At 55.1% G+C, this 123,064-nt stretch overlaps 5 protein-coding genes across 8 annotated transcripts; 4 read left to right on the forward strand and 1 right to left on the reverse strand.

Annotated features, from left to right (window-relative positions):
• The first annotated feature begins 4,187 nt into the window (after positions 1 to 4,187).
• On the forward strand, positions 4,188 to 23,822 carry LOC128827341 (IgGFc-binding protein-like). The gene is made up of 14 exons (XM_054011198.1): positions 4,188 to 4,724; positions 5,057 to 5,621; positions 6,392 to 6,918; positions 8,859 to 9,423; positions 9,874 to 10,073; positions 13,647 to 14,039; positions 14,542 to 14,828; positions 16,767 to 17,032; positions 17,247 to 17,845; positions 18,655 to 18,856; positions 20,223 to 20,821; positions 21,144 to 21,705; positions 22,506 to 22,705; positions 23,421 to 23,822. Exons 1-14 carry the CDS (start codon positions 4,188 to 4,190, stop codon positions 23,820 to 23,822), a joined length of 5,904 nt encoding a protein of 1,967 aa, XP_053867173.1.
• A 24,778-nt stretch (positions 23,823 to 48,600) lies between these two features.
• On the forward strand, positions 48,601 to 81,603 carry LOC128827342 (IgGFc-binding protein-like). Its single transcript, XM_054011199.1, has 19 exons — positions 48,601 to 48,768; positions 49,345 to 49,737; positions 51,056 to 51,342; positions 54,754 to 55,019; positions 56,481 to 57,079; positions 57,854 to 58,418; positions 58,626 to 59,224; positions 61,071 to 61,773; positions 62,807 to 63,006; positions 69,270 to 69,662; positions 71,135 to 71,421; positions 72,367 to 72,632; positions 73,330 to 73,449; positions 74,189 to 74,373; positions 74,901 to 75,064; positions 76,860 to 77,108; positions 77,516 to 77,678; positions 78,293 to 78,392; positions 79,548 to 81,603. Exons 1-19 carry the CDS (start codon positions 48,601 to 48,603, stop codon positions 79,646 to 79,648), a joined length of 5,808 nt encoding a protein of 1,935 aa, XP_053867174.1. The 3' UTR covers positions 79,649 to 81,603.
• Positions 81,604 to 86,317: 4,714 nt separating this feature from the next.
• Positions 86,318 to 92,501, forward strand: FXYD3 (FXYD domain containing ion transport regulator 3). 3 transcript variants are annotated; one of them, XM_054010508.1, is made up of 8 exons: positions 86,318 to 86,420; positions 90,043 to 90,110; positions 90,252 to 90,284; positions 90,613 to 90,636; positions 91,204 to 91,278; positions 91,692 to 91,728; positions 91,998 to 92,035; positions 92,328 to 92,501. In XM_054010508.1, the coding sequence occupies exons 2-8, from the start codon at positions 90,071 to 90,073 to the stop codon at positions 92,345 to 92,347; spliced, it is 267 nt and encodes an 88-aa protein (XP_053866483.1). In that variant the 5' UTR covers positions 86,318 to 86,420; positions 90,043 to 90,070; the 3' UTR covers positions 92,348 to 92,501. The 3 variants fall into 3 exon arrangements, with proteins under 3 accessions (XP_053866483.1, XP_053866481.1, XP_053866482.1); XM_054010506.1 differs by having other exon boundaries at positions 86,322 to 86,420; positions 90,249 to 90,284; XM_054010507.1 differs by lacking the exon at positions 86,318 to 86,420 and adding an exon at positions 89,087 to 89,245 and having other exon boundaries at positions 90,249 to 90,284.
• A 2,784-nt stretch (positions 92,502 to 95,285) lies between these two features.
• LOC128826917 (leucine-rich glioma-inactivated protein 1-like) lies at positions 95,286 to 105,503 on the reverse strand. Of its 2 annotated transcripts, none has more exons than XM_054010473.1 (9): positions 104,783 to 105,503; positions 101,768 to 101,839; positions 101,052 to 101,123; positions 100,858 to 100,929; positions 100,200 to 100,271; positions 99,803 to 99,972; positions 99,045 to 99,209; positions 97,530 to 98,041; positions 95,286 to 96,952 (listed from the first exon to the last, which is right to left on the reverse strand). In XM_054010473.1, exons 1-9 carry the CDS (start codon positions 104,968 to 104,970, stop codon positions 96,647 to 96,649), a joined length of 1,629 nt encoding a protein of 542 aa, XP_053866448.1. In that variant the 5' UTR covers positions 104,971 to 105,503; the 3' UTR covers positions 95,286 to 96,646. The 2 variants fall into 2 exon arrangements, with proteins under 2 accessions (XP_053866448.1, XP_053866447.1); XM_054010472.1 differs by having other exon boundaries at positions 99,689 to 99,972.
• A 3,902-nt stretch (positions 105,504 to 109,405) lies between these two features.
• On the forward strand, positions 109,406 to 120,275 carry FXYD1 (FXYD domain containing ion transport regulator 1). The gene is made up of 9 exons (XM_054010505.1): positions 109,406 to 109,501; positions 111,671 to 111,789; positions 114,127 to 114,191; positions 115,905 to 115,937; positions 116,244 to 116,318; positions 116,712 to 116,748; positions 116,926 to 116,975; positions 118,854 to 118,892; positions 119,430 to 120,275. The coding sequence occupies exons 3-8, from the start codon at positions 114,134 to 114,136 to the stop codon at positions 118,874 to 118,876; spliced, it is 276 nt and encodes a 91-aa protein (XP_053866480.1). The 5' UTR covers positions 109,406 to 109,501; positions 111,671 to 111,789; positions 114,127 to 114,133; the 3' UTR covers positions 118,877 to 118,892; positions 119,430 to 120,275.
• The last annotated feature ends 2,789 nt before the right edge of the window (positions 120,276 to 123,064 follow it).

Below are 123,064 nucleotides of genomic sequence, written 5' to 3' on the forward strand. Positions count from 1 at the left end.
TCACACAGCCAGCCTCTGAGTGCGACCTCCCCTTATAAATTAAAAACACCTTTTTCTATATTTAACACCATTATAAATGCTGAAGGCAAAGCGGGCTTTGGGGTGGAGACTGACAGCTCATGACCCCCCATATAATAACCTTGTGACCCCCTGAGGGGTCCCGACCCCCAGTTTGAGAACCCCTGGTCTACACGGCACCGCAGTATGGACTCCGGGGGTGTGAATTGTAGAATACACCAAATTGTTGCACTCTAGTTGCCCCATGTGGACACTGCTGGGGTGGACTAAAAGTTACCTAGTTCATGTTAATCTAGTCGTCTTTCATACAGGCAGTGCTAGCGTGAACTAGTTACCCTTTAGTTCATGCCAGCAGCATCCACATGGGTAGTGAGAGCACAGCACACTAGGGTGCGCTGCAATTCTCACTCCTATAGGCCAAAGTCCGCCCAAGGTCACACAGGAAATACCCTTTGGGCCTAATTCTGATCTCATTTCCACACTGGCTCCAGGGGAGTTACTTCTGACCTATGCAGCTATGAGATTAGACTCAGACCCTTTGTTTACTTCTCAGATTCCACTGACTTGGGGTGGGAAAGCCGGTAAGAAATAAAATTATTGGTGTCATTATTGCTAACAATTTCATCTGCATTGGAGAGGAAGGATGGACCACTTGGGCAAGGTATTGAACTGGGGTCTGAGTTCAATTCCTGCTCTGCCACAGACTTCCTGCGTGACCTTTGGCAAGTCTGTGTGCCTCAGTTCTCCATCTGTAAACTGGTGGTAGTAATTCTTTTCTCCATCGGTTGTCTAGTTAGGTTGTAAACTCTGATGCAGGGACTGTTTCTTACTATTCTTAGTATCTGTACAGTGTCTAGCATAGCAAGACCCTGATCTCGGTTCAGGTGTCTAGATGCTACTTTAATACAAATAGTAAATAATAATAGCAGGATTTTCTCAGAATATATGTTATTCCCAGTAGAGTACAATGTGCCCGCCCAGTACTTAAAGTGTAATTTTTGCTGTCTAATGATCTGGGTAATTTCCTGAAACTATATAATTAATTTTCATTGTTTGTACTTCCCCTGTTATCACCTATAATCATTTAAATCTCATATTAAACGTATATAGGTTTCAATCAAACTTTAGGATAAAGTCACATTTGTAAATGGCTTATAAAAAGTTAATACATGATTGGGCATTATAAGCATGTTACAGACATGAGCGTACGAGTTGTTTTATCCAGGAGGTTAGACTAAATGATCTAATGGTTCCTTCTGGTCTTAAAGCCATGAAACAGATAGATGGTTATATGTAGTCTGTTAACCAATGGAACTCTTTGACAGTCATTTGATCATTTATTAAAACATGTATTAATCATTTATTAACTATTTATAAATAGAACCTTAATATAAAGTGTGACCAATTATTATCTGATTCTAAACAGAAAAGTACATATGTGGCTATGTACTTTAATTATGATCTGCAAGATTCTGCCAGTTAAGAATATGATGCTATAATATAGCTTATTTCCACAACCAGATCTTCAGCTAGTGTACATTGGCATTGGTCCAGCTCCCCAGATTTCATACAAAACTTACCTTGGAGGTTTCTTGTCCAGTTCCACCCCATGCTGAGAATTACCTGGACCTGCTGGAGGTTATAATACCTTGTCCAGAGAAGTTTCAGAGTAGCAGCCGTGTTAGTCTGTATCCGCAAAAAGAACAGGAGTACTTGTGGCACCTTAGAGACTAACGAATTTATTTGAGCATAAGTTTTTGTGGGCTACAGCCCACTTCATCGGATGCATAGAATGGAACATATATTGAGGAGATATATATACACACATACAGAGAGCATGAACAGGTGGGAGTTGTCTTACCAATGCTGAGAGGCCAATTAAGAAGAGAAAAAAACTTTTGAAGTGATAATCAAGATAGCCCAGTACAGACAGGTTGATAAGAAGTGTGAGAATACTTACAAGGGGAGATAGAGTCAATGTTTGTAATGGCTCAGCCATTCCCAGTCTCTATTCAAGCCTAAATTGATTGTATCTAATTTGCATATCAATTCAAGCTCAGCAGTTTCTCATTGGAGTCTGTTTTTGAAGTTTTTTTGTTGCAAAATTGCCACCTTCAAGTCTGTCACTGAGTGGTTAGAGAGGTTGAAGTGTTCTCCCACTGGGTTTTGAATGTTCTGATTTCTGATGTAAGATTTGTGTCCATTAATTCTTTTGCGTAGAGACTGTCTGGTTTGGCCAATGTACATGGCAGAGGGGCATTGCTGGCACATGATGGCATATATCACATTGGTAGATGTGCATGTGAATGAGCTTGAATTGATATGCAAACTAGATAGATTCAAGCCTAAATTGATTGTGTCTCCCCTTGTAAGTATTCTCACACTTCTTATCAAACTTTCTGTACTGGGCTATCTTGATTATCACTTCAAAAGTTTTTTTCCTCTTACTTAATTAGCCTCTCAGAGTTGGTAAGACAACTCCCACCTGTTCTTGCTCTCTGTATGTGTGTATATATATCTCCTCAATATATGTTCCATTCTATGCATCCGAAGAAGTGGGATGTAGCCCACGAAAGCTTATGCTCAAATAAATTTGTTAGTCTCTAAGGTGCTTCAAATACTCCTGTTCTTTTTGTCCAGAGAAGGGTTGGAGATGCTTTAGAACAGGGGATGAGACTGCAGAATACTTTGTGGGGAGAATGGCTGACGTCAGAGGGGAATGCTGCAGTCTTGGAGAGCAGGACGTGATTTATTTTGTCAGAAAGGGAGGCTGAAGCAGGGGGTGAAGATAGGAATGGAAGAGAGTCAGGGATCTGCAGAGGAGGCACATAGCCCTGGTACAGCAGAGATGGCATTGTGCTATGTAGCCATCTGTCACTGGATCAGGCATGGACAGAAGTGACCAAAGAACATGGGGTCAAACCCCAAATGTGTGTAACCCTATGCTGGGTGGACAATACCTGCCTCTCACAGATACCTGAGGGGTCTGTCTTTTTCCTACACTTGGGCAACGCTTGTATAGCTGGTCATGCCAATAATGCCTCATTGAATCGAATGCTATGGAACTGTGATGTTTCAGGTGGGGGACAGGGACAGCATGGGAGATAGCACTAGCCTTCCCTAGGGTGAGGAGGAGATAGAAAAAGGTCTGATACAAAGAAAGGTGTTGAATGGTTTGGAGAACAGGACATGATGGTGAAGGGTAAATTCCTGAGGTAACTTGAGGACAAAGATGGATGTTATGTCCTGGATTCAGAAATGGGAATCCAGGGAATATGGCTGAGGAGGGCAGTTGTGACGAACTGGGACTGTTCTTACTGTGGTCTTTGAATGCTGACAGGGGAGTGTGGCTAGGATAGTCTGCATTGGGGGAGGCGAGACTGACCCACGGAGAATACCTGAGCATGTAACATGAGAACCCAGGAAGGCGTTAGAGGTCAGGTGACACCTTTGCCCGGGAAACTGAACAAAGACTGTGGGAGGGGTTGCTGAGGACAGAGTTTCAGGAGCTGGCTGGGGAGATGGCTGGGAGACAGATGGGGCTCTGACCTCCCAAGGGGGCTGGGGCGCCCTGAGACCCCAAGATGGACCTAACCGAGGGGGGTCCTGTTGTCTGTGCCTGCAAGACCTGTCTTGGACTGTATTCCTGTCATCCAAATAAACCTTCTGCTTTACTGGCTGGCTGAGAGTCATGGTGAATCGCAGGAAGCCGGGGGTGCAGGGCCTTGTGTCCCCCACACTCTGTGACAGCAGTGATGTGTGAAATCCAGATGATGTATTGCTCCTGCAAGGTACAGAAGAGATACTATCGTCTTTGGCATTGGCAGAGGCAACTTTATGTAGGCAGTTGAATAAACTGAAACCCAGTAGTTCTCCCTACCTGCCTAACTCCCAGACTAACTAATGCAAACTGTGGCACTTCCTATCAATAAATAGGGTCTCCCTCTGTTCTGCCCCGGTCTAGACACCCACAGACTAGACTGCTCTCTGTGCTAAAGCTAATAGGCCCAACCCTTCAACTGACTTCAGTGGGAGTTGCAGGTGCTCAAACATTGGTTCATTTATATGATTCAGCATTTCCTCCTTCCCACCTTCCTTTGATTGTAGGGATCACTTGTCCAGAGAACAGCCATTATGAACCCTGTGCCACTGCCTGTCCTGCCAGCTGCATGGATTCCACTGCCCCCCTGTACTGCACCCAGCCTTGCAGAGAGGGTTGTGTTTGCAACAAAGGCTACATTCTCAGCGGAGCAGTGTGTGTGTCCCTGAGACAGTGCGGCTGCACGTTGAACGGTCAGTATCACCAGCTGGGAGAGGAGGTGATCCTGACAGACACCTGCAGCAGGAAATGCAGCTGCCGGCAGCCTGCCCAGCCCATGCAGTGCCAGGATCATGCCTGTGGGGCTCTGGAGACATGCAGCGTTGCGGATGGCATCCGAGGCTGTTACCCTGTGAAATATGGCACCTGCTGGGTGTTTGGTCATCCTCACTACACCACATTTGATGGAGTCATGTTTGATTATCAAGGAGCCTGCAAGTACACCCTGAGCAAGTACTGTGGCCCCCCTGGGAAACTCCCCGACTTCACCATCAAAGTAGAGAATGTGCACAGGGGCTCCATCGTAGTGTCCTGGACGCACCTGGTAGAGCTCGAGGTCTACGGTGAGCATATTGCCATAGCAGAAGGACAGTATGGCCAGGTGCAGGTGAGACAATTTCCATGACTTCTCGTACATTTTGCTTTTTTTCCCAATAAGTACCTGGGCAAGAGCCACAAGGCTGCTCTAAATCAGAGCGGACGCAGCTATCTTGAAGGGATGCTACACCAGTCAAGTACAAGCTGGAATGTGGTATTCTCTGTCTTCTCCCACTTCTCCAACCATGGTCATGGCCCTCCCTGCCCCTGAGGTGGGGGAAGATAGTGTAAAGACTTCTACATGCCTGTGATGGAATCCTCATCACCGGGGAATCCTGATTTTCCCATGCCAGACAAGCATCCTGTTCTTAAAGATTTCTTCATGTCTCGCTTTCCCCCTAGGTGAATGGATCCCTGGTCAATCTTCCCCTGGTCCTTGCATCAGGTAAACTCTATGCCTATTTCAGCGGCTCATCGGCTGTGGTTCAGACGGATTTTGGCCTTTCTGTGTCCTACGACTGGTCCTACTATGTGCTGGTTTCTGTTTCTGAGGCCTATTCTGGGTTCCTCTGTGGACTCGGTGGGGACTTCAATGGGAACCGGAGTGATGATTTTCGAACCCCAAATGGTTCTGTGGTCCATGATGCCGTCACCTTTGGCAATAGCTGGAAGGATGCCAACTCCCCTTTTCACTGCACGGCCGTTGGGCTCCCAGCCCAATGTAACAAAGTGGAACTAGCCCAGTACAAATCTGAGCGCTACTGCGGGGTTATCACGGATACTACTGGGCCTTTTAAAGAGTGTTACCAGCCGGGTGCTGCGCAGGTTCACTTAGAGAGCTGCGTGAGGGATGTGTGCGCGACTCAGGGCAGCCACAAGACCCTGTGTGAAGTGCTTCGCAGTTATGCCCAGCAGTGTCAAAGTCGCAGCATTGCCATTGAGCCATGGAGACAGCGGGCTGGGTGCGGTAAGCACATGATTCCAAACACATGTTCTTTAGTAATAAATCCTCTCTTATTGAACAGCTCAGACATTCGCCTGAGCCACATTGGTCGGGGCAGGCTCTTCCTGTTCCGACATTCTGATGTCTTCCCTTTTAAAGATCAATATAAACATCTTTAGATGATGAAGACAAACAGATAATTTATTTCTCCTCTCCCAGTTTTCTGTATTCAGAACAAATTAGCTTTTTTGATACAGTGTGGACCTGTACTCTTCCTGCTTTCAAATGTCAGGTCTCCCGAAGTGCCTTACCAAGATATGAGCCAGCACTACAATGCTGATAAAGAAAACACAGGAGTCATTATTTTCTCAACAGAGCTCTTGCGTCAGATCCAGTTTGAAATGAATAAAATAATAATAAGCAGGAGAACAATGTTTATCTTAGATGCAAAACGGGTACTAATGGGTAGAATTTTGACAAGTGCCTATATGATTTTGGAGCAGAAATCCCACTTGGGATTCCTGCTCTAAGTTGCTCAGGTATATTTCAAAATTCCAACCAATATGAAATTATTTTTTTCACACGACTGTTTATCCTAGTCTCTGTTTTTCATGCTCTGTCTTATTATCCCCATTTTCATTCCTTCCCTTGGGTTTACTGCCTGGAAGGATTCCCTGGAGCGTTCCTTCTGTATTTAACACTGCTCTTCATGTCCCTTTCAGAGCTAACCTGCCCCGCCAACAGTCACTATGAGCTCTGTGGCCCTTCCTGCCCGGCCTCTTGTGCCCACCCAGCTGTGCCCTCCCGCTGCCGGACTGCGTGTGAAGAAGGGTGCCAGTGTGACCCTGGCTTTGTGCTGAGTGGCACCGACTGTGTGCCTCGGGAGCAGTGCGGCTGCACCCACAATGGCAGATACCACCTGGCAGGGGAAAGCTTCTGGGAAGGAGAAAATTGCCAGAGATTGTGCAGATGTGACGACTCCTCCCACGCTGTCCAGTGCTCCCGCTCTGCCTGTGCCCCGGGGGAATTCTGTGGCACTCGAAAGGGGGTTTATGGATGCCATGAACGAACCAATGGCATCTGCTGGGCTTCTGGGCTGCCCCATTACACTACGTTTGATGGGAAGCGATACAATTCCCAGGGCACCTGCAGATATGTCTTTGCTGAATTGTGTGGGGCATCCAAATCCTTGCCCTTCTTCAGAGTGGAAGTGAAGAACGGAAACCTGCCCCGTGTTCCTGTGGCTGTGACCTCGGAGGTGTTTGTCCTTGTGAACAGGACTGAGATCCATCTGCAGAGAGGGCAGCACGGGACAGTCAAGGTAATTCACTGGGAAAGTATTAACTCAAAGAACTTAAATTGGAAAAAAAAAAAATCATTTCCCAGATTTTTTTTCAACCTTCCCCAATAAACCAGTCACTGAAGCACTGCAATTTTTGCTTGACACTAGCCCAGTTTAAAGGCAGTTTATAACTAAAATCCCCAATTAGGAGGACAGTATGGGTTTAATGTCTAGCTGCAAACCAGATGATAGTCAAGTTTCTCCCTAAATTCCTCACCCATGTTCACATTTGCACACCACAGACTTCATGTGCACACCACTCATAGAATCACAGGACTGGAAGGGATCTTGAGAGGTCATCTAGTCCAGTCCCCTGTACTCATGGCACGATTAAGTATTATTTAGACCAGGGGTGGGCAAAGTTTTTGACCCGAGGACCACATCTGGAAATAGAAATTGTATGGCCGGCTATGAATGCTAACAAAATTGGGGTTGAGGTTTGGGAGGGGGTGAGGGTTCTGGTTGGGGGTGCAGGCTCTGGAGTGGAGCTAGAAATGAGGAGTTCAGGGTGCAGGAGGGGGCTCTAGGCTGGGGCAGGGGAGTGGGGTGTGTGTGGGGGGTGAGGGCTCCAGCTGGGGGTGTGGGATCTGGGGTGGGCCTGGGGATAAGGAGTTTGGGGTGTAAGAGGGTGGTACTGAGGGGTTCAGAAGGTGGGAGGGGGAATCAGGGCTGGGGCAGGGGGTTGGGATGCAGGAAGGGCTGTAAGCTCCAGCTGGGGGAGCGAGCTCTGGGGTGGGGATGAGGGGTTTGGGGTACAGGAGGGTGCTCTGGGCTGGGATCGAGGGGTTCAGAGGTCAGGAGGGGGATCAGAGCTGTGGCAGGGGGTTGGGGCACAGGGAGAGGTTCAGGGGTGCAGGCTCCGGGTGGCACTTAACTCAAGCGGCTCCCGGAAGCAGCGGCATGTCCCCCCTCCAGCTCCTACATGGAGGGGTGGCCAGGTGGCTCTGTGCACTGCCTCATCCACAGGCACCGCCCCTGCAGCTCCCATTGGGTGCAGTTCCTGGCCAATGGGACCTGCAGGGGTAGTGCTTGGGGTGGGGGCAGTGTGCAGAGCAGAGTCCCCTGGCTACCCTTACGCGTAGGAGCTTGAGGGTGGGGGGTGGGCAATGCCGCTGCTTCTGGCAGCTGCGTGGAGTGGCCCCCGACCCTGCTCCCCGGCTGGAGCACTGGAGTGGGGCAAGCCCCAGACCCTGCTTGCCAGCAGGAGCTCGAGGGCCAGATTAAAACAGCTGGTGGACCGGATTCAGCCTGCGGACTGTAGTTTGCCCACCCCTGATTTAGATCATCTCTGACAGATGTTTGTCAAACCTGCTCTTAAAAATCTCCAAGGATGGTGATTCCACAACCTCACTAGGTAACTTATTCCAGTGCTTAACCACCCTGATAGTTAGGAACCCTACCCCGTTGCTGCAATTTAAACCTATTGCTTCTTGTCCTCTCCTCAGCAGTTAAGGAGAACAATTTTTCTCCTTGTAACAACCTTCTATGTACTTTAAAACTGTTATCATGTTCCAGCAGACAGAAGAATGACAGGATTCAGGGGCTGAAAGTTGAAGTTAGTATAATTCAAATTGCAGATGAGAGGAAACATTTTGGAAAGGAAGCATTGTCACAGTGAGAGTAATTATCTATGGGAACAGCTTCCCAAGAGAAGTGGTTGATTTATTCTCACTTGGAGTGTTCCTATGGAGAGTCGTATCTTTCTAAAGGACATGCTGTAATTCAACCACAAGATATTGGGCTCGCAGGTCTCATTCATGTAGTAGAGAAGAATTTTTCCCTCCAGTGCAGGAATTCCTGAGTGAAGTTTTCTGGCCGGGGTCATGCAAGGGCCTCAGAGTAAATGACCAGAGTGGTCCCTATCTATGACTGCATAAGTTCCTGCATTGATCTCTTTGGTGCTATTTTCCCTCACTCAGATTGATGGGGTGTCTCTGACTCTCCCGGTGCGTCTCCAGAGAAGAGGAATCGTCGTTTATCGGGATGGGTTTCATACCGTTGTGCAAGCCGACTCTGGGCTGAGTGTGAGCTACGACCTGGCCCACAGCCTCTTTGTCAACCTCCCCCCTGAGTACCGAGGCCACACCTGTGGGCTGTGCGTGAACCTCAATGGAGCGGCTGAGGATGATTTTGTGATGCAGAACGTCTCCCAGGGGAAGGACGCCTTCCACTTGGCTTTGGCTGGGAAGTCGGAGGATGTCCCTGGCTGTGATGATGGCTGCCCTGATTCCTGCCCTTTGTGTGAAGAGGAGGAAAGTCTGGTGCAGTCCAAGTCCCGGTGCTGGGTGATCCAGGACCCTGATGGGCCGTTCTCCGCTTGCCACTCCCAGATTGACCCAGGCCACTATCTGTCTGATTGCATCTTTGACCTGTGTGTGTCAGGAGGGGAGAGCAGTGCCCTGTGCGAGTCCATTCAGACATATGCAGCCGCCTGCCAGCGAGCGAATGTCTCCATCTCACCTTGGAGGAATGAGTCTTTCTGTGGTAAGGCAGCACTGTGTAACTGTGCTATTGGACTGTGTGCACCACGGTGCTGGTCTGGCTTTCCTTACGTGATGCTCTATATCAAATTACATGAATATTTGCAGCAGGAATTCAAATTCCATTGTTAACTAGGGACTGGATAACAATCTGCCAAAGGGACTGTAGACCTGTCAAAGACAAGGTCTGAGTTATATTCTACAGGAGGAGAAGATCAGCCAGTTCTAGGGTGTCACTCTCTTTCCAGGGTGAATTCAGAGCCATCAAAGTAAAGGACCCATAGCCTTCTATGTTAGGTTTTCTTGTCCTTCGTTATTATTTTGAAGAAGAATTTGAGAGTCATTGAGCCCAAAGCCCTCACTAGTAACAGTGGGAGTGTAAGATACAGTCATGCCAAGGTTTCATACCCGTCCAAATCTCTGAACAATTTTCCTCTTCCAATGCTCTTCACAGACCCTCGCTGCCCAGCAAATAGTCACTACAAGCTTTGTGAGCATCCCTGTCGGGACCTGTGTGCAGGCTCCTTTCTTGAAAATCACTGCAGCTCCCTGTGCTCTGAAGGGTGTTTCTGTAATGACGGGTACCTGCGGAGTGGGGATCAGTGCGTCCTGCCAGGGCATTGTGGCTGTGAGCATGACGGACGCTACTATGGGGTGAGTTTCCACTTCTCTCTCAGACCTGACAACTCAGGACAGTGAAAAGACTGTATGAGAGAGAATCTGATTTGCTTTAGTCAAGGACTATCTAATCTAATCTAATCTTCTCTTCCTTTCAAGGAGATCAGAATATTTATCATAGATATGTAGTGCTGGAATGGTCCGTTAGACGTCATCAGGGCCACCCCCCTGCGCTGAGGAAGGACCAAGTAGACCTTGGACAATCCCTGACAGGTGTTTGTCCAACCTGTTCTTAAAAACCTCCAGTGATGGGGATTCCAGAACCTCCATTGGAAGCCTGTTTCAGAGCTCAACTACCATGTTCTTTACTCTCCACCTGAATCTCTGGTATTGGGCACTGTCAGAGACTGGATACTGGGCTAGATGGACCGTTGGTCTGAGACTGTGTGGCAGTTCTTATGATCTGATGTTCTTAACTTGCAGGAGAAATTGTGCTACTTGATGAATCCCTGCAATAAAACCATGCTGACAATGGGGTGGTTTTTCCCCCCACCTTTACAATAGGCAGCCCCAAAACTGTCACTCCAAGAGGTGTGAACTGTGCCATTTGTTGCAGCCAGGGCCCCAGGAGGCCAGGTATGGTGGGGCAGCCTCCCACCCTTAAAAGCAATCCTGGATGGATTGTAGGTCAAGGAGTGTGTGCAGGGAGGAGGCAGGGTTGCAGGTGTTTCTAGAGGAGATTGGGGATGGAGGAGTTTAATGGCTGGAGAATAAGTTAATTTGTCTCCAGTATTCAGGACTGGTCGCTGGGGAATTCAGGGTGAGTGAGGGAGCTGTGAGCAGGGAGAAGACCAGATTGGAGCTGGCACCTGCTAGAGGTTGTGACAGATCATAGAAATATACAGCTGCAAGGGAACTCGAGAGATCATCAAGTCCAGCCCTTGGCTGAGGCAGGACCAAGTAAGCCTAGACCAGCTCTGACAGGTGTTTATCCAACTTATTCTTAAACACTTCCAATGACGGGGCTTCCACAGCCTCCCTTGGAAGCCTATTCCTGTGCTTAACTACCTTTATAGATAGTGTTTTGTAATATCTTCATCTCCCTTGCTTCCGTTTTGAGCCCATTACCTACCTTCAGGGCATATGGAGAACAATTATCACTGTCCTCTCTATAACAACCTTTAACATATTTGAAGGCTTATCAGGTCCCCACTCAGATTTCTCTTCTCAAGATTAAACATAGCCAGTTTTTTCACCTTTCCTCATAGGTCAGGTTTTCTAAACCTTTTGTAATTTTTGTTGCTTTCCTTTCAACTCTCTCCAATTTGTCCACATCTTTCCTAAAGTGTGGTGCCCATAACTGCACATAGTACTCTACCCGGTGCAGAATAGAGTGGGACAGTTACCTCCTGTGACTTTCATACGATCCTCCTGTTAATAAACCCCACAATTATATTAGCTTTTTCGTAATTGCATCACATTGTTGATTCATATTCAATTTGTAATCCACGATAACCCTAAAATCCTTTTCAGCAGTACTACCTCCTAACCAGTTATTCCCCATTTTGTAATTGTGAATCTGATTTTTCCTTCCTAAGCAAAGAACTTTGCACTTGTCTTTATAGAATTTCATCCTGTTGAATTCAGACCAATTCTCCAATTTGTCATGGTCATTTTCTATTCTAATCCTGTTGTCCAAAGTGTTTGCAACCCCTCCCAGCTTGGTGTCATCTGCATATTTTATAAGCATGCTTTGCTTCCCCCCCGGGACCCCACTAGGTACTCCCTCCCAGTTCGACAGTGAACCATTGATAACTGCTCTTTGAGTACGGTGTACCAACGAGGTGTGCACCCACCTAATAGTAATTTCATCTAGATCACATTTCCCTAGTTTGCTTATGAGAATGTCATGTGGGACTGTGTCAAAAGCCTGACTGAAATCAAGATCTATTCCATCTACTGCTTCCCCCCCATCCAGGTTTACTAGGCCAGTAACCCTGTCAAAGAAGGAAATTAGGTTGGTTTGGCATGATTTGTTCTTTTCAAATCCATGCTAGCTATTCCTTATAACCCCATTATACTCTAGGTACTTAAAAATTGGTTGTTTAATATTTTTTCCAGAATCTTTCCAGATATTGAAATTAGGCTGACTGGTCTATACTTCCCTAGGTTCTTTTTGTTCCCTTTTTTAAAGATAGGTTCTATGTTTGCCCTTCTCCAGTCCTCTGGGATCTCACTCGTCCTCTAGGAGTTCTTGAAGATAATTGCTAAAGGTTCCAAGATTGCTTCCACTGGTTCCTTAAGTACCCTAGGATGAATTTAATCAGGCCTTACCAATTTGAATACATCTAACTTAGTTAACTATGCTTTAAACTTTTCTTTCCCTATTTTGGCTTGTGTTCCTTCCCTCTTGTTAATATTAGTTGTGTTGAGTCACTATTAACTTTTTAGTGAAGACTGAAGCAAAATAGGCATTAAACACCTCAGCCTTCTTGATGTCATGAGTTTTTAGCTCTCCTTCCCTACTAAGTAGAGGACCTAAGCTTTCCTTCATCTTTCTCTTACTTCTAATGTATTTCGGGAACCTCTTTTTATTGCCTTTTATGTCCCTTGCTAGGTGTAACTCATTTTGTGCCATATGGAATGTCTATACTACAAAATTATGTCAACCTAACGTACGTCAGCATACAGCCGCCGCAGTAATTGCATCACTTGTGCATGTCTACACTATGCTCCTTCTGTCAGCAGTGTGTGCCCGCACCAGGAGCACTTGCACTGATTGGCCTGCCAGTGTGGGGCACTGTGGGATGGCGTCTGATGGTTGGGATGATTTAGTTGAGGTTGTTCCTGCTTTGAGCAGGGGGTTGGACTAGATGACCTCCTGAGGTCCCTTCCAACCCTGATCTTCTATGATTCTGTGATTCTATGAAAGCCAGCAACAGTCAATGTAAGCAGTGCAGTGTCTACACTGACACTATGTCAACCAACTACATCGACATTGGCTCTATGCCTCTCATGGAATTGGAGTTATGAAGTCGGAGCAGCAGACAAGTTACATCGGCGGGAGTGAAATTTTAGCGTAGACACGTAGAGTTAGGTTGATGTAAGCTGCCTTGTGTTGACCTAACTCTGTAGTGTAGTCCAGGGCTTAGCCTTTCTGATTTTGTCCCTATGCTTGTGCTATTCATTTGTACTCCTCCTTAGCAATTAGTCCATTTTACCAAAGAGCTCCCAATGAAGCCATATTAGCCTCTTAGTATTCTTCCTATTTTTCCTTCGAATCAGGATCATTTGCAATTATGTGTTTAATATTGTCCCCTTGACAACCTGCCAGCTCTCTCTCTCTTTTTTAAGTTCATTGTCCTTATTCTGCTGTACTCATCTTCCTTTCCTCAGAATCATCACTTTTGCCAAAATTGCCCCACCTTCAGATTCGCTACCAATTCCTTCCTGTTGGTCAGAATCACGTATAAAATGACTCTTGATGAGAATTGGGGCTTGTTTCCTGTTTGTGTCTCATTTCTCAGATTTCCTTAATGTGTTTGTTACAATATTTTGATGATGTTTTGATTTTTTTCTCCCCTTTCTCTCTCTTTCTCTTTATCGCAGCTTGGGGACTTTCTCTGGCTCGCTGATTGCACCCAAAGGTGCAGCTGTGACTCCTCTGGTACTTTCAGGTGTGTCCCCGCCAGCTGTAACCCTGGCCAGCAGTGTGCTGTGAAGGACGGGAAGTTGGGCTGCCAGAGCCAGCTGAGCACGTGCACGGTGACAGGGGACCCTCACTACTTCACCTTCGATGGGGCTGTGGCCCATTTCCAGGGCACGTGCGCCTACGAGATCTCACACACCTGCAACTCCTCCCTCGACTTCTCCTTCCGGGTGGTGGCCGCAAACAGGAATTTCCGGAATCCCCGGGTCTCCTTCATTTACCGAGTGGAACTTTGGCTCAGAACTGGCCATTTTAATTCCCATGTCGTTCTGGAGCGAGGCAAAGACGTTCTGGTGAGTTGAGCACTTTGATCCATTATCAAAAAAGGGCAGCGAAGAAACAGACACAACTGGAAGGAGAATCTAATACTGGCAAGGTGACTAGGTGAATTCCATAGCTAACCAGAGGGGGGATTGCTATTCTTTTATGTTACAGAGAACCTCAATAGTGACTTTCCTGTGAGCTCCTACTGCTTCTGAGCTCTGAGCTAGAGTTGTGCTTTTGTGATCCCTGCTCCTTGTAAATTTGCTGAGACTCCTCTCCTGTGAGCCCTGCTCCGCTGGGCATGATAGCTGCACTCGGCTCCTGCTCTGTTGAGTGTAGTGAGGTATCGTGTAACTGAGCTGCAGAGCCGCTCCCTGTATAACATCTCTGTGAATCACAGGATGCGCTTACATGGCTGGTATCTTGGTGCCATGCTGCTGTGGAAGGAGATTCCCTTTGTAATCCCTTGTGAACAGAGGTATTACCCAGTCAGGATAGTACTCCATAGTCACAGGCAACTGTTTGTTACAGGTTGATAGTGTGAAGATTCCTTTACCAGCTCAGCTGGGACCTGTGGCCAACATCACCAGGGTGAAGAACATGGTGACTCTAAAAGCAAAGGCCAACGTGGAGATCCAGTTTAATGGCCGCCATGCTTTGTTTGTCCGTGTGGGCCCGGAGTATCGGGAGCAGCTGTGCGGGATGTGTGGGAACTTCAATGGGGATCGCAGCGATGATAAAGTCATGCCCAGTGGGGAGAAAGCCCAGGATGACGCAGAGTTTGGGAATACCTGGACCTCTGACATCAGCCCCTCAAGGTGTGTTTGTTATCTATTGATCTTCCCTTCTTTGTCTGTGAATGCCTGTTTCCATGACCACATCTGTCCTTCTCCCTACACTCTGTTGCTCTAGGAGTTTGTCTACACTGCAAAAGAAACCCCATGGCAGTGAGCCTCAGAATCCAGAGGGGAGGGTTTCAGAGCCCAGACTCCAGCCCAAGCAGGAAAAATGTCTACACTGCTCTTCTTAGCCCCACAGTGCAAGCCCCATGGGCTTGAGCTAGTTGACCTGGGTTCTGACTGTGTGTTTTTTTTGGTTTTTTGTTTGTTTTTTTGCCATGTTAGACATCCCCTAAAATATCTTCTCTTTCTCTGGAAGAAAGCTAGTGTTGTGCCTATATTTAAAAAGAATAAACAGAATAGCCCAGGTAATTGTAGGCCTGTCACCTTGACATTGATTCTGGACATAATAAGGGAATGGCTAGAACATGACTAAAATAAAGGTTTAAAGGACGGTAATATAAGTAATGGGAATCAACACTGTTTTATGGGAAATAGATCTGTCAAACCAGATTTGGGGGGAGGGTTAGCTCAGTGGTTTGAGCATTGGCTTGCTAAACCTAGGGTTGTGAGTTTAATCCTTGAGGGGACCACTTAGGGATCTGGGGCAAAATCAGTACTTGGTCCTGCTAGTGAAGGCAGGGGGCTGGACTCAGTGACCTTTCAAGGTCCCTTCTAGTTTTAGGAGATAGGATATCTCCATTAATTTATTTTTTATGTTTTAATTTAAACCAACGTGATATATTATTTCGATGAGAGTACAACTTTGGTTGATAAAGATAATAGCGTTGATTTAATTTACTTTGCCTTCTGTAAGGCATTTGACTTAGTACCACACAAGATTTAGAATAAAAACCGAGAATGATACAAAATGACTCCGGCACACATTAATGGGTTAAAAAGGGGCTAAGTGACTGGTCTCAAAATGTAACTGTAAACGTGGAATTGTCTCTGTTTCCAGTGGGGGGGAGTGGTAAATAATGAAGAGAGCAGGTCAATGATACGGAATCAGGGCTTAATTTGTTCCAGGGCTGAGCCGCAGCACCTCTTTCATTACAAATTAAGCACTGTACAGAATGATCTGGATAGATTGACCAGACAGCAAATGTGAAAAATCAGGACAGGGGGTGGGGGGTAATAGGAACCTATATAAGAAAAAGACCCAAAAATCAGGACTGTCCCTATAAAATCAGGACATCTGGTCACCCTAGATCTGGATCACTTGGTAAGTTGGATGCAAGCCAAGAGGATGCCGTTTAATGTGGCCAAATGTAAAATTATGCATCTAGGAACAATGAATGTCAGCCATACTTACAGAGGGAGGGACTCTGACCTGGGAAGCAGTGACTCTAAGGGGATGTCTTCACTAGCCGTAGCTCTGTAGTCGCAGCTCCAGCGCTGGGAGAGACCTCTCCCAGTAAAGCACGAATTTGATAGCAGCCTTCAACTACCTGAAAGGGGGTTGCAAAGAGGATGGATCTAGACTGTTCTCAGTGGTACCAGATGACAGAACAAGGAGTAATGGTCTCAAGTTGCAGTGGGGGAGGTCTAGGTTGGATATTAGGAAAAGCAATTTCACTAGGAGGATGGTGAAGCACTGGAATGGGTTACTTAGGGAGGTGGTGGAATCTCCTTCCTTAGATGTTTTTAAGGCCCAGCTTGACAAAGGCCTGGCTGGGATGATTTAGTTGGGGTTGGTCCTGCTTTGAGCAGGGGGTTGGACTAGATGACCTCTTGAGATCTCTTCCAACCCTGATAGTCTATGATTCTATGAGAGTGGGGAAGGAAGAATTTCTGTAATAAGCCTTGAGCCATGTCAGAAATTGGTCTGTACATAGACAGATGTTCTGACTCTATAAAAAGATGCCTCTGGTAAAAGAAATAACCCTATAACTGGTATTTGCATTACACTTTCAGGTGTAAAAATGACACTGGCAACACAGAGGCATGTACAAAATTGACTGAGTTCCAGCAGCTGTGTGGGATCCTAACGAACCGCTCCGGGCCTTTTTCTGAGTGTCACTGGTATGAGAGCCCAGTCCCTTACTATGAATCCTGTGTCTACGATCTCTGCCAGTATGGCCTGGGCAATCACATGCTGTGTGCAGCTGTCGAATCCTACGACGAGATATGTGCCTTTCACGGTGTGAAAGTAGCAAAGTGGAGGCAAGGGCTGCGCTGTGGTAAGCAACAGGGAGTCTTTTGTTTTCCTCTCAATTCATAGAGCCCTCAAGGTGGATTGAGAAGTTACGCCATTGAAGAAATCATCAAAGAAGCTCCTCTTGGATACTCAATAGTGAAAAGAATCTTAGCGTTTGTGGGAAATTTGTAACTTGTTTGTAAAACACTCTCAGCACCTGTATGTACAGGTGACTCTTCATCCCTTTTCTTCCCTAGGTGTCAACTGCCCAGCCAACGCCTATTTTGACTTCTGTGGCCCTCCCTGCCCTGCCTCTTGCATCAGCCTTAATTCATCCATCCAATGCACCAAGCCCTGTGTGGCGGGATGCTTCTGTAGGGAAGGGTATGTGCTGGACGCTGGACGCTGTGTGTCTGTGAGCCGGTGCGGCTGCACGTTGAATGGTCAGTATCACCAGCTGGGAGAGGAGGTGATCCTGACAGACACCTGCAGCAGGAAATGCAGCTGCCGGCAGCCTGCCCAACCCATGCAGTGCCAGGATCATGCCTGTGGGGCTCTGGAGACATGTAAAGTTGTGGATGGCGTCCGAGGCTGTTACCCTGTGAAGTTTGGCACCTTATGGGTGTTTGGCCACCCCCACTATCACATTTTCGATGGACTTGCTTTTGACTCTAAAGGTACCTGCAAATACACCCTGAGCAAGTACTGTGGCCCCCCTGGGAATCTCCCTGACTTCACTGTCAAAGTGGAAAATGAGCACAGGGGCTCCATCACGGCGTCCTGGACATGCCTGGTGGAGCTGGATGTCTACAGGGAACATATTGCTGTTGCAGTGGGACAGCACGGCCAAGTGCAGGTGAGAGCTTTAATTCAATTTTTTTCCAACTTCTCTTGCTGTTGTCCCCTTACTCACATTCAGTGGGGGTGTTTTGGTTGGCTAGCTCCCAGCACTAAAAGAATAGGGAGAGGCCAATGCTCCAGGTCAGTCTGATTAACAGGGCGGGCAAGCTAGTCAGGGAGTAAGGAGGCCAGGATGGGGACAGGGATTTGAAGGCAGGTCCTCTGCCTAAGTTTCACCTCATCAGCTGGACACTCTTCCCCAAGTCAGTGTATCCCCCCAGTACTTTCCCCTGCCCCTCTACCAGCACTGAGGCAATCCGCTGACATTAGGAACCAGCGGGTGGATTTTCAGAGGGACGGAGCACTTGCAGCGGCTGTCAGCTTTCATGACAGCTGGAATCCCTGAAAATCAAGCCACAGAGCAGAGAAGCCCTGAACGCTCTCCCCTGTACAAAGAAAGTGAATTGCAAAGGGGTTGCTCATGTCTCTCCAGCAGCCTAAAATCAAACCACTGCAATGAGTGGTGCACCCTGGCATGTGGTACCAATGTGCAGGGACTGGTATTCAGGGTGGGCAGAGACCCTGTTTTGAAAAGGTGAGAGGGGATGGGAGGAGACTGCAGAAGCAAAGAAGTGAGGGGTTGGTAGAACACCATATGAATAGGCAGAGAGTTGTGCGTACATCACACTGGCATACACCAACACATTTTGAAGCAAAGGATGATCTAGCATCAGCTTTAATGGGCTAAGGAAGGAGATTATTATTTGCAAACATGAGGCCGATTCTTCAGGACCTTTCCTGGTCATGCTGAATTCTTCCCCTTAGGTGAATGGATCCCTGGTCAATCTGCCCCTTGTCCTAGCATCAGGTAAACTCTATGCCTATTACAGCGGCTCATCTGTCATCATCCAGACAGAATTTGGCCTCTCTGTATCTTATGACTGGTTCCACTATGTGACGATTACTATACCTGAGATTTACTCTGGGCTGGTCTGCGGGCTCGGAGGAGACTTCAATGGGAACCAAAGTGATGATTTCAGGATGCCCAATGGATCTGTAGCTCCGGACCTTGTCTCTTTTGTGAATAGCTGGAAGGATGTCGATTCCCCTTTCCATTGCACAGCTGTTGGTCCACAAACTGAATGCAACAAAGGAGCTAAAAACAAGTACAGAATTCAGAGCTACTGTGGGATCATAACAGACATGGAAGGACCTTTCAAACGTTGTAGCAACCTTACTAATGCTCAGATGTTCATGGAGAGCTGTGTGCATGATCTCTGTGTCACCAAAGGCAGCCACAAAACACTCTGCGATACGCTTCGGAGTTATGCTGTGCATTGTCAAAGTCACGGCATCACTATACAACCATGGAGACAACTGGCTGGGTGTGGTAAGCTACTGATTTCAGGAGAGCTTTCATGAATGGTAACCCACAAATTCCCACATTTTTTTTTTAAATCACTCAATCACTGGGCATGGGAACATTGAGTAGATTCTCCATTGATTTGCACCTTGTGCAGCCTTTGTGCACGTTGGGTAGTCAACACTCTTTTTGTGATGGGATAACATTTTAAAGCCATTTAACTCTCAAATCATATGGGTTTAAATGACCATACAAGATGAACAGCACCAGAGAATAAGAACTTCTCTGTCTTTTTTTTTTTTTTTGTTACCTTCTGTGAATAATGATAGCACTTAGACCATAATGGACCATTAAAATCTTCTTTTCTGGTTAGCTGCAATAGAGTATATTGACATTCCAGATGTAGAGCAGAGTTTGGTTTCCTCAGTTCTAATTATGGTGTCCCAAGCACCCAGAAAGCAATGAGATAGATATTCACTGTGCCTTGACTATATAGAGAAATGCAGCAGATATTGTTCTCCCAGGAATGGTATGTACACAGCCTCAGACATTAGAAATAATTTTTATTGAATGAGACAGTTTTAGCAAGGGCACTGCTTTAATCCCCTACTCTTTTTGAGAAATGCCAAGGGATTTTTAAGTGTCTCCTGGACAGCTACCAGATTAGGCGGAAGGGGCTTTATTTTCAACAACTTAAATAGAATAGCATTCTCTATAAATTCTCAGGGGTTTTCTGCCAATGTGATGGTGTTGGCCTTTCTGTGAAAGTTATGGTCCAGCCAACAGTGCTAGCCACAGAGGTATAATAACACACTTGTATCATTTAGTAAGTATATTAATTATAAAAACATGATTTTGTAACAGAATACAAAACCTGAATATCTATCAAGAAATACACATTAGAAAGGAATATTCATTTATGGCTCTTTCCTACTTCATTTTTATTTCTTTTATTATATTTCCTGCCTGGGAGGATTCCCTGGAGCGTTCCTTCTGTATTTCTAACCGCAGTTCTTCATGTCCCTTTCAGAGCTAACCTGCCCCGCCAACAGCCACTATGAGCTCTGTGGACCTTCCTGCCCGGCCTCTTGTGCCCACCCAGCTGTGCCCTCCCGCTGCCGGACTGCGTGTGAAGAAGGGTGCCAGTGTGACCCTGGCTTTGTGCTGAGTGGCACTGACTGTGTGCCTCGGGAGCAGTGCGGCTGCACCCACAATGGCAGATACCACCTGGCAGGGGAAAGCTTCTGGGAAGGAGAAAATTGCCAGAGATTGTGCAGATGTGACGGCTCCTCCCACGCTGTCCAGTGCTCCCGCTCCGCCTGTGCCCCGGGGGAATTCTGTGGCACTCGAAAGGGGGTTTATGGATGCCACGAACAAACCAACGGCATCTGCTGGGCTTCTGGGCTGCCCCATTACACTACGTTTGATGGGAAGCGATACGATTTTCAGGGCACCTGCAGATATGTCTTTGCTGAACTGTGTGGGGCATCCCAGTCCTTACCCTTCTTCAGAGTGGAAGTGAAGAATGAAAACCTGCCCCATGTTCCTGTGGCTGTGACCTCAGAGGTGTTTGTCCTTGTGAACAGGACTGAGATCCATCTGCAGAGAGGGCAGCATGGGACAGTCAAGGTAATTCCATGGGGCTATTGCTCTCTGGGAAAGCAGATAAATTAGTGATAGACATTGCTAGCTCATCTATTCAATTACTTCCCCCCCCCCCCCCCATCCCAGTCAGTGCAGAAGTATTTATTGTCATCTACCCTCCACTGCCTTGTTCTGGAACAATAAATATAGAGGATTAGTATCAAGCCATTCAAACAGACGAAACACTATATTGTTTCCCCTCATTTCCTCAACCACCTGTAGGCCTTCCTCTTCTGATTGTGGCATTGAACTGTCTGCAGGATTCATTCCCAGGAATAATCTCTTTGCTGCTATTTCTTTCAATCAGATTGATGGGGTCACTGCGACCCTCCCAGTGAGTGTCAATGGAGGAGAAATCATCATTTACCAGGCTGGACTGTACACGGTAGTGAAAACAGAGTTTGGGCTGAGCGTGAGCTACGACCTGGCCCACAGTCTCTTTGTCGGCCTCCCCCCTGAGTACCGAGGCCACACCTGTGGGCTGTGCGGGAACTTCAATGGGGCCGCTGAAGATGATTTTGTGACGCGTAACGGCTCCCTAGGGAAGGACGCCTTCCACTTCGCTGCAGACTGGAAGTCGGATGTCCCTGGCTGTGACGACGGCTGCTCTGATTCCTGCCCTGGGTGTGAAGAGGAGGAAAGTCTGGTACAGTCCAAGTCCCGGTGCTGGGTGATCCAGGACCCTGATGGGCCATTCTCCGCTTGCCACTCCCAGATTGACCCAGGCCACTATCTGTCTGATTGCATCTTTGACCTGTGTGTGTCAGGAGGGGAGAGCAATGCCCTGTGCCAGTCCATTCAGACATACGCAGCCGCCTGCCAGAGAGCGAATGTCTCCATCTCACCTTGGAGGAGCGAGTCCTTCTGTGGTAAGTGACCACAGTTTCCATGTAACTAAACACATGTATTTTTGCAAGTTCAGACAGACAAATCAAACTCAAACACAACATCCTAATATAAACCACACACAAAGAATGACATTCAAACAACATTCAGGTTGCAAAGCCAAGCGGTGCAGGGTTGGGAAATGCCAGTACTAAGGTTGCCCATGCAACCGGCATTCAGCCTCTTGTGCATAATGCTGCAGACTGTATCTGAAGAGGAAGTTCTTGATCCCACCCTTATACAATAAATACTGTAGGTACGTTTCATTGTATTCAGGCTTGTTTGCCAATCATCCCCCCTCAGACACAGTAGTAGGGAGGGCTCATCTCTTATATTTCTTCTTCCTCTGGACTTGCGCCAGGAGCTTCTAGTAAAGTCATGTACACGGAACGACAGGATCAATTTCCTGTGACTACAGAGCACGGACTCACCTTCCTGGGCAATTTCGGTTCTTCCCATCTTGCAGTTCTGGGTTTCTTTGTCGATTGGGTGGGGGCCGCTCTCCCCTTTAGACTGCACAGAGAAGCCTTCTAACTTCTGACACCCTCTTTTAAAGTGGGAATTTCAAAGGAACTAAGAGAGTTGGGGTTCAAATGCCACTGAAATTGAACTCTTTGAAGCCCACTTGAAAATCACTGTTTTAAAAGTAAGGAGCCTGTAGCCAAGTGAAAAGCAATGGGTTTGCTACTGTGAAAGCTCTGCATTTTCAATCCTGAGTTTTGTTTGGATAATTCCAGCGATGTGCCGATAGTGACCCAGGAACTTCCAATTTCCTCTTTTATAGCCCTTTCGTGCCCCCCGCACAGTCACTATGAGCTCTGTGAGACTCACTACCAGGACATGTGTGCTGGATCCTGGCTTCAGAAGTACTGCGGGCACACATGCTCTGAAGGGTGTTTCTGTAATGATGGGTACCTGTGGAGCGGGGATGAGTGTGTCTTGCCAGAGCACTGTGGCTGTGAGCACGACGGACGCTACTACGGGGTGAGTTGATAGTTCACACTCTGACTAGACCACACGGGGGAATTTGAGTGCATTTGAACATATGGCAGAAAATCTATTTTCTTTTTTTTTCCGAGAGTAGAGAACCTGCTTTTCCACTAGCCCACATATTCCATGGGGAGTATCTGAGATACAGCTCATCGGGAAATGTTCTGTTTTCCAATGAAAAGTTTCAGTGAAACATTAACGTTTTGAGCATCAACATTTTTCTTCAACAGTTTTGATGTTTTCAGCTTAAAGTCAAATTCTGGCTAAATATTGAAAAGTTTTGATGTAAAACCAAATAGGTTCAATTGTTGGCCCAAATCATTTGTTTTTCAGTTGCTGGAAACCAGATTATGTTCACTGTTGTTTTTTTCTCATCAAAACCTGAAATTTTTTGTCAAAATTGGACATTCCTCCAGAAATTTTTGTTATGAAAAAGTCCTTTTACGTTAAAAAAAAATGTTTCAAATGGAAACTTCCATCCAATTCTAATCTTAGTCCATGTCACTTTGAACACTTTCTTTTCTCTCTGTGTTTGGTCAGCTCCTCTTGCTTTCTAGCAAAGCAGAGAGATAATTAACAAAGAGCTTTAGTACATTTTGGTCTATCTTGGTTCTGAGATTTCCTCTGGGGTTTGGTTAAGAGGTTGTGTTGGTGATGATGCTGATGATGAGGATAATTTATTTCTTCTCTCTCTCTCTCTCTATCCCAGATTGGAGACCACGTCTGGTTCTCTGGTTGTACCCAGAGATGTAGCTGTGACTCCCGAGACCATTTCCGTTGCTTCCAAGCTAAATGCTACCCAGGCCAGCAGTGTGCTGTGAAGAACAGCAAGATGGGATGCCAGAGTCTCTTGACGACATGTGTTGTAACAGGGGATCCTCACTACTTTACATTTGATGGGGCTGTGGCACATTTCCAAGGCATATGTGACTATGAGATCTCCCACACCTGCAACTCCTCCTTGGACTTGTCTTTCCGTGTGGTGACAGCAAACAGGCATTTCCGGAATCCCCGGGTGTCTTTCGTTTACCGAGTGGAAATTTGGCTCAGCACTGGCAATTTTAATGCTCATATTGTCCTAGAGAGAGGCAAAGCTGTCCATGTGAGTTGACCTGTATAATAATAATAATTAATAATAACAAATATTGTGTCTAGTGGTTTCACCATAGGTGTTTTAGAGGCAGAAGTATTCTTCTGTGTCTCAAATACAGAGAGAGACTTTTCTCCTAGATTTCTGTTTCCAGTTGTTTCAGGAGTCAGGCAATAACTGTTTCTTGTTGTGTGGGATTTTACTTCTGGTCCCATCAATATTTTCAAGAGTGTAGTGACTGGCGGTGGAGCAATGTTTGGGTATTTCACCTGAGTCATCAGAAGGAGCCTCATTATCCAAGGGGAGGTGCTCAGCATTTTCTTAAGGTCAGGCCTTGTCACATTCAGTATCCCAAAATGGAGGAAGTCTAAATGATTGGTGACTTCAAAATCTTGATCATCCTTGTGACGGGTTATTGCCCTCCCCCCCCCCCCACTCCGGGGTGCCACCTGATATACTGGGGTACCACTGAGCTCGCCTGTTTTGCCAGACTGGGTTTCCTTACACTGTCCTGCCGAGCCAGGCCCTCAAGCCTCCTCCAGCCCACACACAGGTAGGGACACACCCAGCTGCAGAAAGGCCCAGACACTGAAACCAGCTCTGCCTGGGAAGTGTCAGCTCAGAAGCGGCCTAGCACTCAAGTGCACACCTCCTCTGGAGTGTGAACCCAAAGTTATATCGCCTTGCGCTGCAGAGAGAACTGTGCGGCGTAAGCTCATGACATTTGTTCCCTCCCGCAATGTGGAGGAAGATCTGCACAGCTTTCCCCCCACACACACCCCGGTCATGAATTCCACAAACTGGTTTTAGAGAAAACAAAAACAAGTTTATGAACTACAAAATATAGATTTTAAGTGATTCTAAGGGATAGCAAACAGATCAAAGCAGATCACCAAGCAAATAAAACACACACAATATAAGCTTAAGATACTAAAAAAAATGGTTACAAGTTGTAGTTTCTCACCCTAGATGTTGTTGTTTTAGACAGATTGCAGAGGTTCTTGCAAGCAAGCTGCTGCTCTTGCTTGCAGCTTAAAACTCTGGGTATTTCTTTCACAGGCCAGACACCGCTCAATCCTTCCCCCCATCTTTGTTTCTTTGATGTTCACAGCAGTCACCCTGGGCAGGATTCAGTGAAGAACGAAAGCTGATGATCTCACTCCCCTGCCTTAAATGGGATGTACATAGGGTGGGAATCCTTTGTCTTTCAGTGTGATTCCCACCCCCCTCAGTGGAAATATCCTGGTATTCTATCATGGAGTCCAGTACCTGGTGACATGATCACATGACCCTGCAATGTCAAAGCAGTCATGAGTCAAAGGCTGTTTGTAACATCTCAGGAAAGTGAGAGATTAGCATCTTCAAAGACTTGTTGTTCTCCCTAGTGGTCTATTGACTTGTTTCCAGCTAGCCAGATTACATTTGGTCTGGTGGGCATTCCCCAAGTGCAAACATTTTTGTAGAACAGATAGGTATATCGCCATATATCTCCTAGAACTAGAAGGGACCCCAAAAGGTCATTGATTCCAGCTCCCTGCCTTCACTAGTAGGACCAAGTAGTGATTTTGCCCCAGATCCCTAAGTGGCCCCCTCAAGGACTGAACTCACAATCCTGGGTTTAACAGACCAATGCTGAAACCACTGAGCTATCCCTCCCCAATATAGTCCAGCTTCCTAACTTTAGATACAAAAATGATACATGCATACAAGTAGGCCAATCATATTCAGTAACTCAGAACCTTTCCAATGATATCTCACAAGACCCATCTTGCATAAAATACATCTTAGATCTGCTATAATCATATTATAACAATATTTCTATGAAGAATATGGGCCGTAGTGTCACAATCATCTCTGATTATAAAAAGGAACAAAGGGCCTGATCCTGTCCTCAGTAACCCTGTTACAGTCAATGCAATGACACTGATGTAAAATCAGTCCACCTGAGGTCAGAGCGAGGCCCAGGGAAGGTGGGGTAGGGGCTGGTGTAATGATCCTTCACCACTGTAAAATCCCCCTGCATTGGGGTGATTCTCTTGAGACCGTCTGCACTGACTGATGGGCCATTTTGAGGCACAAATACAATGCCACCCAGGATCCAGTTACTCTGTATTTCCTAGCGGTGTCATTGTTACGGGGCTCTGAATGGGTTTGGAGTTCAGGGCCAGCACAGAGATCTGTCAAACACAATTTCATACACTATCTCCACGTGTTGGACGAAGACTCACAAACCCCTCAGTGCTTAGCTGATGCAGCAGCGGGTACCGGCTTAGAGAAGCAACTGGGAAGGAAACGAATTTTGCCTTTATGTCTCAGGTTAATGGGCTACGGACTCGCTTACCAGCACATCTGGGCACTGTTGCCAAAGTCCTGAGACTGAAGAACCAGCTAACAGTGAGAGCAAAGGGCAGCCTGGAGATCCAGTTTAATGGTGCCAGTAGCTTGTTTGTCCGTGTGGGCCCGGAGTATCGGAAGCAGCTATGTGGGATGTGTGGGAATTTCAATGGCAATCCCATGGATGATAAGGTCCTGCCCAGTGGAGAGAGAGCCGGGAACAACACACAGTTCGGGAACGCCTGGATTTCTGACACCAGCCCTCCCGGGTATGTTTGTTTATCCCCTAGCCACTTTTTCTACAGAAAGGGAAAATACCAGCATCCTGGCAGAGACCTGAAGGGTTCCTGGAGGGGTTGGAAAATCTAAGACTAGCTCAGCACGCTGAGATTTGGTATTCGGGGCTAGGAGCTGGGGACGGGGCTGGACCAGAGCTGGGGGCAGAGCGGGGCTGGGTGGTGCTCCCTCCCTTCCCCCCATGAGGGCTGGACTGGGTCCCGCTGCACCCCCCTGAACATTCCTCCGCGCCCCCCTAGTAGGTGTGACCCACAGTTTGGGGACCACTGGTCTAACTAGACAAGATAGACACAGGGCAGAGGAAAGGGGTCAAACACAGAAGCAGAGGGGAAAATGTGATGTTAGCAAACAGCCTGTTAGTTTCATGATATTCTTGGGGGTATGGAGGTGGGTTTAGTTAAGAGGGGATTAGCTAAATATGAAAGGAAGAGAGTGAGAGGGACAAGGCAGGGGAGGAGAAGTAGGAGGGGCAGGTGTGGAGTGAAGCTGAGGTGAAGAGACCTTGAGGGCACGGGAGGGTTGGACCAAACAGCCCATCAGCATAGAGCACAAAATGTGGAGGCAAAGCTCTAGACAGTTCTGAGTATCCACATGACCAGATGTCCCTGCTTTGGATGCTTCTGGTGCTATTTCTCCTACTGGCTGGAGTCTCCAGCCTACAAGTGGCCTGTTCCCTTGGGCTTCTGGGAACACAGTTTCCATATTTCCCTCCTGTTGTTTGTAGAGCACAAGGAGAGTGTGGGCCCCATTGCACTGGATCATGACCCAAAACCCAGGCACCAGAATATTTGAAAGGCTTGTGTGGTGGCTCTGGCCCATTGGAGCTGCCTGAGCTCAGCTCCATGCTCTGTGCACTACAGCCTAGGGGTCACACCTCTGGTAAGGTTTGCCAGGCTGCACTGATGAGGGGCTGGCTGGGTCACATTTGTCGGAGTCGTGCCCCGACCTGGTGTGTGGGGGCACTGCACCACTGTTTGAGACATGACATGACATGACAGAGTGGCGGCTGGGCCAAACCTGAGTGGTGGCGAAACCCCAGAAGTCACAAAGCCCGGAGCAGAGTGTCCAGCTCAGACAGCCCCAGTGGACTGGAGGAGTCGGTGCTGCAGGGTCAGTGTGGGGGGAGGGGCTATGCAACCCCCACAGGGCCGCCCCCCACATCCCTGCAGGGGCAGAACCCAGCTTCCCCTCCACAGCCTGTTTACTGGGTTGTGATAGGCCATCAACATTTACACATGAGTGCCAAAAAGGTTGAGAACCACAGCTGTGGAGTTCATGAGCCGGTTGCTTGTAAGAACAGCCACACTGGGTCAGACTAATGGTCCATGTAGCCCAGCGTCCTATTTTCCAACAGTTCAATGCCAGATGCTTCTGAGGGAATGAGCAGAAGAGGCAACCATTGAGTGATCCATCCCCTGTCGTCCACTCCCAGCATCTGGCACTCAGAGGCTTAGCCATCTTGGCTAATGGCCATTGATGGACCTATCCTCCAATGAAAGTGGAAGAAGGTTCCTTTGGTTCCATGTCAATGGGCAGAACACACAGGAATTCAGTGGTGCAGGGTCAGGCCCTTGGTTATGTTAGGTTCCCTTTGCTTCAAGAGGCAGAGGATTAGAGTTCAGACTTCCCAGGGTCCCCTGCAGCATCTGGCAAAATCTGAGGCGCTCCCCCTACAGGTGAATTTCACACTGGACTCTACTATTCACAATGTCAGTTTCTGATGAACGGCAAAAATCAAATGAATGAAGCACTCACTAAAAATGTGAATGCGGAATGCATCAACCTTCTATATCAAGGACTGGCCTGTGCACCTGGGTGCATCCTGACTCTTTAGCAAGATGAGAGGAAAAACCTAGTAACCATTATTCACATGTCTCTTCCAGGTGTACGAATGACACCGGCAACCTTGTGCCTTGTCCAAAATTACACATGTTCCAGCAGCTGTGTGGGATCCTAACGAACCGCTCGGGACCTTTCTCTGAATGTCACTGGCACGAGAACCCAGCCCCTTACTACGAGTCCTGTGTCTACGACCTTTGTCAGTATGGCCTGGGCAATCGCATGCTGTGCACAGCTATCGAATCTTACGATGAGATATGCACCATTGTCGGTGTGAAAATGGCAAACTGGAGACCACGGATGGGATGCAGTAAGCGATAAGGGTCTTGGCTTTTATTTAAAATGGCTATTCCCGGTCTATGATATCCCAGCTCTACAATGACCTATTTACTGTGTGAAATTGATAGTGTTCTCTAAAGTCAGGGCCCTGACACACCAGCAGTGCAAAACACAAGCAGCATTTCCACAATGTGCACGTGCAACACAATTGTCACAGCTTCCCCCATTCCAACGTAAAGAGGAGGGAAGGAACAATGCCAGTCATTCCCACAGGCGGATACACTTTCTTGTCTGATACCAAATCCAAAGGTTTACTTCTCATGGGACTAGGAAGTTGGTGCAGAAGCTGGGATCAGAACTGTCCCTTTTCCACTCTAGGTATTCCATCCATGCCACTTCTCTCTGTTTTCTTGCCTGATAGTCATACAAATATATATGAAGAGTAATACTCCCCCGAGGGCAGATTCTGTTTGTAGTGAATTCACAAGTGCGGACGGTTTCTCTTGCTCTGGTTTTAGCCCTGGCTGGGAATCAAGTGAAGATGAACAACACTTTCAGATGAAAAATGGGGAAAAGATAGTTAGGGCTTGTGCATCAGCCCGGGGCTCTTTCTGAAGTGCTGGCAAGGAATTCATGCACAGGTCTCTCTTGATTCTTCTAGGTTTCACTTGCCGAGCCAAGAATTATTTTGATTTCTGTGGCCCTGCCTGCCCTGCCACTTGTGCCAACCTTAGTGCACCCCTGCTCTGCAAAAAGCCCTGCGTGGCGGGATGCTTCTGTAGGGAAGGGTATGTGCTGGACGCTGGACGCTGTGTGCCTGTGAGCCGGTGCGGCTGCACGTTGAACGGTCAGTATCACCAGCTGGGAGAGGAGGTGATCCTGACAGACACCTGCAGCAGGAAATGCAGCTGCCGGCAGCCTGCCCAGCCCATGCAGTGCCAGGATCATGCCTGTGGGGCTCTGGAGACATGCAGCGTTGTGGATGGCGTCCGAGGCTGTTACCCTGTGACGTTCGGCACTTGCTGGGTGTTCGGCTACTCCCACTACACCACGTTTGATGGAGTCGTGTTTGATTATCAAGGAGCCTGCAAATACACCCTAAGCAAGTACTGTGGCCCCCCGGGGAACCTCCCAGACTTCGCTGTCAACGTGAAGAATGAGCACAAAGGATCCATCGCGGTGTCCTGGACGCGCCTGGTGGAGCTAGATGTCTATGGAGAGCATATCACTATAGTGGCGGGACAGTATGGTCAAGTGCAGGTAAGAGCATTTCACAGATTTGAAGAAATTGATCTCATCTGTGCTGAACGGAGTTAGGGGAGGAAATGTAGGTCCAGGAAAATCATGACTGGGAGAAGCCTTAAATATGCTCCTCTTCCATGTAAGTAGGTGTCAAGAACCTGCTACCAAGGTAAGCCAGTGGTTCAGTCTTGCTCTAAATTTTGTCAGGTTGTCTTCGGAACCTCATTTACTAATGACCTGGAGGAACAAACTGCCAAGCTGGCCATAGTTCTGGTTTGCAAAGGGGATGGAATATAGAGCAGGGCAGAAAAACAAATACCCCAAACGTACATAACGATTCTAGGATACAGACAATAAAAGTGATGTGAAATCGCTAGAAATGCGGGCTGCCTGTAGGCATGACAATGAATGCACCAGGCTTGGGGCGAGGGGATTAATGCACATACTTGTCTCGCTTTCTCCCTAGGTGAACGGATCCCTGGTCAATCTGCCCATGGTCCTTGCATCAGGCAAACTCTACGCCTATTTCAGCGGCTCGTCTGCTGTGCTCCAGACGGATTTTGGCCTCTCTGTGTCCTACGACTGGTCCCACTCTGTGTCGGTTTCTGTTTCTGAGATCTATTTTGGGTCACTGTGTGGACTTGGTGGGGATTTCAATGGGAACCAGAGCGATGATTTCCGGACCCCAAACGGTTCTGTGGTTCCTGATGCCGTCCCCTTTGGCAACAGCTGGAAGGATGCTGACTCCCCTTTTCACTGCACGGCTGTTGGGCTCCCAGCCCAATGTAATGAAGTGGAACTAGCCCAGTACAGATCTCAGCGCTACTGCGGGGTCATTGCAGACACTGCTGGGCCTTTTAAAGAGTGTAACCAGGCGGCTGCTGCTCAGATCCATTTGGAGAGCTGCGTGAGGGATGTATGTGTGACTCGGGGCAGCCGCGAGACCCTGTGTCAAGTGCTTCGCAGTTATGCCCAGCTGTGCCAAAGTCGTGGCATTGCCATTGAGCCATGGAGACAGCGGGCTGCGTGCGGTAAGCAGACAAGTCCTAATATATGGAGAGTGTTACCTCAGACTCCCCAGATCTTCTTTGTTTCCTTGGTCTGATCCACAGTCCACTGAAATCAAGGGAATTTTTCCACTGATTTCAAACAGATTTGGCTCCGGCCCCATTGAATCACAGGAACATGGGCCCATGCCCATGAGCAGCGAGTATAAGAGGATTGGGAGGCTAACCTCCAAAGGGAGGTGCACCACATCTGGCATTTCTTGCCCCGTTTGGGGACGCTTAGACCCACCGCATTTGGAGTGCCGCTGCCAGAGGCTGCCAAGAAGTTGGGGTCTACTGGCACCTGGACTATGGCCCGACCCATGCTCCATCGCAAAACCCAGCCCCTGCTTGGCCTCTTCTCCCCGCCCCCGCTCTACTTCTTCCCGCCCTCGCTGCACCTCTTCCCCTGAACCCCTCCCATCTGCCGTTCATTCCTCTCCTCCCCCACCCCATCTCTCACCCTTACGGCAGGAGGGGGCAGAAAGGAATGAGCAGCAGGTGGATGGGGAGGGTCTCGGGGGCGCAGAGGAGCAAGCAGCAGACAGGGGAGCCTCGGGGGAGGGGGCAAAGTGGAGCAGGTGAGGGGGGCCTTGGCGGAAGGGGCGAAGCAGAGCGGGTGGGGCGGCCTTGGGGAAGGGCGCAAAGTGGAGTGAGTGGGGGGGCCTTGGGGGAGGGAGCGAAGCGGAGCGGGTGGGGGAAGCCTTGGGGCACAGGCGGGGCGGGGACATGGTCCGGGCGGTGGTTGCCCCTCCCACTTCTATGGTTCTTCCAACACTCGTAGCCAGCCTCCCCAAACGCAAGAGTCATGTGCCGCCTATGGCGACGCCGCTTTCTGTTTCTGCAACCGATCTCTTTGTAAGAGTGAAAGGGGGTTAGTGTTATGAAGCTGCTTTGGTGCCAGTGAGAATTTAAAGCTGAAATGAAACAAACTAGATTTGCCAATTGGATAAGTGTTGTAATCAGAATTGGAATTGGAAATTAATTAGGGTAACCCCTTTTTATTGAGTCCAGAGAGCATTAGTCTACTAGCGTTTACACTCGGTTCCTTTCTTACCAGCTTGTACCTTGAACAGTATTTCTCAGGTCACGATGCTCAGGTTATTCTTAACCAATCAACAAGTGACTGATTCACCCAGAACCACCTCAGTATGCAGTCAGCAGTTCACCGATCAAGGGTAGACACAACCAATGTTCTGAATCCACCACTTCAGCCTTACAAGCAATTGTCATAGACCAAGGATTCTCAAACTGGGGGTCAGGACCCCTCAGGGGGTAACGAAGTTATTACTGGGGGTCATGAGCTGTCAGCCTCCACCCCAAACCCCGCTTTGCCTCCAGCATTTAGAATGGTGTTCAATATATAAAAAAGTGTTTTTAATTTATAAGGGGGGGTCGCATTCAGAGGCTTGCTATGTGAAAGGTGTCACCAGTGTAGTAAGTGAAGTCCCTAATGAAGGCCCAGTATGAGGCCTGAGGCCTGAACCAAACTAAAGTAATGGTCAAGACTTTGCTAACATAGAGCAAAGTTAAGCTGTGAGCAAGAGGCAGTACAAAAGTTTGAGAACCACTGTCAGAGACTATGGTTGAGGCCAAATCACCAAGGTTTCTTATTAAATGTACTTATGATCATCAATTGTTTAGTACTTTTAATACATTTATTACACTTCTAGTGCCTCTCCAAGGAGCAAGGATACACATGTCTTAAAGGCACTTTCAGGAGTCTGGTCCCTGCTATTTGAATGGTTTGGTGTGAAAAGGACAACTTTAAAGTATCAAAAGTAATTTCTTAGTTATTGTTTTAAATATCTTTAAGCCAGTTTGCTTGGACTTATCAAGGAGAGCTGGCATATAGCATTAGTCAGTTAAAATCCAAAAGAGGGTTCCTTGATGTCTCACTGAAGTCTCAACTCATTCTAGACTTCACTCATTTCTATTAAAGAATGGATTTCTCCTTCTAATCTTTGAAATGAAATCTCACGGCTTCTTCTTGTCCTCTTAACCCTGGAATAAGAGAGACTCCTTTCCACATGGCTGCATAGCTGCACTTCTGGATTCAGCTGCTCTTCTTGGCCTTCCGAACCAACCTGGACAAGAGGAGATGTTGTCCACAGGGGTTCAGCAAGCTCTGGGGTCAAAGGTGCCGACTTCATGGGTGTTCTGGGGCTGAAGCACTCATGGGAAAAAAATAATAGGTGCTCAGCACCCACCAGCCACAGCGGTTTGTCAGCGCTGCCGCCGATCAGCTGTTTGGCGGCGCCCCTGATGAGCTAATCAGGGGTGGAAAGGATGAGCTAATCAGGGGCCCCACCAAATATCTATTCTGCGACACCGCCAAACAGCTGATTTGCGGCTGGGTGGGAGGGTGGAGAGCGGCAGGCAGGCGGGGGCCTACAGGAGAGGGTGGAGTGGGGGTGGGAAGAGGCAGAACAAGGGTAAGGCCTCGGGGGAGGGATCGGAGCGGCAGGCAGGCGGGGGCCTACAGGAGAGGGTGGAGTGGGGGTGGGAAGAGGCAGAACAAGGGTAAGGCCTCGGGGCAGGAAGATGCGGAGCGAAGGTGATGTTAGGGGGCTTATTCCTTCACCCTCTGACTTCCCTGGTCCTTCTCGCATGAACAGAGAGCAACAATAACTGAAGTCCAAAGCCGCAAACAATTTGATGTTTATTGGGGTGAACTTCCAGCAAGCATGATTCCAGTTTCCTTCCTCAGTGTCCCCCTTCCCAGCTCTGACACCACAGACCCTTGCCTGTCTCCCTGTTTCCATTCCCTGTTCCCATTTCCCCCCCCCTTAGGAAAACATGATTCCAGTTCCCCCACACCCAGTTCCTGTTCCCATTCCCCCCCCACTTCCTGATTTACTACCCTGTTTCCCCGAAAATAAGACATCCTCCGAAAATAAGGCCTACTTACAGTTTTGCCTCTCGTTGTAATATAAGGCATCCCCCCGATAATAAGACCTCCCCGATAATAAGGCATCCACCGATAATAAGGCATTTTTCATTTCTGAAAAATAAGACATCCCCTGAAAATAAGACCTAGCGCATCTTTGGGAGCAAAAATTAATATAAGACACTGTCTTATTTTCGGGGAAACAGGGTATATAGTCTGCAGTCAAACTTGAGTTCTGCTTAGCTATACCTTAACCAATCATTTTACTGAAATTTAACTAACCAATTCCGACACATTGTAACACGGTTATTTAACCAATTATATCCCACCACCTTAATTGGTTTACACCCAACAAAATTAATTATACAGCAGACAGAAACAACCACAGAACCAGACAGAGACCATGCAAATAAACATACAAAACAATACAGAAGCGAGGATTTCACAAATACACCTATACAGACTTAAGGGTGTTCCAGCTGTGTCTATTGATAAGTGAGTTCTTGCCTGACAGGATGCTATCACACTAAGTTTCCTTTTACATCTTCTAGGCTGTTCCCTTTCTCTGGAGGTGACAGGAATACCAGGACAGGATTGTATTCCTAACAGCCCAATAGCACCTTGTTTCCATGAGACTAGTTTGGAATGTGAGGATGTGACCGTTCACTTCTCAGCTTATGGCTGCCTCTGCTGCTTAGCCGAAGGCCTTACTTAGCCTAAGAACAGAGCCTCAGACTGTCCCTTACACAGACAGACAGTGATTTTGATTCTTTCTTTTATACCTCTATAACTAGCTAAGTGATAAGAACACACCTAAATTCTTAAAGTATAGGCCTTTACAGACAGGCCTGAATATCTATATCCTAACAGGTGGGACTTTGGGGGAAGGGGTGGTGTGGGGTTGGGGCCTCAGGGTGGAGCAGGGGGTGGAGCGGGGGGTGGAGCAGTGGCCTCAGGGTTGAATGCTCTGTTAATTGAAGTTAGCGGGAGGGTTGCCACCCTGCGGATTCTTCTATTGGCCATAATTGCTCTCAGCTTTCAGCTCCCAGTTTCTCTGCTACTTCCATCGGAATCCAGTAGAGGGCGGTGGTGTATAACATATTTCTTCAATGCTTCCTTTAGTTAGAGCATTTGAGTCATTTCATGGACTGTATTTTAGTAGGTTTCAGAGTAACAGCCGTGTTAGTCTGTATCCGCAAAAAGAAGAACAGGAGTACTTGTGGCACCTTAGAGACTAACAAATTTATTAGAGCATAAGCTTTCGTGGACTACAGCCCACTTCTTCGGATGCATATAGAATGGAACATATCTCCTCAATATATGTTCCATTCTATATGCATCCGAAGAAGTGGGCTGTAGTCCACGAAAGCTTATGCTCTAATAAATTTGTTAGTCTCTAAGGTGCCACAAGTACTCCTGTTCTTCTTTTTGTATTTTAGTATTTGCCCCAACTATGAATTGGGATCACCCCTTTTAAAGACATTTCTCTTAATATTCCAGAGTTATACCCTGGTTAGATGCTAATATCATTCAACATTCTTTTTTTCCTTCTACTGCTATACAATTCCTATCACTTCTACAGTGTAATAATTTACCAAAAAACCCAAACAAAATCCCTTAATGTCTTCTAAATCTAGTGGACATGCTTTTCACATCACATCTTTCAAGCTTATTGTAGGATAGGAGACATTACATTGGAAGAATAAAACAGATTATTCATGAGGAGAGTTGTAACGCTGATTCCCGAGGTAGACAAATAGCATTAGTCAGTGCTGTCTCACTGAAGAACATACACTCAATAAGCTAACCCTCATTTATTCATAGAATTATGGGACCACAAGGGTCATCTAGTCTAACGCTCTGTCAAAATGCAGGATTAGTTATGTCTCAGCCATCCAAGACAGATGGCTCCAACCTCCTTTTGAAAACCTCCAGCGAATGAGGTTCCCCAACCTCCCAAGGCCATTCCATTGTCCTACTGTTCTTCCAAGTAGGAAGGTTTTCCTGAGATTTAATGTAAATCTCTATGCTGTAGTTTGAATCCATTGCCTGTTGCCCTGCCCTCTGTGGCAAAAAAACACAACTTTTCTCCATCCTTTTTATAGCAGCCTTTTGAGTATTTAAAGACCGCTATCATGTCCCCTCTAATCGCCTCGTTTCCAAACTAAACATACCGAGTTCCTTCAGCCTTTGCTCCTGAGACTTGCATCCCTTTGATCATCTTTGTCACTCACCTCTGGACCCTTTCCAGTTTCTCTGTCCTTTCCAGGGGTGAAAGTAAGATAAAAGACTTACTGGTATGGGGGCCCCGGAGCCCACTTTCACCTCTGATCCTTTCTATACATCAGTGTCCAAAATTGGACACAGTACTCCAGCTGAGGCCTAGCTAGCACTGAGCAGAGAGGTACTATCACCTCCTGTGACTTGCATGCTCGGCCTCTGGTAATGCAACCTAACATTGCATATGCTTCTTTTGCAACAGCATCGCATTGCTGACTCATGTTGAGGTTGTGATCCACCACAACTCCCAGATCCTTCTCAGCAGTGCATCCGAAGAAGTGGGCTGTAGCCCACGAAAGCTTATGCTCTAATAAATTTGTTAGTCTCTAAGGTGCCACAAGTACTCCTGTTCTTTTGGCTGCCAAGCCAGTTATCCCCCAGTCCGTATTTGTGTATTTTAGCACCTGACATTTGTCTTTGTAGAATTTCATTTTGTTGTCTAGAGCCCAGTTCCCCAATTTATCGAGATCCCTCTGAATTTTAGCTCTATCCCTCCATAGTGTTGGCAACCCCTCTAGATTTCTGTCATCTGCAAATTGGATTAATCTGCTCTCTATTACAACATCTAAGTTATTAATAAAGATGGGAGAGGGATAGCTCAGTGGTTTGAGCATTAGCCTGCTAAACTCAGTGTTGTGAGTTCAATCCTTAAGGGGGCCACTTAGGGATCTGGGGCAAAAATCAGTACTTGGTCCTGCTAGTGAAGGCAGGGGGCTGGACTCGATGACTTTTTAAGGTCCCTTCCAGTTCTAGGAGATAGAATATCTTCATTAATTAATTTAAATTTTTATGTTAAACAACACCGGATCCAGAACAGATCCCTGTGGGACCCCACTTGAGACCTCCCTCCAATCCGACATCATTCCATTAATAGTTACTTTTTGTTTGTGGTTGTTTAACCAATTATGTATCCACGTAATGGTAGTTCCGCCAAGCCCTCATTTCTCCAGCTTACCTATCAGAATGCCATGTGGGACTGTGTCAAAAGCCTCACTGAAGTCCAGGGTATATTATGTCCGCCGCATTCCCCCTAGCCATCAAACCAGTTACCCTGTCAAAAAAGGAAATCAAGCTGGTTTGGCATGATTCGTTCTTGATAAAGCCATGCTGTCTGCTAGTGATCAGCTCTTTATCCCCCAGGTATTCGCAAATAGAATGTTTCCTACATTGCTCTAGTATCTTCCTGGGTATTGAGGTCAGGGTGACTGGTCTATAGTTCCCTGATGTCACGGTGTCACCGGGAAATGCTCTGGAACTACTCTATACGAAGCCAGTCAGGACTCTGGGGGAGCCTCCTCTCTCGGAGCATTCTGTCTCCAGGGCAAGAAGCTTACACAGCTTCCACCTTCCTGGGTCTGACCTCGGAGCATTCAGCATCCCCTGCCTCCCAGTGTGATTCCCGCAGCAAGTCTGCCCAGGCGGAGCTCCTGGGGAAGCCAGAGGTCCCTGCACCCCAACTCCTGCAGTCATCAGTGACTCTCAGCCAGGCGGTAAAACAAGGTTTATTAATTGACAGGAACACAGCGTAGAACAGAGCTTGCTATCACAGAAATAAGTGACTTTCAGCCAAGTCCATTTTGGGAAGTCCTGGGCCAGACGGCTTGGACTCCCCCTCTTCCAGTCCCCCAAACAGACTGCCAGCTTCCAGCAACCCGACCTCAGACACCCCTGTTGCTCCTCCTCCTCCTCTTCTCTGTCCTGCTTCCACCGCAAAAGGTGTCACCTGATCGCACCCCCCTTCTGGGTCTCAGGTTACGAAGGGCACGGCCATAGCATACGTGCAGATCCAGACCACTGGGCAACCTCAGCAAAAATCACACACCCAATTCCCACCACCGAAATATTGGTGCAGTACACAGAGAAACAGAGGTACACATAGTATTAGTATAGACAGTAAGGACTGGTCCACACTAACCCCCCACTTCGAACTAAGATACGCAACTTCAGCTACGTTATTCACATAGCTGAAGTCGAACTATCTTAGTTCGAACTTACCGTGGGTCCACACGCGGCAGGCAGGCTCCCCCGTCGACTCCGCGTACTCCTCTCGCCGAGCAGGAGTACCGGTGTCGACGGCGAGCACTTCCGGGATCGATTTATCGCGTCTAAAGATAAATCGATCCCAGAAGATCGATTGCTTACCACCAGACCTGGAGGTAAGTATAGATGTACCCTAAGACTCACATGCAACATAGCCAGATGAATAAAACCCCACTTTGTTACACCTGGCTTCTCCTTTTTCCCTTTTTTAAAGATGGGCACTGCATTAGCCCTTCTCCAGTGTTCTGGGACCTCTCCTGTCATCCATGAGTCTGCAAATATTATTGCCAGTGGCTAGGAGATTTCTTCAGCTAATTCCTTCACCACCCTCATGCGAATAGCATCTGTCCCCACTAATTTGAATTCATTCAAATTGGTCAGAAGATCTGACACGTTCTTTACTTATTCTGATCTGCATCCCTTCCCCTTACTGACTGTAGTAACTTTGCTAGATGTTATATTTTGTGCAAAGACTGAAGCAACATAAGCATTGAGCAGCACTGCCTTCCTCTCCTCTGCTGTTACCAGCTCACCTTCTCCATTAAGCACACCATCCTTGATCCTTCTTTTTTGTCTGACATTTTAAAGAACCCCTTCTTGTTGTCTCTTTTCTATATTAGAGAATAGAAGGCGCAATCTAATCTTTGACATGAAATCTCACTGCTTCTTTTTATCCCCTTAACCATGCAATAAGGGAGACTCCTGGCCACACGGCTGGTCCTTGCATCAGTTGCACTTCTGGATTCAGCAGTTTATTTGGAGGGTTCCATCAGCTTTTCTGGGCCTTGTGACCTGACCTGGACAAGGGGAGAGGTTGTCCACGCGGGTTCAGCAATCTCTGGGGTCACAGACGGTGTGCAGTGGCCTGAGGTGTATATACTCTGGTTTGAGGTTAGCTGGAGGGTGGCTACTCTGTTTCTAATTGGCCATTAGCAGCTCCTGGTTTCTCTGCTATTTCCATCAGTGTCCAGTAGATGGGGGTGGTATATAGCAAATTTCTTCGATTCGTCCTTAGTTGGAGCATTTCAGTCATTTCCTGGATTATATTTTACCGTACGTCTACACTTGAAAAGCTGCATCAGCACAGCTGCACCAAAGTAATTCTGTAGTGTGGACCTGCCCTTAGCATCTGCCCCAACGGTAAATTGGCATCCCCCGTTTTTAAGGCAATGTGTATTCTACGGCTTCTATCGGCATGCCTTCTGTCCCTCAGGGGTGTGAATAAACCAACACTGACATAAGTGCTGGTGTGGACAGCACGAGGTTGGCAGGAGAGTTTCTCCCACTGACACAGCTATTGCCTCTTGCAGAGATGATTTTATTATGCTGACGGGAGAGCTCTCTCCCATTGGCATAGAGCGTCTCAGCCAGATGTGGGGCAGCTGCTCTGTTGTAGCGCTTCTAGTGTAGACAAGCCCTCACACATTTCTCTTAATATTCCAGCGTTATACCCTGGCTTGGTGCTTGTATCATTCAACATTCTCGTTTTCCTTCTAGTGCCATACAATTCCTATCGCTTCTACGGGGCAACAATAATTTATATAGAAAGCAACCAAAATTCCTTGTCTTCTAAATCTAGCGGACATGCTCCATACATTCTTGCACTATATCTAATACTTTTCACATCCCATCTTCCAGGCTTATCATAGGATAGGAGACATTACACTGGAAGAACAAGGCCGATTATTCATGAGGAGAGTTGCAAATCTGATTCAAATGTACGATTTGGGGTGGAGGCCAGATGGTTTGGATTTCTTGGGGTAACAGTTTGCTCCATTTGACCTTCAGTTTCCTGAGTCTCACAGCAAGCTATTTCTAACTTACATTTTCTACACTTATCTCTGGTTCTTAAATAGAACAGGAGTACTTGTGGCACCTTAGAGACTAACAAATTTATTAGAGCATAAGCTTTCGTGGACTACAGCCCACTTCTTCGGATGTTAACATATTTGAGCCAACAGGGTCCTCTGCACAGGAAAAAGGAAAGTTATTCTTATCTCTGGCCTGGCAGGGGTTCTCTTGGGGCTTTGTCTACACTGGATTTTCGTCCATTCAGGGGTGTGGCAAAAAAAACACCACACGCAAACGACAAAATTTTTACTGACGAAAAGCACTGGCATGAACAGCGCTTTATTGGCGGGAGAGCTCTCCTGCTGACAAAGCTACAGCCTCTCATTGGGGGTGGAATTTTTTGTCAGCGGGAGAGCTTTCTCCCACCAACAAAGAGCAGCTACACTGCGCACCTTTTAGTGGCACGGCTGTAGTGGTACAGCTGTGTCACTAAAAGCTGCGTAGTGTAGACATAGCCTTAGACTAAGGGCTTGTCTACACTTACAGTGCTGCAGCAGCATTGTAGCGCCTAATGAAGATGCTACCTACACCAGCTGGAGAGCGTCTCCCGTTGGCTTAGGTACTCCACCTCTCTGAGAGGCGGTAGCAGTGTCTTCCATTGACTTAGCACTGTCTACAGCAGGAGTTCAGTCACTATAACGGTGTCTCTCGGGTATGGATTTTCCACACCCCCGAGCGACATAGGTATACCCGAATAAATTTGTACTGTAGACCAGAGCTAAGAGAGGTGGAGGTTGACAGTATGGTCTGATCTACACTATAGATTCAGGTCAGTATAACGACACCGCTCAGGGCGAATCCACCCCCCTGAGCGGCGCAGTTATACCAACCTAACCCCAGGTGTAGACAGTGCTATGTCTGTTGATGTAGCTACCGCCTCTCGGGGAGGTGGATTCGCTATGCCAGCGGGAGAGATCTCTACCGTCAGCATAGGATTCTCTTCATTAAAGCGCTACAGACAGCGGCTTTTTAAGTGTAGACCTCCCCTATGTAAACTATGGGAGACTTTGTTATGAGATGTTAACAACAGTTGGAAGATTCCTTATCAGGCATCTCCTTTCTTATCAGGCTTTCCTTTCCTGGGAACTGTGTATTTTAACTTTAGCTTAGTTAATATCCCCAGACAAAATGTCCCACCAGTTGTGATGGGCAATAGATTCTCATTGTCTTTAGCTCTGAGAAGAAGCTAAACGTTTCAAATAAGCATAAGGGTGATTGTGACTGGCTAGTTAAAAGGACAGGGGGAGAAGGATTACATTAACTGTACGGTGTGTACACGTTAAAATATACTTTGAAAATACATAAACTACAGTTACCAGCTCTCTGAAGCAGGATCTCGGGGTCTATCTTTCTTTTCGACCTTCCATTCCTGGTCTCACAAAGTGTCACACAAATACCAGCCCGACAGGATTCCACATGCAAATAGAGAGCACTAAAAATAGATAACGAACCAGATCCAGATTTCACTGAGCAACCTAATCACAGCTAGGATGTTTGTTTCTCTCTCACTCTTAGGACCTTCTAGTGCTCTCTGAATAATCACCAGACAGGTACTAAGGCCAGTCTGTCACCTTAATGTGTGCGCATCCCTCCCTAGGACTGTCTGCAGGGTCATCGTTATGTATGAATCCAGGGGAGGGGAGGGACTTAGATGGGTATCTTTCTGGCCCAGAGTAGAAGCCACTGCTGGTGTTGTAGTGACATACTGATATTTATTGGCTAGGCTGTTAGCTGTGCCTGGAACTCAGTCCTAAGAGAAGAGTGTTGCTTGTAAGGAGAAACCCTAGATTTTTAGTATGAAAATTATTTCTTAGGAAATGAAGGATTTGTCCTGCTCTCTGTATATTAAGTTTTTCCTGTGATCTCCATTTTCATTCTTTGTCCTGGATTTTCTGTCTGGGAGGATTCCCTGGAGCGTTCCTTCTGTATTTAACACTGTTCTTCATGTCCCTTTCAGAGCTAACCTGCCCCGCCAACAGCCACTATGAGCTCTGTGGACCTTCCTGCCCGGCCTCTTGTGCCCACCCAGCTGTGCCCTCCCGCTGCCGGACTGAGTGTGAAGAAGGGTGCCAGTGTGACCCTGGCTTTGTGCTGAGTGGCACCGACTGTGTGCCTCGGGAGCAGTGCGGCTGCACCCACAATGGCAGATACCACCTGGCAGGGGAAAGCTTCTGGGAAGGAGAAAATTGCCAGAGATTGTGCAGATGTGACGACTCCTCCCACGCTGTCCAGTGCTCCCGCTCTGCCTGTGCCCTGGGGGAATTCTGTGGCACTCGAAAGGGGGTTTATGGATGCCACCAACAAACCAACGGCATCTGCTGGGCTTCTGGGCTGCCCCATTACACTACGTTTGATGGGAAGCGATACAATTCCCAGGGCACCTGCAGATATGTCTTTGCTGAACTGTGTGGGGCATCCCATTCCTTACCCTTCTTCAGAGTGGAAGTGAAGAACGGAAACCTGCCCCGTGTTCCTGTGGCTGTGACCTCGGAGGTGTTTGTCCTTGTGAACAGGACTGAGATCCATCTGCAGAGAGGGCAGCATGGGACAGTCAAGGTAATTCCATGGGGCTAGCGCTCTCGGGGAAAGCACTTAATCAAAGAAATGAAATACGGGGGAAAGTCATTTCCCAGTAGTGGTTGGTTTTTGCCCACTTTCCTGAATACTGGGCTGCCGGCTCCACACTCCACAGGGCTCGGGCTGCTGGCCCCTGCTGACTGCTGGGGGTCGGGCTGCCGGCCCCAACTGCCCAGCCCTGCGCTGACCAGGGCTCAGGCTGCCAGTGCCGCCGCTGACCGGGGCTCGGGCTGCGCGCCCTGCGGGGCTCGGGCTGCTGGCCCTGCGGGGCTTGGGCTGCTGGCCCCGTGCTGATTGGGGCTCGGCTGCCCACTCAGTGCTCCACAGGGCTCAGGCTGTCTGCTCTGCAACTGGGTCACACCTGCTGCCTCCTGTGCCCGGGGTCCTCTGGCCGCCATTAAGGAAATTTTTCTGGCGAACCCCAGTTTGGGAACCACTGCTCTAAGCTGCGAAGGCTGTCAAGGACTGCGCAAGCGGGGAGAGGTGCCCCTACCCCAGCCCAGCCCAGCTGGAGCTGCCATAACCAGGGAAAGCCACCCTTCACCCAGCCCGGCCCAGCCAGACCTTCCGTGGCTGGAGAGAGGCGTCCCTCCCTTGCTCCAGCCCAGACGGAGCTGCCCGGCAGGGGATAGGAGCCCCTCCCCTGGCCTGGCCTCAAGCTGCTGCAGCGAGGGAGGGCTTGGAGGAGTCCTCTCTCCTCACCACAGCCCCAGGACAGCCTGCACCCCAAACTCCTCAGCCCTGGCCCCAGCCCAGAGCCCGCACCCCCAGCCAGAGCCCTCTACTGCCCTGCATCCCAACCCTCTGCCCCATCCCTGAGCCCCCTCCTGCATCCCAAACCCCTTATCCCTGGCCCCACCCCAGAGCCCGCACCCCCAGCCAGAGCCCTCTACTGCCCTGCATCCCAACCCTCTGCCCCATCCCTGAGCCCCCTCCTGCATCCCAAACCCCTTATCCCTGGCCCCACCCCAGAGCTTGCACCCCCAGCGAGAGCCCTTACCGCCCTGCACCCCAACCCTCTGTCCCACCTGAGCCCCCTCCCACACTCCAAACCCCTCGGCCCCACATCACCTCCATATTGGTGCACATAAAATTAATTCCGCACATGCACGTAAAAAATTATAGGGAACAGTGCCATTATTTCCCCTACAGCAGTCTGTTCAGCACTTTGTGACTAAGCCATAATACCCAGGACAGGTTTAGGTTTAGCTCAGATCTCATGTGCACACTAGTTATTGTTTGTGTGCATGTTGGTGCTGGATGCAAGGTAATCTCAACCTATTCAGCTTATCAAAAGAAAGGTTAAGCACAGTCTTGATCAGGCCTGTAAGTAGGTAGAAGAGAACTGATTTTAGAGGCTCTTCAGCTAGCAGAGAAAGGAATAACAATGGCTGAAAGTTGGGAGTTCTAATAATTCAAATTGCAGACAAGAGGAAACGTTTTCACAGCGAGTAATGAACCAAGTCGTTTTCCCAGAGAAGTGGTTCACTCATCCTCACGTGGAATATTCAAATTGAGATTGACGTCTTCTTACAAGACGTGCTGTAGTTCAACCACAAGGTGTCATGGATTCTCAGGGTCTGTGTGATCGCCCCGGCCTGTATAGCCTCTTTGGAAAGCACCCTTAGCTTTCCCAGGGCTGTGGGTTTAGCTTTTTCACAAGAAACAGCTGCGTGGCTTCCTGAGACCAGACTCCTCCTCAGAGAGCAATGCAACCAGAAAAATATCTGCATTGCTGCAGGGAAGCCTTTTCAAAGCCAGGCAACATTTACTAGTCATCAGAGAGACATTAGGTCAGCATGGAGAAGCAAACCTTCAGTCAGAGTCCATCTGTCCTGCTCCCAGAGACTCCTACAGTCTGTCTCCATCTCTGTTTCCTTGTCCCATTAGAGCCTCCTTTGGGTGTGCTGTTCTCCTGCTGGGACTTTTAGTCCTCTCCCCTGCTGAGAGTTGGGGAATTAACTTGCTCTGGGCTCTCAGTTGTTAGGTGTTAATGTCCTGGTCCTTGGCTCTTCCATTGTCAATGCAGGGCCCTCTATTCATACCTGCTGACCCCATTCAGTTCTTGATAGCACATCTGGATCCAACTCAGGCAGCCTGACCCAAATAGCCCATCCCGCCCCCTCTTCCATGGAAAGCAATTTAACTCTTATACACGAATACAGGCAGTGTGTAAACTGAGATACAGATATGGATCATAAACATATTACCCAAAATTCCCACATTAATCACATTGGATATTGGGCTCGCTGGTCTCATTCATGTAGTAGAGAAGAATTATTCCCTCCAGTGCAGGAATTCCTGAGTGAAGTTTTCTGGCCGGGGTCATGCAAGGGCCTCAGAGTAAATGACCAGAATGGTCCCTAGCTATGACTGCATAAATTCCTGCATTGATCTCTTTGGTGCTATTTTCCCTCACTCAGATTGATGGGGTGACTCTGACTCTCCCGGTGCGTCTCCAGAGAAGAGGAATCGTCGTTTATCGGGATGGGTTTCATACCGTTGTGCAAGCCGACTCTGGGCTGAGCGTGAGCTACGACCTGGCCCACAGCCTCTTTGTCAACCTCCCCCCTGAGTACCGAGGCCACACCTGTGGGCTGTGCGTGAACCTCAATGGAGCGGCTGAGGATGATTTTGTGATGCAGAACGTCTCCCAGGGGAAGGACGCCTTCCACTTGGCTTTGACTGGGAAGCCGGAGGATGTCCCTGGCTGTGACGACGGCTGCCCTGATTCCTGCCCTTTGTGTGAAGAGGAGGAAAGTCTGGTGCAGTCCAAGTCCCGGTGCTGGGTGATCCAGGACCCTGATGGGCCGTTCTCCGCTTGCCACTCCCAGATTGACCCAGGCCACTATCTGTCTGATTGCATCTTTGACCTGTGTGTGTCAGGAGGGGAGAGCAGTGCCCTGTGCGAGTCCATTCAGACATATGCAGCCGCCTGCCAGCGAGCGAATGTCTCCATCTCACCTTGGAGGAATGAGTCTTTCTGTGGTAAGGCAGCAGTGTGTAACTGTGCTATTGCACTGTGTGCACCGCGGTGCTGGTCTGGCTTTCCTTACCTGATACTCTGAGGTAAAATGATAGTCCGCCAACACTGGCAAAAGCTGCTCATCTTTGGCTGAAACCTAGGCCCTCAAAATCATCTGCCAAAGGGATCCCAGAACCCTCGGAGAAACCATCCTCTCTGTCTTCTGTGGTAGGTTTTCCAGATCTACCCAGCACAAGGACATCCTGAGCACTGTAGAAGGGCTGCAGACCCGTCAGTGCCCAGTTCTCCTCATTATTCACAGTGGGCGTGCTGATCCTCTGGCATCAGGTCAAGAGAACCAGAATCTTAATTTATAAACCAATTGTTCACATAAGCTAAGAATCGGGGCTGATGGAAAATGTTCCATCAAAACTGGTTAGAGATGGAAAATGGGGTTGTCACCAAAATGAAATTTTTCATGAAAAGTGTTTGGTTTGCACAGAAGAATTTTTCATTTTAATTAAACAGAATATGTCAATTTAGAAACGCTGCTGGACCCCCTCTCTCCTGGACCCCCTCTCTCCTGGACCCCCTCTCTCCTCATGTACCATTTCCAGGCAATCCATAATGCACTATTCCTCCCCTGCCCCAGAAAGGGAAGAAATTGCATCATGGGTGATGTAGTCTGACCAGTGAGCCCGACCAATAGAGGAGAATGGGAGCAGGAGGTACCTGAAGTACAATTCCCATGAGGCACTGAAATAGTTTTGAATTCCTGCCAAAAAGAATTGGATTTTTCCACAGAATGAAACCCCATTTTTCTTCCAGTTCTCTGGATAAATAACACTCCTCAGAGAGACAGCCTGAAAAGCCCAGTCTGTGGAACAAATGGAGACAGATGGAGCTCAGATTTCCATCGTGTTGTTGGGGCTAGTGACCCTCCTGTCGCTCACTGCTTTAAAAGCTTGTTTGTCAACTTGATCGCCATAGTTGGGATCTTTCCCAGTGCTTCAATTGGCAAGAGATTGGGTGTTTGTTATGCTTCCTCTAGTACAGGGGTAGGCAACCTATGGCATACGTGATTTTCAGTGGCACTCACACTGCCCGGGTCCTGGCCATCGGTCCGGGGGGCTCTGCATTTTAATTTAATTTTAAAGGAAGCTTTTTAAACATTTAAAAAACCTTTATTTACTTTACATACAACAATAGTTTAGTTATATATTATAGACTTATAGAAAGAGACCTTCCAAAAACGTTAAAATGTACGACTGGCACACGAAACCTTAAATCAGAGTGACTAGATGAAGACTCGGCACACCACTTCTGAAAGGTTGCCAACCCCTGCTCTAGTGGATAGAGTAGGGATCTGCCGCCTGCTGTTGGTGCAGTCTCTCTAGGGGTCCCAGCTTTCTCCTAAGTGGTCTGCTTCAATTCATCTGCAATTAGACCACTCTAGGTGGTTTCTGTGGTATAGTGGTTATTATGTTTATCTAACATGCGGAAGGTATTTGGTTCAAATCCAGCCAGGTGCATTGGTGCTTCTTGACACTAAACTGGGAGGAGTGGTAGATACGCTGGAGGGTAGGGATAGGATACAGAGGGACCTAGACAAATTAGAGGACTGGGCCAAAAGAAACCTGATGAGGTTCAACAAGGACAAGTGCAGAGTCCTGCACTTAGGATGGAAGAATCCCAGGCACTGTTACAGACTAGGGACCGAATGGCTAGGAAGCAGTTCTGCAAAAAAGGACCTAGAGGTTACAGTGGACGAGAAGCTGGATATGAGTCAACAGTGTGCTCTTGTTGCCAAGAAGGCTAATGGCATTTTGGGCTATATAAGTAGGGGCATTGCCAGCAGATCGAGGGACGTGATCATTCCCCTCTATTCGACATTGGTGAGGCCTCATCTGGAGTACTGTGTCCAGTTTGGGGCCCCACACTACAAGAAGGATGTGGAAAAATTGGAAAGAGTCCAGCAGAGGGCAACAAAAATGATTAGGGGTCTGGAGTACATGACTTATGAGGAGAGGCTGAGGGAACTGGGATTGTTTAGTCTGCAGAAGAGAAGAATGAGGGGGGATTTGATAGTTGCTTTCAACTACCTGAAAGGGGGTTCCAAAGAGGATGGATCTAGACTGTTCTCAGTGGTACCAGATGACAGAATAAGGAGTAATGGTCTCAAGTTGCAGTGGGGGAGGTTTAGGTTGGATATTAGGAAAAACTTTTTCACTAGGAGGGTGGTGAAGCACTGGAATGGGTTCCCTAGGGAGGTGGTGGAATCTCCTTCCTTAGAGGTTTTTAAGGTCAGGCTTGACAAAGCCCTGGCTGGGATGATTTAGTTGGGGATTGGTCCTGCTTTGAGCAGGGAGTTGGACTAGATGACCTCCTGAGGTCCCTTCCAACCCTGAGATTCTATGATAAACCCTCACACTCAATGTAACTTATCAGCCCAGGGCTTGGAGTCTCCTTTTGTCTCCCTGCTGGTTTCTCAGAGGCAGCCTGGCTTGGGGCCATTGCCCTCTGCTATCCCAGGCCGTTCTGCCTCCTCTTCTCTCTCTGTTCCCCTGCTTTAGAGCTGGGCTTGGTTTCTCGCTTGGTCCCAGCTCTGGGTGCCCGTGTCCATGACTGGCAGTACTGGCAGCTGCAGAGGGTGTGATCAGCCTGCTTCCCTGTAAGCAGGGAAGATTCTCCTCTCCGTTGTGCCCATGCTCTATAGGGGGTTTGTCAACCCCGTTACCGGATCATGCAAGTGTATCTAATGTGGCCGATTAACTGGGTCTGTAGGACACGGGTACGAGAGGGTCTCAGTCTTTTCCCTCTGGTGTCTCGGGCCTGCTGATCTCTGCAGAATGCCCTGTCCAATCCTCCAACCTTCTAACTAAGAGCTAAGCATTTTAAACCGAGGCTGAGTGAAACATCCAAGACGGGTTTCAGAGTAGCAGCCGTGTCAGTCTATATCCGCAAAAAGAACAGGAGTCCTTGTGGCACCTTAGAGACTAACACATTTATTTGAGCATAAGCTTTCAAGATGGAGGCCATGGGCCTGCTGCTCAGGGGGTCAAGGGCAATTTCAATCCCCATGTGTGTTTCCATTTTATTGATACTAGAACTCCCTCCTCTTTCACAGACCCTGGGTGCCCAGTGAATAGCCACTACAAGATGTGTGAGCGTCCCTGCCAGGACCTGTGTGCCAGCTCCTGGCCTCCGCATCTGTGCAGCTCCCTGTGCTCTGAAGGGTGTTTCTGTAATGACGGGTACCTGTGGAGCGGGGATCAGTGCGTCCTGCCAGAGCACTGCGGCTGTGAGCACGACGGACGCTACCACGGGGTGAGTTGCAACTTCATTCTCTGGACAATGCTGAGGAAACATGGCTGGATGGGCAAGTATAGACTCATTTTTCCCACTCAAGGAGCAGAGTCTCCTTCGTATCTAACTCTCGTGCCCTGCAGTGTGTGTTTCCACCTGAGGAGTCAAGCTTCTGCTTTCTTTCCCTCCCTCTCGCTTTCTTTTTATTATTGTTGTTATTCTTTGTATTCTGATAGCACCCGGAGCCTAGTCACACAATAGGGCACCTTTGAAATAGGCACAGAACAAAGAGATGGTCCCTGGCCAAAACAGCTTACACCTTATATATAACGCAAGAGTCAACAAGTAGTGACAGACCAGGGAACACAAAGAAATAAGCAGACAATTCCGTTTGCATAAGTGCTCTCCTGCCTAAGCATGTTTTCTGGACTCAGGGCATGTCCCAGAGCTAATGAGCCCTGATAAATCTCGCATTTCCTTCGGTGTGTCTCTATCCCATTTGCTCCAGTGGTTTGTTTTTGTGACATTTTGCTGATGATGACCATTCTCTCTCTCTCTCTCTCTCTCTCTCTCTCTCTCTCTCTCTCTCCATCCCAGGTTGGAGACTTTCTCTGGCTCACTGATTGCACCCAAAGGTGCAGCTGTGACTCCTCTGGTACTTTCAGGTGTGTCCCCGCCAGCTGTAACCCCGGCCAGCAGTGTGCTGTGAAGGATGGGAAGTTGGGCTGCCAGAGCCAGCTGACCACCTGCACGGTGACAGGGGACCCTCACTACTTCACCTTCGATGGGGCTGTGGCCCATTTCCAGGGCACGTGCGCCTACGAGATCTCACACACCTGCAACTCCTCCCTCGACTTCTCCTTCCGGGTGGTGGCCGCAAACAGGAATTTCCGGAATCCCCGGGTCTCCTTCATTTACCGAGTGGAACTTTGGCTCAGAACTGGCCATTTTAATTCCCATGTCATTCTGGAGCGAGGCAAAGACGTTCTGGTGAGTTGAGCTCTTTAACCCATTAGCAGAAAGGACAAAGGAGAAACAGCCATAACTATCCATCTCTCATAGGTGTTTATCTGGCTCCCATCGCCATAGGATCCAAGCGCCTCCTGTTCTTGAAATCATTTAACCTCACAACCCTCCTTTGAGGCATGGAAGTGCTATTATCCCCATTTCACAGATGGGGAAACTGAGGTGCAGATTTCAAGATCTTCTATGATTTCTGTAGGAGTTAGGTACCTACGTACCTTTGAGTATCAGCACTAGAGAGACTAAGGTATTGAGGTGGTTAAAGCTGCTAATAGCTGTCCAGTGGGTTTTTCAGAGCACCAAGGCACTTTTGAAAACCCCATTAGTGTCTATCTGCTTCTTTAGGGGCTGACATACCTTTTGAAAATCTGGTCTTAAGGGACTTGCCCAAGGTCACACACTGTCTGTGGCAGACCCAGGACTTGAACCCTGGCCTCCTAGCAGCCAGCCCATTCAATCCCTACCCTACCACAAGGCAAATAATGGGAGACATCCAAGAGGAAGCAGGGCTTCGGTTGGGATTGTCCTGAGAGCGCCTCTCCCTCTAGCTGTGCGCTGGGACTCACCTTGGATAACCACCTGCCCCCTCTGGAGTTATTGGCCTTCAGCTTCTGCTCTTTGTCAGCTTTGTGCCTGGACTCAGCGCCTCCTCTCTGGGGAGAGGTCATTTAACCTTGGTGATTTACAAAGGCATGAGGCAGCCCTGTGCTTCCCGGTGCAGACTGTCTGCATCGGAGGTGGGGAGGTCACAGCATGGTTGGGGAGAGCAGGCTCTGGAGATGCTACCCCATCCCAGCGCGTACAGGCAGACAGGGGTGAGGAATGGGTGTAGCCTTGACATCGCTCCCAGGTCACTGGCCAGAAGAGCTAAACTGTACAGAGAGATGACGGGTAAGACTGACAGCGGATTGCTTCCCCCTTTGCTCCCGGCAGTAGATCAGTTGTGCCTCTGAGAGTCACCAGCCACTGCTTGGTCAGGCCCAATACTGGCATAGCCCCTTACTCTGGCCAGACTGTGAGATTCCAGTCCTTGTAACAAGTTACAGCACACGGACTTTGTCTGCTGCTTGCCTCTTCTTGTGTCATTTTGAGATTGCTATTTTATAGATCTAGCGCCTCAGATACCATGGCTGCCACTGTACAGCAACTTCCATGTGGTTTTATGGCTGGAAATATTCTTTATCGTGCTGCATGGAAAATCCCCTCTGTAATTCCTTGGGAATAGTTCTATTACCTAGTCAGGAGGACACTCCTCAGTCCCAGCCCATCTCCCGTCCTGTTTCAGGTTGATGGGACAAAGACCCCTTTACCGGCCCAGCTGGGACCCATGGCCAACATCACCAGGGTGAAAAACATGGTGACTCTGAAAGCAGGCGCCAACGTGGAGATCCAGTTTAATGGCCGCCATGCTTTGTTTGTCCGTGTGGGCCCGGAGTATCGGGAGCAGCTGTGCGGGATGTGTGGGAACTTCAATGGGGATCGCAGGGATGATATAATCCTGCCCAATGGGGAGAGAGCTTCGAACGACGCAGAGTTTGGGAATGCCTGGACCTCTGACATCAGCCCACCAAGGTGTGTTTGTTATCTGTTGATCTTCCCTCTTTGTTGGTGACTGCCTGTTTCCATGGCCACATCTGCTCTTCTCCCTACACTTTGTTGCTCTAGATTATCGCCTCTTTCTCTGTTCAGTATATTGTCATGGCAGCATCTCCCCTTCCATTCCCATCTGGCAACCATTTTTTTTATAATGGAGATATCCCATCTCCTAGAACTGGAAGGGACCTTGAAAGGTCATCGAGTCCAGCCCCCTGCCTTCACTAGCAGGACCAAGTACTGATTTTGCCCCAGATTCCCAAGTGGCCCCCTCAAGGATTGAACTCACAACCCTGGGTTTAGCAGGCCAATGCTCAAACCACTGAGCTATCCCTCCCCCCCATAGAACACATGCCTTTGTCAATAAATTATTGATCTCTGTTTGTTTATACTCTACTCATTGTTCTTTACTCAGGGAGAAAATATCTTTACCTGACAAAGGTTTAAAGGGTCCCTAATGAAGCTGAGATGGTTAAGTGTTACCCTGGAAAAGGTCCAGAGAAGGGCAATGAAAAAGATTAGGGCTGTTTCCATATGAGGGGAGATTAAAACCAGGGATTGTTCCACTTAGAAAAGAGACGGCTAAAGGGGAATATGAAAATCATGAATGCTATGGAGAACATGAATAGGGACCTGTTATTTATCCCTTCACATAACACAAGAACTAGGGCTCACCTGATTAAATTAATGTGTCAGGTTTAAAAAAAAAAAAAAAAAAAGGAGGTACTTTTTCACACAACACGCAGGGTTTGTTGTGAAGGCCAGAAGTACAACTGGATTGAAAAATTAATTAGATAAGTTCCTGGAGGATAAGTCAGCAAATTGAAGAAGTATGAATTGGATGAATGGTCAATAAGGTGGATAGAAAGCTGGCTAGATCGTTGGGCTCAACAGGTAGTGATCAACGGCTCAATGTCTAGTTGGCAGCCGGTATCAAGCAGAGTGCCCCAAGGGTTGGTCCTGGGGCCGGTTTTGTTCAACATCTTCATTAATGATCTGGATGTTGGGATGGATTGCACCCTCAGCAAGTTTGTGGATGACACTAAAATGGGGAAGAGGTAGATACGCTGGAGGGTAGGGATAGGGTCCAGATTAATCTAAACAAATTGGAGGATTGGACCAAAATAAACCTGATGAGGTTCAACAAGGACAAGTGCAGAGTCCTGCACTTAGGAAGGAAGAATCCCAGGCACTGCTACAGGCTCGGGACCGACTGGCGAAGCGGCAGTTCTGCAGAAAAGGACTTGGGGATTACAGTGGATGAGAAGCTGTCTATGAGTCAGCAGTGTGCCCTTGTTTCCAAGAAGGCCAACGGCATATTGGGCTGCATTAGTAGGAACATTGCCAGCAGATCAAGGGAAGTGAGTATTCCCCTCTATTTGGCACAGGCAAGGCTACATCTGGAGTATTACATCCAGTTTTGGGCCCTCCACTACAGAAAGGATGTGGACAAATTGGAGAAAGTCCATCACAGGGCAACAAAAATGCTTAGGGGGTTGGAGCACATTATTTATGAGGAGAGTCTGAGGAAACTGGGCTTATTTAGTCTGCAGAAGAGAAGAATGAGGGGGGATTTGATAGCAGCCTTCAACTACCTGAAGGGGGATTCCAAAGAGGATGGAGCTCGGCTGTTCTCAGTGGTGGCAGATGAGACCATTGCTCCTTGTTCTGTCAAGTTGCAGTGAGGGAGGTTTAGATTGGATATCAGGAAAAACTATTTCACTAGGAGGATGGTGAAGCACTGGAATGGGTTACCTGGGGAGGTGGTGGAATCTCCATCCCTAGATGTTTTTAAGGCCCAGCTTGACAAAGCCCTGGCTGGGATGATTTAGTTGAGGTCGGTCCTGCTTTGAGCAGGGGGTTGGACTAGATGACCTCCTGAGGTCTCTTCCAACCCTGAGATTCTATGATTCTATAATAAATCCATCCATGGCTAATAACCAAGATAGTTAGGGATGCAACCCCATGCTCTGGGTGTCCCTCAACCTCCAACTGTCAGATGCTGGTACTAGACGACCGGGGATCACTCGATAATTGCCCTGTTCTGTTCACGCCCTCTGAAGCATCTGGCACCGGCCCTTGTCAGAAAGGATCCTTGGCTAGATGGACCATTGGTCTGACCCATTATGGCCATTCTACAGGACAATATTTGGTGCCCCGGATTATAAGGGTATATCTCACCTACCCTCCGCCATCCGTCTGCTCCCCTCTTGTGTCAGGCACAGCATTACTCTACAGACGAATGCTGCTCTCACAAAACTTCAGAGAACAGCATTTGTTCCTATTCTCATGTCTTGGCTGTTTATGATGGTGAAGCAAAGGAAAGGTCTCTTGTTCTGCAAGATTTCCCCTCACTGCAAGAGGACTTCCAATGTCCCCTGCAAGATATCACAGGCTCCCACCAATTCCCCCTGCAGGGGAATTGCGCTTTGTGGCAGGAACCCCAGTTTCCCTTTAAGAGCCCAATTCAGAAATGAGCCCTGACAGCTGGTTGAAAAGAGCAGGTCCGTGGATCAGGAACAGCTTGTATTAGGGAAACTCCTATAGATTCATAGATTCTAGGACTGGAAGGGAGCTCGAGAGGTCATCGAGTCCAGTCCCCTGCCCTCATGGCAGGACCAAATATTGCCTAGACCATCCCTGATAGACAGTTATCTAACCTACTCTTAAATACCTCCAGAGATGGACATTCCACAACTTCCCTAGGCAGTTTATTCCAGTGTTTAACCACCCTGACTGTTAGGAACTTTTTCCTAATGTCCAACCTAAACCTCCCTTGCTGCAATTTAAGCCCATTGCTTCTTGTTCTATCCTTAGAGGCTAAGGTGAATACGTTTTCTCCCTCCTCCTTATGACACCCTTTTAGATACCTGAAAACTGCTATCATGTCCCCTCTCAGTCTTCTCTTCTCCAGACTAAACAAACCCAATTCTTTCAGCCTTCCTTCATAGGTCATGTTCTCTAGACGTTTAATCATTCTTGTTGCTCTTCTCTGGACCCTCTCCAATTTCTCCACATCTTTCTTGAAATGCGGTGCCCAGAACTGGACACAATACTCCAGTTGAGGCCTAACCAGCACAGAGTAGAGCGGAAGAATGACTTCTCGTGTCTTGCTCACAACACACCTGTTAATGCATCCCAGAATGATTGCTTTTTTTGCAACAACATCACACTGTTGACTCATATTTAGCTTGTGGCACAGTTCTCCTTTTCCTTCCCCCCCGAACCGAATCTGCTCCCCCACATCACAGGTGGGAGTCACAGAGAGAGGAACTGATGCAGTAAGACAAAGACAATGGTCAGGAATTTGCCTCTGTGCATGTCCTGACTCTTTTGCAAAATGCCTCTTGATAAACTGCCGTGTAACTATTATTGATGTGACACTTCCAGGTGTAAGAATGACACTGGCTTCACTGAGCCCTGTCCAGAATTGTACGAGGTTGAGCAAGCGTGTGGGATCCTAACGAACCGCACCGGCCCGTTTGCTGAGTGTCACTGGCACGAGAGCCCAGCCCCTTACTACGAGGCCTGTGTCTACGACCTCTGCCAGTATGGATGGGGCAATCGCATGCTGTGCGCAGCCGTCGACTCCTATGAAGAGATGTGTGCTATTCACGGCGTGAAGACCGGTCACTGGGGAGAAGTGACTGGATGTGGTAAGCAATAAGGGGCTTTGCTTGTATTCAGCATTAGTTACACTCTTCCGAACAGCCTGGAACAGACAAGATCTAGAATGAGCTACTTATTCTATCCATGCAATGCAGGGTGCAGTATAATTGGTCCCCCAGTGCCTCTGCCTGAGGTTACGGGGCTGCTAATTTCAATGCCAGGATGGAGTCTGTCTTCACACCCCAACATTATGGGGCTGCAGGAGCCCAAACCGCACAGCATGGAGCAGCACAAAGAGAAGCTCCACGCAGCCCGTGTGCAACGCAAATGTACTAATCCCACAATTCTGCAGATAAGAGTGTGGGGAAAAGACCTTCCCAGTCCCAAATCAGAGTATTTATATGGGGTGAGCTAAAGAATGGCCCTGTGAGCCAGTGGCCTGGGGTAGCAGCCATTAATCTGGGGTTGTAGAGGTAGCTGTTATGCCTGGGTAAGGCAGAGGCCGGCATAACACAGCAGGGCAGTGGGGGACTTGCTGCAAGTGAACAGGAGACGTGGTGTGCACGGCCCCAGTATTTGGTCCTGCCATGCGGGCAGGGGACTGGACTCGATGACCTCTCGAGGTCCCTCCCAGTCCTAGAGTCTATGAATCTATGAATCTCAGTGGTATAGAAGGGAGAGGCTCCAGCCCAGCAGAAGGGTCCTCTACTGGGCACAGGGCACAGGCAGCGGAGTTGGCTCGCTCCTTCCCTGCACTCTCTGGGAGACATTCACCCCCATGTGATGGACCAGCCCAAGGCCTAGACCCGACTTGTGTCCCACTGACACCTTCAAAATAGGATTTAAGTCAGTGGTGCCCAAACTTTTCCTCTTGCGGCCCCCGTTACCAGTACCGGAATGTGTCTGTGCTCCCACAGCTCGTAAGCGGAGTCGCGGCCAGGCCGGAGGCTGCGGCCGGAGGGGCAGGGGCCAGGAGCTTGTGACCAAGCCATAGCCAAGAACAGAGCCATGGCTGCTGCTGCGGTTGGCAGCTCGGGCCGAGGCCCCAGCCGAGCTGGTGGCAGAGCGTGCTGGTGGCACTCTCTCCCCGCTCCTCCGTGGGGGCTGGCCAGTGCCCCCCCGATGTTGCTCCGCACGCCCCTAGCAGGGTGCACCCTGCAGTTTGGGCACGACTGATTTAAGTGCTTGGGTGACCCTCGCACAGGGGCCAGTTTCACCCGGAGAGGACGGGGGCAAGGTGGTGGCTGCCTCCCCCTTAAAGCAACAGCATTCTGTGTCTCCTACGCCAATTACTCCGTCTTCGTAGTCGGAAGGTGGAGATGCAAACCCTGCAGCCGCCTGAGCGCCCATCTCGTGTTCCTGTGTCACAGCGGTTTTTACATCTAGAAGGCGGTTGCCAATATAGGGGTGGAAGTTACCAAACCCTGTGCACTAGGGTTTAACCCTAGCAAATGGGACTTCTGTGTCTTCTGCATTGTCCTCTGGTGACTCTTTTTCCTCTATCCTAGACACCACCTGCCAAGCCAGTAATTATTATGACTTCTGTGGCCCTGCCTGCCCTGCCTCTTGTGCCAACCTTAGTGCACCCCTGCTCTGCACCAAGCCCTGCGTGGTGGGATGCTTCTGTAGGGAAGGGTATGTGCTGGACGCTGGACACTGTGTGCCTGTGAGCCGGTGCGGCTGCACGTTGAACGGTCAGTATCACCAGCTGGGAGAGGAGGTGATCCTGACAGACACTTGCAGCAGGAAATGCAGCTGCCGGCAGCCTGCCCAGCCCATGCAGTGCCAGGATCATGCCTGTGGGGCTCTGGAGATATGTAAAGTTGTGGATGGCGTCCGAGGCTGTTACCCTGTGAAGTTTGGCACCTTATGGGTGTTCGGCCACCCCCACTACACCACGTTTGACGGAGTCATGTTTGATTATCAAGGAGCCTGCAAGTACACCCTGAGCAAGTACTGTGGCCCCCCGGGGAGCCTCCCAGACTTCACCATCAAAGTGGCGAACGAGCCGAAAAGCTCCATTGCCGTGTCCTGGACGCGCCTGGTGGAGCTCGACGTCTACCGGGAGCGTATTGCTATAGCAGGGGGACAGTACGGCCAGGTGCAGGTAAGAGCATTTCACAGCTCAGCCCGGAAATGATCAGGTGAGAAAGCAAAAGCCCTGGACTGTCTTGTGGGGGGAGAAGACCCGCGCACTGTCCCCTTAGATGTGTTTGGGGGGAAAGCAGGATGTTGAGGTGTCTTACCTCCCACTGGGACTTTGAGATGCTGTCCAAGTGAAGCGGGGTCAGTGTCCCAAAGCCGTTAGTAGGGCAGCAACTTTGATCAAAGCCATAAGGGGCCGCGCAGGTGAACTCTGCATCCACGCTGCACCCCGCCACATCTCGCACGCTGCCATGGACGTCGGGCCTCATTGCCACGGGAGAGACCGGCAGGCAGTTCATGGACAGCTTGAAAGGTAAAGGCCCAGTGAGGCATCAATTCTCACTGATCCCCAGGTGTGCAGGGACACGGACCCAGATGTGATGTGACACAGTGTGTGCAGTGACTAAGGATGCCTAGAGATGTACAACAAAATAGGAAACCTTGCACTGCCATCACCAGGGACTCTAAACCGACCCCTCGGGGACCTGGGGCGGCTGCCTAGAGAGAACCAGAGCTTCCCTGTCAGTTGCAGGCAGTTTTGTGCTTTTTCAGGTAATTCCCCAGCCTACAGTCAGAGAAATTCTGAAGGTCTGAATGCCAAGCAAACAGTGCAGCCAAACCCCATGTCCCAATCCAAGGGCTCAGACCACAGCCCAGCTGGGAAATAGCTGTGAGCCAGAAATGCACAGTGGGGTTTGGCATGACAGCGAATGGCCCATGTCTCGCTTTCCCCTAGGTGAACGGATCCCTGGTCAATCTGCCCATGGTCCTTGCATCAGGCAAACTCTACGCCTATTTCAGCGGCTCGTCTGCTGTGCTCCAGACTGACTTTGGCCTCTCTGTGTCCTACGACTGGTCCCACTCTGTGTCGGTTTCTGTTTCTGAGATCTACTTTGGGTCACTGTGTGGACTCGGTGGGGATTTCAATGGGAACCAGAGTGATGATTTCCGGACCCCAAACGGTTCTGTGGTTCCTGATGCCGTCCCCTTTGGCAACAGCTGGAAGGATGCTGACTCCCCTTTTCACTGCACGGCTGTTGGGCTCCCAGCCCAATGTAATGAAGTGGAACTAGCCCAGTACAGATCTCAGCGCTACTGCGGGGTCATTGCAGACACTGCTGGGCCTTTTAAAGAGTGTAACCAGCCGGTTGCTGCTCAGATCCACTTGGAGAGCTGCGTGAGGGATGTGTGTGTGACTCGGGGCAGCCGTGAGACCCTGTGTCAAGTGCTTCGCAGTTATGCCCAGCGGTGCCAAAGTCGTGGCATTGCCATTGAGCCATGGAGACAGTGGGCTGGGTGCGGTAAGTAGATGATTCCAAATACTAGGAGAATCTTTGTTAGTTTTACCCCCCATATCTTTCTCCTTTATGTACCCACTCAAGCACTGGGCTGGGCCTTAGTGGTCCGGCCACTCTCTGTTCTTATCTTTCCTCCATTTTTATTCCTGCCTAGGAAGATTCCCTGCAGTGTTTCTCCCGTATTTCTAAACACTCCTTTCTTTCTTTCAGAGTTAACCTGCCCCGCCAACAGCCACTATGAGCTCTGTGGACCTTCCTGCCCGGCCTCTTGTGCCCACCCAGCTGTGCCCTCCCGCTGCCGGACTGCGTGTGAAGAAGGGTGCCAGTGTGACCCTGGCTTTGTGCTGAGTGGCACCGACTGTGTGCCTCGGGAGCAGTGCGGCTGCACCCACAATGGCAGATACCACCTGGCAGGGGAAAGCTTCTGGGAAGGAGAAAATTGCCAGAGATTGTGCAGATGTGACGGCTCCTCCCACGCTGTCCAGTGCTCCCGCTCTGCCTGTGCCCCGGGGGAATTCTGTGGCACTCGAAAGGGGGTTTATGGATGCCACAAACGAACCAACGGCATCTGCTGGGCTTCTGGGCTTCCCCATTACACTACGTTTGATGGGAAGCGATACGATTTCCAGGGCACCTGCAGATATGTCTTTGCTGAAGTGTGTGGGGCATCCCAGGCCTTACCCTTCTTCAGAGTGGAAGTGAAGAACGGAAACCTGCCCCGTGTTCCTGTGGCTGTGACCTCGGAGGTGTTTGTCCTTGTGAACAGGACTGAGATCCATCTGCAGAGAGGGCAGCACGGGACAGTCAAGGTAATTCCATGGGGCTAGCACTCTCAGGGAAGGCACTGTATCACCATCTGTGGAGATTTAACCAGCACCATCACTCAGAACTTCCTGAAACCGTCACAATTCATGCCATGACTACACCTGCGAGCTTACCACGACACAGCGGTACCGATGCAGCTGCTCTGTGCTGACAGGAAAGCTCTCTCCCATCGAAATAATTAAACTACCCCCAACCAGCGGCAGTAGCTGTGTCGGCATGAGAAGCTCTCCCACCGACATAGCTCTGTCCTCACCAGCGCTTATGTCAGTGTAACTTATGTCAGTCTGGGAGGAGGTTTTTTCACACCCCTGAGTGAGACAAGTTTTTCCGACATAAGTGGTTGTATAGACATAGCCTGAGGCTGAGATATTCCATGCCTGTCTCTGCCGGAGGAAACTGCTGGTGTAACATTTGATCTGAAAAAGTTTAGCTATTTATTCAAACAAGAAAAATGAACCCCCCACCCCCCACCCCAAGAATTTTCCTATTACAAACAGTTATTTCAGAGCTGATTTGAGCATGTCTAGTGTCAAAGCAGCTGGGGAGAGAACAGTGACATTGACCGGGGCACTAGTCACCATTAAGGAGAATTGTCTTTGAGAGTACGGGTGAAATTAGCTCTTTAGCTGTCTGACAATCGCACCTCACCCACATGCAGTACCTGCGGGATGATTTTTGCTCCTTTATCAATGCCCCAAATGAAGGAAAGTTGTGCTGTGCCTGGATCTTAGCTGTATAGCATTCAGAGGAGTGCAGTCTAAACCACTGCACACTTGCCAAGGTACAAACGACAGTGCCACCTGCTAGGGTGCACATGGACTGGATTGTGCTAGGTCTTCTTCAAGCAACCTCGGAAAGCAGGGCTGAGGGGGGAAAGGAAAGAGGCCAGTGCTCAGTTTGACTCACTGCACACAGGGCCGGCTCCAGGCACCAGCCCACCAAGCATGTGCTTGGGGCGGCGCCTGGAGGGGGGCGGCGTGGCGGGGCGCTCCGGCCCGAGAGCGGGACCGTGACTGGGCTCGCCGCCCTCCCCCCGGCGCTCCGGCCGGTCGGGGAGAGCGGGCCCTGGCCGGGCTCGCCACCCTCCCCCGAGCGCTCCGGCCGGTTGGGGAGAGCGGAAAGCCACGGCGGGATTGCCACCCTCCCCCCAGCGTTCTGGCCGCCAGGGGCTCTCTGCCCTCCCCCCGGCACTCTGGCCGCTGGGGGCTCTCCGCCCTGCTCCCAGCGCTCTGGCCGCCGGGGAGAGCGGAGAGCAGAGAGCTCTCCGCCCTCCCCTGCCGCGTTGGGGGGGCGGGGGCGGTGGGTGGCTTTTCTGCCTAGGGCGGCAAAAAAGCCAGAACCGGCCCTTACTGCACACCTGGTGTAGGAATGACTGTCATGGACCCCGTCTGGCATACAAAGGTCAGTACACTGCGGGAGAGGATGGCCACATGTGGAGGTTCGGAAATGGAATGATGAGAAGTAGTGATTAAAGGCTGTATGAACAGGCACATGCCCGGGGGAGTGTAGTTTGGATTGCGCATACACTCTGAAGATTAGCACTTCCTGACATGTCAGTGCCTTGCTGTGCATCCTTCCCCACCCTCATTGGTTTTATGCAATAGAAATTAAAGAGGGAGGGGGAAAGATGTCTTCATTATTCATCTTGCTTTGGGCCTAGGAGCCCTCGTCATGTTGTGCTCGGTGCTACACAAACACAAAACAAAAAGACGTCCAAGCTTAATTCTCCTACCTACGCCCTCCCTGCCCACACACCCCTTCAAATGCTCCGGGGTTGTTTCTTACAGCAAATTGTCCTATGCAGCTACAGGGAGAAGATGGGTTTAATAGCTCTCTGCTGATCAGATTACAGTGGGATTTCCCCTAAACTCCTCACCCATCACCAACTCTGCCTGCCACTGCCCTGTTGTTTTACAGTGTGATCCACCCCCTGGATTAATCTCTTTGGTGCTGTTTTCCCCCAATCAGATCGCTGGAGTGACTGTGACCCTCCCGGTGAATGTTAAAACACTAGGAGTTGCCATTTATCAGCATGGGCTGTACACGGTGCTGCAGACTCCCTTTGGGCTGAGTGTGAGCTACGACCTGGCCCACAGCCTCTTCATCAGCCTCCCCCCTGAGTACCGAGGCCAGACCTGTGGGCTGTGCGGGAACTTCAATGGGGCCGCTGAGGATGATTTTGTGATGCGTAACGGCTCCCTAGGGAAGGACGCCTTCCACTTCGCTGCAGACTGGAAGTCGGAGGATGTCCCTGGCTGTGACGACGGCTGCTCTGATTCCTGCCCTGGGTGTGAAGAGGAGGAAAGTCTGGTGCAGTCCAAGTCCCGGTGCTGGGTGATCCAGGACCCCGATGGGCCATTCTCCGCTTGCCACTCCCAGATTGACCCAGGCCACTATCTGTCTGATTGCATCTTTGACCTGTGTGTGTCAGGAGGGGAGAGCAATGCCCTGTGCCAGTCCATTCAGACATACGCAGCCGCCTGCCAGAGAGCGAATGTCTCCATCTCACCTTGGAGGAACGAGTCCTTCTGTGGTAAGCAGAGACCATGTTTGTGTTTTGCTTTTTAAATGGAAAGTGTCTCGTTTGTGACTTGAGATGTTGCCACAAACAATGGCCGGTGATGTCACGTGTCAGGAGCCATTGGCTCCTAAGAACATACAGGTTGAGTGCTTGTTCCTCAAACATCTGAGCACGGCAGTGAATGCCCAGTGGTCACCAGCTTCACATCCTGGCTTAGCTTGAACATCCGTTAACAGAACGACCCAACTTGGGTCAGTTTCACTCACCTGCTGCCTGAGAAAAATGGCACCAAAGCTATTTGCCAGGGGAGGAGGAGAGGCAGGAGCGCCCCTTGTGAAGGAGACCTGAGTTGAGGAAGCTGTGAAAGAAAAGGGTGGGGATAGCTCAGTGGTTGGAGCATTGGCTTACTAAACCCAGGGTTGTGAGTTCAATCCCTAAGGGGGCCACCTAGGGATCTGGGGCAAAAAATCAGTACTTAATCCTGCTAGTGAAGGCAGGGGGCTGCAGTCAATGACCTTTCAGGGTCCCTTCCAACTCTATGAGATAGGTATAGCTCCATATTATTTTTTATTATTAAAGAGAGGGAGCGAGAGCGCGCTCCCCTTCTCCTTTCCAGCAGTCTGCAAGGGAGGCTTCACATTTATCAGATGCCAATGGCAGCAGTTGCTACAAAAAGATGGAGCCCACAGACAGCCCCCTGGTAGGAATCCCAGCTCCCTTTCCCAGCAGGTGGGGGACAGTTTCCTACTAGGATGTTGCCCTGGCGCTTTGCAGTGGTGTGTGGGGGGAGAATGGGATGCTTCCTTTGTACCTACAAGCTGGTAGGTGTCTGGCAAAGTTCTCCCGCCCTGTCCTAGTGGCTTTGCTCACTTCAGCTCCCGGAAACATCCTGAACTGGGCAGGACTGCCAAGGCCCTCTATCCCCTGCTGTGAATTCTGGGCTCCCCAGCTGGTGCCTTTTCATACCTTGTTCTGGAAACTCCAAGCGCCTCTCCCCGGGATTAACACCGGATCTTTTCTCTTCCTGCTCCTTCCTCTTTGCCAGCCCCAGGATGCCCAGCAAACAGTCACTACAAGCTCTGCGAGCCCCCCTGCCGGGATTCCTGTGCACGCCACTTGATCCAGGCTCACTGCAGCCATCTGTGTGCCGAAGGCTGTTTCTGCAACGACGGGTACCTGCGCAGCGGGGCCAGCTGCGTTCCAGAGAAGCAGTGCGGCTGCGTGCACAACGGGCTGCACTACCCGGTAAGTTTCCTGGCGGGCGCTTTCCTGGCTCCAGTGTACTGAGGAGACCTTTTGGCAAAACAGTTTTTTCCATCAGAAAATGCAATTTTCACCTTTTTTTGTCAAAATCAAAATGTTTTGTCGGAACTTGTCGATTTCAACAAAACTGCGTTGGTTACGTCATCGTTTGGTTCATTTCATTTTGACATATATTAAACTATTTCCTTGCATGTCTTCACGTTTCTAATATTGAATGTGCTATAAATATTGGGGTAAATATATTATGATGTTTTACATGATCTAAACAAAATGTTTTTAGCTTAGTGAAACAAAACAGTTTGACATGACCTAAACAAAACATTTTGATGGCTCCAAATCCATTGTTCTGGAATCTTCATTTTGCAGGAAACTTCAGCATTTAGTTCAGTTTGGAATGAAAACTAAGTTCCAAATGTTGGCCGTTCGCATAGAACGGAAATCCTGTTTTCCGACCAGCTCTGCTACTGAGCCCCGTGAGAGGTGTCCAATTGACAGGGAAAGCCACAGAGAAACCTGGGATTCCCAGGATCCCATTTCCCCACTTACCTCAGGGCTTTGGTCTCCTTCCCCCGGTGAACCTAGTTTAAAGCCCTCCTCACTAGGTTAGCCAGCTTGCTGGCGAAGATGCTCTTCCCTCTCTTCGTTAGGTGGAGCCCGTCTCTGCCTAGCACTCCTTCTTCTTGGAACACCATCCCATGGTCGAAGAATCCAAAGCCTTCTCTCCGACACCACCTGCGTAGCCATTCGTTGACTTCCACGATTCGACGGTCTCTACCCCGGCCTTTTCCTTGCACAGGGAGGATGGACGAGAACACCACTTGCGCCTCAAACTCCTTTATCCTTCTTCCCAGAGCCACGTAGTCTGCAGTGATCCGCTCAAGGTCATTCTTGGCAGTATCATTGGTGCCCACGTGGAGAAGCAGGAAGGGGTAGCGATCCGAGGGCTTGATGAGTCTCGGCAGTCTCTCCGTCACATCGTGTATCCTAGCTCCTGGCAAGCAGCAGACCTCTCGGTTTTCCCGGTCAGGACGGCAGATAGATGACTCAGTCCCCCTGAGGAGGGAGTCCCCGACCACCACCACCCTCCTCCTCCTCTTGGGAGTGGTGGTCGTGGAACCCCCATCCCTAGGACAGTGCATCTTTTGCCTTCCAATCGGTGGAGTCTCCTTCTGCTCCCTTCCCTCAGATGGGCCATCTAGTCCACTCTCCGCATTAGCACCTGTAGAGAGAACATGGAAACGATTCCTCACCTGTATCTCCATTGCTGGTGCATGGACGCTCCTCTTTCTTCTTCTGGAGGTCACATGCTGCCAAACCTCCTCACAATCCTTCTGTCCCTGCTGCGCCTGCTCTGAATCTTCAGAACATTGTGGCCGTAGAAGCATCTCCTGACGTCTGTCCAGGAAATCTTCATTTTCCCTTATGCAACGCAGAGTTGATACTTGTTTCTCCAGCCCTCGAACCTTCTCCTCCAATATGGAGACCAGCTTGCACTTTGTGCAGACAAAGTCGCTTCTGTCCTGCGGAAGAAAGACAAACATGGCACAACCTGTGCAGGTTACAACAGCTGATCGCTCACCTTCCATATCACCGTCCTCTTAGGAGCTTCCTCAACTGTTGCAGGAACTACTCGGAGAAACCTGCAGATGAAAGCCTCAGTGCGCTCTCCCCAGGCAAACTCCCGCTGTTAGCCTCTGCTGTTCGCCGCTCAGCTGGTTCGCTGCTGACTGCCCTTATATACCAGTCAGGCCCACTCAAGGCCCAGCTGGAACAAAGCACTCCCAATTCACACTTTTCAAACAAACAAGCAAGCAATCAAGCACACGGTCAAACTGACCAACTGTCCCAGCAGCAGACACTCAGATACTCACCAACACAGCCCCCCTAATGCAGCACTTAGCGTACCTCCTCTCGGACAGCTCCCAGGCAAACTCCCGCTGTTAGCCTCTGCTGTTCGCCGCTCAGCTGGTTCGCTGCTGACTGCCCTTATATACCAGTCAGGCCCACTCAAGGCCCAGCTGGAACAAAGCACTCCCAATTCACACTTTTCAAACAAACAAGCAAGCAATCAAGCACACGGTCAAACTGACCAACTGTCCCAGCAGCAGACACTCAGATACTCACCAACACAGCCCCCCTAATGCAGCACTTAGCGTACCTCCTCTCGGACAGCTCCCAGGCAAACTCCCGCTGTTAGCCTCTGCTGTTCGCCGCTCAGCTGGTTCGCTGCTGACTGCCCTTATATACCAGTCAGGCCCACTCAAGGCCCAGCTGGAACAAAGCACTCCCAATTCACACTTTTCAAACAAACAAGCAAGCAATCAAGCACACGGTCAAACTGACCAACTGTCCCAGCAGCAGACACTCAGATACTCACCAACACAGCCCCCCTAATGCAGCACTTAGCGTACCTCCTCTCGGACAGCTCCCAGGCAAACTCCCGCTGTTAGCCTCTGCTGTTCGCCGCTCAGCTGGTTCGCTGCTGACTGCCCTTATATACCAGTCAGGCCCACTCAAGGCCCAGCTGGAACAAAGCACTCCCAATTCACACTTTTCAAACAAACAAGCAAGCAATCAAGCACACGGTCAAACTGACCAACTGTCCCAGCAGCAGACACTCAGATACTCACCAACACAGCCCCCCTAATGCAGCACTTAGCGTACCTCATCTCGGACAGCTCCCAGGCAAACTCCCGCTGTTAGCCTCTGCTGTTCGCCGCTCCAACAGAGACTAATCCCAGGAATAACAGAGACTTGGTGGGATAACTCACATGACTGGAGTACTGTCATGGATGGATATAAACTGTTCAGGAAGGACAGGCAGGGCAGAAAAGGTGGGGGAGTTGCGTTGTATGTAAGAGAGGAGTATGACTGCTCAGAGCTCCGGTATGATACTGCAGAAAAACCTGAGAGTCTCTGGATAAAGTTGAGAAGTGTGAGCAACAAGGGTGATGTCGTGCTTGGAGTCTGCTATAGACCACCAGACCAGGGGGACAAGGTGGACGAGGCTTTCTTCTGGCAACTAGCAGAAGTTGCTAGATCACAGGCCCTGGTTCTCATGGGAGACTTTAATCACCCTGATATCTGCTGGGAGAGCAATACAGCGGTGCACAGGCAATCCAGGAAATTTTTGGAAAGTGTAGGGGACAATTTCCTGGTGCAAGTGCTGGAGGAACCAACTAGGGGCAAAGCTTTTCTTGACCTGCTGCTCACAAACAGGGAAGAACTAGTAGGGGAAGCAAAAGTGGATGGGAACCTGGGAGGCAGTGACCATGAGATGGTCGAGTTCAGGATCCTGACACAAGGAAGAAAGGAGAGCAGCAGAATACAGACCCTGGACTTCAGAAAAGCAGACTTTGACTCCCTCAGGGAACAGATGGGCAGGATCCCCTGGGAGAATAACATGAAGGGCAAAGGGGTCCAGGAGAGCTGGCTGTATTTTAAAGAATCCTTATTGAGGTTGCAGGAACAAACCATCCCGATGTGTAGAAAGAATAGTAAATATGGCAGGCGACCAGCTTGGCTAAACAGTGAAATCCTTGCTGATCTTAAACGCAAAAAAGAGGCTTATAAGGAGTGGAAGATTGGACAAATGACCAGGGAGGAGTATAAAAATATTGCTCAGGCGTGCAGGAGTGAAATCAGGAAGGCCAAATCACACTTGGAGTTGCAGTTAGCAAGAGATGTTAAGAGTAACAAGAAGGGTTTCTTCAGGTATGTTAGCAACAAGAAGAAAATCAAGGAAAGTGTGGGCCCCTTACTGAATGAGGGAGGCAACCTAGTGACCGAGGATGTGGAAAAAGCTAATGTACTCAATGATTTTTTTGCCTCTGTCTTCACGCACAAGGTCAGCTCCCAGATTGCTGCACTGGGCAGTACAGCATGGGGAGAAGGTGGCCAACCCTCTGTGGAGAAAGAAGTGGTTCGGGACTATTTAGAAAAACTGGACGTGCACAAGTCCATGGGGCCAGATGCGCTGCATCCGAGGGTGCTAAAGGAGTTGGCGGGTGAGATTGCAGAGCCATTAGCCATTATTTTTGAAAACTCATGGCGATCGGGGGAGGTCCCAGATGACTGGAAAAAGGCTAATGTAGTGCCCATCTTTAAAAAAGGGAAGAAGGAGGATCCGGGGAACTACAGGCCAGTCAGCCTCACCTCAGTCCCTGGAAAAATCATGGAGCAGGTCCTCAAGGAATCAATTATGAAACATTTAGAGGAGAGGAAAGTGATCAGGAACAGTCAGCATGGATTCACGAAGGGGAAGTCGTGCCTGACTAACCTAATTGCCTTCTATGATGAGATAACTGGCTCTGTGGATGAGGGGAAAGCAGTGGATGTGTTATTTCTTGACTTTAGCAAAGCTTTTGATACTGTCTCCCACAGTATTCTTGCCACCAAGTTAAAGAAGTATGGGCTGGATGAATGGACTGTAAGGTGGATAGAAAGCTGGCTAGATCGTCGGGCTCAACGGGTAGTGATCAATGGCTCCATGTCTAGTTGGCAGCCGGTTTCAAGTGGAGTGCCCCAAGGGTCGGTCCTGGGGCCGGTTTTGTTTAATATCTTTATTAATGATCTGGAGGATGGTGTGGACTGCACTCTCAGCAAGTTTGCAGATGACACTAAACTAGGAGGCGTGGTAGATACACTAGAGGGTAGGGATCGGATACAGAGGGACCTAGACAAATTAGAGGATTGGGCAGAAAAAAACCTGATGAGGTTCAACAAGGACAAGTGCAGAGTCCTGCACTTAGGACGGAAGAATCCCATGCACTGCTACAGACTAGGGACCGAATGGCTAGGTAGCAGTTCTGCTGAAAAGGACCTAGGGGTCACAGTGGACGAGAAGCTGGATATGAGTCAACAGTGTGCTCTTGTTGCCAAGAAGGCTAACGGCATTTTGGGCTGTATAAGTAGGGGCATTGCCAGCAGATCGAGGAACGTGATCGTTCCCCTTTATTCGACATTGGTGAGGCCTCATCTGGAATACTGTGTCCAGTTTTGGTCCCCACACTACAAGAAGGATGTGGAAAAATTGGAAAGAGTCCAGCGGAGGGCAACAAAAATGATTAGGGGTCTGGAGCACATGACTTATGAGGAGAGGCTGAGAGAACTGGGATTGTTTAGTCTCCAGAAGAGAAGAATGAGGGGGGATTTGATAGCAGCCTTCAACTACCTGAAGGGGGGTTCCAAAGAGGATGGAGCTCGGCTGTTCTCAGTGGTGGCAGATGACAGAACAAGGAGCAATGGTCTCAAGTTGCAGTGGGGGAGGTCCAGGTTGGATATCAGGAAAAACTATTTCACTAGGAGGGTGGTGAAACACTGGAATGCGTTACCTAGGGAGGTGGTGGAGTCTCCTTCCTTGGAGGTTTTTAAGGCCCGGCTTGACAAAGCCCTGGCTGGGATGATTTAGCTGGGAATTGGTCCTGCTTTGAGCAGGGGGTTGGACTAGATGACCTCTTGAGGTCCCTTCCAACTCTGATATTCTATGATTCTATGATTCTATACCCTGATAATCTATGATAAACTCTGTTACTTCACTCACCTCTGTGGCTGCTTCGGTCACATCACCGGAGCTTTTAACCAGGGGATAGATCCTACATCTGCATGGCCTAAGTGCACCCTTGTAGAGCAATGGGATTCCATGTGGATGTGCTAATCTACCCATGTCCCTGGGCCAGCCAACTCTCATGCACCCCCTCATGGTCTAGGGTTATGCTACAGGCAGCCTGCCTCAGTTTCCCCTCTTGTTCCAATAAAACTTCCCTTCAGGTTTTTGCTTGGTCAAAAATTCCCCTCCTTGGGGACTAGGTTTATTAATGTAAAAGAACCACAAATAAAACTCAAAATCCCAAACAGAATCCATAATGCAAGGTTTCTCCTCCTCCCCCAAGGACTTCCTGCATGGGGCCTTTGCAGCCTCTCCCCTGCTTGGTCAGGGTCTCTCCCAGACTCCCCTGGTCTCAGGGTCTTCCTGGTAGGTGCTTTTCCTCACTCTCTGCAGACTCTCTCACAGCCACGGCTGACCTTTCTAGGGAATAACCTGATTCACCCCGGGTGGGGCTCGTTCTGTCGCTAGGGCTGGCTAGCCCCAGCCCTTAAGGGGCGAGTCACCTGTCACCTGCAGCACCTTCTTGGACTGGGACTTAATCTCTCACTTACGATTTGGGCTATTTCCCTTCTTTCCACCCCATGCTTGCTTCTACAGCTACGCTCTCCTGACTGGTTTCTGTCTGTTACCCCTGCAGGTTGGGGACCGGGTCTGGCTCTCTGGTTGCCAGGAAAGGTGCAGCTGTGACGGCCATTTCAATTTTCATTGCGTCCCCGCCAGCTGTAACCCCGGCCAGCAGTGTGCTGTGAAGGACGGGAAGTTGGGCTGCCAGAGCCAGCTGAGCACGTGCACGGTGACAGGGGACCCTCACTACTTCACCTTCGATGGGGCTGTGGCCCATTTCCAGGGCACGTGCGCCTACGAGATCTCACACACCTGCAACTCCTCCCTCAACTTCTCCTTCCGGGTGGTGGCCGAAAACAGGCACCGCAGGAATCGCCGAGTCTCTTTCGTGTCCCGGGTGGACGTCTGGCTCGAGAGAGGGGATCAGAATGTGCACATTGTCCTAGGGGACAGCAAGGCTGCTGAGGTTAGCGTGGAAACATTTGAAAGGAGCTCCAGCCCCAGGAAGCCCTCCCTGTCCGACCCCAGCACAGCCCCTGCTAGTGAACGCTGCTCCCCAGGGGATCCCAGCCCCTCACCCCTCCGATCCCAGCACAGCCCCTGCTAGTGAACGCTGCTCCCCAGGGGATCCCAGCCCCTCACCCCTCCGATCCCAGCACAGCCCCTGCTAGTGAACGCTGCTCCCCAGGGGATCCCAGCCCCCACCCCTCCGACCCCAGCACAGCCCCTGCTAGTGAACGCTGCTCCCCGGGGGATCCCAGCCCCCCACCCCTCCGACCCCAGCACAGCCCCTGCTAGTGAACGCTGCTCCCCGGGGGATACCAACCTCCCACCCCTCCGATCCCAGCACAGCCCCTGCTAGTGAACGCTGCTCCCCGGGGGATCCCAGCCCCCCACCCCTCCGATCCCAGCACAGCCCCTGCTAGTGAACGCTGCTCCCCAGGGGATCCCAGCCCCCACCCCTCCGATCCCAGCACAGCCCCTGCTAGTGAACGCTGCTCCCCGGGGGATCCCAGCCCCCCACCCCTCCGACCCCAGCACAGCCCCTGCTAGTGAACGCTGCTCCCCGGGGGATCCCAGCCCCCACCCCTCCGATCCCAGCACAGCCCCTGCTAGTGAACGCTGCTCCCCGGGGGATCCCAGCCCCCCACCCCTCCGACCCCAGCACAGCCCCTGCTAGTGAACGCTGCTCCCCGGGGGATCCCAGCCCCTCACCCCTCCGATCCCAGCACAGCCCCTGCTAGTGAACACTGCCCCCTGAACCACCACCCCCATTCCAGCGCCCCTGGTCTGTGGCGCTAAGACTTCTGGGCATGTGTCATGGCCCTTAGTGCTGCAATAAACTGAGCCGCTCCATTAATTCGTTCCCAGTGCACGGCGAGAGAGCGTCTGTCCTTCCTGGGCAGGGCTGGGGGGGTGTTGGGAAGGCACTGAAGTGACACTAGTCGGCATCCAGATTTCAGGGGAGCTGTGATGAATTGTGCTCGCTCAGCGTTTGGCCTCTGCCCCCTCTCAGGCCAGCCAACATGAGGTCAAAGCCCCACCAGCCTCGTGTGCAGGGTGTGTGAGACCGGGACTCCAGGCGGGTGCTAGGCCATGCCTTAGCTTGCTGGGAAGAGATGGCTCTTGAGCAGGGACTGTTCGGTTGTGCTGCTCTGAGCGCAGTGGGGTCCTGGCCTGTGACTGGGCTCACACGCGCCCCTACAATATAAATGAGGAGGGAAATCAGTTTTTGGGGCCTCAACCTAGAACCTGCTGAACATCTCTGCTTCCCAGCCCCCGCCCCCCTTCAGCTCAGCCCTGGTGGTCTGGTGCCCCCAGGGCTGTTCCAGGCCAGGGGCTCCATGATTGCAAGGCTTTGGCCTCCCCCCGGGGGAATCGCGCCTGGCGGGTGGTGTCTGAGCGGCGCTCACTGCCCTGCGTCCTCTGCTCTTTCAGGTTAACGGGGCGAGGGTGAGCCTGCCGCACGCCCTGGGCCCTCTGGGCAGCGTGTCCAGGATCAGAAACCTGCTGACCATCCAGACCCCAGCCAACGTGGAGATCCAGTTTAACGGGCGCCACACGTTGTTCATCCGCGTGGGCCCGGAGTATCGGGGGCGGCTGTGCGGGATGTGCGGGAACTTCAATGGCATCCGCAGGGACGATAAAGTCCTGCCCAGCGGGGAGAGAGCCCGGAGTGACGCAGAGTTTGGGAACGCCTGGAAGGCTGAGCCCAGCCCGGCCAGGTTTGTGGGATCCTGGTGGACCAACGGGATCCCTGGGGATGTTTGGTAGCTGTTTACCGGAGAAATTAACTGAGGCTTTCGCATTGGGATAGGTCATTGTAGGAGTGGAAGCTGCTGGACTGGGCTGGGAGGCAGAGCTCACAAATGAGGCTCTGGGAATTGGCAGTGATGAGACAGCTGCTTGGTGACTTGTTTGGGTCTCAGGCCTGTTCCTCGTGGTACGGGCAGATGAATGGAGTGGAGGGAGTGGGGAGAGCTGGGTGATCAGATGAATGGAGCAGGTGGGGGTAGAGAGAGAAAGTGACAAACTCTTATTCCATTACTTTTTAAGAACTAATTATTTCCTGTTCACTTCACTGTAGGTTGAGGACAGGACCTGTGCACGCGTGTCTGTGTGTGTGCGTGTCTCTGTATGCGCGTGTGTGTGTGTGCATTCGCCTGTCTGTGTGCGTGTCTGCACATGCGTCTGTGTGTGCGCGTCTGTGTGTGCGCATTCGCCTGTGTCTGTGTGCGTCTGCACACGCGTCTGTGTGAATGCGTCTGTGTGTGCGCGTCTGTGTGCGTGTGCATTCGCCTGTGTCTGTGTGCATCTGCACACGCGTCTGTGTGTGTGTGCATTCGCCTGCATCTTTGTGTGTGCACGCATGTTGTGACAGGCTCCTCTTTCCCCTCCCCTACCTCTCACCCAAGTCCCATCCCCTCCCCTTCCCCCGAAGCACGCTGGGCTTCATTTATTTGTGTGCATGAGAAATCACAAGCTGAAGCGGCCCTGGGAGATGTGCTGTAGGCTGGCACAGTGCATGTTGCTGGGAGGCAAAGCTTAATACAGAGCTCAGAAGGGTCCCTGGTGGGAGTGGGGGGAGGGTCAGACACTCCCTAGGTGATACTAGAGAGAGCCACTCCCTTTGCCCTGCCCCGGGTACTGCTAACTTCCCTTTGTTCCAGGTGTTTGGATGACATCGACTCCCCCGAGCCCTGCAGCGACCCCCTGGAGTTTGAAGAGCTCTGCGGGACCCTGACTAGCCAATCGGGACCATTTGCCGAGTGCCACTGGCATGTGGACCCTGCCCCATTTTACTCCTCCTGCCTGTACGACATGTGCCACTACGGGACGGCCAATGGGATGCTGTGCATGGCCATTGCCTCCTATGAAGAGCTGTGCAGCCTTGAGGGGATACGCGTTGGCGCCTGGAGATCATCTGCGCAGTGCCGTGAGCACCAGTTCCACCTGCAGGCCTGGGGACAGAGCACTGGGTTGGGGAATTTGGGAGTGTTGAGATTGAGCCTGAAATCTTGGAGGAGCCATAAAGCCAATGACCTGATCCCCCATAGTCATTAAAACCCTTTGGGGAGCATCCGGTGTCCTAGTCACATCCCCATTTGGGTATTTACATTCTTCCTCCTCCGTTCTCAAACGAGGTTTCTCCTCCACTTCCTGCCACAACACACTGTGCAGTGTTCCTGTAGGCTGCACCTCACCCCAGGGGTGGCTGCATTTCAGCACTGTGTGAACAATCCCTATATGGTATTTGTGTGGCTGCTAAAACAGCCGCTTTGTCCCACTCCTGAACTGGTTGCATTGCGGCACCGGCAGAGCAGCGTTGCTCTGTGACTGCTAGCCCGCTGTTGGGGCCCACCCCAGAAGCAGCCACCTTTCAGCCCCACTGAGCTATTAATCTGCTGCCTGTGCCCAGCCCAGAGGCGGCTGTATTCCGGTGTGAGGTGAGGGAACGCTGTGATTTGCCAAGTGCTTTGTGATGCATTGAACTGGAAAGGCTCGAGAAATGTACAAGTTGCCCTTAGAAATACAGGGGATTGGGTAGATCAGAGAACAGCCGCAGGTACAATCAACAGGTGGGCTGGAGCAGGTCCCTCCTTGCTGCTACTAAACTCTGATTCACTCTGCAGCCGTGCGTGACCCATGTGTCGGTCTGGCCTGCGGGGAGGACGAGTGGTGCGGCGAGCAGGCAGGGAGATGGGGCTGTTACTGCTACAGGGCTTCTGAGCCCATCCAAGTGGCTGACTATGGTAAAGAGCCATTTCTGGTCCCTTCCTCTCACTCCTGGTTTCCTCCGGCACTCAAGGCATGGAAATCTATCCGTACTTTCCACGGCAAACGGCCTCTGCCGGGCTATGTCTGCCGCGAATGCCTTGGCTCCGGGAACGGGGGGCAGCAGATTTCCCAAGCTTATGTCTCTCGTCATCACACAGTGCGAGGGGCAGTGATTAGAGGCAAGGAGCTTGGCACAGGGTTATGCTGGGGAAAGAGTTGGCAACAAAGACAACTCTGGGCTCTAATTCTGGCTCAGGCACCAGCACCTCATGTGTCTCCTAAATGTCCTGAGTCTTTATCGTGCCAGACGGAAACGTGGGTAAAAGGCTAGGCTGCTCGGGGGAGGGGAGGAGACGGGACCTCCAGATTCAGATGGGGTGCCAGCTGTCTCCCTCTCCAAGCCCCTGTCATCTGCCTGCTCCCTCTCTGCCGCCAAGGCAGCTGACTCCCAACCCCGGCCATCAGGGGTCTGGCTGCAGTGCCTAGCACGTGCGTGGACTCTCGGCCGACAGTGGGCGAGTTCTCAGAGCTCTCGTTGAAGGAAGGGTTACCAGGCCCATGGAGTGGGCAAAGGAGCCCAGTGTCCCATGGGCTTGCAGCTCCACAGCGCCAATAGGCTCTGCTTGGCACACCAGGAACCAGGGCACAGCCCTGCGCCTGGAGAGGCCCCACGCGACGGACTCTGCCCTCTACCAGGTCTCACTTCCCTTCCAGACTATCAGCTGACCTGCAGTGGTGGTAACAGCTCAGTGTCCCTGTCCCGCTGCCTGCTCTTCACTGACGGCTTCCCCGCAGAGGCCTTGCACCTGGCCGACCCCAGCTGCACCGGCAGCCTCCTCAGGGGGAGACTCGTCTTCTACTTCGACAGCACACGACAGAGCTGCGGGACCACGGTGAAGGTGAGGAGGAGGCTGCACCTGGCGATTGGTCGCAGCCAACGTGGCCATATCCATGCCCAACATACCTCTACCAGCGCACGGCCACGTGCGCACCCACACACCCCTACCAGCGCACGGCCACATGCACACCCGCGCACCCCTACCAGCGCACAGCCACGTGCGCACCCGCGCACCCCTACCAGCGCACGGCCACATGCACACCCGCGCACCCCTACCAGCGCACGGCCACATGCACACCCGCGCACCCCTACCAGCACACGGCCACGTGCGCACCCGTGCACCTCTTCAAACACGAGTCAACACGCTGCCCCCCCTGCTCCGGCACGCACCCCCCTGCAGGCCAATGGTCTCTCACCAGGCGGGTCTGAGCGAGAAGGGCGGTGACAAGAGACGTGTGTTCTGTGCGAAAGAGGAGTGGGCCAGGGCCATGGCGGGAAGGAGAGCTCTGCCCCGATGGCAGTGATGTGGATCCTAGGCAGGGAGAGACTCGGCTCTCACCACCGCTGCTGCTTCTGTGCCCCCCACAGGTCAACGCCACCCACGCCACTTACTCCAACCAGGTGCAGGGCCGGGTGGGCAACACCTATGGAGGGGTCATCAGCCGGGACAGGCTCCTCTTCTTGCACTTCTCCTGTGCCCAGCCACTGAGCATCAACCTGTCCGTCCCAATGGTCATCCAGCCCATACAGGAGTGAGTAGGGCCCCTCCTCAGTGCCACCTGCTGCTGCTGATTTCTGGAGCCCCCTGCAGCCCTCTGTCTTTGGGACCCCAAAGCTCCCAGAGCACCTGGCCCTCAGTGCCCCATCTCCCTGCCCGCAGGGCTGCTTCCACTTTGCAGGATTCCTTGCACAGCACCACTTCCTGCGACCTCTGGGTCCCGCCCCCTTGCGCTGTGCCGGTACCCACGACCCCTGGGTCCCGCCCCCTTGTGCCACTTCCCACGACCCCTGGGTCCCACTCCCTTGCGCTGTGCCGGTACCCACGACCCCTGGGTCCCACTCCCTTGCGCTGTGCCGGTACCCACGACCCCTGGGTCCCGCCCCCTTGTGCCACTTCCCACGACCCCTGGGTCCCACTCCCTTGCGCTGTGCCAGTACCCACGACCCCTGGGTCCCGCCCCCTTGTGCTGCGCCGGTTCTCACGACCCCTGGGTCCCGCCCCTTTGTGCCAGTTCCCATGACCCCTGGGTCCCGCCCCCTTGTGCTGCGCCGGTTCTCACGACCCCTGGGTCCCACCCCTTGTGCCACTTCCCACGACCCCTGGGTCCCACTCCCTTGCGCTGTGCCGGTACCCACGACCCCTGGGTCCCACCCCCTTGCGCTGTGCCGGTACCCACGACCCCTGGGTCCCGCCCCCTTGTGCTGCGCCGGTTCTCACGACCCCTGGGTCCCGCCCCCTTGTGCCACTTCCCACGACCCCTGGGTCCCACTCCCTTGCGCTGTGCCGGTACCCACGACCCCTGGGTCCCGCCCCCTTGTGCTGCGCCGGTTCTCACGACCCCTGGGTCCCGCCCCCTTGTGCCAGTTCCCACGACCCCTGGGTCCCACTCCCTTGCGCTGTGCCGGTACCCACGACCCCTGGGTCCCGCCCCCTTGCACTGCGACGGATCTCATGACCCCTGGGTCCCGCCCCCCTTGTGCCACTTCCCACGACCCCTGGGACCCCACGCCCCCTTGCGCTGCACCGGTTCCCACGACCCCTGGGTCCCGCCCCCTTGTGCCTGTTCCTGCAACCCCCTAGGTCTCATCCCCCTTGCACTGCGCCGGTTCCCACGACTCCTGCATCCCACCCCCTTGTGCCAATTCCCGTGACCCCTGGGTCCCGCCCCCCTTGCATCACACTGGTTCCCCTGACCCCTGGGTCCCGCCCCCCCTTGTGCTGTGCTGGTTCCCATGACCTCTGGGTCCTGCCCCCCTTGTGCTGCACTGGTTCCCATGACCCCTGGGTCCCACCCCCATGTGCCACTTCCTGCAACCCCCTGGGTCCCACCCGCCTTGCGTCACACTGGTTCCATGACCCCCTTGTGCTGCGCCAGTTCCCATGACTCCTGAATCCACCTGTCTTGCAGCGCACCATTCCTGTGACCTCTGGGTGCACCTGCCTTGCACTGTGCCATTCCTATGACTCTTGGTCCCACGTCCCCTTGAACCACTCTGGTTCACATGCCCCCTTGTTCCCACATCCCCTTGCTCCGCACTGGTCCCTGTGACCTCTGGTTCCCACCTCCCCTAGCACCCGGCTGATTCCCATGTACCCTTGAACCATGCTGGTTCCAGTGACTCCTTGTTCCCCTGCCCCTTCGCACCATGCTGGGTCCTGCCCCCCGTTCCTTGCGGCTCCTGTAACTTCATCAGTTCCCACAACCCCTTAAAGTCGCCTTTGCCCACTGGTGTCCCTAATGCCCCACCCCCTGCTGCAGACACGTGACTTTTCTGCTCTAGCCTCCGAGTGTTGTGTCTCTCTTCTGTTCTCATCTTCTTCCACAGTGTTGTTAACACAACCCTCCCCTCCGGCCAAGGCAGCTACCTGACAACCATGGTCCTGTACCAAGACCCTCGATACAGCAAACCCTTCACCCGGAGCCCCATCCCACTCACTGTCAACCACAGGGTCTACGTGGGCATCAGGGTTTCAGGGTTGGACCCCAGCCACTTCGTGCTGACCTTGTCATCATGCTGGGCGACTCCGGACCGAGACCCCTCCTCCAGCATCCGATGGGATCTCATCACCAACCAGTGAGCAGCTGGTCCTTCCGCTTCACATCATAGGGTGGGGGAGCTGGGAGACCGGATGCCTGGGTTCTATCCCTGGCTCTGGGTGGGGAGTGGGGCATGGTGGCTTAGGGTGGGGGAGCTGGGAGACCGGACGCCTGGGTTCTATCCCTGGCTCTGGGTGGGGAGTGGGGCATGGTGGCTTAGGGTGGGGGAGCTGGGAGACCGGACGCCTGGGTTCTATCCCTGGCTCTGGGTGGGGAGTGGGGCATGGTGGGTTAGGGTGAGGGGGCTGGAAGTCCAGACTCCTGGGTCCTAACACGATGCTGGACAGGGAGGCAGCTGCAGTAGCCAGGTAGAGCTGGCTAAGTGGCTAACCTGCTGCTTAGTGCCATGTCTGGCTGACCCCCTGTGCCCTGTCCCTCACCCAGGTGCCCCAGCGTGCGAGATGGCACAGTGATGATCGACGAGGACGGCGTCTCCTCCATCAGCCGCTTCTCCTTCAATGTCTTCCTGTTCATCCCAGACTTGGAGCTGGTGTATCTGCATTGCCGCGTCCGGCTCTGCAGCCCCCAGGCGGCCACGTGCACCATGGTGAGTGAGCACGTGGGAGCTGGGACCCTCCCCCTCCACACCAGGGAGGGGATCTGCTCTGAGACTCCTTGGGAAACCTCCCCAGTGGCGCTCAGGGGCTGACTGGTAGCAGCCTCCCTTCCTGGGTGGGCAAGAGGCCGTGCTCTCAGCCAGGCCCACATACAGCACCAAGGGACAGACCCAGGCCAGGGCCCTGTCCAGCTGTGGGGCTGAGTGTGACAGTGGAAACCCCCTCAGTGTAGGGGGGAGCAGCTCCTGCCAGGTCCTCCTTGTCTGGTAGCATGGGGCCTGCAGTGCATCCCCGTACCTTGGGAGCCATCCCTGTGCAGCACTAGCATGCGCTGTGCTTCAGCTGTGCCACCCCAGGGCTGGCTGCATTTCAGTGCCGGGCAAACTGTCCCCAGCAGCGTTGCCATGTGGCTGTGACCTAGCTGCCCCTCCCCAGAGGTGGCTGCATTCCCACATAAACAGGCTGCAATGTGCTTTGCAGTGCTGTCTGAGCCACTGGGCGGATCATACCCTGTGCCAAGCAGCCTCTTGCTACCTCCGTGCTGGATGACTCCAGAGTGCCCCCTAGTGCTGAGCGCTGACAAGGCTCTGTCCTCCCCCTGCAGCACTGCGCCAGGCCGGGCCCTGCTGTGCCGGGCAGGAAACCTCCGTCGGGGGTCGTGTCCGCTGGCCCTTTCCTGAAGTACGACGAAGCTGCCGACCAAGGTGATTTGCAGCTGGTGCTGCTGGATACCATCTGGGTGGGATGCTCAGGGTCTCCCTGGGGCTGGTAGCATCCAGCTAAGTGGGCAAAGGCCAGCTGCTCAGTGAGTTTACCTGCAGTCCCAGGAAGCACCAGTAGAGGGCAGGGGACACACGCTTTGGGCATCGCTGTGCCAGCTTTTCGGCCTCGATCAGAGCAGGAGCCTTGGGGTCTGCCCCAGGGCCAGGAGCCCTCATTTGTCCATGTGTCGGACCGGCCAATTGGCTGGTCTCTGGTCCGGAGAGACCCAAGTGCTGGCACCACAGAGCCTTGCTGAATGGCACTGGCCGCGCTGGGGGGACCCCAGACACGGAATGATGGGAGTGATCAGTCTGGGGGTTGAGGGGCACCAGTGGAGCTGTGAGGGGGAGGGGGGCAGTCTGGGGCTGGGATAGCAGGGGGCTGTAGGTCAGAAGGGAGGGGCACGAGCCAAGTTGTTATGGGGAACCCCAGGGCTGGGATAGCAGGCTGCGGGTCTGGAGTGAGGGGCACCGGCCAAGCTGTTGTGGGGAACCCAGGGCTGGGCTAGCAGGGGGCTGTGGGTCGGGAGTGAGGGGCACCGGCTGAGCTGCTAAGGGAAACCTCGGGACTGCGGGTTGGGAGAGAGGGGCACAAGCCGAGCGGTTGTGGGGAACCCAGGGCTGGGCTAGCAGGGGGCTGTGGGTCGGGAGTGAGGGGCACCGGCTGAGCTGCTAAGGGAAACCTCGGGACTGCGGGTCGGGAGAGAGGGGCACAAGCCGAGCGGTTGTGGGGAACCCAGAGCTGGGCTAGCAGGGGGCTGTGGGTTGGGAGTGAGGGGCACCGGCTGAGCTGCTAAGGGAAACCTCGGGACTGCGGGTCGGGAGAGAGGGGCACAAGCCGAGCGGTTGTGGGGAACCCAGGGCTAGGTAGCAGGGGCTGCGGGTCGGGAGTGAGGTGTACCAGCCACGCTGGGTCTCGTTACCTCCCTACCCTCGGGCCGAGCGCCTTATGGGCCTGGTTTTTTCCCCTCTCTCTGATCCATGCCTCCGCCCCAGTGGGCAAGGCCCTTGCTGGGACCCCAGCCCTGGGGGAACTCTGCCCCTCACAGCGCCCCCACCTGCTGAGGTGAAATGACATCTCTGCCTCTCTCTCTGCAGGTCTGCAGCTGGCCAGCGGGAGCCCTCGCTCACCCACCTGCTCCCCACTGCTGCTGCTGCTGCTTAGCACCTCCTGCCTGCTCCTTGCCGGAGCCCCCTGAGCCAGGCCTGGGCAGGGGCTTCCTTGGGGATCCCGCACCCACCAGCTGCAGAACAGGCTGCTGGGTGCAAGGCCTCAGCGAGTACTGGGGAGGGGGGTGGCCAGGGAGGCAATCAGCCAGTCGGCGCTCTGGGAAGAGGGGCTGAGCTGGGTGGCCGGAGCCTGCGATTGTGGATTCCCCCTCCTCTGCTGCTCCCCTGCCCCCCAGCACCCTCCCGGGGACACAGCGAGGCCACACCCCTAGTGGGCGGGGCATAAACTCCTAGCAGGTGAAGGGGGAGCCTGGGAGAACTAAGGGAATCCCACTGCCCCCAACCTTCCCGCTCCCGCTACGGCACCAGGCAAATAAAGTGAGTGCGGAGAATCCCTGGGCTGTGACTGAAGCCTGCCGTCGCCACAACAGGGAAGGGGTCTGGCCTGGGGGGCTGGGAGCCAGGACTCCTGGGTTAGATTTCCAGCTCTGGGAGGAGAGCGGGTCTGACAGTCAGACCAGGGGGGCGCTAGGACCCAGGATTCCTGGGTTCTGATCCCAGCTCTGGCTGTGACCTTGGTCATGTCCTTTCCCCTCGGTGCCACACTGCTCCTCTGTAAAATGAGAACGATGGAACTGACCCATTTTTATTGGGGGGGGGGGGCGCTCTGCTGCTGCTGAATTAATCCCGGCCTGGGACTGGCCGTGGGCCCCCTCGCCTGCCCTGGGAGCAGGGCTCGGCCTGTCAGTCACGCACCAGCACCCTTGTGAGCAGGGGTGGTCGGGGGCTCCACGACTGAACGTCCCTGCACTGTGTGCCCTGGCCTCAGTGCTTAGCCACCAGGCGCTCCACAACAAACCCACCTGCCAGCACCCTACAATAACAAACCCCTCCCCCAGCAACAACAAACCTGCCTCCCAGCAGCCCTGCAACAACAAACTCACCTGCCTCAGCAGTCCCCCACTAACAAATCGACCCACTTTGGCAACCCTATAATAGCAGACCACCTGCCAGCAATCCTACAACAACAAACCCGCATGCACAGCCCTACAATGACCAAGTGCAGCCTCACCATGTGTGACTGGCCCTACAATAACAAGCCAGTGCCCATACCCCCATGCACCCAAATGACCCTACAACACACTGGTGTGTGCAGGATCTGTGTCAAGCCGCCTGCATCAACAACCCATGTGTTCAGGAGCCCCCAGCCCCAGGAACACGGCAGCAGGCCTGGCCCCCTGCTCGAGCTGGGAAATACACCAGGGTGGGGGATGGGGGGGTCATTCGGCCCAAGGCCTGTGTGTGTGAGCTGGGCCCGGAGCCCAGCCCAGAGTTCAGGCCGGGGACAGGCAAAGAGGGACACAGCTTGTGCTGGGGTCTTGAGCAAGAGCGGGGGGGCGGGGGCTGCGTCAGGACCAGGGAACCCCCCGCCCCGCAGCAGCTGTGGGAGCTGAGCAGGGTGGGGGTAGCCAGGTTGTTTGTTCCCTGGGATGGGGGGGAGTCGACTTTCTGGTGCAGACCCCAGGTCCAGGCTCTGGTGGCACCTGCACCTCCGCTGTCCCAGTGTCCCCCGGAAAGGGCTTGATGCCCAGACCCCAAGACAGCCCGTGGGCCCCCGCCCACCAGGGGAGCGGAGCCCTGGCCAAGCTCCCAGCTCCTCCCCACGGATCTGGCTCCACCTTCCCCGCCCCCACACAGCAACCTGGCCAGCTGGAAACCATGGGAGAGTGCTGGGAAAGCACAGCTGTGCTGGTGCTCCACACTCCCAACCCGCAGCCCACCCCCACCCACCAGCTCTATCAATGCCCCACAAATCCTGCTATCCCAGCCATGGGCTTCCCCCATACCCACACCCACACCCACACCCAGTGCCCGGCCCATGCCCCAGGACAGGGTAGGAGCTGAATACATTTGATAGATGCTAATTCAAGTCAGCTAGGAGGGGGAATCACTCACCCCACAGCTATGCATCCGAAGAAGTGGGCTGTAGTCCATGAAAGCTTATGCTCTAATAAATTTGTTAGTCTCTAAGGTGCCACAAGTACTCCTGTTCTTTTCACCCCACAGAGGGAAACTGAGGCACAAAGGGGCTAAGATTTGGCCAATATGGCATTGGGTCAATGTCTGTGGTGGGAAGAATCATAGAAGATCAGGGTTGGAAGAGACCTGAGGAGGTCATCTAGTCCATCCCCCTGCTCAAAGCAGGACCAATCCGCAGACAGATTTTCGCCCCAGATCCCTAAGTGGCCCCCTCAAGGATTGAGCTCACAACCCTGGGTTTAGCAGGCCAATGCTCAAACCACTAAGCTATCCCTCCCCCTCTCTAAGCCACTAGACTAGACCCGCCCCCCCCCCCCCCGACTCTCCTCTCTCAGCCGGGGCTAGAACCCAGGAATCCTGGCTCCCAGGAGCAGCGCCAGGGTTTTTGGCGCCCTAGGCGGGGGTCCTTCCGCGCTCCCAGTGTTCGGGGCACTTCGGCGGCGGGTCCCAGAGCGAGTGAAGGACCCGCCACAGAATTGCCGCCGAAGACCCAAAGCGCGGAAGGACCCCCCGCTGCCGAATTGCTGCCCCCCCAAATCCTGGTGCCCTAAGCAACCCCCTAGGTCGCCTAAATGGAAGCGCCGGCCCTGCTGGCTCCCAACCCCCACCAGCTCCCCCCACTTTCCTGTGCAGTACCCACATGGCAGGAATGCCATGAGCTGCCCCCAGAGCGGGCAAGGGGGGGCAAAGGGCAGGGGCAGTGCAGTACCCGGCCACTGAACTCTGGGTGCCCTGGCCTCCCAGCTGGGTCCACGGGGCGGGGGAGGGCCTGAATGGCGGCACTCCAGGCTCAGGGCTGGGCGCCTCCCCTCTGCATGGGGGCGGGGAGAACTAGGCCGGGAAGCCGCACAACCACGTCCTGTGCTCAGAGCAGCCAGCACAGCGTGCCCCCAGCGTGACCAAGAGACAGGGGGAGTCACGGGACCCCAAAGAACTGGGGGAACTGAGGCATGAGACAGGAGGGTTCTGACCCAGGTCACACAGAACTGAAAGGACAGAACCCAGGAGTCCTGACCTCCCCCCCACACTCTAACCACTAGAGCCCACTCCCCTCAATGTGTTGTCCACCCTCTAGACACCAAAGTGGCTGCCATGTCCTGTTGCCAGGGAGGTGCTGGGGTTCAAAGAGCAGAGCCCAAGTAGTGGGTGAGCTCCTCCCACACGGTCTGCCCCGGCTCTGCCCTGGAGGGGCCCCTCTGGGGAGGGGAAGGGGGAGCCGCCCCCCATGAACCAGCCCAGTCACTGTTAACATGGGACCCACTGAGCTCAGAGCAAAATCATGGGCCCAGCCAGGAGCCAGATCAGATCCGGCACCCCCTAGAGGGGAAAGGCCCCGTGCCCCACCCCCGAGCCCGCCAGGCCCCGCCCTGGCCTGTTCTCCTCGGGGCTGGTGGCTCTGTGTGGGGCAGGCGGGTCCCGGGGCAGGGAGGGGCCCCACATTGTTGCCAGGTTTTATCATCGGCTCCCAGAATTTCCTGTGGAGGCAGAACAAAGGCTGGGCCGGAGCCTCCCCTCCCCCCACGCCAGCCTGGCTTTCAATGGAGCCTTGTGCGGCCGCCAGCGCTGGACAATGGGCCTCTGTGCACGGCTGGGCCGGGGGAGCCCCACGGGGCTGGGGTCAGCGGAAACCAGCCTGTGCCCGGGATGGGGACAGGGCAGCAGCCATGAGCGCCAGGATTCCCCACTGCCCCCCAGCCCAACCCCCCTGCAGGGCCCCTGCCCCCTTCCCCCCTAGCCCAGCCCCCCTGCAGGGCCCCTGCCCCCTTCCTCCACAGCCCAGCCCCCCAGATGCTGATATCTGCAGACAATTTTTGCAGATCGGATGCGGATACGTATTTTCATATCCGCGCAGGGCTCTGCCAACCCGCAGCCCCTCTGCTAGCCCATCCCTGCCCTGCCCCCCCCCCGCCTGGTGCCCCCACTGCTGACCCGCAGCCCCCTGCTAGCCCAGCCCTGCCCTGCCCACCCCCAGCTCTGCCTGGTGCCCCCACTGCTGACCTGCAGCCCCCAGCCCTGGGCTTCCCCCCTCCCCCAAGCTGTGCCCCGTGCCTCAGAGGAGTGCAGCCGGACAGGCAGATGGCCAAAGGGGGTCTGAGGCTCTGTGCTGCTCCTGGTTTTACAGTAAGTTGGTGAAAGGAAGCAACTGAGGGGTGAAAGTCAATTTTGGGGCATCCAGGCCCTAAGTGTGAGGGAGGCCGAAGGCCCAGCACAGCTCCTGCCCCCACCAGCAGGGGGTGGCGGTGCCTGGGCGGGGGGTCTCCTCTGATCTCCCTGCAGGGGGCTGTGTGGGAGCTGTCAGGGCAGGACCTGTTCCGGGCTCTGCCTCTAAATGTTGAGCTGTTCCCACAGTGCAGAGCCAGGCAGGGCAGCCAGGGCTGGCACTGGGCCCCAGATTCCTGCCCGGGCATCACGCGAGTCCCATTGTGCTTCCCCAAGGGACTGGCACCAGCCCCACTCTCCCCGCAGCAAAGGGGCCTCAAGCAGGCAGCCAAGAGCCACTGAGGAGGGGCAAAGATGGCCAGCGGCTTCCATTGAATGGCTGCATGGGCAGGGATGGCATGCCCGGCGCTGGGATGCAGCCACCTCTGGTGGAGCAGCTGGGAAACAGCTGCACATAATGCTGTAAAAGTTCAGGCCAGGAAGTGAGGAATCCAGCTGCAGCTGATGGGGATTTGCACAAGCTGCAGTTTAGACGTGACACAGATACACTGCCTGGGGCAATCCGTCTTCAGTGTTCCCACAGCACAGCGCCCCTTACTGAGGCCCCTGCCCCACTCCCCGCAGCCCAGTGTCCTCTGCTAACCCCCTGTCCCGCTCCCCGCAGCCCAGTGTCCTCTGCTGAGCCCCCGCCCCACTCCCCGCAGCCCAGTGTCCTCTGCTGAGCCCCCTGCCCCACTCCCCGCAGCCCAGTGTCCTCTGCTGAGCGCCCGCCCCGCTCCCCATAGCACAGCGCCCCCTGCTGAGCCCCCACCCTGCTCCCCACAGCCCAGTGCCCCCTGCTGACCCCCTGCCCCACTCCCCGCAGCCCAGCGCCCCCTGTTAACTCCTGCCCCACTCCCCTCAGCCCAGCCCCCCCTGCTGACCCCCTGCCCCACTCCTCTCAGCCCAGCGCCCCCTGCCCCACTCCCCACAGCCCAGAGCCCCCTGCTAACCCCCTGCCCCACTCCCCGCAGCACAGCGCCCCCTGCTAACCCCCTGCCCCACTCCCCGCAGCACAGCGCCCCCTGCTAACCCCCTGCCCCACTCCCCGCAGCACAGCGCCCCCTGCTAACCCCCTGCCCCACTCCCCGCAGCACAGCGGCCTCTGCTGAGCCCCCGCCCCACTCCCTGCAGCACAGTGCCCCCTGCTGAGCCCCCGCCCCGCTCCCTGCAGCACAGCGCCCCCTGCTGAGCCTGGGTTCTCCTGCCAGCTGTGGAAGGGGAGTTGGGCTCTAGCGTTTAGAGCCAGGACTCCAGCTGTCCCTGCTCTATCTACTAGCCCCAGGGTGCTGGAACAATGTGTATAGTGGGGGAGCTGAGAGCCATTGAACCAAACTGTAAACCCTGGATAACATGGAAACCACTTCAAGCCGGGGGTGCTGGAGCATCCCCTGCACCCCAAGTTCCAGCACCTATGACTAGACCCTGACTCCCCACCCTGAGCTGGGGAGAGAACCCAGGAGTCTTGGCTCCCAGCTGATGATCCATCCTGCCCACACCAGGTCCCGCTGTTAAAGTGAATGGAGGTCCCCAGTCCTGCTGCTGGCGCCCCCATGGCAGGGCTGGAGGTGTCCATCACCAGCTCTTTAACCTTTCCCAGCATCAGCTGCAGCACCGCTCCCCCCCTTTATCTCCGGGGGCCAGGCTGTGCCAGGGCTTTCGCTGCTGGGCAACGTCAGCGTCCAGGAACGGCAAATACGGAGCTGGGAGGGAATGTCCTGAACATACAGACAAGTGGGACCTGCTCCCAGCGTTGGGCTCCCTGCTTGTGCCCCTCACTCCTGACCCGCAGCCCCCACCGGCCCCCCTCACTCCCATCCTGGAGCCTCTGCTGGCCCCCCTCACTCCCGCCCCACCGGCCCAGTCCCGCCAGCCCCCCTCACTCCTACCCTGCAGCCCCTGCCGGCCCAGCCCTGCCGGCCCCCCTCACTCCTGCCCCACAGCCCCTGCCGGCCCAGCCCTGCCGGCCCCCCCTCACTCCCACCCCTCAGCCCCTGCCAGCCCAGCCCTGCCCTGCCCTGCCAGCGCTCCTCACTCCCAACCTGCAGCCATTGCTCGCCCAGGAATCCCTCATTGAATGTTGACTTCTAGCACACTGCATAATCCTGCAATTCTGTTACCCACAACCAGCCAGGAACTCAGGGTCCCCCGACCCCACTCCCCTCACAGAGCCAGGGCAAGAACCCAGGAGTCCCAGCTGCCCCTGCTCTAACCCACCAGACCCCACTCCCCTCACAGAGCTGGGGAGAGAACCCAGGAGTCCTGGCTCCCACTCTGACGCTTTGCAGCACTGACACACGAGAGGGGACCACGCAGAGACCTCCACACTCGTCTCCCTGGTGCCTAGCCCCCGAGGAGCTGCCCGATCCCTGCTGCGGTGCCCAGATTGGCTCCTTGCTGGCTGAGGCTGAGAATCTAGGCTCAACCCTTCCTCCCGCCCCCAGCCCAGGCAGCCAGACCTGTCCCCACCTGCCTGGGTGTGGTCTGGGCCCTGCCCTACTTAACCAGCTGAGCCAGGGGAGGGCTGAACTGTGCTGCCTGTGCCTAGCTGTTCTGCCCTGGGTAAGTCGCCTGGTGCTGCCCTCGCTGGGCTGGGGGATCCTGGCCCTGGTGTGGAGTTGCCACCTGTAGCTGTGCTGCTGGGGGCAGATTGTCTGGGTGTGGGACAGGCTGCCCTGGGAGTGGGCGTTAGGGTGAATGTGCTGAGTGCCTGAATGTCTGGCTTCTATTCCTGGCTTGGCTGCTGGCACCCCAGGCTGGCCTTGCTCTGTGCCTCAGTTTCCCCATCTGTCAAGTGGGGAGGATAATCTGCCCTCTAGCAAGTGACAATGCTACAGGAGGGCTGCTGATCTGGGGGGAGGAAGTCTGTGTGGTGCCTGGGGGGATGGGTCTGTATGGTGTCTGGCAGGGAGGGGGGCCCTGATCTGGGAGGAGGGGTCTGTGCTGTGCCTGGTGGGAGGGGAGGCCTGAAATGGGGGGAGGGGTCTGGCGGGGAGGAGGGGAGGCCTGAAATGGGTGGAGCGGGAGGGGTCTGTGTGGGGCCTGGTGGGAAGGGGGGCCCTGATCTGGGGGGGAGGGGTCTGTGTGGTGCCTGGTGGGGGCCAGAGAGGGTGCAGTATTTCCCATTATGTCCTCAGAAGATCCTGGGGGCTGGGGCTGCCCCTCCCCCAAGTCAGTGGCTGTTCTGGGCAGCTCCGGGGTCCCGGTGGGCAGGCGCCTGGCACTGGGGTAACAATGCCTGGTACCGGCTGAGGGGGTCGCACCGCAGTGTGAAAATGACCCCAGCCAGACCTGGTTCACTGGGATTGTTACTGGAGTAATACCCCGCCCCCGCAGCTGGGGGTAACCGGTCGGTGCTCTAGGGGCTCACCTAGGAACACGATTAGCCCTCAGCCTCCCAGCTCTTGCCAGCAATGGGGAGAGAACCCAGGCGTCCTGGCACCCAGCCAGCCTCCTCCCCTCCCCTCCCCTCCTCAGGGCAGAGCTGTGGTGGGCGGGACCCTTTGCTGCCCCAGGCATCTCTGGGGCAGGGCAGAAAGAGGGGACCCTGGGAGGTCGGTTTCTATGGGCCGCACCCTGGCCTGGCTCCCTGTGCAGCGGGCTCCGCCAGCTCTGCTGAGGCCCCAGGCTGGGGAGGCGCCCGAACCCTGGAATCCGCCCCGGGGAATCCTGCCAGCACAGGCCTGGGCTCCCTCCCACAGCCCCAGCTGGGAGCGTTCTGGGGGGAGGGTTTAGTGGGCATGTGGTGGGGGGAGAGGGGGCTGGGAGCCAGAAGTGAGTGGGGTCAACTGGTTAGAACAGGGAGGTGCTGGGAGCCAGGACTCCTGGGTTCTACCCCTGGCTTGGGGTGGGGAGGGGAGTGGGAGTGAGTGGTTGTGGGGGGGCTGGGAGCCAGGACTCCTGGGTTCTATCCCTGGCTCTGGGAGGGCAGTGGGGCTGAGTGATTGTGGGGGGGGGGGCTGGGAGCCAGGACTCCTGGGTTCTATCCCTGGCTCTGGGAGGGAGGGGAGGAGATAGCTGAGCGCAGCAGGCCCCCTTGCCCAGCAGACAGAGGCTGAGCCAGAGCTGACAGCTGGTGGATGAAACCAGACAAATCCAGATTAGCCAGAGGATCCGGGAGAGGAATTCACCTTTGGCACAACGGCCCCAGGGCGGGGCGGGTTCTCCCTCGGTTGGAGACAGGGCTGCCTCGTGGGTAGCTTGGAGTGAGTCCTGGCCCTTCTCTGTGCCTCAGTTTCCCCAGTTCTACTGGGAGATCGTGATATCGGCCTGCTCAGAGCCCTACTGATGAGACGCGCTAGGTGGTGGCTGGGGGCCATCCTGACACCCAGGCTGGGCAGCTGGGGCTTGAGTCCCTGGGACGTCCTACTGGGGTCACTTGACTGGGGCAGTTTAATGGCTCCAGCTGTCCCAGTCCTGCCCTTGGGGGGGGGGGGGGGGGGGGGGGGGCGGCACCCTCCATCCGGGGGCAGAGCCAAACCCTGGCCATGCGACGCTGATGGGGCGGGGCTCAATCCCGGCCCAGTTCAGGGGTGTTGGACTGTGTCCTCTGTTGGGGTGACCCCCGGTCCTTCCCTCTGCACCCTATCCCAATGGTACGGACCCGACCCTGGCTGCAGCTCTGCCAGCAGGTGTAGCACCCCTAGGAGAGGGGGTGAGGTTAAGGATTGGGGGGGGGGGGGGCGGACTTAAGGACATTCCAGCTCTGCCAGCTGCTATGACATCCTTGAGAGAAGGGGGTAGGTTAAGGACATCCCTCAGCCAAGCATCTCTCTTGGCCTGGAGGGGGCTGGGTGGGCGGCCTAGTCTCTGGGGCAGCAGGGCTAAGGGGCCCTGGGTGTCTGGTTTGGGGGAGGGGTATGCTGAGCTGGAGGAGGAGCTCCCTGTCCCATTGCCAGTATTAGCCTATTTTCCACCATGTGGTGCAGGCACTAAGCAGCCAGGGTTGGGGCTGCCACCCCCTTGGACCCTCTGCCCTGCTATGATGGGGGCATGTGTGCCCTGGCCCTGCTCGGGCTTGGCGCCCCACCCCCATCTGAGCACTGGGGACATCAGCCCAAGGGCCACCCAGAGCAGAAGGGGAGGATGCTGACCAGAGACATGCAGCAAGACAGTGGCACAGCCAGGCTGGAACCCAGGTGTCCTAGCTCCCCTCCCACCCTCCACTCTAACCACTGGACCCCACTCCTCTCCCAGAGCCAGGGACAGAATCCAGGAGTCCTGATCCAGCCCTGGCTACGCTCCTCACCTCCCCACAGGCTTTGTGGACAGTCTCTGGCCAGTTGCATTGGCCCCTCAGGAAGTCCACTTGCTCTGGGCCCCCGTGGCCTCCACGCCCAGAGGGAGCAAAGCAACCTCGGTCTCTAGCCTGCAGTGACTCAGCCAGGGTAACACAGGAGGGTTTATTGAGTGTCTGAACCCAGCACAGGCAGTTCTCTGGGCCTCCAGCCTGGCCTCCCTCAGCACAGCACATCCCAGTCTCTCTGCATCCAGGTGGGCTCTGCCTGCTCCCCCTCTCCAGCCCAGAACCCCCTGCTTCCCAGCTGGGCATCTGATATCCTCTCCCCCAACAGCTCCTCCCCCGTCCTTTGTCCTCCGTCCCAGGTGAACAGGTCACTGGGTCCCTCTCTCTTCTGTCCTTTGTTCCCCTCTGGCTGGAACCAGCTGGTCAGGTCACCGGGGTCCTCTCTCCGCAGCCCATTGTCCTCCCATGGGCCGGAACCGGCTGACTGGGCTGGGCCACCTGGTCACTGGTTGCTAGGATACCCCATCTCCAGGCCGTTCTCTGGGTATCCCGGCTACACAGGGGGGTCCCAGGCAGAGCCCCTGTGCGCTTGGCTGACTGACCTTGGCAGGTTACGAACCCACAGCCCCAGCTGGGAACAGCCAGAGCTGACGGGGGAGAGAGCGAGCACCCTCAACTGACAGCAAAATCTGCCTAGGGGGCACCGGCTCTGATCCGGCCCCAGGGCAGGGGCTGGCTGGGGACGGGCAGGGGGGAATGGGGCCTTTTACCTCTTGGGGGCACTGGTTCTGATCTGGCCCCAGGGTGGGGGCTGGCTGCTGGTTGGCGGGGGGTGGGAAATGTGACACGGGGGCCCAGGCAGGAGTGAGGTCTAGGGGGGACCCAGGAGTTCTGGTGCTGGCCACTTCTCAGCTCTCACTGCCCTGTCTCTCCGTGTAGGGACCCACCACCCAGTTTCGGTTCCAGGATGCAGCCAATCACCACCGGCCTCCTGCTGCTCTTGGCAGGTGAGACACTCCCCACAGTGCCCCCTGCTGGAAGAGGCTGGGGCTGGAGTAGTCAGGAGCTGCCCCCTCTGCCAGCTCTCCTGCCCTGCCCCCCCACAGCACCCCCTGCTGGGAGTCCAATGCTATTTTCTCTTTCAGCAGCGTTTCCTGTCCTGAAAGCTGAACACCCCATGGGTGAGTTCACCCTCCTCAGCTCTACTGCTGCCAGCATGGTCCCGAGCTGCCCTGGGAGGTGGGAGGGAGCAGAGGGGACTCACGGGGGGCACTTCAGCCTGGCTGTCACTCCTCTGTTGGGGTGGGAAGAGTAGAGGCCTAGGGGGAATGGAGCAGCTTGGGGGAAGGATATCGGCCTGGAGTGGTCCAAGGAACCCAGGAGTCCTGACACCCAGCCCCCACTCCTGCTCTAACCCACTGGAGACCCCACTCCCCTGCCAGAGCTGGGGGTAGAACGCAGGAGTCCTGGCCTCACGACCCTAACTCTTTCTTTTCTGCCCCACACCAGATCCAGCAAGCCCCTTCTATTATGGTAAGTGCCACTCCTGCCATCTCCCTCCGCTGGCATCTCCCTGGGGCAAGACCCTGCTGGCAGAGCCTGGCACAGACAGGGAGGGGCTGGACTGGCCAAGCAAGTCTCCTGCCCTCTCATGGGGAGCCTAGGCTGGGCTGTGGAGAGCCCGCACTGGACCAAGGGGGGAGGGAGGGAGGATGGATTGGGCTGTGGGAGGAGGATGGGGGTAGAGGGATTTGGGGATCTGGCTGGGGGTTCTGGGTGTGGGAGGATGGGGGAGTCTGGGATGGGAGGGATTCAGGGGACATGGTATTGGGTGGGGGGGATTTGAGGGATGTTGTGTTGGGTGGGGTCTGGGGGGGATTTGGAGATGTGGGGGGATCTGGGGGATGGAGAGATTCGGGGGATGTGGTGTTGGGTGGGGTCTGGGGGATGTGGTGTTGAGTGGAGGGTTGGGGGGGTGAATCTGGGAGCATGGGGGTGGGGGCATAGCCCCTCTGCAGCAGAGGGAGCTGCTTTAGAGGTCCCCTTAGGCCAGGCTCTTACGGCTCCTCTTCTCCCTCCCCCCCCCCTCCCCCCCCCCAGATTGGCACCGCCTGCGACTTGGAGGGCTGATCGCCGCTGGCGTTCTCTGTGCCCTGGGGATCATTGTGCTGCTCAGTGAGTGGGGTGGGGGCAGGGACTGGGGAGGGGGTCTCAGCACCCAGCAGGTGAGGGTTGGATGGGGGTGTCCCAGGGCCCTAGGAAGGTAGGGGCCTCAGAACTAGGAGGGTGTGCCGGTGTCTGTGAGGTGAGGGGGAGGGGGGTGTCCCTGTGCCCTGGAGATGTCTCGGCAGCTGAAGGGTGGAGGTGGGGTGGGGATGTCCTGGCACCTGAAGAGATTGGGGGTGTCTGCACTGAGCATCTGTCACTAGCTGTGGGGGGGGGGCAGTGATGGGGAGGGAGGGACTGTTCCCAGGCCCTGATCCCACGGGGGGGCTGGCAGCTCCTGGGTGGGGGGGATTGCTGCTCTTCCCCCAAGTTTGTCTAATCTCCCCCCCCCTTTTTTATGTATTTATTTCCCCCCCACCCAGGTGGAAAATGCAAATGCAAATTTAACCGCAAAGCCAGGTAGGGGGTGGGGTCTAGGGTGTGCAAGGGAGGGGTCATGCTACACTTTGGAAGAGGTGGGGGGGTCATGTTGTGGATGCTGGGGGCATGTGGTGTGAATTGGGGAAACAGTGGGGGTGGGGCAGTGAGGAGGGGGCATGGGGTGTGTGTGGGGGGGGGTCATGCTGGAGGGGGAATGGAGGCGTAAGGCTGGTGCGGTGGGAGGTCGTGGTGTTGGAAGGGGGGGGGTCACGTTCCCCATGCTCATAACCCTCCCTCTCCCTCCTCAGCCGGCGGCCGAATGAGCCCCTTCACCTCGTCACCCCCGGTAAGTCCCCCCCACCCCTTTCCTGGTCGGACCGGGGGGATGCTTTGGAGTCTGGGGGGAGGGGAGGGGGTCTCTAAACTTGTCACCCTGATCCTTGTGGGGCCCTTCTCCCTTCCCTGTGTCGCCCCCTAGTGGCTGCTGGTGGGAGAGACCTCTCAGCGCTGCAGAGGGGAGGGGACCCAATGTGGGGCTAGTGCGTTTGTTTTCCCCCCCCCACCCCCCAGCTCCACAGATGGCTCCCATGGCTTCTCTGTAAGCAGGTCTGTTCCCTTCCCCTCTTATCTCGCCGCAGGCACCGCCAGTAACTGCTGAACCACGATGGTCCCGGTGCCAGGTCTCGCCCAGGGCGTTGGCTCCTTGCTGGGACGTCCCATCCCCCCATCCTCCGATCTGGGGAAGCACGAGGGGGAGAAGTTTTTTAACTGAACTTTCCACTCTGTGGAATAAAAGTCTCCTGACCTCGAAACTCTGAGTGAGTCATGGGTGCCTTTCCCCTCTAGGGGGCACCAGCTCCCATCCGGCCCTGGCCGGGCGGGACAGGACTGGTTGACTTGAGGGCGAGCAGGGAATGGGACAAGGGGCCTTTCCCCTCTAGGGGGTGCCGTCTACCTCCCTGCCCTGGGCCTGGATGGGAGCTAAGTGGCCTCTCCCCCTCTAGGGGGCGCTGGCTCTGGTGTAGGGAAGGCCACAGTGGCTGAGGGGCAGATAACCAGCAGGAGAACCCCTGGAAATGTCCTGGTTCCAGCAGAGTGCGAGGAACCTGCAGTGTCCCGTGAAAACACGATGAGTTGGCCAAACTCTTGGTGAAGACCCGGCCGGGCTGGCCAGAAGCCCGGGGGCCAGGCCCTGCACTCAGCGAGCACCTAACCACTGGCCAAGCAAGGCCCAAGGGGCCCCTGGTTTGGGGGCTGGGCATAGGATGAACCACGGGCATCCTGCCCCCACTCAGCTGATCTGTGCCAACTCCCGCCTCAAGATGGGCCCTTGCCCGCCGCTCGCACAAGCAGTGCTACTCCAGCAAGCGCTCCCCGAGCCAAGCAGCCAGCCCTCCTGCCCTCCATGTAACCCTGTGGGTGGGGCACTCCACTGGCCCTGGGGAGCCTGGGTCCAATCCCCCCGTGCCGCAGGGGAAGACGGGGTTGGGAGAGGGGTTTCCAGCTCTCGGAGGCTCTCCTTACTGCCCTCTAGCATCCTTTTCTCGCAGCCCTGGCGAGCTCGCCTAGGTCCCACTAGATGGGGCGCCAGGGGCTGGCCACCAGCACTCTTGGGAGCCTAGCTCCCTATGCCACACAGCAGCCCGGGCTAAACGGTGGCTGCCCTGTCTCTGGGGCTGCCTGGGTTAAACTGCCCTTGCCCTGCCATCATAGCTTCCCTTTACAGCTGCCCCAGATGGTCAGGTGCCTGCCCACGGATGGGTACCTAGTGGGTAGCTGGGCAACACCTCTGCACATCCTTTCTCCCTGGCTGCAGGCCGCAGGGACCCTGCTCTACCCTGGCCTAGCTGCCTGCTGGAGCCACAGGGCTGAAGGTGGGGGGCGGCGGGTAAGACAGGTCCTGTCCTGGTAGGGGGACTGCTGGCAGAGCCGCTGGGCCATGGGGAATGTTCTGGAACTGTAGGGAGCCTGTGTGCCACAGTATTTTTTCTCTCTCTCTACTTTGCATTGTTACCTCAGGGGTGCGAAACGGTTAACGCTGTGCCAGAAGCCAGGAACCCGCGGTCTGTCCCCCAAAGCTGGGGGGCAGGGACCTGGAAGGGGACTGGCTGAAACCAGGCCCCTCAAGGGCGGAGTCAGAAGGCCCATGGGAGTCTGAAGGTGCCATCAAGCACCCCCCACACACAGGGGAAGGTGATTTTTGTCCCCCACCTCTCAGCAAGGGGAGCAGCGCTGGTGAACAAAGGGGGCAGGACTAAGGGCTGCCCTAGGAAGGGGCCTCAGCCAGATGGCATCAGCCAACAGCCCCCGGGCACCACTCTCCCTGCCAGCCGCACCCCTCTCCTCAGCCCTTCCTATTGGCTACTTTAGGTTCCTCTCCACTCAGCCTGCTGGCTCTTGCGGGCCTCAGCCAGTGCCTGAGGTGCCAAACGTGCGGTCAGGGGCAGTGGGGGCGGGGGGCCCTGGCAAGGTCGGTGCTGCCGTACTCAGCATTGTAACAGCTAAATCCCTTAGGCCCAGGAGTCCTGGCTCCCCCCTGCTCTAACCACTAGATGCTGTTCCCCTGCCAGGGATAGATCCCAGAAGTCCTGGCTCCCAGGCCTGCCTTGCTCTAACCTCTAGACCCAACCCCCTCCCTGAGCTGGAGGTAGAACCTAGGAGGCCTGTCTGTCTCCCCCCTTTCTTGTCTTTACTCTAACCCCCCCCCTGCCCCCCCCGCCCCCCATCACAGCAGCACAGGGACAATATACGGTATTATTTACAGAGCTCTGGCTGGGGTAATGGGGCAGGGGGCATTGGGCGGGTCTGGGGGAGGGGGACAGAGGAATGCTGATTTTTCAGTAGCTGCCTCCAACCTGTGTGGGCCCCCCCCCCCCCCCCCCAATCCCAACATGGGCACTAACTCCGCAGGCACCCCCGAGGTCCCTACTGCCCCCAGGTGGGGGCCCCTGTCACTGAAACTGCTGGTTATTGACCAGCAGGGGAGGCAAGGGTTAAAATTCACCACCCCGTTGAGGTTGAAGCCTGTTGGACTGTCAAGTCTTGAGTTACCCCCCACCCCAGAGTGGGCCTAGCTAGCCCCGTAGCCTCCCTTCCTCCGCAGCCCGTCCCCTCCCATCTGCGCCATGGGCCCATCTAGCCTGGCATCCTGTTGCCCTGGTTCAGCCCCGGGGGCCAGCAGCTAAGAATCCAGCCCATGCGCCACCTGGGGGGGGGGCCTTGATCACAATTTTATTTTAAAAACAAAATTAAAAACCGAGGACAAATTAATTTGAAAAAAAGTAAATAAAAATCCAACTTAATGGGGAAAAAGGCAAACAAAACAAAACCTCTGGTCGAATGACTGGCCGGGCCAGGCCCCCGTTTGAACTGACCCCCTTAAACGGGAACTAAAACAAAGGGCAAGTGGGGTGGGAGTGCCTGAATTTTCCATTTATTGTTTTTTAAAAAGGAAAGAAACAATGGAATGAAAACAGAGCAAATGTCGGTACAGAGAAAAGTGACAGAATCAAAGCAACAGGGCATTAGCGGGGGGGGGGGGTCAAAAGAGTAAATAAAACTAACTTGAATTTTAAAAATGAGACCAAATGACTCAGTAACTGAACCCAAACATTTAATTTATGGGCCATGGGAACAAAGGTTTAAAGGCTGAAAATGAAATGAAATAAAAAACGTGAAATGAATAAAAAAGGCAGTAAATGTTTTTCTTTAACGACTCTGTGAATGACTCATCGGTTTAAAAGCAGGACCTGACAGAAAATTGAATTTTTTTTTAGTTAAGGAGGATTGTAAATGAATAAAAATTTGAAAAAGACACAATTGAAATGGAAACTCCAATGCTGAAAAAGCCACAGGCCGCTGGCTCTTAACCAGAACCCTTTGTCAAGGGGTGGGGAAAAAACAAGTCTCTTAAATCCATTTTTAAAAATGTAGCACGGAAAAATGGCTCTTAACCAACCCCAGAAACGATTTTAAAAGGTGGTGGTGGTGGTGGGGGGGGGGGGGTTGGCATCAAAATAGGATTGAAAAGTCGGTCCCTGGTGCTGTCCCCCCCCGGTGGGCATTGCTGGCATAGCGCCCTCCTGCTCCCTTCCCCCTTGTCTGCATCCTGTTCTGCACCCCCACTGTCGGCATCCCTGGTGGCCATGGCTGGTGCTGCACCCCCATTGTCTGCGTACTGTTCTGCACCCCTAGTGACCCTGGCTGGTGCTGCAGCCCCTTTGTCTGAAGCCAGTTCTGCGCCCTGGTGGCTGTGGCCTGGTGTTGCACCCCTCCCACTATCTGCGTCCTGGTCTGTGCCCCCAGTGGCTGTGGCCGGTACTGCACCCCTATTGTCTGCGTCCCATTCTGTACCCCCCCCCCCGGTGGCCGTGCCCGGAGCTGCGCCCGCCATTGTCTGCGTCCCATTCTGTGCCCCCCCCCCCGGTGGCTGTGCCCGGAGCTGCACCCACCATTGTCTGTGTTCCATTCTGTGCCCCCCCCAGTGGCCATGCCCGGTACTGCACCCCCAATGTCTGTGTCCCACTCTGTGCCCTCCCCCGGTGGCCCTGTCTGGTGCTGCACCCTGCATTGTCTGCGTCCTGTTCTGCGCCCCCGGTGGCCGATGCTGCACCCCGCATTGTTTGCGTCCCGTTCTGCACCCCCAGTGGCTGGTGCTGCACCCCGCATTGTCTGCATCCCGTTCTGCGCCCCCGGTGGCTGGTGCTGCACCCCGCATTGTCTGCGTCCCGTTCTGCGCCCCCGGTGGCTGGTGCTGCACCCTGCATTGTCTGCGTCCCGTTCTGCGCCCCCAGTGGCTGGTGCTGCACCCCGCATTGTCTGCGTCCCGTTCTGCGCCCCCGGTGGCTGGTGCTGCACCCCGCATTGTCTGCGTCCCGTTCTGTGCCCCCGGTGGCTGGTGCTGCACCCTGCATTGTCTGCGTCCCATCCTGCGCCCCCCTCTGCCCCGGCGCGGGGCTCAGGCACTCAGGTCGATGGTGATGTGCCGGTAGATCTGCGTGTCTCCCTTGAAGCTGGCAGCGAAGACAAAGTCTCGCTGGTGGACGGCTAGGTGGGCGAAAGAGCGGGGCGCCTGGGTGTTCAGCTCCTGGAAGTGGACGAAGAGGCCCGAGCGGGCATCATAGCGGTACACCTGGCTGAAGGAGTAGTCGTTGCCCAGCACTGCATAGCGGTGGCTCCCAATGCCCAGTGGCTGGAAGACCATGGAGCCGCGTGATGGCATGTGCTGGACGTCCCGGAACATGGAGCCCTCCCAGCGCATCACCTGAGGAGGCAGAGAGGATTGTGGGTTATGCCAGAACTGCCAGCAGGGCAGAGAGGCTGGGGATTACAGTGGATGAGAAGCCTGGCTGGGATGATTTAGTTGGGGTTGAGCATGGGGTTGGACTAGATACCTCCTGAGGTCCCTTCCAACCCTGAGATTCTATGGGTAATGCCAGACTGGAGGCAGGGGGCATCATGGGGAACAGACAGCATGCCAAGAGAAGAGCATGATGGGAGTGGCTGAGTGGGAGCAGCGCATGATGGGAGCATATTGGGGGCAGAGGCAAAGTCAAGAGTATGCTGGGAGCAGCTGAGCAGAGACAGAGAGCATTATGGGAGCAGAGCATGCTTGGACCACTTGGAGCGTGCTGGGAGCAGGGCATTCTGGGAGCACTGTTAGCAGGGTACACTAGGGGCATTTTGGGGGCACGCTGGGAGTATGCTGGATGCATGCTGGGAACGGGGTGCATGCCGGGTGTAGGGCATGCTGGCACTGGGGGCACGCTGGGCGTAGGGCAGGCTGGGAACAGGAGGTACATGCTGGGCGCAGGGCACGCTGGGGCACACCGGGTGCTGACCTTGGAGTCACCAATGAAGCGGGTCAGACAGACGTAGACTTCCCCGCGCAGGCGGAAGTGCTTAACGGCGTAGACGTCGTCCATGTCAGGGATATCTGTGTGGCGTAGGAAGGCACGGCCGGGCCGGCTCCACTGGTAGACAACAGGGCGCTGGGAGCTGCTGGCCAGGATGAGGCTGGGCCGGCCGGCGAGCTCCAGGAACTCCACGTGGGTGTCGCGGTGCCAGGCGTGCAGGGCCTGGTGAGCGTAGAAGCCGCGCCCGCCCCAGCGGAAGAGCGTGGTGGCGCCCGCCTTGGAGCTGTCGGCCACAGCCAGGAACCAGTCGCCGTCCACCCGGAAGCTGGCCAGGGCGTTGGGCTTGCGGATGCGCTGCGGGCCCAGCTCCTGCAGCCGCACGAAGCGCCCCGAGGCCTCCTCCCGACGCCACACATGGGACCCCCCGGCGAGCTGCGCCAGCACCACCAGCAGCCGCCCCTCCACCACCAGCGGCTTGCAGGCCACAGGCGACGAGCCTGTGGGGGCAGGGGTGAGGGGGGCTGCCCAAGGGGGGCAGGGATTGGGGGGCTGCCCAAGGGGGCAGGGATCAGAGGGCTTCCCAAGGGGGTCAGAGGTTAGAAAGAAAGGTGCAGGGAAGGAGAGGGGTTCAGGGAGGCTGCACAGGGGGAGGGTTTTTGGAGGGAGGCTATCCCTGGGGTGGGGAGATGGGTTAAGGAGTGTCAGGGGATCTGCCCAGCGGGGAGAAAAGGGGCAGCTAGGGGCTGGTCTGAAGGTAGGGGTGCCTGGGGTGGGTGATCTTGGTGGGGGGAGGGGGCTGTCTGGGGATGTGGTCTCCAGGGTGTCTGGTCTCTGGGCTGTCGGGGGCAGGGTATCTGGCAGTGTGTGTGTGGGGGGACATCTGTCAATCACCGCTGATGGAGGTGTCAGTGTGGTCACAGGGGGGCACTGGAGGTATCCCCATGGGTGGGGTGCAGGAGGCACTGTGGGGGCATGGTGGGGGGCAGAGCAGGGGGCTGTGCGGGTATCACCGGAGGTGGGGTGCAGGGGGCACTGTGAGGGGGATGGTGGGGAGCAGAGTAGGGGGGCTCGGGTATTCCTGGGCGCAGGGCTCAGGGGTCTTTGAGGGTATCCCCGCAGGTGGGGTGCTGGGGGGGCAGAGCACATGGTGGGGGGGGGAGGAGCACAGGGGGGCTCTGGGGTATCCCCAGGGGCAGGGCTCACGGGGGCTGTGAGAGTATCCCCGCAGGTGGGGTGCAGGGGGCACTGTGAGGAGGATGGTGGGGAGCAGAGTAGGGGGGCTGTGAGGATATCCCTGTGGGTGGTGTGCAGGGGGCGCTGGGGGGCATGGTGGGAGGTGGAGCACAAGGGGGTATCCCTGGGGGCAGGGCTCAGGGGGGCTGTGAGGGTATCCCCACAGGTGGGATGCAGGGGGCGCTGGGGGGGCGGAGCACATGGTGGGGGAGGCGGAGCACAGGGGTATCCCCGGGGGCACGCAGGGACGCCAGGGCCCTCGCTCACCGTTGATGGAGGCGTAGGCCCGGAAGGCCCCGTCCAGGTGGTCCCACTCAAGCAGGCTGCAGCGCCCGGCGAAGGGCTGGGTGATGGCCACGTGCTGCTCCCCCTGGTACCAGAACGGCTCCACCGACAGCGCCTGGAAGGGCAGCGACTGGAACAGCGCCAGCGCTGGTGGGGGGTGAAGGTTAGACCGGGGCTGGGAGACAGCTGGGTGCTTGGATTCATCCCCAGCTCTGCCCTCACCTCTGCTTCCTATGCCAGCCTTGAGACAATAGAACCCAGGAGTCCTGGTTCCCAGCCCCCTGCCTGTTCTAACCACTAGACCTCCCTCCCTTCCTGGGTCTGGGGATAGAACCCAGGAGTCCTGAGGCTTCTCACACAGCCAGCTCCGGGGGCTGTGTATGGAGCAGTTTGTGTCTCACCAGGAATTGGGTTGAGATGTAGCGAGGGCCATGAGCTAAGAAGCATTTTCCCTTCCAATGGGTTCACCCGGTGCTGAGATGCAGCCACCTCTGGGGCGGGGCAGCTGGGGAACAGCCGCACATAATGTCACACAGGGACGGCTCACCCGGCGCTGAGATGCAGCCACTTCTGGGGTGGGGCAGCTGGGGAACAGCCACACATAATGTCACACAGGGACGGCTCACCCGGCGCTGAGATGCAGCCACTTCTGGGGTGGGGCAGCTGGGGAATAGCCGCATATAACACCGCACGGGGCTGGCTACTCGGGGCTGGGTGCGGCTGGCTCAGGGGTCCCATACCGGTGGTAATGCAGTCAAAGTCCTGGAGCTGCAGCTGGCTCAGCCGGGTGCCGTTGAGCTCGGCTGGGCCCTGGCATTCGCCCAGCTCTGCGCTGGCATTGGTGCTGCTCAGCCACTCCACCAGCCACTTGATCCGGCAGTCGCAGTGGAAGGGGTTCCCCCGCAGGTCCCTAGTGGGAGAATCGCCCCGCGTGGGGCCGTGTGGGGCCGGGGCACATGGGGCAGGGGGGCCGGAGCCAGACAGCAAGGCCCTCCTCTGTCCCTCCCCTGCTGTTGCCCCCTCCTCACATCTCATTTCTTCCCCCTCCTCGTTTCTGCCCATCTCTACCCCCCACCCCTCCTCCCCATCACCTCCCCCACTCCTGACCGCCAGTCCCACCTCTGCCCCCCCACTCACACATGGGTCAGGGCGTCCAGGCCCCGGAACAGGTGGCGCGGCAGCGTCTCCAGCTGGTTGTGTGCCAGGCTCCTGGAGGGGGGGAGATGTCAGAGATGGGAAGGGCCCCTGGGGAGCGCTCGCTCCCATCTGGCCACAGGGCAGGGTCCCGTGGGGACAGGGGGGTCCCAGTGTGTGTGGGGATGGGCTGGGGGGTTCCACTGGAGGGGGGCTGTCGGTGGGTGGGGGAGGAGTGTGGGGATGGGTTCCCTTGGGGGTTGTCCCATTGGGGGGACTCATTTTAGGGGTGACAGGAGTGTCAGGGGGAGGGGTCCCCTTGGGGGGTCACATCAGGCTGATGTTGGGGTCTCGGAGGGGGGTGTTAGTGCCAAGGGATTGTGACCTCTGGTTTCAGGGATCGCAGGGGGATATCAGGGCTGGATGTCAGGGGGTTCCTGGGGGGGGGTCTGTCAGTGTTGGGGTGGGAGTGTTGTGGGGCCGAGGGGGTCAGAGTCACAGGGGTCCCTGGGGTCTGGTGTTGGGGTGCTGGGGGGGGTCACTGTTGTCTGTCGGTGCTGGGGGGCTGGTGAGGTCCCCAGGGTCCATTGGTTTCCAGAGACTAGGGGGGTCACTGTGATCAGTGCTGGGGGGCCAGTGGCCATGGGGGGGGGTCACTCACAGATGCACAAGTCCCTTGAGGCCCCGCAGTGCGTTCTTGGAAATGGAGCCGACTTTGTTGTTCTCGATGAACCTGTAGGGGGCGGGAGGGGAGACTCTGTCAGTGGGTCACCCCTTGTGTGCCCGCTGCTCCCCTCCCCACACAAAGTCCCCTGTGCAGACTCCCTCTTGCACCCCCACCCCTCGCACACTCACAGATATTCCAGGTGCAGGAGTCCCACAAAGGCATCGTCCCTGATCAGCCCAAGCGTGCTGGACGTGAACAAACTGGGGAGAGAGGGGGAGTCAGCGCCCGCCGAGAGCCCAAACTATTGACCCCCCTCAGTCCCACCCCACAGCCTCCGCTCCCCACAGACAGCCTTGTCATGGCTCCAGAAGGGGGGCCTTATGTTTAGAGTGGGCAGGGACTGGGAGCCAGGACTCCTGGGTTCTCTTGCTCGCTCCGCCACAGACCTGCTGGGTGAATCTGGGCAAGTCATTTCCCTGCTCCGTGCCTCAGTTTCCCCTTGCCCCCTGTGTCTGTGTAGATGGTGAGCTCTGTGGGGCAGGGCCCATCTCTCGCTGTGTCTGGGCGGCATCCGGCCAACAGGGCCCCAATCCCAGCTGGGGACTGTGAGCATTCCTGGGATAATGGTGAGCGCCTGCCCCCCCCCAGACTGCCCCCTCTGAGCAGCACACACCCATTTGCACACTCACCTTCCCATGTGCACTGGCTAGAGCACATCCATTTGCACACTTACCTTCCAATGTGCACTGGCTGACACATACCCCTTTGCACACTCACCTCCCCGTGCACAATGACCAGCACACACCCATTTTCATGCGTACACTCTCCCCGCACCCAGGGGCTGCCATGCACAGATGTGGCTCTCTCTTGCAAACTAGTGAGTTGGGGGTGTTGGTCTCCTTACAGCAGCTGCAGGGATGGCGTCTGCAGGAAACTTCCCTCTCGGAGCTCAGTGAATCCGGATCGCACCAGGGACCTGGGGAGGGGAGACGGGGCGTGAGGGGGCTACGGGTCAGAATCGGCACCAGCACTGGTGCTGTACCCATCACCAGGACTCCCACAGAGAGAGCACAGCACCACGGGCAGCTCCAGAGCCAGGAGAAGAACCAAGTCCAGAACCAGCTCCATCAGACCAGCACCAACACCAACATCAGACCAGCACCACCAGTCCAAAACTAGCTCCATCAGACCAGCACCACCAGTCCAGAACCAGCTCCATCAGACCAGTACCAGCACCAACATCAGACCAGCACCACCAGTCCAGAACCAGCACCATCAGACCAGCACCAGCACCAGCACCATCAGACCAGCACCACCAGTCCAAAACTAGCTCCATCAGACCAGCACCAGCACCAACATCAGACCAGCACCACCAGTCCAGAACCAGCTCCATCAGACCAGCACCAGCACCAACATCAGACCAGCACCACCAGTCCAGAACCAGCTCCATCAGACCAGCACCAGCACCATCAGACCAGCACCACCAGTCCAGAACCAGCACCATCAGACCAGCACCAGCACCAGCACCACCAGTCCAAAACTAGCTCCATCAGACCAGCACCAGCACCAACATCAGACCTGCACCACCAGTCCAGAACCAGCATCATCAGACCAGCACCAGCACCACCAGTCCAAAACTAGCTCCATCAGACCAGCACCAGCACCAACATCAGACCAGCACCACCAGTCCAGAACCAGCTCCATCAGACCAGCACCAGCACCAGCATCAGACCAGCACCACCAGTCCAGAACCAGCACCATCAGACCAGCACCAGCATCAGACCAGCACCATCAGACCAACACCAGCATCAGACCAGCACCAGCACCACCAGTCCAGAACCAGCTCCATCAGACCAGCACCAGCACCAACATCAGACCAGCACCACCAGTCCAGAACCAGCACCATCAGACCAGCACCATCTGTCCAGAACCAGCACCATCAGACCAGCACCGGCACCAACATCAGACCAGCACCACCAGTCCAGAACCAGCACCATCTGACCAGCACCGGCACCACCAGTCCAGAACCAGCACCAACTTTTGACCACAACCAGCACCGCCATCAGGAACAGAACCAGCACTAACAGGAGATCAGAACCGACTTCAAACCAGTCCCAACAGCAAACCCAAAGCTGATCCAGAGCCAACACAGAACCAGAACCAGCACCAGCCTCCTGCCAAGACCCAGGTTCAACAGCACCACTGAGAGGCGGAGCCTGGAGGCCCGAGCTAAAACCAGCTGGGAGGACGACGTTAATCAGAAAAAGGTGGCTGATAATTGGACTCATTTCAGAGCCCCGGATAGACCCTGAGGTGCCGGCATGTCACGGGGTGGAGGAAGGCTGCGCTGGTGACAAAACCAACCCGCTTTAGAGGGGTCGTGAAGGCGGGTCTATAACCTATATAGCGACTGGACGGAAGGACGGGGATTGATGAGTATCAATCGGGGGTAGTTTAATGTTTCCCTCCACGTTGTTGGTGATAATGTTGAAGAGCATCATTTATCTTTCTCCTTTGCCTTGGGGCTCCTGGGACACATAAACAGAGAAATCTTGAGTAGGGCCAGAGAGGTTACTGGACCCTGGTGTGAACACGGCTGGACTCCTGTATCCAGTTCAAGAAGGAGGTTGATAAATTGCAGAGGGGTCAGAGAAGAGCCAGGAGGATGATTAAAAGATCAGAAAAGTCCAGGAGCTCCATCGCTGTAGCTCAGCACAGAGCAGGTCCAGGGGTGACGTGATCCCCGGCTACAATAGAAAGTTAGTAACGGGCTCCTCAGTCCAGCCGAGGAAAATCTAACACGGTCCAAGGGCTGGGAGTCGAAATTAGACAATTTCAGACTAGAAACAAGGTATAAATTGTTAATGGCGAGAGCAATTAACCATGGGAGCAATTAGCCACCAAGGGTCGGGGATTCTCCATCACTGGCAATGTTTAAGCCATGATTGGACATTGTCGAACAGCTCTGCTGTAGGGATAACTTGGGGCCGTTCTCCGGCCCGGGAGTCCCACAAGATGCTCACAATTGTCCCCCCTGCCTTGGAATCTGGGACTCAAGACAGATCCAGGAGCCTCCCGGCACTGAGCCAGCACCACTATCAAAGCATGATTAGTACCAGTGCCAGAACCAGCACCAGCACCAGAGCCTTCCCAAGGGGACACCATGAGCAAGGCCACCAGCACCATCCAACCCAAACCAGCCACAGCCCAAATGCCCACCCCAGGTGCAGAGTTGTAGTGGAGCTAGTGAATGGCCAGCAACCTCAAACCAGAATCAATACCTGAACCAGCACCAACATCAAATCAGAACTGCTCCCAGAACCAGAACCAATATCAAATGAGAACCAATAACAGAACCAGAACCAGCACCAGTGTCAAACCAGAATCACTATGAGAACCAGAACCAATACCAGAATCAGCACCAACATCAAATCAGAACTGCTCCCAGAACCAGAACTAGAACCAAAACCAATATCAAATGAGAAACAATAACAGAACCAGCACCAGTGTCAAACCAGAATCACTATGAGACCGGAACCAATACCAGAATAAGCATTAATGTCAAACCAGAACCAGCACCAACATCCAAGTGGCAGAAATACCAGCAGTGACATTGAACCAGTACCAGAACCAATGGCAGAATCGGCTTCTCGCCAGGCCCCGTACCAGGGCTGACACCAGTGTCCCACCCGACACAGTGCAGTCACCCACCCCAGCCTCAGCAGCTGCCAAGCAGGTAAATAGACCAGAACTAGCCACAGCAACAGCACTGGCACCAATGACCAACAAACCCAGCGCCATTGAATCAGAACCAGAATCAAATCACAACCCCAGCTGCAAGTAACAAGGGATTGTGTGACAGGGCAGGGTGGTGAGGAGGAGGGTGCAAGGGTGGCAGAGGGCTACTGGGGGATCTTACAGGGAGGTGATGTCGGGGGGCAGTCCTCGGGGGACCCCGTCTGTCCTGTCACATAGTGCGTTGTCCTGGGTGCAGCTGCAGACGATGGGGCATTTCCGCCTGGGGGCCCGGTGCCGCTCACCCCCCGCAGCTGCCAGCAGCAGCAGCACAAACAGGGGGGCACAGGCCCATGGTCCCCCCCAGCCCATTGTCTGGCCCAGGGGTCGTGGGCTGCTCCCCCCTATACAGTCCTGGGACCCTCTCCACACTGGGATCCTTCTACCTATCCCTGAATTCCTGATTCTTGCTATGCAGCTCTGTGCCACCCCTGTATCTATCCCTCTATCCACCCCGTATCTCTCCCTCTAGCTACCCTTCTATTCACCCCTGTATCTATCCATCTATCTACCCCTCTATCCACCCCTGTATCTATGCATCTACCCCTGTATCTATCTCTCTATCTACCCCTGTATCTATCCAGCTACCCCCCTATCTACCCCTCTATCCACCCCTGTATCTATGCATCTACCCCTGTATCTATCTCTCTATCTACCCCTGTATCTATCCAGCTACCCCTGTATCTACCCCTGCATCTATCCTCTATCTACCCCTGTATCTGCCCTTTTATTTTTCTGTCTAACCCTGTATCTACCCCTCTATCTCTCCATCCGTCCCTGGTTCTGTCCCGCTGTCCCCCTGCGATCTGGGTCAGTCCGCCTGTCCGTGCTCTCCCGTCCCGCTGTTCCTGTGGCCGTCCCTTCCTCTGTGAGTGGCAGTGCTGCCAGCCAATAGCTAGCCGGAGATGAGGCACACTGGGGAGGGGGGTGTTGACCAGGGGCGGGGCCATAAGTAAAGAAAAGGAGGGGGGCAGCTCAGCCCAGGGGCTGGGAGGAGGGGCCGGGCACTAGGACTCCTGGGTTCTATCTCAGCTCTGGGAGGGCAGTGGGGTCTAGTGGCTGAAGGGGGGAGGGGGAGCTGGAGCTGAGAGCCAGGACTCCTGGATTTTATCCCAGCTCTGGGAGTGGGAGAGGATCTAGCGAGTTAGAGCAGGGCTGGGCACCAGGACTCCTGGGTTCTAGTCTGGCCATGGGAGGGCTCAGCAGCTGCCGACTGGGCCATTCCCTGTTTGTGCCAAAAAGTGAAGTACTGCGTGTCATGGAAACAAGCCATGGGGCTGGAGTGAGGAGGTGGGGGTCACCCTGGGGTGATGGTGGGGGCAGATTTGTATAATTTTTGGTGGTGCCCAGAACGGGTCAAAGTCCTGTCGTCGTCCCCCTCCCCCCCCCACAGACACACCTGCCTAAGGCTCTGGGAGGGAGTTGGGGTGCAGGAGGGATATGGGCTCTGGGAGGGAGTTTGGGTGCTGGGTGCAGGCTCTGGGCTAGGGCAGGGCTTTGGGGTGCAGGAGGGGGTGTGGGCTCTGGGAGGGAATTTGGGTGTGGGCTATGGGCCAGGGGTTGGGGTGTAGGAGGGAGTGCGGGGGGGCGCGCCGCATGGAGCGAGGATGGGCAGGAAGTCGCTTTAACCCTGCTGCGCTGCTGGTGGTGGCAGCAGGGACCCCCGGGCCTTTTAAAATCGCCCAGAGTGGCAGGCAGGGCCGGGAAAGAGATCCGGCCCCAAACATTGGTGGAGCCAGGCCCCCGGGCCCTGAATATTCCTGGAGCCCAGGCACCGTGGGCCCATATAACTCACCGCCCTTGGGGGTGGGGGGAGTTAGCTGGTGAGGCAACATGGCCTGCAGTACCCCTCAAAGAGAGTCACTCCCCCCCACCAACTAACCACATACCCCACCCAGCACCATCAAGCTACACTCACAGATACAGGCTCCACCCACAACCCCAGGTCACTGCCATTACAAAGAGCTAACAGGTGGTGTCAGTAGGGTTCAGAGTGAACATCCATGTGCTTGATGACCAGGCCCCTGTCAGGGCTGGGACTGCATGGCCCCATCCTACACCTGCTGTTAACCCTCTGCTGGCTGCAAAGCAGAATAATGATCTGCCATTGCCACCAGTTACCAGAGTTACCCTGTACCCTTGGGACCATAGGACCCCACTCCCCTCCCAGAGCCGGGGAAAGAACCCAGGAATCCTGACTCCCAGCCTCCCCTGCTTTGATCCCTGGAGTTGCACCAGACACAAAGAAAGCCTCATAGATGGCGGAACCTGGGGGTTGCAGGATTGTCTGTCTGCCCAGAGAGGGCAGGGCTCATGGCTGGTTAATGTGCTCTGCCCACATCCCATCCTCTGCTCCAGGCAGGGAATAGGACATGGGCCTTTCCTCTCTAGGGGGCACCAGCTCTGGGAGGGCAGTTGGGGCTTGTTAGAACGGGGAGGGGCACTGGGAGCCAGGACTCCTGGGTTCTATCCCTGGCTCTGGGAGGAGAGTGGGGTCTAGTGTTTGGTGTGGGGCTGGGACTCCTGGGTTCTTTCCCCAACTCTGCCTTCCCCCTCCCAGGCTGGTTCCTAATCTTCCTGGTATTACAGCTGTGCCCCCTCACCCAGAAATGCCTGCTCAGATGCTCAGCGCCAGGGGTGGATTGGGGGAGCCGGGGGACAATGGGCCCAGCTGTCTGGCTGCCCGCCAGTCCCTGGGAGTGGGATCCCAGCCCGGAGCTGGCATTTCCCCTCACACACACACACATCACAGGACAAAGGCCCCTGTGTGAGGGGAGGATCTGGGGGGTGGAAACACTCCCTGCAGGGAGATGCCGGGGGCACTGGGGGGTGAGGGGGAAGGAGGCTGCAGCTGGGCAGGGGGATTGGAGGTGTGAGCATGGTTGGGGGGATGGGCCCTGACAATGGGACCCACAGCTGGATGGGCGGGGCAGGCTGGAGTGAGGCTGAAACAGTGTGTGTCTCTGTGTGTGTGTGTGTGTGTGTGTGTGTGTGTGTGTGTCCCTGCTGCCCCCTGCTGGAGGGGACAAGCCCTGCTGGGCGGGGGTGGGGGAGGTGGCACCCTGTGCTTTCTTCCTGAGTGGGGTTGTGATCAGTAACCAAGAGTCCTGACTCCCAGCCCCCCCTGCTGTAACCACTAGACCCCACTCCCCTCCCAGAGTCTGAGCTCACATGTAACTTGGCTGTGCTAAGCTAGCCAGTGACTGTGTGTGTGTGTCTGTGTGTGTAGGAACAGCAGGAATCTTGTTAGGTTTAATGACCACCTGACTCCTCTCCTTCCTGATCAGGATCCCAGAGCTCCAGGACATTCATATTATAACATCGTCCGTCCCCCCGCCCCAGAAACACGACCTCTCCCCTCCTTGGAAACTGCTGGATTTTGTGCTTTGAATGGATTTATGATTCCACATACGCAGCCACCTCTGGAGCAGGGCAGCTGGGGAAAAGACACACATAACGCTGCATGGGGATGGTTCATCCGCCCTGAGATGCAGCCACCGCTGAGCCGGGGCAGCTGGGGAACAGCCATTTAGGACAGGAAGTCCTAACCAAGCTGTGTCAACGAGGAGCTAGAACAGAGGCAGTGTGAACTGGGCTCTGACCCGGACGCTGGGGTTCACACTGCAGCTTGGCCTATCAAACTGCCGTCATGCCTTGGGATCTTTACTGGCCATGAAGGGGCAGCGTTCAGCGTCTGTCCCAGCCCTGAGGGGGTTCATGGAATAGGAGAGACGATCCTGGCCAGTGGCCACCTGCAGTTCGATTCCACATGGGGGCAGCAGTGGGACTCAGAGGGAGGGAGCTGTCCCGCAGCAGTGCCTTCTCCCCCCAGGGCCTGCCCCAGTCCCCAGCCCCCCCGCCCCGGTTTAATGACCCCCAGCTCCTCCCTGGCCAGCCCGCAACCAGGAAACAGAATCCACCTGGCCAGGCTGTGCACAGGGACACGTCACCACCCCAGTCACACCCTGACACACTGTCACCCAAACCACCACACCGATACCCCGACAAACAGACACACTCTCACCCTGACAGCCACACTGATACCCCGACAGCCATAGCAATATGTGACCCTTACAGCCACCAATACCCCAACCCACTAAAATGCTGTCACCCTGAAAGCCACACCAATACTCTGACACAATGACGTGTCACCCCAACAGCCACACCAATATCCCTACACACTGACATGCTGTCACCCAGACAGCCACACTGATATTCTGACAGCCACACCAATATCCCAACACACTAACACTGGCACCTGACAGCCACACTGATACCCCAACAGCCATAGCAATACCCCGACACACTGACAAACTGTCACACCCTGTCAGCCAAACTGATACCCTGACACACTGTCATCCTGACAGCCACACGGATACCCTCATATACAGTCACCCAATAGCCACACCAACACAGTCACCTCAACACACAGCCACACCGGTACCCCAACACTCTGACACTGTCACCCTGACAGCCCCACGGATACTCCAATACACCAAGCCAAGTCAAGTCCCACACACACACCATCACAGGCCACACAGCCACATGGACACACTGACACAGGGGCATCAACACACTGACAGAACCACACCCACCCTCCACGGGCTGCTTCGTCCCACCCCACCCAGATCCCGCTATGGGGTACAGTTACGAAATTCTGCCTGAATTGACACCCCCCGCCCCCTTCCTCCAGACCCACCCCCACTGCCCCCACCCACTGCCTGGTCCCCTCCCCCACTCCCTCAGTCCCACCCCACCCCCGCCCCGCTCCGGGCCGGGCGCTCCCCGCTGTCCGGTCCCGCACTCTGCGTTCGGCCGGGCTGACAGCTGCGAGGGGAGCGGGGTAAGGGGCGGCCAGGGGGCTTGGGGGAGACGCGGCAGGGGGAGGGGGAAAGTCCCGTGCGGAGAAAGGGGCGGATCGGCTGGGATCTGGGCAACGGGAGGGGGGGCTCTGCCCCCCATGGAGGGGGGTCTAACTACGGGGGGTCTAACGGGGAGGCACCGCCCCCCAGGGAGGGGGGGTCTAACCACGGTGGGGTCTAACCGGGGGGGGCTCTGCCCCCCGGGGATGGGGATCTAACCACAGGGCTCTAGGGTTTAACCCCGGGGAGGTCTAATGGGGTGGGGGCACTGCCCCGCAGGGGGGGGTTAACCAGGGGGGTTCTAACGGGGGGGGCACTGCCTCGGGGATCTGCCCCCAGGGAGGTGGGTCTAACCCTGGAGGGGTCTAACAGGGGGGGTCTAACCCCGGGGAGGGGGTTTAACCAGGAGGTGTGTCTAGCAGGGGGCTCTGCCCCCAGGGAGGGGGGTCTAACTATGGGGGGTATAACGGGGAGGCACTGCCCCCCAGGGAGGGGGGTCTAACCACTGGGGGGTCTAACCGAGGGGGGCTCTGCCCCCCAGGGATGGGGGTCTAACCAGAGGCGTCTAGGGTTTAACCCCGGGGAGGTCTAATGGGGTGGGGGCACTGCCCCGCAGGGGGGGGGTTAACCAGGGGGGTTCTAACGGGGGGGGGCACTGCCTCGGGGATCTGCCCCCAGGGAGGTGGGTCTAACTTCGGAGGGGTTTAACAGGGGGGTCTAACCCCTGGGAGCGGAGCGGGTTTAACCAGGAGGTGTGTCTAGCAGGGGGCTCTGCCCCCAGGGTGGAGCCTCTAACCACGGGGGGGGTCTAATGGGGGGCTCTGTCCCCAAGAGAGGAGAACCTAACCATGGGGGGGTCTAACAGGGGGTCTCTGCTCCCCAGGGAGGGGTTTTAACCTCAGAGGGAGGGGGCTTAAAAGGTGGGCTCTGACCCTAAGGAGGGAAAACTAATCATGGAGGGGTCTAACTGGGGGGCTCTGCCCCCCAGGGACAGGGGTCTAATCACAGGGAGGTCTAATGGGGAGGCTCTTCCCCCCAGGGAGGGAGGTCTAACCCCGGGGAGGTCTAACAGGGGGGCACTGCCCCCCAGAGAGGGGGTTTTAACCAGGGGGTTCTAATGGGGGGGGCACTGCCTGTAGGATCTGCCCCCAGGGAGGTGGGTCTAACCCTGGGGAGGTCTAACGGGAGGCTCTGTCCCCCAGAGAGGGGGGGTTTAACCACAGGAGGTTCTAATGGGGGGATGTCTAACCCAGGGGAGGGTTGGTGTGATGCCTGAGGGGGGCAGGGAGGAGGGGATATTTTGCAGGGGGAGAGGTTAGGGATGTACCAGCACCTCAGGGGAATGTTTGGGGTGCTCAGGTGGCCCCCGACTCTGCCCCAGGGGCTCATCTGACAGGCCTGGTCCAGAGGCAGTTGTGCCTGTGGGAGGGTCCATCCCCCCCTGCAGTGGGAGGCAGCTCCCCCTCCTGGATCTTGGGGTCTCCCCATGGCCAAGTCCAGCCATGACACCAGCTCCCTCCCCACCGGGCCTGTGGTGCCCAGTGGCAGTGAGTTCCACAGGCCAGTGGTGGGACAAATGGCCCCATGTCCTTGGGCCAAGAGACTGGTGGGGAGACCCCATGGCCTGGCCTGTCCCACTGACATGGCCCCACTCCCCCAGTGCCTCCCTTGGGGCTTCTTTCCAGGTAGCAACCGACACCTGGTGACATCTGTGTGGACAAGGGGGCAGTGGCGGGGGAAGGATTCAGGGAGAGGGATGGGGTGAAGGGGGTTGTGGGTGCAGTAATGGGGTAGGGATGAGAAGGGGCAGGTATGTGGCATCAGGGTCAGGGGTCCTAATGCTGGGTCGGGGGACCCTCCTTCCCTCCTGAGCTGTGGGGGGGCCCATGTCCCAGCCTGGAACAGAGCTGCCGTAAAGCTGGTGGGGGAGTTGGAGGTGAGATCCAGCCGCCCTGGTGTCCCACCAGCCCCCGAACCCCTGCCCCAGGCCTGCCTCGGGACAGTCACATGTGGCAGGACTCTAGGGCCGGGGTCTCAGCCCAGGCCGGGTGCCCCCTGGGGCTGGTAGCGGCCTGGGCTCAGCTGAGATGTGAGCCTAGCCGTGGGTGCTGCATGCCAGGCCAGCTGAGTCAGGGGTATTTATACTCCAGCACCGTGGGGCCTGGGTATATTTAGACAGGCTGCTGGGGAGCGCAGAGACCCACCAATCCCAGCCAGGGCTACAGCGGGTGTCTGGCAGCTCTCCTCAGAGAGGGGGCACAGACAGAAGGTGAGTAGGGGCCCTACTTTAACCACTAAACCCCCTTCGCTCCCAGAGCCGGGAGAGAACCCAGGCGTCCTGGATCCCAGCCCTCCCCTGCTAGTCACACCACGCAGGTCCCTTATTGAGAGCTCCCATCCTGTCCGGGGCTTGTCAGGCAGCCAACCCAGCCGAATTTAGCTGCTTTAATCTCTGCCCCTGAGCCAGTCCCCGTGGCCCACGATAACGCCCTGTCCTGCCCAGCCGCCAGCGAGAGGCCCAGGCCCGAGCGCAGGGGTAGGTGCAGGGGCTGTGGATCGGGACTGAGGGGCACCGGCAGAGCTGTGGGTGGGGGCAGCCCAGGGCTGGGATAGCAGGGGCTGTGGGTCGCGACTGAGGGGCACCGGCAGAGCTGTGGGCTGGGCGGACCCCAGGGCTGGGATAGCAGGGGCTGTGGGTCGGGACTGAGGGGCACCGGCAGAGCTGTGGGCTGGGCGGACCCCAGGGCTGGGATAGCAGGGGCTGTGGGTCGGGACTGAGGGGCACCGCAGAGCTGTGGGTGAGGACAGCCCAGGGCTGGGATAGCAGGCGCTGTGGGTCGGGACTGAGGGGCACCAGCAGAGCTGTGGGTGGGGGCAGCCCAGGGCTGGGATAGCAGGGGCTGTGGGTCGGGACTGAGGGGCACCGGCAGAGCTGTGGGTGAGGACAGCCCAGGGCTGGGCTAGCAGGGGCTGTGGGTCGGGACTGAGGGGCACAGGTAGAGCTTGCGGGAGGAGGGCTCGGATAACGGGGGTGCAGGTTGGGAGTGAGAGGCACCAGTAAGCTTGGGGGGGGCAGGGCTCGGGTAACAGGGGCTGCAGGTCGGAAGTGAGGGGCGCCGGCAGAATGGGGGTGCTGCGGGGCCCAGGCAGAGGCAGGCCCCAGGGGTGCTGACATGTAGTGGCTGTGGGGCATGCAGGCTGGAATGTTCTCTGCTCTGTGGGGAGTGGCGGGGGGGGGGAGGGTGGCGTGCAGCGTTGGGGGGGCCAAGGCGTAACTCGGGGTTACGGGTGCCCAGTGCCAGGGATTAGGCTGGCAACTGCAAATCCCCTGGGTTAACCCTTTATTGACTGCAGCCAAAGCAGGGACAGAGGGGAGGTGGGTAATTACACCCCCTCCCCCATATCTCAGAAGGGGGTCCTCTATCTGGGGGGGGGGTAGAGACCACAGAGATCCCCACTCCCCTTCCCACCATGTGTCACTGCTGGCAGGTTAGACTAGGGGGCTGGGAGCCAGGACTCCTGGGTTCTCCCCCAGCTCTGGCAGGGGAGTGGGGTGCAATGGTTGGAGTGGGGGGCACAGATGTGTAGCTGCAGGCTGAGTAGTGCTGGGCAGGGAGATGAGGGGGAGCCACCCCCACCCCCCCAAGCGCAGAGGGAGCAGAAGCCCGGGCAAGGCTGGTGGGACTCAAGCTAGGGCCAGGGTCCTCTCTCCTGCCCCCTCCTCCCACCCTGGGGTCTCCTGGCTTGGGGTGGAGGGCAGGGTTATCATCCGCAAACACTGCCTGGCAGGCTAGGGGGGGTACAAGGCCACATCTCTATGGTAACAGACCTTTGGCCCCCAGCAGACCCACCAGGCCGGGGCTGGGTGTGAATGACCCTGGCCCTGCCCCCAACCCTGTCATGGATTGTACCCCTGCCATAGCCCCACCCCCAGTACCTTCCATCCCATCCCTCCAGACTCCCCCCATCCCTGCCACAGCTCCACCCCGCCCCCCACTGCCTCACCCACCAGCCCTGTTTCTCCCCCCCAGTACCTCTGACCCCCACCCCTTCCATGGCCCCACCCCACCCCCTGTGTCCCGCACCCCAGCCCTGCCCCCCAGTACCCCACTCCCACTACCTCCCACCCTGGCCCTGCCACGGCCCCACCCACCAGCCCTGTTTTTCCCCCCGCACTACCTCTCACCCCAGCCCCTGCCCCCTGTACCTCCCCACCCCTTCCATGGGCCCATCCCCAGTGTCCCCCCACCGCAGCCCTGCCCCCCAGAACCGCACCCCCCACTACCTCCCACCCTGGCCTGGCCTGGCCCGTCCCCACTCTGTCCCTGCCCCTCAATACACCCCCACCCCTGCCACAGCCCCACCCCCCAGTACCTCCCATCCCGGCCCTGCCCCCCAGTAAATCCCCACCCCGGTCCCTCCCCACGCTCCATGGCCTCACTGTACCCCCTCCGCCCCCATGATCCACAGTCCCTCCCTTTGCTTCCCCCCTCCTGTGCCTTGCCAGGGCCTCACCCTCCCCTCTCGTCCCTCCCTGGCTGTTCCTGTTCCTGTTCCTGTGTTCCCCTCCCTTCTCCTGACCCTCTGTCCCTTGGTGTCTCAGCAGGACAGACATGGGGACACGGATCCTGCTGCTGTTCTGCTGGGCCCTGCTGGGAGCAGCCAGCGCTGGTGAGTGCCGGGGGCACGAGAACACAGCGGAGCTCCCAGAACCCGGACCCCAGCCCCAGGGCCAATGGCATGTCATTGGGGACATCAGGCTGCCAACCCTCCAGGATTGTTCTGGAGTTGCCAGGCATTAAAGATAATGTCATGTGATGAAACTTCCAGGAATTCATCCAACCGGAGTTGGCAACCATATGGGAGAGAACCCAGGAGTCCTGGCTCCCAGCCCCCTGCTCTAACCACTAGACCCCTCTCCCCTTGAGGACAGCACCCAGGATAGCTCCAGCCCCGGTGGATCAGGAACTCGGGGTGCAGGGGACTTGCAGTGGTTTCCCTCATGCACAGGATTTGCAGTTTGGTTCAGGGCCCCCCCCCGTCCCCGCCCCATCCAGCGCTGCTGGGCTCCAGCTGCTCCCTGGGCCCTCAGTGCTCAGACATCACCGCTGCCCCCTCCCCCCACAGGCTGTGCCTGCCTCGCCCCCTTCTCCCAGGCTCTGGGTCACTGGGAGGGGCTGGGGCTTTTGTGCACCAACCAGCTCGCAGCTTGGAGGGAGCCCAAATTACAGAGATTCAAAAAGCTCCAGCCACCCACTCAGCGGGGGGGACATGGGAAGCCGCCAGTGTGGGGAGCACAGCCTGGGGGAGCCAGCAGCGCGGGGGTGGGAGGGAGTGTGGAATCCCAGCAGTGTGGGAGGGGGCAGTGGGGCAAGTGGGGATGAGGGGAGGAATCCCAGCAGTGCGGGAGGGGACAAGGGGGGAAATCCCAGCAGTGGGGGAGGGGGCAGCAGGGCCCGTGGGGAGGGGAGGAGTCAAAGAAGTGGGGAAGTCCCAGAAGCAGGGAAGGGACAATGGAGTGGGGGGGGGGAGGAATCCCTGCAGCGGGGGAGGGGCAAGCAGGGGGGAGGGGGGAAGAATCCCGGCAGCGGGGGGAAGGGGGGAGGAATCCCGGCAGCAGGGGGAGGGGGAGATCTAATCCCAGCAGTGGGGGGGGGGGGGGGGCTGTATGTGTGTGGCCTGGGGAGGTCTAATGGTTACAGCAGTGAACTAGGATTCAGGACCCCTGGGTTCTAATCCCAGCTCTGCCCCAGACACCCTGTGGGACCCTGGCACCCATTCCCTGGGCCAGCCAGTCCCCCACCCTGGGGCTGGATGGGAGCCAGCACCCCCTGAAGGGCCCCAGGAGGTGAGGGGAGTAGGCTCAGTGTGTCATGGGAAGATGCTCACTGCGGTGCCCACGGGGCTCCCTGGTCAGCATGGGGGGGACTCCGCCAACAAGCAGTCGCGGGGCAAGGGAAGAGTTGGCCCGTCTGCCTAGTGCTGGCTGCAACAGGCTGGGGTCGGTTTCACTGCGGTTTTTTTGGGGGGGGTGTCTTTTACACCCCTCAGAAATGTAGCTACTCCCAGGGAAGTGTTCACATTAGACCAGCCCTAGGGGCAGGACTCTCTGTCCATGGCTTGGGAGTGGGGTCTAGTGGTTAGAGGAGGGGGAGGGGATTGCTGGGCACCAGGAATCCTGTGTTCTGTCCCCAGCTCTGGGAGGGGGGGTGTGGGATCAGGACTCCTGGGTTCTTTCTTTGTCACTAGGAGGGGATTGGGGCCTAGGGGTTAGAGCAGGGGGGGCAGAGAGGTTAGAGTGCACTCTGTGTCTCTAGCATCTCTGAATCCCAGGACAGAGAGATCCTTAATGCCTCTCTCTCTCTCTCTCTCTCTCTCTCTCAGAGCCTCCCAAGGAGCACGACCCCTTTATCTATGGTGAGTTGGAGGGTCCCAGGGCGGGTGGCTGCTGAGCTAGGCCAGGTGCTGGCACCTGCTGGGAGGGGTGGGGTGGGGGGTGTCTGTCTGGTGCACTGAGATTAGGTCTCTCTTCGGGGCCAGCTGCAGCATCTCAGGTCTGACAGCAGGGAGCAGTGCATGTCTGCACTGACACACACAGAGCAGGGCCCAGCCCCTCCAGCAGGGGGCAGCAGGGACACGCACATGTACAGTGGTTGTGTATCAGTGTCTCTCTTTTTGGGGGAGGCAGGTCCCTTCTCCCCCTGAGCCAATCTCTCCCCCCAGACTATCAATCCCTGAGAATTGGAGGCCTCATATTCGCCGTCATCCTCTTTCTGCTGGGAATCCTTATCATCCTCAGTGAGTATCCAGCGCCCCCTGGAGGGAAAAGGCCCCATGTCCCATCCCCCTGAGCCAGCCAGTTGCTCAGCCAGAGAGGAGGGAGAGTTTTGGGGGGCTGGTTCCTCTAGGTGCTGCCCCTGGGGCTGATTGGACACCAGGTCCCTTCAGCCCCATAAATCCAGAGCTTTGGCTCCATCTGTATCTGCCGGGGGGGGGGGGGAGAGGAGGATGGCTAACCCCCACTGTTCCCCCAGCCCCGTTTCATTAACTACTACTCAGCACCTCCAACCTGCCAGACCCTACTCCCCTCCTGGAGCCGGGATAGAACCCAGGAGTCCTGGCCTCCCATCTCGCTGCCCCCTGCCCCGCCATCTCGCTGCCAGGGGGTATTTACTGTTTTATCCTTTCTAGGTCGACGCTGCCGTTGCAAATTTAACCAGCAACAAAGGTAAATTACCCCCCCAGCCAGCAACGCACCCTAGGGACACCAGGGGGCTGCAGATCAAGAGTGAGGGGCTCCGGCAGAGCGGTGGGGGAGGGGAGCCCGTTGCTGGGTTGGGAGTGAGAGGCACGGGCTGTGGGGGCTGAGAGCACAGGGACCCATGTAATGCTGCTGTCCCCCCAGGACTGGTGAGCCAGACGAGGAGGAAGGGCCTCTCCGAAGCTCCATTCGCCGTAAGTACCAAGCACCCTGCAGTCTCCCCCAGTGTCGGATTAACACATGGGCCCACGGGGCCTGTGCCCAGAGGCCCTGGTCAATTTGGGGGCTCCTGCAGGAGCGCTGGAACCTGTGTAGAAGGGGGGGCCCACCAGTGCCTGAAGTGTGGCCCTGCCCCCTGCTCCTCCTCTTCCGCCTGGGGCCCGCCCCCTGGCCAGGCCATAAGCTGGAGCTGCCCGGGGACCCTGGGTCGCTTGTGGGGAGTCCTGGACCCTCCACCTGCCCTGGGTGGGGGGACCCGAGAGCAGCCACCGGCCTGCCCTCCTGGGGAGCACCACCCAGGGCAGGTGGAGGGTCTGGGGCTTCCCACAGTGGCTTGGCGGCTCCAGGGCCAGCCTTAGGGGTGGGCCACCCAGGGGGTGCCCTGTAGCTGTGCAGAGGTGCGTACTGCTGGCTGGCAGAGGCGATGGGGGGGCACCCAGATTTCTCCCTGCTCTGGGGTGGGAGGGGAGTGGTGATGCCCAGATACCACTCACTCCCCACAACCGCCCTCCAGGCCCCCTAGGGGGTTGGGGTGGGGAGGAGCAACACAAGCGCTCCGTGTCCAGGTCACTTTCCCCACCTGGGCTGTGCTGCGAGGCATCAGGACCTGCTGCTCCCTGCAGCCCAGGTGGGGAAAGTGACCTGGCTGTGGGAAGCCCTGATGTTGCTCCTCGTTCCCCCCTTCACAGCCCTCTAGGGGCCCCGAGGAGCAACGTTGGAGGAGGGAGGGAGCAGCAGTGCCAGACGCTCAGTTTCCCCATGTGGGCGCAGAAGGGAGTGCGGGGGTTGGGGACATGGGGGGGGGGGGGGCACAGGGCAGGGGTTGGGGGGGCGGAGTGGAGTGCAGGGGTTGGGGGCACAGGGCAGAGGTGAGGGCATGGGGGGGCACAGGGCAGGGGTGCGGGGGCGCAGGAGGGGAGTGCAGCGGTTAGGGGCACGGGGGGCACAGGGCCAGGGTGGGGGGGACACGGGGCTAGGGCGGGGGTTGGGGGTGCAGGGGGGCACAGGGCAGCACAAAGTAAGGGTGGCAATATACCATATACCAGCCATCCTTACTTCTCCGCTGCTGGTGGCGGCGTTGTCTTTAGAGAGTGGTTCTCAAACGTTCATCCTGGTGACCCCTTTCACACAGCAAACCTCTGAGTGCAACCCCCCCCTTATACATTCAAAACACTTTTTTATATATTGAACACCATTCTAAATGCTGGCGGCAAAGCTCGGTTTGAGGTGGAGGCTGACAACTCACGACCTCCCATGTAATGACCTCGCAACCCCCTGAGGGGTCCCAACCCCCAGTTTGAGAACCCTTGGATAGAGCCAGCAGCCGTTGTGCCAGGCCAGTGCTTAACTTTGTTCGGCTGAGCCCAGAACCTCTTTCAATACAAATTAAGCACTGGGGGGAGACAGCGGGGCCCTGGGGAGTGGGGAGACCATGGGGGCCAGGGATGATGGGGGGTGGGGAACCTGTGGGGCCAGGGGCAATGTGGGGGGCAACATGCCCACAGGGGCCAGGGGCACCATTTCCCCTAAGGTCAGCCCTGGGCAGCTCTTACCAGGGCCTGGCTCCAGCTTCTGGCCTGGCTTGGCCTGGCAGGGGGGAAGGGGCAAAGGTGGGGGAAAGGAGAAGCAGGGGGTGGGGCCCCAGGGTGACGGGGAAGCAGTGTGGGGGACCCAAAAGTTCTTTGTGCCAAGGGCCCCAATAAATCTTAATTCACCTCTGCCGCCCCTGTGTGACACCCGCTGGGGGAGGGCGTGGCCAGGATGCCGGGATCTTCCCCCCCGCAGGGCTGGTCTGTCTATGATCTGACACCAGATCCCCCCCAGGCACCTGACTCCTTGACTCTTCTCTACAGGTTTGTCCACCCGGATGAGATAGGCGGGCCCAGAGGCTGGTGAGTGGGGCAGGGGGAATAGATGGGACATGGGGCCCTTTCCCCCAAGGGAGCCCTAGCAGTGCTCAGTTTGTGCCAGGGCTGAGCCCCGGCACCTCCGGGCTGGGCCGTTGAGAGCCCCGGCACCTCCGGGCTGGCTGCATTAGTTATGAGTGTTAAAAAATGGCTTGAGCCCCGGGACCTCTTTCACTCCAGATTAAAGACTGGGCGCTGGCTCTCATCGGGCCCTGGGGGAGGGGGATGGGACTGGCTGGCTTAGGGAGGTGGGGAATGGGGCATGGGGTTTTCCCCTCTAGGGGGTGCCGTCTCCTATGAGTTCTGTGGGTCCGAATTCCCACTGTGGCAGTCATCCACATTACATAGAGACCAAGGTTGGGAGCCAGGACACCTGGGTTCTATCCCCTGCTCTGGGGGGAGAGTGGGGTCGAGGGGGTTAGAGCAGGGGGGCTGGGAGCCAGGACTCCTGGATTCTCCCTTGGGTGGGGCAGTGTTGCTCATTGTCCATACATAATCCCTTCCCGTTTGCTCTCTGTGCAGGTCTCCCCAAGGCGCAGACCCCTCCCTGGATATGAAGAGTGACCCCCTCTTCCCCAGTCCCATGCTGCATAGCCGTAGCACTTAGCCTAGACCAGCCCCCATGCTCTGATCGCAGCCTGCAGAATCTGATCCCCTCCAGCAGGGGGCAGTAGGGACATACACACAAACACAAATGGCAGGTCTCATCCCCTCCAACAGGGGGCCGCCGAGACACACACACACACACACAGAGCGCAGGGCTTGTCCCCTCCAACAGGGGGCAGTAGGGACACACACACACACAGAGCGCAGGGCTTGTCCCCTCCAGCAGGGGGTGGCAGGGATGGACGGACAGACACACACACTTGGCAGGTCTGATCTCCTCCAGCAGGGACACACAGAGCAAGGCCTGTCCCCAGCAGCAGGGGGACCCCCCCCACACTCTAGGGGTGCTGCCTTTGTGGGCTCTGGGCAGCGATGCCAAGAGCCCTGTGTGTGAGGAGTGCAGGGAGGGGTGACTGGGGGGGGGGGCGGCTAGGGTGACCAGATGTCCCGATTTTAGAGGGACAGTCCCGATTTTTGGGTCTTTTTCTTATATAGGCTCCTATTACCCCACAGCCCCGTCCCGATTTTTCACATTTGCTGTCTGGTCGCCCTAGGGGTGGCAGTCGGGGTCCCTGTTGAAGTGTCCATCATGGGGCTGTGGTGGGAACAGCTGGCTCCCACCCCTGGGTCAGGGCTGATCCCCTCCAGCAGGGGTCAGTAGAAACCCCCCCGGCCTCTGCAAGTGTCCCTGTGTCCAGCCGGGGGCGCTGTCTGTAGTCGCTGGCCGGAGACGGCTTCCCAATAAACGCTACCTGCCCCCCATCTGCCTCCTGGCAATTACTCCCTGGGGTGGGAGTCACTGCGTCAGGCACTGAACCCCTCCCCACCCTTGGCCTGCACTCACCACCCCCACCCCCGCTGCCAAGCTTGTTCCCCAGGCCTGGGCTCCCCCCAGCTCTGCCAGTACCCCTCACCCGCAGCCTGCTCCCATTCCAGCCCTGGGCTCCCCCCAGCTCTGCCGGTACCCCTCACCCGCAGCCTGCTGCCATCCCAGCCCTGCTGCCCCCCAGCTCTGCCGGTCCCCTCACCCGCAGCCTGCTGCCGTCCCAGCCCTGGGCTCCCCCCAGCTCTGCCGGTACCCCTCACCCGCAGCCTGCTGCCATCCCAGCCCTGCTGCCCCCCAGCTCTGCCGGTACCCCTCACCCACAGCCTGCTGCCATCCCAGCCCTGGGCTCCCCCCAGCTCTGCCGGTACCCCTCACCCGCAGCCTGCTGCCATCCCAGCCCTGCTGCCCCCCAGCTCTGCCGGTACCCCTCACCCACAGCCTGCTGCCATCCCAGCCCTGGGCTCCCCCCAGCTCTGCCGGTACCCCTCACCCGCAGCCTGATGCTATCCCAGCCCTGCTGCCCCCCAGCTCTGCCGGTACCCCTCACCCGCAGCCTGCTGCCATCCCAGCCCTGGGCTCCCCCCACTAGCTCTGCTGGTACCCCTCACCCGCAGCCTGCTGCCATCCCAGCCCTGGGCTCCCCAAAGCTCTGCCAGTACCCCTCACCCGCAGCCTGCTGCCATCCTAGCCCTGCTGCCCCCCAGCTCTGCCGGTCCCCTCACCCGCAGCCTGCTGCCATCCCAGCCCTGCTGCCCCCCAGCTCTGCCGGTACCCCTCACCCGCAGCCTGCTGCCATCCCAGCCCTGGGCTCCCCCCAGCTCTGCCGGTACCCCTCACCCGCAGCCTGCTGCCATCCCAGCCCTGTGCCCCCCAGCTCTGCCGGTCCCCTCACCCGCAGCCTGCCGCCATCCCAGCCCTGTGCCCCCCAGCTCTGCCGGTCCCCTCACCCGCAGCCTGCTGCCATCCCAGCCCTGGGCTCCCCCCAGCTCTGCCGGTACCCCTCACCCGCAGCCTGCTGCCATCCTAGCCCTGCTGCCCCCCAGCTCTGCCGGTACCCCTCACCCGCAGCCTGCTGCCATCCCAGCCCTGTGCCCCCCAGCTCTGCCGGTACCCCTCACCCGCAGCCTGCTGCCATCCCAGCCCTGGGCTCCCCCCCCAGCTCTGCCGGTACCCCTCACCCGCAGCCTGCTGCCATCCCAGCCCTGGGCTCCCCCCAGCTCTGCCGGTACCCCTCACCCGCAGCCTGCTGCCATCCCAGCCCTGCTGCCCCCCAGCTCTGCCGGTACCCCTCACCCACAGCCTGCTGCCATCCCAGCCCTGGGCTCCCCCCAGCTCTGCCGGTACCCTCACCCGCAGCCTGCTGCCATCCCAGCCCTGCTGCCCCCCAGCTCTGCCGGTACCCCTCACCCACAGCCTGCTGCCATCCCAGCCCTGGGCTCCCCCCAGCTCTGCCGGTACCCTCACCCGCAGCCTGCTGCCATCCTAGCCCTGCTGCCCCCCAGCTCTGCCGGTACCCCTCACGCGCAGCCTGCCGCCATCCCATCCCTGGGCTCCCCCCAGCTCTGCCGGTACCCCTCACTCCTGACCTGACCTGCAGCCCCCCCTCTCCCCTCCCTGGCTCCAGGTTACCGGTGCATGGTCTGTGGTCGCGGACAGGCCATTCCAAGGCGCCGTGGGGCAGGGGCTGGGCCAGCTAGAGAAGCTGCCCCAAGAATCGTGCGCTGGGGGCGGGTCCTGTCCCAATAACTGGCTCGGGTTTGGTGGGATCCCGGGGGGGGGGAGGGGGGATGGGTGTGTGTGTGTGTGTGTGTGGTGGAGGGGGGACCCTGATCCCTGGGAGGTGCATGAGCAGACACAAAGCAGGTTTGATCCCCTCCAGCAGGGGGCAGCAGGACACATGGCACACACACACACACAAACTTTGTTAGGTCTCAGCTCCCATGTTGCTAGTCCTTGACCCAGCAGAGGGGTCCATGTGACCCAGGCCCTGGCGCTGTCCTGTGACCCCCCAACACGAACGCCCATGCCCCATTGCACATGAGGACTGTCTCCCTCCTTCTGGCCAGTGGGGGGCAGTATCCCCTTGAGATTTTACCCACAATCCCCCAGAGCTCTTGGCCCAGCCCTGCTCAGGCTAGGGACAGCCAAAGGCCTCTCTGGGTTAGGCTGAAATAAATGCAGATATACAAATGAGCCCAGGTAGTGATTTGCATACATTTATATCCCCCGCCCCCCATAGCCTTCACCCAGTTGGGCCCGTCAACTCCTGTGGCTGGTGGATCAGAAAACTGCCAAAGGCCCTTTCCCACTTGCCTCAGTTTCCCCTCCCCCACTGTGGCTGTTTAAACAGAGTGCTGTGGGGCAGGGACTGTCTCAGGGAAGGTCTTCACTAGCAACGTTAAAGCGCGGTGTAGTTAACGTGGCTGTGTAGTCACGGCACCACCGCTCTCGCTGTCTACACTGACACTTTACAGCACTGAAGCTTGCAGTGCTCAGGGGGGTGTTTTTTCACACCCCCCCGAGCGAGAAAGTTGCAGCGCTGTAAAGTTCCAGTGTAGACAAGGCCTCACTGGGTCTGTGCAGTGTGTGTGTGTGGGGGGGGGGGGGGGGGGGGCTATATGCACACAGAAGAAGGCAACTTCTCTGATGAGGTTATTCCATGTTTGTCCGAGGGAGGGGGGTGTCTGTGCATCTTTGACTGATCCCAGCACTGGGAGAGGTGGGA

Source organism: Malaclemys terrapin, chromosome 21 (genome assembly GCF_027887155.1).
Source record: "Malaclemys terrapin pileata isolate rMalTer1 chromosome 21, rMalTer1.hap1, whole genome shotgun sequence".
NCBI lineage: Eukaryota > Metazoa > Chordata > Testudines > Emydidae > Malaclemys > Malaclemys terrapin.

Coding starts and splice junctions, on each gene's coding strand:
- LOC128827341 (XM_054011198.1), top strand. CDS start 4,188: ATGGATTCCACTGCCCCCCTGTACTGCACCCAGCCTTGCAGAGAGGGT. Junction 4,725..5,056: donor GACAGTATGGCCAGGTGCAG/GTGAGACAATTT, acceptor CTTTCCCCCTAG/GTGAATGGATCCCTGGTCAA. Junction 6,919..8,858: donor GGCAGCACGGGACAGTCAAG/GTAATTCACTGG, acceptor TCCCTCACTCAG/ATTGATGGGGTGTCTCTGAC.
- LOC128827342 (XM_054011199.1), top strand. CDS start 48,601: ATGTGTGAGCGTCCCTGCCAGGACCTGTGTGCCAGCTCCTGGCCTCCG. Junction 48,769..49,344: donor ACGACGGACGCTACCACGGG/GTGAGTTGCAAC, acceptor TCTCCATCCCAG/GTTGGAGACTTTCTCTGGCT. Junction 55,020..56,480: donor GGGAGAAGTGACTGGATGTG/GTAAGCAATAAG, acceptor CCTCTATCCTAG/ACACCACCTGCCAAGCCAGT.
- FXYD3 (XM_054010506.1), top strand. CDS start 90,071: ATGCAGCCAATCACCACCGGCCTCCTGCTGCTCTTGGCAG. Junction 90,637..91,203: donor AGCAAGCCCCTTCTATTATG/GTAAGTGCCACT, acceptor CCCCCCCCCCAG/ATTGGCACCGCCTGCGACTT. Junction 91,729..91,997: donor AAATTTAACCGCAAAGCCAG/GTAGGGGGTGGG, acceptor CTCCCTCCTCAG/CCGGCGGCCGAATGAGCCCC.
- LOC128826917 (XM_054010472.1), bottom strand. CDS start 104,970: ATGGGCTGGGGGGGACCATGGGCCTGTGCCCCCCTGTTTGTGCTGCTG. Junction 100,272..100,857: donor CTCAAGGGACTTGTGCATCT/GTGAGTGACCCC, acceptor CCCCCCCTCCAG/GAGCCTGGCACACAACCAGC. Junction 99,210..99,688: donor TGGCTGCATCTCAGCGCCGG/GTGAGCCGTCCC, acceptor ACCCCCCACCAG/CGCTGGCGCTGTTCCAGTCG.
- FXYD1 (XM_054010505.1), top strand. CDS start 114,134: ATGGGGACACGGATCCTGCTGCTGTTCTGCTGGGCCCTGCTGGGAGCA. Junction 114,192..115,904: donor GCTGGGAGCAGCCAGCGCTG/GTGAGTGCCGGG, acceptor TCTCTCTCTCAG/AGCCTCCCAAGGAGCACGAC. Junction 116,976..118,853: donor TCTCCGAAGCTCCATTCGCC/GTAAGTACCAAG, acceptor TCTTCTCTACAG/GTTTGTCCACCCGGATGAGA.